This window comes from Rhinatrema bivittatum, chromosome 8 (genome assembly GCF_901001135.1).
Source record: "Rhinatrema bivittatum chromosome 8, aRhiBiv1.1, whole genome shotgun sequence".
In the NCBI taxonomy this organism is placed as follows: Eukaryota; Metazoa; Chordata; class Amphibia; order Gymnophiona; family Rhinatrematidae; genus Rhinatrema; species Rhinatrema bivittatum.
In genome coordinates, this window is record NC_042622.1 from 199434865 (window position 1) to 199568197 (window position 133333).

The 133333-nt window shown below is 45.1% G+C and overlaps 1 protein-coding gene across 1 annotated transcript; it reads left to right on the top strand.

The window, feature by feature from the left end:
- The first annotated feature begins 40326 nt into the window (after positions 1 to 40326).
- On the top strand, positions 40327 to 112505 carry CCDC92B (coiled-coil domain containing 92B). Its single transcript, XM_029613968.1, has 4 exons — positions 40327 to 40707; positions 75638 to 75791; positions 94308 to 94355; positions 111025 to 112505. The coding sequence occupies exons 2-4, from the start codon at positions 75662 to 75664 to the stop codon at positions 111771 to 111773; spliced, it is 927 nt and encodes a 308-aa protein (XP_029469828.1). The 5' UTR covers positions 40327 to 40707; positions 75638 to 75661; the 3' UTR covers positions 111774 to 112505.
- Positions 112506 to 133333: the final 20828 nt, after the last annotated feature.

A 133333-nucleotide genomic window follows, 5' to 3' on the forward strand; every position in this document is an offset into this window, starting at 1 on the left:
GCCCTTGGTTTCAAAGGGAGATTCCTTTTTTGGTAAAGTTTAATGCAGCGCAGTTCAAACTGGTCCTCAGCCCCCACTTTCCGCAAATTTTCCAAGATAAACCTAATGAATATGCATGAAATATATTTGCCTGCAGAGCCTCCAATGCATGCAGATATATCTCGTGCATATTTGTTAGGGATATCCTGAAACCTTAACTGGCTAGGGGCAGCCAGAGGATTGGTTTGAGCACCACAGGTCTAATGTGTGTGATTATATTAGGCAGCGCATAAAAAAAACACAACCCCAATTTCATGAAGCCCTCCCCCCTATGATAACTCTGACTCCTTGCTTCCCTGTCATATTTCAGAGTCTATCCTGCATTTGGTCAGCCAGAGGTGGCTGCATGCATCACGTTGTTACCTGGCTGGAGACTCCAAATCAGCCCTGCTGATGATACGATGCTGGTACGGAGAATACAGCCATTGAAAAGCCGTCAAGGTCCTTTCCTCCAGCCGCAGTTTGCCTTCCTTCACATACCTAGGAAGAACCATTGCAATAGTCATCTGCTGAAATATTTATTAGAGAAAGAAGAGCAGGAGAGACCAGATTAACGAAACACATAACCCATTTTCAAACATTTGCATTGGATTTTAATAATGGAAAAGATTTTTTATGTAGCGGCAAGGTCTTCAATGGCGCGGAGTGTTGACAGCTCAGAACTGCTAATTGCCCACAGAATCACCGTGGGTTGCTAGGGAAACCCACCAAAGCTCACTGGTGCCAGCCCTGGAGAAGCCTCATATCCCCCTTTCCCCCGCCCCGGCCACACTGCCAGCACCACTGAGCTCTCTCCATATGTAAACCCCCCTGAAGCATCAAGTACAGCTCTTATGAAAATTTCAGTGCACAACTGGGGCCATTTTTAAAATGCCTGCAGATAGTTGCAAAGTCTGCAGGGTACCTTTTACAGGTGCACTTTGCACCAATTTTCAAAGGCAGTTCACTTTCCCTTTGAAAATTATCCCAGGGGTTTTCCTCTCCTTTACCAGTGGGTTACTTTTTCTCTCTGAAATACATGTAGTTTTGAAAATGCAAAACTATACGCATTGTTGCCTCCCCACTGAGCCATTGTTCATCCCATATATACTTTTACCCGGGGAAAGCATGGGCAATTTTCAGATAGCCAAGTCACCCTGAAAACTGCCCTCAAGATTTTTTAATTCTGTAACATTCTGTACATTTTATTTGACAAAATAACACAATATAATCACAGCATAACCCATTCTCTCTCTCCCCATCCCCCACCCCACTATGGGAGGAAAAACCTGCATCTGTCTCCCTCCAAGCTGAAGTCTGAATACATGGAAGGATCAAGCCAGGAGCGAGAGAGAAAGAGTGTGTGTGTGTGTGTCCTCTAGGGTTGTCCCTGTATACTGTAATAGTGCCTCACAAGGCAATGGACTACTCTTCATCCTCTAGCCCAGGGGCTGCTGACTTCAGTCCTCAAGAGCCATAAAGACATCTGGTTTTCAGGAGATCCACAATGAACATGTATGGAATATATCTGAATACAATGGAGGTAGTGCATTCAGATCTATCTCATGCATATTCATTATGGATCTCCTGAAAACCGGGCCTGCTGATGGCTCTTGAAGACCAGAGATGGCTATTCTGCTCTAGCCCATCCCCTCCACTCTCTCTCCATGCCCCTGGCCCAACCCCGCTGGTCTCTCTCTCCCAGCCTCCCCCTTTATCAATAGGGTTGGCAACACTTGGTTTCATCCCATTGCATGCATGGAATTGTAGTTCTGATTATCTAAGGCAGTGATTCTGAACCCAGGCTTCAGGGACTTCCTGGCCAATCTGGTTTTCAAGATATCCCAAAAGAATATGCAGGACATATATTTGCATGCATTGGAGGCAGTGTATGAAAATAGATCTCATGCATATTCATGAGGGGTATCCTGAAAACCAGACTGGCCAGATGGTCCCTGAGTATTGCGTTGGAAACCATTCCCTTGGATAATCAGCACTACAAATCTGTGTATGCAGTGGGACAAAACCAGCCTGTTTGATTGACCTGTAGTGAGATGGCAACACTATCCTTAATCTCACCTTCTCCTCTCCAATCCCAAATTGGACCCCACCAGCCTCTCTCTCCTGCCTCCACAGGCCTGAACCACCAGGTTCTCTGTGACCTCCCTCACCTTCTTCCATGCAGGCCTGATTCCATGGCATCTTTATCCCCTCCCTCGCTCAGGTGCCTCTGTCTTCCCTCCACAGGCCTGAACCCACCTCCCAGGCCTAACCACACCCCCATCAGCCTCTCTCTCTCTCCCTCCAGGCCTGACTCCATTGACTGATGCTTCCAGCTTCTCCTTAAGGCCCCGGCTAGACAAAGCTTCTGGCCCCCATGGCATAATAATGACCAATGGGGCAAATTCTGTGGAGGGGGAGGGGAATTCTGCATCAAATTGGTCTTTACTGAGCAGGGTGTTACTTATGCCAGAAAAATTATTTGAGGAATCGAATCAAATCACAGTGAACTGGGATGATTCAATAGAGTAAATCGTGTCGATTTACTCTATTGTCGATTAAGAGTAACAAAAAACAGGACTAGATGGTATACACCCCAGAGCTCTGAAAGAACTCATAAATGAAATTGCAGATTATTAACTAGTAATCTCCTCTGTGGTACCTGCGGGTTATAGGGTGGCCAATGAAACACCTATTTTTAAAAACGGGATCAAGGGGTAATCCAGGAAATGACTAATCGGTGAGTCCAATTCATTGTTGGATAAAATGGAAGAAGCTATTCTGAAGAACAAAATTACTGGCCGCAGACTAATGGGGCAGAGTCCACATGGATTTAGCAAAAATAAATTTTTCTTCACAAATCTGTTAGAATTTTTTGAAGGGGTTAACAAACATGTTGACAAGGGTAAGTTGGTTGATATAATGTATCTGGATTTTCAGAAGGCGTTTGACAAAGTCCTATAAGAGTGATTAATCAGGAACTTAGGAAATCATGGGACAGGAGCAATCCCCTATTGTGGATTGATAACTGGCTAAAGGCCAGGAAACAGCGAGTAGGACTGAATGGTTATTTCTCTCAAAGCAGAAAGGTAAACAGTGGAGTGCTCCAGGGATCTGTAATGGGACTGGTGCTTTTTAATGTATTTATAGAGAGTGAAGGGTGAGGTGATCAAATTCGCAGACCACACAAAATTATTCAGAGTAGTTACATCACAAGCCAATTAGGAAAAACTGAAGAGCAGCTTGCAAGCATGGAGGATTGGGCATCTACATGGCAAATGATATTTAATGTGGACAGCTGCAAAATGATGCATATAGGGAAGAATATTCCATGCTATAGGTGCACGATGCTGGGCTCCCTATTAGGCATCATCACCGAGGTAAAACTTCTTTGAATTATTGTAGGCAATACTTTCAAAGCCTTGTGCGTGTGAATATTAGGTATTATTAGGAAAGGAATGAAAAATAAAATAGAGGATATAGTTGTGGGCTGAAAAGGCAAACCTACAATACCATAATGCTTCTGTCTAGATCCATGGTGCAACTGCATCTTGAGTTGTGTGTGCAATCTGGTCACCTCATCCCAAAAAAAGATATAGTGGAACTAGAAAAGGTACAGAGAATTGTGACCAAAATGATAAAGGGGATGGAACATTTCCCCTATGAGGAAAGACTGAATAGATTAGGGCTCTTCAGCCTGGAGAAGAGACAGTTGAGAGGAGATGTGACAGAGGTATATAAAATCATGAGTGGTATGGAAAGGGTAAATAGGGAATGGTTATCTACTTTTTCAAATAGTATGAGGACTAGGAGACACTACATGAAGCTAATAAATAGAATATTTAAAACAAATCAGAGGAAGTATTTTTTCACTCACAAGTGAATTTTCAACGGGCCATGCGCATAAATTACGGGAGTTACACTCGTGGCCGGGCTTTGCACACACTGCATTTTTGGAAGGGCCCGGCCACGCGCGTAACTCCTGTTATGCGCAGAAATGCTGGACCCAAAGAAAAGGGCGGGCCGGGGGTGTGGTGGGCCGGGACAGCGCCATGCGACACTGTCCCGGGGAATTGCGCACCAGCACCCGGCCGGCACGTGAAGATTACTTACTGCAACAGAGGAGCAAAAAAAAAAGTAAGTAGGTAGGAAGGGGTTAGGGGGTCGGGGAAAGGTTAGGAAGGTTAGGTAGGGGTATAGGGAAGTTCCCTCTCAGTCCGCTCCTTAATTGGCGTGGACTGGGAGGGAACTGAGGAAGCCCTACTCCCGTCGCCACGTGAAGGCTTTTAAAATCCCCCCCCCCCCCCCGCGCGCGGAGGCCATCCGCCCGCACATGCGCACACGGATGTTAAAATCCGCCACCGTGTGCGTGGATATTATATTTATAGCACACGCGTGCCGACACACGCATGTTATAAAATAGCCACATCCATGTGCGCGCGCCGGAAACCGTGCACACATGGAGACACATGCGGACTTTTTGAAAAATCGACCCCTCAGTGCACAATTAAACTGGGGAATTTGTTGTCAGAGAATGTGGTGAAAGCAGTTAGCCTAGATAGGTTTAAAAAGACTTTAGATAAGCTCCTGGACAAGTCCATAAACCATTATTAGCCCTGTAGACATGAACAAGCAATTGCTTATCCCTGGTTATGAGCAAGAAGGATTTGCTCTATTCTTTGGGATCCTTCCGAGTGCTTCTGGTCTGGACTGGCCACTGTCAGAGACAGGATGCTGGGCTTGATGGACCTTTGGTCTGACCCAGTGTGGCATTTCTTATGTAATCTGCATTGCGCAGTGGCACAAACTTCCCCCAGTAACAACTGAGTATGTGTGAGACTTGAATACAGTAAAATGATAATTAAATGCTGCCATTTCAACAGGCTGACGCTGAAGATGTATGCATCATCCCTTGTGGAAACAAAGAAACTTAAGGGGAGGGGCTTTCCCTAGCACCACTACCACTGCTCAGTTCTGTAGCATTGCTAGCCCTAAGCAGCACTATATATATATCTAGATATAAATCTAGAGCAGCACTATATAGCTCTAGATATAAATCTAGTCAAGACAAATATATAGGGCACCCAAGAGGCTACAGGAAATTTATATCATAGAAACATGGTTAAAATCAACAAGACTCAGAGCTTAAGATTTAAAAGCAGGCTTAGAAAGTCTAGCACAAACTCGTGAAAACTAACAGCTGCTTTTCTGTTTGATCGCATCACTGCGCCGTTCTCACCTTCTACAAGGTACAGAATTGCCATCTGGCAAGAAAACAGATCTCCTTTCACCATGGTTTTGGAGTTTTGCTGCTTGGAAAATACCAGAATTTACTATTTCACCCAAAATTCAGATAGCTTATTAGTCGAACTGGCTCAGCATGCCTGTCCAGGGAGAAGTCATAGTTTCACTTTCAGTTTGGCACTGTTATCTGAAGCTAAAAACGCCCAGGAGTGCAAGCTGGGGCCACTGAGGTGGCTAGTGCAAAGAGCTCTCTCTCACCTGGAGCTCATGCTCCCTCCCCCCTCTTGCCCTTCACTCACTCACTCCCACAGCCTGTGCTCTTTCCCATGGTGCCCCCTTTCATTCTCTATCCCACCCCGACTCTCTTTTCCTCTCCCATCTCATTCTTTATTCATCACCCCCCATCACCACCACCACGCTCCTTTTTATTCTCTTCCTCCTTGTGCTGTATCTTGTCTCTTCCCCCTAACCCCCAACTAGGCCCGGCACCATGCTCTCATTTTTCCAAATCTTGGCACATATGATGACTTCATGGCTCGTCCCCAACCCTTTACCACAAAAGGAGAAAGGGACTTGCAAGCCCCGGTTAACTTTTTACTGTCTTTTCCCTACCTCCACCCCATGATCTGCAGCAGCAGCTGCTGGGATCTCTCCCGCAGACTTGGAATTAGCGGGGGGGGGAACCCCTGGAAACTCAAGGTTAAAAACCAGAGAGCCCCCAGCTACCCAAAGTGAACAAATTAAGCATTTTAGATTTGGCTGGAAGAACGTACCTTATTTACCAAGAATTAGAAAAATCTGTCAAGAAGCATTCTGAAAAGAAAAACGCACGCACCCAGTTACACCATGCGAGTAAAAAAAAAAAAAAATCCATTTTCAATCTTTTCAGGGCCTGAGGCTTCTTCCTGCAGTGCAGGCACTGAATGGGAGAAGCTTGTGAGGTCAAAGCCCAAGGGCGCCCTCTAGTGCTTTCAGTAATATTCACCTGAGGATACACATTCCTCTAAATCCTAAAACTATTGTAAGAATTTCAGCATCGGGGTGGGCGTCCCCTCTTCCCTAGCTCCACAGACAGGGCTGGTTTTCAAGACATTAAATACGTAAAGTGACCGGGTTCTTAGACCAAATGTAGAGTTAGATATTAAGCGTGGATACCTTAAATAAAACTAAATACAAGGCTTTGTGTTTGTGGGCCAACCCCGTGGCTCAGCGACAGTGCTGCATGCTGCCATTGCCAGTGCCTGATTTTTCATCCCAAGCCTGGTTTCTTCTCCTCAGGCTGACTGCAGCTGGGGATCCCTGCAGAAGAAGCACTGAAGGCCCTTGGGTGGGCGGCATCCACTCAAAAGCAACCCCCCTACTGGCCAGACTGAGGGTAACTCTTGCACCTGAGTCTGGAGGAAACTGTGGATTGTAGCTTTTAGCCAAAGACATTGCAATGACTGAGCCAGATGAGAAGTGGGGGTTCAAAATGAGATAAATGTTCCCCCTACCCTTCCAGGAAGTAGCAAATGAAGGCTCATGACACTTTCTACTAAGTAGGGGCCATTCAGGTGGAAACCCAAACAAGAGGTATTGCTGGGCCAACAGAATACAAATTAAACAGTCTGATTTACAATTTTCAAGGACAAGGGTTATTTACCTCTCAGCAAGAGAAGGAGCAATGGGTTGAGAACTAGGGTTCAAATCCCATCCTATCGATCCTCCTTGTGACCTTGGACAAGTTACCTTATTTCCCACTGCCTCAACCACCCACTTATGGGCCACTGCAATATCCTGTGCTCAGGGTAGCGCACAGGTTAATCCACAGTTGGGCACGCGTTTTGGGGATCAGCACGTCCAAAACATGTGTCCAGACTTGCTCATAGCTAATAGTGCTCATCACGTGTAAATGCCATGTAGTTGAGGCTATTAGCTACTACACGCAATGCAAAAAAATCCCTGCTCACCCGACACGCCCTTATTTACGCCAAAAATGTAATGCCAGCCCGGAAGCCGCAGAAAGCAACACCATGCTAAATTTAAAATGCTTGCCAAGGACGCACTAGGGATGCACAATTTATTCCCAGCACATCCGTTTTAGTGTGGTGGCTCATTTACATATTGCATCAGGCACCCATGAGAGATGAATGTGCGCGCATTAAAAAACAGGCACCCAGTTTGGATGCATGCGTTTTGTTTTGTTTTTTTTTATATTGTTTTAGGCACACTTTATTGCATTGGCCTGTTAGATTGTAAGCTCTTTGGAGCAGAGATTTATTTTATCTGAATTACTAATAATGCTACAAGCTGCATTGAGCGTTATCTGAAAAGGTGGGCCAAACATTTTATAATTATAATTACTCCCTTGAAAGTGACAAGAGATGTTTGTCTTGACTGGCAGTGTAACCTAGTGGCTAGAGCACGGATTCATGTAGCCCAGAGATTCAGATTCAAATTCACCCCTTTCCCCTTACATCTCACTATATAACTTTGAACAAGTCGCTTAACCTCTCTGTACCAAAATATAATGTAGAAATGTTTTGGGACAGGTGCCTTTGTAGAGTGCAACATATCCTGTACAGTGCTGTGTACATCAACCTCACAATGTGCAAACAGCCAAGTCGGTTGCTTTCATTAAATGACCCTCACAAATGTTATACTCAATGATGCTGTAATAATGATTTAGAGAAGCTCAGTCAGTCCTGGAGAAAAACTGTTTTTCTGCGTCGGGTTCCAATACCTTTTATTTGGCCAACTTGAGAGACTGAGATCGGTTCTTCCTTCTTCAGTACTCTAGAGCAAGGTGGTCCTCAAATTCGGTCCTCAAGGCCCGCAACCCGGTCTGGTTTTAAAGATATTCACCATGAATATGCAGGATATCTATTTGCATATTACAATGGAGACAGTGTGCATATTATAATGGAGGCAGCATGCATGCAAACAGATCGCATGTATAGTCCATTGCATGCATAATCCTGAAAAAAAGAATCAGACATGGTTGGGGACCTCGAAGACTGAATTATTTGCCTTAGTAACAGATGTTCTCCCTCACCTAACTGTACAGTGCTAAAATGGCCCTAACCCACTGCCTGCTAAAGCCAGGACACTCAGCTAGAGGAAGTGATGAAATGACAGAATGAGACATCAGCTATTACCCATTACAGGGGGGGTTCCGTTCCTAATTTATATCTTGACAGAAGCTGTGAATCAAATCTCTTTTTCCAATTCTATTATCTGTCCCAGCACCAAAGCCCTAATGTCCCTGTAATGATATTAGTAATGACAAGCTAGCTGCTCTTTCGGATCTAATATTAAAGCGATGAATCAAGGACGATTATTGTAATTAAATAGATCTCTGTTCTGCACGGTGCCTGCATCTACATTCTCTCTCTTTGTGCCTGAGGATTAGCCCTGGTAGAAGTCGGAGATGTATGGCTTTCATTAGGTATGGGGTGGGAGGGTGGTTTAAGATATGCGAAGGAATGAAGTTTAACAAAAAGGATTGATTAAAGACGTATTAACTATATTTCTAAATGTGATTCTAAAAAATATATGTACAGAAATCATAATTATTTTTTTTATATATATATTTTATATCTATAGCCCAACAGCTTCCTCCTGCTCTTTTGATCTTCCCACTCAATAGGAATCTGCCCCAACGAGGGAGGTTTCAATCACAGCTACCCAGGGGGGGGGGGGGGGGGGGGGGGAGTTTCTTCACATTTTGGTTCATGCCTCTCCCGTTGACCCCAACCACAGCTGGGTAAATTGTGTGTGGGTAACTTCAGCCAGAGATGGGGTAAAATATTTAAATCTAGGATTTTGTCTAGGTAACTCTAAAAGTTACTGAGACAAATGCTTTGAATATTGACATTGTAGTATTTAGAATGAATACACATATTTTTAAAAAATACTTTATTTTAAATCCTGATTTTCATTCGTGTGACTTCCTTTTAGGTTTTCAAGTACATTAATCTTTTCAGTGTAGTTGTGCTACAGAAGAAAAATAATTTTTGCACCTTGTTAAGATGATCACTGTCTTTCTATCTGCACTAGCTCTGCCTCAATAGGTCTTTAAAAATGTAGAAAATTATTTCTGCAGAAGAAACCTTTGAATTTTGAAAAAGCTACGTATACAACACAAACAGTAGAAAACATTTTAAACAGCTCAAAAGGTTTAAACATAGTCCTAAGAGTTTATATTGCATTTACTTTGGTTAAAAGCCTTCCATCAGAGATTACAGCACTCCTTGGATTGATGCAGTCTGAGAGCAGACATTTACCTGCCAGACTGTGCAATCTCAAATGTACAATCAGTAATAGAGGAGATGATTATCTTGGTTTTCCACCAACTAATTTTCTAAACAGACTTGAGAACAGGACATTCTACCTCCAGTAGAAAGACAATGAAGATACATTCCTCATCTTCCACAGCTGAATATTTAACCTTGAAGTTAAAAGCTGTATTAAGGCACAGAAGCTTTGTTTGCTTTTTTTTTTTTCTGTCTCTCTTTTACCGTCATAGTAAATTAATTTTATTTAGCATACACTGCCTATAATGTTATAGCAGCATTTCCTAACACTCTCCTGGAGTCACACCTAATCAGTCTGGTTTTCAGAATATTCATAATGAATATGCATGAGATAAATTTGCATACATTGGAGACCCAGTGTATGCAAATCTATCTTATGCATATTTATTGTGCCAATCCTGAAAACCGGACTGGCTGGGTGTTCCTCCAGGAGATGGTTGGAAAACACTGTGTTATAGTTGCTTAAAATGATCTCAGAAACTAAATATTCAGATTTTAGTTATATGCCTTTTATAAATTAGAATGTCATCTAATGCATATAGAAGGGGTGGGATACCTCCAGTGCTTGAGGGCTACACCCCAGTCAGGTTTTCAGGATAACTTTAATGATTATTCCTGAGATAAATTTGAATACACACTGCCTCAATGGCATGCAAAGCTCTCTCATGCATATTCATTAGGGTTATCCTGAAAAGCCGACTGGGTGTGTAGACCTTTGGGGGTGGGAATTTCCCCACTCCTGCAATTTAGGCTAATGAGGGCATTTGAGTCAGTGTGCAAATCAGTTTTTAAAAGGGTGAACACTGCCAGCCACAATGGGAAAAACAGAATGAACCCTTGAAAAACATTTTTTGCATGGAAAAATGTAGTTAGTATTGAAAAATAAAGGAAAATTGTTCAGGTTTATTTGGTGTGGTGGGGGAAGGGGAAGTGTTATCTGATAAAGTGAATTAAAGAATTTTTTTCAGCCAGATTTTTTAATTTTTGCTCTGTTGTAAAAATTTTTAAAGTGTCAAAAGCACTTCCTTGGGAGAAACTGGGAGCAGTACGGCTGCAGTAGCACTCCGGTATAGAATTAAACCAGGCTATAGCAGAAGTGAATACATTTTGGTGTTGGCCCTCCATGAGGTGTATAAAAGATGCATATGTTTTCATATATTTGATGTTTTCTTTATGCATGATGTGTTTGCAATGTAATTGTAAAATTGTATAAAATTTAATGTGGACAAGTGCAAAGTGATGCATATAGGGAAAAATAACCCTTGCTGTAGTTACACGATGTTAGGTTCCATATTAGGAGCTACCACCCAGGAAAAAGATCTAGGTGTTATAGTAGATAATACATTGAAATTGTCGGCTCAGTGTGCTGCAGCATTCAAAAAAGCAAACAATGTTAGGAATTATTAGGAAGGGAATGGTGAATAAAACAGAAAATGTCATAATGTCTCTATATCGCTCCATGGTGAGACCGCATCTTGAATACTGTGTACAATTCTGGTCACTACATCTCAAAAAAGATATAATTGCGATGGAGAAGGTACAGAGAAGGGCAACCAAAATGATAAAGGGGATGAAACGGCTCCCCTATGAGATAAGGCTAAGGATGGGATGGGAGAAAACGAGAGATGTGGAACAACAGTGGGCCAAACTAAAAGGAGCAATTACTGAAGCGACTAATATATATGTTAGAAAAGTAAAGAAAAGCAAGAAAAGAATGAAACCTATCTGGTTCACAAAGGAGGTGGCTGATAAAATAAAAGTTAAAAGAACAGCGTTTAAGAAATATAAAAGATCCCAAAGGGAGGATCACAAGGAAGACTATCTGGTGAAACTGAGGGAGATGAAGAAAGTAATCAAGAAAGCGAAAAGTCAAGCGGAAGAAAGGATTTCCAAAGAGGTAAAGTGAGGTGACAAAACATTTTTCAGATACATCAGAGAAAGGAGAAAAGTCCAAAGTGGTATAGTGAAATTGAAAGGTGAAAAGGATCAATGGGTGGAGACAGATGAAGAAATGGCAGAAATATTAAACGAATACTTTTCGGTATTCACTAAAGAAGACCCCCGGAGAAGGACCGATGCTAGTTAACAAGAAACTGGAGGGGAGTGGAATGGATGAAACTCCGTTTATGGAATAGAATGTGTGGGAAGAGCTGGGAAAACTGAAAGTGGAGAAAGCCATGGGGCCTGATGAGGTTCATCCCTGGACACTGAGGGAGCTCAGAGATGTGCTGACAGCTCTGCTGAGTGACCTGTTCAATAGATCCCTGGAAACGGGAGTGGTGCTGAGTGATTGGAGAAGAGCGGCAGTGGTCCCTCTTTACAAGAGTGGGAGCAGAGAAGAGGCTGGAAACTACAGGCCAGTTAGCCTCACCTCGGTGGTGGGAAAAGTATTGGAGTCACTGCTGAAGGAAAGAATAGTGAACTATCTACAAGCAGCAGAATTGCTGGACCAGAGGCAGCATAGACTTTTTTGATTGGGTGACTAAGGAATTGGATCAAGGAAGAGCGCTCAATGTCATCTACTTGGATTTTAGCAAAGCTTTTGATATGGTTGCACACAGGAGGCTTGTGAATAAAATGAGAAGCTTGGGTGTGAGTGCCAAGGTGGTGGCCTGGATAGCAAACTGGTTGAAGGACAGAAGACAATGTGTGATGGTAAATGGAACTTACTCGGAAGAGAGAGCAGTGATGAGCGGAGTGCCGCAAGGGTCGGTGTTGGGACCGGTCCTGTTCAATATCTTCATGAGAGTCATCGCGGATGGGATAGAAGGTAAGGTTTGTCTATTTGCGGATGATACTAAGATCTGCAACAGAGTGGACACGCCGGAAGGAGTGGAGAGAATGAGACGGGATTTAAGGAAGCTGGAAGATTGATCGTAGATATGGCAGCTGAGATTCAATGCCAAGAAGTGCAGAGTCATGCATATTTATTATTTATTTATTTATTTATTTGAGTGTTTTTGTATACCGGGATACGTTGGGAACATCATCTCGGTTCACAGATAACTTAAAAATAGCAACAAGCTTTATAAAGAACAAGGAATAAAGTGGAGGTTAATAATAAAGGTAACAAAGAAATGCAAACAGGTAACACAACAGGGTTTGTAACGGGCTATTTACAAAGTGTACATTAAAATGAGGTCATCATGACTGATTGGAATAGGTATCAGAATGCATATGGGGTGTGGAAATCCGAAAGAAACGTATTCGATGGGGGGTGAAGGGCTGATGTGCATGGAGCAGGAGAGAGACCTTGGGGTGATAGTGTCTAACGATCTGAAGTCAGCGAAACAATGTGGCAAGGTGATAGCTAAAGCTAGAAGAATGCTGGGCTGCATAGAGAGCGGAATATCAAGTAAGAAAAGGGAAGTGATTATCCCCTTGTACGGGTCCTTGGTGAGGCCTCACCTGGAGTATTGTGCTCAGTTCTGGAGCCCGTATCTCTGAAGGGACAGAGACAGGATGGAGGCGGTCTAAAGAAGGGTGACTAAAAAGGTGTATGGTCTTCATCAAATGCCTTATGAGGAGAGATTGAAGAATCTAAATATATATACCCTGGAGGAAAGGAGGAGCCGGGGTGATATGATACAGACTGTTGTGAAAGTGGACCCTGTCTCGAGGTAGATGACTACCGTCGAAGGGCCAGGCCGCTTGGACTGAAGAGACTTGCTAGAAGACTTCACCCTGAAAGCACGCAACCCCCCCAGGAGGAGCCCGTAGGTGTCCGGCCGCTGGGACTTAGGCGACTCCTCTGAAGACTGTAGAAGGTCTGGATGCAGGCGCCTCCTGCAGGTCGTGGGTTCCAGATGGATGGCGCCTCCAGCAGGTCGAAACAGTCTGACGATGGAGTCGAAGAAGAGTCCAAAATCGGTCCGAGAATCAATATACCAGCGGGGTCTGAGTCCAGTCCAGGGTCAAAGCAGGAGAAGGGTCCAACGCCATACCGGGGTCAAGCCAGGAGAAGACACGTCCACCAGTCCAGAGGTCAGGAGCCAAGAATCAATCCACAGAGCAGGGGAGAAGAGCGGGACGAAGAACGAAGAACCAGGAGCCAGGAACACACTCAGGCAGGAACCTCAATACCAAGGCAAGGACTGAATGCTCAGCCCTTGCCTTAAGTGCAGGAAGCCAGGGGAGGAGCTTCAGGGGGAGCCATGACACTTCCTGTCATGGCTCCTTTAAGAATCTCTCTCTGCCGCGTGCGCGGCTCTAAGGAGCAGAGGGGGAGGAGCCAGACCGCCGCGGAGCCATGCTGCCGATCTCAGCCATGGCAGCGGCCGGGAGAGAGAGAGAGGAAAGGGCTGCCTGCCCCGCGGGTGCCCTCGACCATACCCGGACCCTGGTAAGCTATTTTGGTTGCGTCCGTCGGCCTGGCCTCAGTTGCGGTCAGCCACGGCCGGCGGCCATGACACCTGGTCCCGGTTGCGGCTTGCCGCAGCCGACGCTGCTAACACAGACCTTCAGATACTTGAAAGGTTTTAATGATCCAAAGTCAACAACAAACCTTTTCCATTGCAAAAAAATCAGCAGAACCAGAGGTCACGATTTAAAACTCCAGGGAGGAACACTCAGAACCAATGTCAGGAAGTATTTCTTTACGGAGAGAGTAGTGGATGCCTGGAATGCCCTTCCGGAGGAAGTGGTGAAGACTAAAACTGTGAAGGATAAACACTGTGGATCCATAAAGTCTTGAGGATGTGAATGAAGAGAAGAGGCATGGGGGTGGCTTGCAGGAATGACGGCTACTACCTGGTGATTAATTACCTTATTCAATAAACAAACACACGGTTAATGCGACTTCAACATTGCTCTATGCTTCAACGGCAAGAGGAAATGTGGGACAAAGGATTTGCATTCACAAATAAGCGTGGGAGTAGCTTGCTTGTTGTGGTTACTACTCCAAACCAATTAAGCCTGATACTTCACTTTGATTACATATAGGGGCGGATTTTCAGAGCCCTGCTCGCCTAAATCCGCCCAAATCCGGGCGGATTTAGGCGAGCAGGGCCCTGCGCGCCGGTGAGCCTATTTTACATAGGCCTACCGGCGCGCGCAGAGCCCCGTGACTCGCGTAAGTCCCGGGGTTTTCGGAGGGGGGCATGTCGGGGGCGTGTCGGGGGGCGGGACCGAGCGCAGCGGCGTTTTCGGGGCGTGTCGGCAGCGTTTTGGGGGTGGGTACGGGGCGTGGCTACGGCCCGGGGCGGTCCGGGGGCGTGGCCGCGCCCTCCGTACCCGCCCCCAGGTCGCGTCCCGGCGCGCAAGAGGCCTGCTGGCGCGCGGGGATTTACGCCTCCCAGAGGGAGGCGTAAATCCCCCGACAAAGGTAAGGGGGGGGCTTAGACAGGGCCGGGTGGGTGGGTTAGGTAGGGGAAGGGAGGGGAAGGTGAGGGGAGGGCAAAAGGAAGTTCCTTCCGAGGCCGCTCCGATTTCAGAGCGGCCTCGGAGGGAACGGGGGTAGGCTGCGCGGCTCGGCACGCACCAGCTATACAAAATCAATAGCCTTGCGTGCGCCGATCCAGGTTTTTAGCAGATACGCGCGGCTCCACGCGTATCTACTAAAATCCAGCTTACTTTTGCTTGCGCCTGATGCGCCAGCAAAAGTAGGCCAATTCGCGCTATTTGAAAATCTACCCCATATAGCGCAGCTCACTGCTTCAATGGCAGGGGGGATGAAGATAAGAGGATTTACATTCAGACAACTACCAACAAGGACTGAATTGCATAGTCTGGGTAAACAAATAAGCATGGGAGTAGCTTGCTTGTAGCGGCGGTTACTACCCCGAACCAATTAAGCCTGATACTTCACTTTGAATACATATACAGTGCAGCTCACCGCTTCAACCGCAGGGGGGAATGAAGAAAAGAGGATATATATATATATATATATATAAAGACAACCAATAAGGACTAAACTGCACAGGCTGGGTAAACAAATAGGCGTGGGAGTAGCTTATTGTGGCGGTTGCCACCCCTGGCCATTTAGGCTTAATACTTCACATTGATGCAGCTCTGGCACTGCTCTCTACATCAATGGCAGGGGTGGAAGGAAATTAGAACCAAAAAGTTACCAATAAGGGCCCTGACCTCAGTGGTCAGAGTAACAGATAACTATGAGAAAAATAACTGTAAAAGCTTGCTGGGCAGACTGGATGGGCCGTTTGGTCTTCTTCTGCCATCATTTCTATGTTTCTATGGAAGTTAGGACTGTTCAGTTTGGAGAAGAGACGACTGAGGGGGATATGATAGAAGTCTACAAAATCATAAAAGGACTTGATCAAGTTAATGAAAATCAGTTATTTACTCTCTAAGATAATAGAAGGACTAGAGGGCACTCCATGAAGTTAGCAAGTAGCTCATTTAAAACAAATCAAAGAAAATTCTTTTTCACTCAGCACATAGTTAAGTTCTGGAATTCATTGCCAGAGGATGTGGTTACTGCAGTTAGTGTAGCTGGGTTTAAAAAAAGGTTTGGATAAGTTCCTAGAGGAAAAAATCCATAAATTGGTATAAATTAAAAAGCAATAGTAGCTTGAGAATTTTTTTAATGTTTGGGTACTTGCCAAGTACTTATGACCTGGATTAGTCACTGTTGGAAACAGGATACTGGGCTTGATGGACCCTTGCTCTGACCCAGTATGGCAATATGTTCTTACGTTAAAATTGAAAAAAAAAGGTGGTGGGAAGCTGTGCAGCTCAGACAGGCTGATCCAAGTCCTGGTTTTGTTCTTTTCTATGTATGGAGATGTAGCGCTAAGAGGTGAAATCAGGACTGGTTTGGCCTGGGTGAAGTAGCAGCACTGGATGTGCCAGTGTTTGTGAGCACACCTGTGAGAGAAGTGGGGGACATTAATTCAGCAGCTATAATGGCTTTCCCAGCTGCACAGTCTTTTCTTGTAGGATGTGACAAATGTCTTTTTTCCCCCCCAGAATATCTCCTGAATCTTTAGATTTTAAGGGGCAAACCAAATGAGAAGCTTCAAAACACAGTTTTGCATTTTTTTATAGACCAGATACCTTATTTGTGGTCGGGAAGACCTTACAAGGGGCAGTTTTCAGTAATCCAGCTGTGTGCAAGGGCTCTGGGTACTTTTGCGAAGTTTAGTACATTTTCAAAGAGAAACTTCCTGTAAAGTTCATTTTTTTAAAATTTGCTTAACACATGGGTACGAAAATACCAACGTAGGTTGCAGCCGATATTTCTGTGGGTGAAGGGAGCAGAAATAAAACTACGCACGTACGTGTGAAAAGTACAATTTTACAATCATAGTTTACTCCTCCAGGAATCCTTTTATAAATTTGCCTAAAAGTAGGCCCATTGCAAAAGCACAGGTGAACTTTTAGTCACTGCCTGAGGAGATCCAAGTAGCTAACCAGATCCCTTGGAAATCCATTCTGATAGCTTGGAGTAAAAGGTGAATATTACCCCCCCAGAAGCGAAGGCTACAGACAAAGCCAGGTCTCAAAGGTTACAGTGTGAGAAAAGCTTGGAAGCTTCTGAAAAGTGCATTTGGTGAAAATCAATATGTAAACCTCACAACATGAACCTACAGCTCCCCAAATGTACAAATTCACGTTGGCTCTGGAGGTATAGAGATTTAATATTAGGAAGGCTTCCGTTTCGCACTATTCTTAAGCCATAACAAGGGTTCAAATATCTGGACATATTCACCCTACAGGATATTTTTTTGGCATACTACAAAAAATAAATGTTTGCAGGCATGGGAGGGGGTCATTTTCAGTTCTGGTCTGTGAAGATTTACCTCTGTGTACAATTTTTGTGGTGCCTGTCCAGATTTCAAAGGATCATGACCATGATCTTTAGAAACTGAAGAGTTTACAACTACTTTGAAAGGCTGCAGAGTTCCCTCTGTGAATATGCATGTGGTCTTTATGTGCCATGATTAACTAGAGATGACTTTTTAGTTTTTACATCCAAGAAACAGAACATTGTTAGAAGAAACAAGGCCTAAATTTGCAGTTACTGAAAATAAAGGGACCAATTCTATGGTGAGCTTGTTAGAGCCTCCATAAGAACATAATAAATTGCCATACTGGGTCAGCCCAAGGGTCCATCAAGCCCAGCATCCTGTTTCCAACAGTGGCCAATCCAGGCTATAAGTACCTGGCAAATACCAAGAAGATCCCATGCTACTGCCGCGCGCATGTTATAAAATCCAGTGTCGGTGCGCGCAAGGTTTTACAGACTTGTGCACCTTGGCGCACCGAGCCCTAAGGGAGCCCCGATGGCTTTCAAAGTTCCCTCCAAGGCTGCTCCAAAATCGGAGCGGCCTCGGAGGGAATTTTCCTTCCGCCACCCTCCACCTTCCCTTCCCTTCCCCTACCTAACCCGCCCACCAGCCCTACCTAAACCCCCATCCTGACCTTTGTTGCACAAGTTACGCCTGCCTCTGGGCAGGCGTAACTTGCATGCGCTGGCCGGCTGCTGGTGTGCCATTCCCCGGCACGGCCGCAACAAAGGAGGCCTCAGTCCCGTCCCAGACTGCCCCCGGACCCACCCCCTTCCTGCCCCTTTTTCGAAGCCCCGGGACATACGCGCGTCCCGGGGCTTGCGCGCGCCGCTGAGCCTATGCAAGATAGGCTCGGCATGCATAGGGGCAGCTTGGGGCAGCTTTTCGGGGTTATGCACCTAACCCTTTGAAAATCTGCCCACATTTTTTAAACCCAGCTAATAACTGCACTAACCACATCCTCTGGCAACAAATTCCAGAGCTTAATTGTGCGTTGAGAGAAAAAGAATTTTCTCCAATTAGTCTTAAATGTGGCTTTCAGAGCTATAATTAAGGAATTTCAGGCATTTGCTGGGACTTTCAGATGCTGAAAAGTTAGAAGACCCACGCAAACTCCTGCAATCAATGATCTTTTCATTTTCGAAACAGAATCTTCTCAGCCTGGCCTTAGATTCTCCTAAATGAATTCCCAGAACCGCCCACCCCTGACGAAATCATATCTCCAGGATGGAGGTGCCCCTGCACAATCCTGACCCTTCCAGGGGGACCCCCCAAGCAGTCCTGTTTCAGGATAGCACCTCAATCAACCCTCACACTTCCCTGAGCGAGGAGAGGTGGGGGCTCTGAGCACAATCCTGCGACCACTTCCCACTGCTTCCCTCTCCCTAAGCCCCCGCCATGCAATGTCAATACAGCGAGCAATCATTTACAAAGCTCAGAGGCCTGATGTGGTCTTGTGCATCTTAAGATGAGCACAGCCAGTCTGCAAAGTTTAAAAATATTTGTTTCCAGCCCAGCATTATATAAAAATTATTTATTGGCGCTGATCTCTGCACTGCTCAGGCCCTGCTCTCCACAATAAGCAGGAATATGTTTGGGGGTTGTTTTTTTCGTTAAAGCGAAGCTTGCCGTTGGCATCAACAATCCTGTGAAAAATCCCTGGGTTCGCTGGATCCATTCAGCAAACCTCTTCAAAAGCAAAAAAAGACCACATTTGTGGCAAGATCTTCAGTAGACTGAAGGAAATCTATTGCGGATTTTGTTTTGTTCTTGGATCTGAAAATCCACAGAGGAAAAATTCAGTTCAAGGGGGGAAGCCTAGGTTTTTTTTTGTAGAACTCGAATCCTTCTGAGGCGGATGAGTTCCGCCCTGAATAGTTCCCCCCTCCTTAGCAATGAGAGGGATCTTGGATGCCAAGCAGTATATAATTAATTTGGTGACGTGTTGGGAACCAGCAGGGGGTTCAGTGCATTCCTTATAGCAGAGGATGAAAAAATGGAAACCAGTACCACGAGAGTATTCAAAGGAATTATTACAGAAAGAGCAAATGTTTTTACGGGCGGCTTCCCTAACAAAAGTCCTCCATCTGTGCCTTGGAGTTAGGAGATAAGCAGGAATCACATAAACCCCAGCACTGTGTACCAGGCATGTTCAGTTAACAGAGCAAGACAGTGCTTTAAGGTTTGGTTCCTCCACTTTTCAAGAAGGCACGCCTGACCACAAGAAAAATCTTCACTTTTTCTTGAAACAAACTTCAGAATTTTTCCTCCTTTTCTAAAGGGTGCCTAAGGTAGCTTACAGCACTATTACATTTCAGGTACAATCATCCCCTGCCCCCAAAGATCTCACAGTCTAAGTGGGCACCTGAGACAGCAGGAGATAAAAGTGACTTGCCCAAGGTCGCAAGGGTCATCAGTGGGATTTGAACCCTGGTTTCTCTAGGGCACAGACCATTTTTTGTAACTGCTAGGCCACTCTTTTCTCCACACTGCAGGATACCGTCAAACGCAGCAATGCACCGTGACACAGTTCAGATTCATAAGTCAGGGACATGGTTGACTAACCCTCTGGAGTTGCTGCTCCCAGCTGTTTCTCTATGACAGGCAACTGGGCACATTCTCCCTAGGACTTGAGACGTAGCAATACCCAGCTGCTCTGCCTGGCTTCCCCTGTCCTTCATGCATTAGTATTTTGCTGGCGAGAAAGAATAAAGATAGCACGCTCACCATCTCACCAGCTCCCATCTGGTCTCTCCGGTGGGTTTTGAGGCAGCCATCCCCAGCGCTGTGCATTCACAGGGGGTATGGGCAGAGAGGAGCAAGGTGGCGTGCACCTTCCTTTTATCTTCAGGGACAAACAGAGGATGTTGCAGGAACCCAGACTGCAAAGTCTCTTTGCAAATCTCAGCAGCAGAGCAAAGCAGAGCACATTAGCACAGCCCTGTATGGCACCGGTAAAGTACTGCAGTGGAAAAGAAGCAAGAGTAAAAAAAAAAAAAAAGAAAACCGCTGAGGGAGCCGAATCTGAAATAGAGGGACTGGGTATGTCTCTGATGCAGTCCACAAGTGCATTATTCATGCCACGAGGTATAAGTGAAAGCCATCAAGGTCCATGCCCTTGGCTGCCGAGTTGTTATCAATGGTCTAGTCATACACTGTAATGCAGTTGTACAAATTAAAGCAATAATTGCAATAAAGGAGATGACATCATACATTCATAAAGGTCAGTGAATAAATCACAGGGGTTTTTCTTTTTGTTATAATCATAGTTCCAAAAGAGTCAGGAGCCAGGGCTGAAGCCTTGACAACTGGTACTATTGCTGACAAGTTTCAAACATGTGCTAATACCTCATTTTGCGTTTGTTACCATGTGTCCGATGTATGCAAGCATATCTTTCTGTATAATTGCAATTAGGCAGAATTTGCATGTGTATCAAGGATACTCTCTTTCCACATCCAAGGAAATGGAGCCCCTGTTTGGCTGAGATTGTCACTTGGCTGGGACTGTGCCAGGAGTATTTTAAATTAAATTGGACAGTCTAAAAGCCAAAAAAGAATTAACCAAGCTTTGAAATTTATATAGTAAGAAAGCTCAAAATACCCACGGGGGGAGACCAAAAGGCAAGTAACGAGCAGAACGAGGGAGCCACAAGCTCCATCAGAATAAACACTTCTTCAGTATATACAGTAAGTCTCAAGAACAGTTTAAATAGAAGCTCGAGAGAGATTCCCAGCTCCACCACACGTAAGGATGAGATTTACAGTAAACTCTTAAGAAGGAGACAGAAGAACCAAGAGTAACATCATGAGAGGTCTAGAACGGGTAGATGTGAATCGGTTATTTACTCTTTCGGATAGTAGAAAGACTAGGGGGCACTCCATGAAGTTAGCATGGGGCACATTTAAAACTAATCAGAGAAAGTTCTTTTTTACTCAACGCACAATTAAACTCTGGAATTTGTTGCCAGAGAATGTGGTTCGTGCAGTTAGTATAGCTGTGTTTAAAAAAGGATTGGATAAGTTCTTGGAGGAGAAGTCCATTACCTGCTATTAAGTTCACTTAGAGAATAGCCACTGCCATTAGCAATGGTTACATGGAATAGACTTAGTGTTTGGGTACTTGCCAGGTTCTTATGGCCTGGATTGGCCACTGTTGGAAACAGGATGCTGAGCTTGATGGACCCTTGGTCTGACCCAGTATGGCATTTTCTTATGTTCTTATGTTCTTATGAAGTTTGTGACTGCAGCTGCTGACGTCTTTTATGCCTGTTATCTAAGGTTTACCAATTCACTCCACTGCTTTCAGGAGAGACTGGCGCACTTCTGGTCTGACTCTTCCTCCTCTCCCCACCCTCCATCCCCCCAAACCCCCCATTGCTTGCGTGGACTTGTATTTCTGCTTTTCCTAGGGAAGCTTGAACTACAGGTTTGTTGCATACGATGGGACAAAACCGGAGTCGGATCAGCCTGTCCTGAGAAAGTGGACCCTAGCCACTCACCAAAGAACCTTGTATATTACGTCCAGGGCCTCTGTTATTATTTAAACTGGAAATCCCTGATAAACCCCACCCACTCGACTGCTGCCCCCACGTTGACTGTTGCACCTCAAGAAGGAGTTTGCCTTCAAGCGCCACAGGGAAGAAGCTGCTGCCACCACACTCACCTTCCCTGGGTCCCTTCTACCCTACATCGAAGGCATCAGCAGCCTGGAGTGCCACCAGAGAGGTGGGGCAGAGGGGCAGATGCTCAGCGAGTTGCAGCACTTGGGGCCTGCCCAATCGTAGGCACGACTCCTGCTTCCTCTGGGGCCCCCGACTCCATCCCTAACTTTGTAGACTGGTGAGAGCAGCTGAACAGCCACACAACACCACGGTGCATGGTGCACGGTGGGAAGTCAGGCCGTCATTGAGGACTGCAGCGGTGGCCAGTTCACCCACTTCAGCTACAGCTAATGACAAAAATAAAAGGGGGTATTTTGGGTAGGGGAGGAGAAAGTGATGGGGCTAGGCTGGGGGCAGGGGGTAGAGAGCGCGAGGGGGTGAATGTGCAAAAACACTGAAAATCACTGGTTTTATGCATCCGCAAAATTAATTCAAAATTTCGAGGATGCGGCGGCCGCAGCCCAACGCCAGGAAGCAGCCATGGTCATCGTTCAAGGATGACACCTAGTGGCAGGATTCACTACCCATGACTGTAGGGTAGCAAAAGGAGCCCTGGTACCTGGCCCCTACCAAAAAAGGCTTTTGCTGTAATGATTGGATCATATATGTTGGGATCGGAGGGCAGGGAGATATAAAAAAAAAAAAAAGGGGTGAAATCCCCAGGCCATTATAAACAAAGGGTAGTGGGGCTAGATCCCAGCTCTGTTTCCAATTGAGCCAGAGGCCCAAAGAATCCAGGTCAAAGAAAAAAACACCTTAAAATTAGGTGTAAACTCCACACCCCACCCCCACACTAAATTTACAATTTACAAATACCAGAAACAAGAAGTCCTAATTATGTATCCAAGCATTTTGAAGTTAATACCTGCAATTTTCCTAACACTTAATTCCACCGAGTGTATTCAGTGGACACAGACATTGAGTTTCTTGGTCTGCAGCACACAAAATGTCATTCTTCCCCATTGAACCTGACAGGGGTTTGTTTGTTGTTTTTTTTTTGTTCCATCAAAACCATTTGTCATTTACAATTTGGAATGTCCTGACCCTCTCAGACTCTGGCTTAGCGCTCTCCCTACCTGATCACCCCCATCGCTGCTCTTGCTGCCACGTTCTGTACCAAGCTGAAATTTATTTATGAAGCAGCTTAGAAGGCAAAGGCAACCAAAGGAGCATTGCAGGAGTCTAGCTGGAAAACCGTGAGGGAGATCAGAAACGTTTTAAAGGCCCATTGCTCCATCAATCGGCGAAGATCACATACCAGACACAGTTTTACTACATGCTTGCCTGGCTGCAGCAAAAAACTTGCGAATCTAAGTTAAAAGTAGCATCCAACACCACAGCCACGTCTTCTCCTGCAGTGGCTGAAGCACAGACAGCTCCATCCGCCATCGGAGGAGGAGACCATACCAATGGGCTTAAAAGATCCCAATTTCATGATCTCCATTTTATCGCTGCAGGAACTTCCAAACAATATAGATTCATGGAGTTTATGGCACTGCCTAACCAGGTAACCCAGTCATAGACCTTAGTTTCCAGTTTATATTTTAGCTTTTCTGGGAATTTATCAGGTTGTTTTTTTATACCACAAACAAAAACAGGAGAAATCAGTGGGAAAAAAAATGACTCATTATTTATCCAGGTAAATATTTTTGATCTTTTTGTAATAAATATCATTAAATTCCCAGGGAAAATTAAATAAAAATGGAAAACAAAGGAGCCCCCCCCCCCCTATATTCAAATTACTAAACATTTATTTATTTATTTATTTATTTATTTATTTATTTATTTATTTATGGGCCAACTTTCAAACATGAAGCAACATGTCAAGCCTCCGTCAAAACAACCCACTCTTATATAAGGTTGAGAATAAAACCTTCATTCCAGGCTTTGTTCTGTGCCAACATTATGCAGTCAGACCCTTAAAGGTTGTAATCATTGGTCCAATAATTTGTACTTATAATGGGGTTGCCAACTGGCTCCATATTTTCAGGACAGGTTGATCCAGTCCTGGTTTTACCCCATTGCATGCAGGGACTTGCTCTCATTTCCCTAGTGCATGCCCTAAGAAAAAGCAAGGCTACAAGACTCTGCAGGCAGGGGAGTAAAACCAGGACTGGATCAATGTATCCTGAAAATCTGGAGCCAGTTGGCAGCTCTAATTTATAACTGCGATGTGCTTAACATATTTCAATGTTTAATATACCGTACTGTATTTCTGTGCTCTGTGCTCATTCATTCTCGAAAAATCTGCTTCAAAATTTAACTGATTACAATATAAATAGTTCAGCCACTGATGAGAGAGAATGAAAAACTTAACTTGCAGGAAGGCCACTATTGTTGAAAGTCTATCAAACAGTGGTCCTGACACGGCTCCGTGTTTCATTAAGTCTGCGTCAGGGGATCAAACATGTGAGTCTTTCCATCAAGGTCCTGCAGCAAAGCTGGAAAATGCCATTTTCATAAAACCATTCGTTGCTATCTACTAGTCATTTATTTATTTTATTTATTTGTTTTTCTATATCGATGTTCATCGGATATATCATACCGGTTTACAGGGTAACAGAGGAGTCTATTGATGTAGACGTCTTGTTTTACATTGAAACATTGTAACATTTTAGGTTAAGCTTTGTAATATTTTACATTGAACATTTTACATTGAACATTTTTACATTGAGCTTTGTGGCATTATGTATTGGACTTTAAAAAGAAAAAAAACTTGCATTGAATTTCACATAATATTGCATAGTCATCATTAATTATATGGGCAATGTTCATTGATCAAAATCATTGTCTCTCACACAATCCATATTGCATACAGGAAACAGCTCATTAATGGGAATTTCTAGTTCTACTACCTTATTGAGAGAAAATATCCAAAATTATTCTCGCAGATTGTGGTGTGCTTCCTGATCTCCTCCTCAAAAAGCCATGTGTATTTGTTCCACAACTGTCATTTTAAATCAGCAAATACACATGAACTAGTCACACAATGTTGTACACTAGGGGTAGATTTTATAAATCTGCGCCCGCGTGTACTTTTGTTCGCACTCCAGGCGCAAACAAGAGTATGCGGGATTTTAATAAATACACGCGTAGCCGCAATTATCCATTCAAATCCGGGGTCAGCGCACGCAAGGATGCCCAAAATTGGCAGCCTGCGCGCGCCGAGCCACACAGCCTGCCTCCGTTCCCTCCGCCTCCCCCCCATCTTCCCCTTCCTTTCCCCTACCTAACCCACCCTCCCAACCCTATCTAAACCCCCTACCTCTTGTTGTACAAGTTACGCCTGCCCAAAGCAGGCGTAACTTGAGCGCGCCGGGCCGGCCACCGGCGCACGATTCCCAGGCCCAGGAGCCGTTTCGGAGGCCTCGGCCACGCCCCCGAAACACCCCCGGGCCGGAACCACGCCCATGGCCAGCCCCAAACGACGCGCCACCGCAACACCCCCCCCCCCCCCGACACGCCCCCCCCCAGGAGAGCCCCGGGACTTACGCACATCCTGGGGCTTGTGCACACTGCCGAGCCTACTCAACATAGGCTCGGCGCGCGCAGGGGGTACTTCGGCCAGGTTTTCGGGGCTGACATTTTCTGATTGTGCTACTCTATTAACCGCTTCTGCAATGGTCTTTTGGTTCTGCCAATATATATTAATGGACCTGGGCACTGTATGGTGTAAATGACAAAATCAGAGCAACAGTTGGTGATATCTTTGACAAAATTTGTCTGATTAGATTTAGGCCTGCTATTTATGCAACTACCCTGGGGGACCCCTGGACTTCTCTGAGCCAAAAACCCTTTGCCTCACAATTCAGAGAGCCTCTGCTCTGAGACATGGACAGTAGAGCACTCAGGGATCCCCAGATCATATTTTTTCATGAGTCCTTGATGTCCTCAACACTTGGAATCCCTTCTTCTTCTTTCTTATAGGGAAATAGGCCGATTCCATTTACTTCATTTGAAATCTCAAGGTCAGAGCACATAATGATTCATGCAGCATTCTGAAAGCTGTCCTGCCATTGGTTGACAATGAGCATATTGAAAGCTCCCCTGCCTTTGGTTACTGCTTGATGATCAAACAAAGCAAAGAGATATCACGAAATGTTTGCATGTCTCCTTGTTGCAGGTCACCTTTAATTTTTTGACTCCCTTCCAGCTTGTCTACTTTGTTACAGATTTATGTGCCATCTGCAAATAGGCAAGTCCTTCCACAGAATGATTAACAAATAGTTTGAAAAGGTCTTTAGAATCATGAGAGGTCTAGAATGGGTAAATGTGAATCCGTTATTTACTCTTTCGGATAATAGAAAGAGTAGGGGGCACTCCAGGAAGTTAGCAAGTTGCAATTTAAAACTAATTGGAGAAAATTATTTTTCACTCAATGCACAATTAAACTCTGGAATTTGTTGCCAGGGGATATGGTTAGTGCAGTTAGTGTAGCTGGGTTTAAAAAAGGTTTGGATAAGTTCTTGGAGGAGAAGTCCATTACCTGCTATTAATCAGGTTGACTTAGAAAATAGCCACTGCTATTACTGGCATCAGTAGCTTGGGATATACTTAGTTTTTTGGTACTTGCCAAGTACTTGTAGCCTGGATTGGCCACTGTTGGAAACAGGATGCTGGGCTTGATGGACTCTTGGTCTGACCCAGTATGGCAGTTTCTTATGTTCTTATGCTGGTCCCAGCATTGAGCTCTGCAGCACCCCACCCATCTCTTTACCTTCATTTAAAAGAGCTACGCTGAGTCACGTGGCCACATAAAAGGATAGACTTAACTTTAAGACTGCAGGATCTTTTTAATTGTTGTGTGTAATATTTTGGGGAGGGAGTAGGTTTTTGGAATGATGTGGTACCACCTGTTCTCACAGGTACAGTATGGTAGACAGTTGCCACTCAGAGCTCTAGGACAGAAACCAATTTTTAGAAAAATGAGGCTTTTGCTCTTGATATGGGTTAATGAGCAACAAAAGGAATAATGAAGATAACTGGTCTGAGAAAAGAAAATCCAGTCAAAGTACAGCACAGACCTGCAATAAATGACTGCTGATAATATTCCTCTGGATGGCAGTATGTGGCAAGGCATTTCTTCTTGTGTAACAAAAAAAAAAGTATGCAGACGTCTGTGTATGCACTCTCTCTTTCTCTCTCTCTCTCTCTCTCTCACACACACACACACACATTAGGGAGTAAAAGTTATAGGCTTGTCTAGGGTGATGTGCTGCAATCATAGTTCATACACTGCTTTTAATCAATAGGGAATAGCCACTGCTTGTTGCTGGCATTAGTAGCATGGGATCTGTTTAATATCTGGGATCCTGCCAGGTACTTGTGACTTGGATTGGCCATTGTTGGAAACAGGATGCTGCTAGGCTTGATGGACCCTCAGTCTGATCCAGTAAGGCAACTTCTTATGTTCTTAACTTCTTAACCCAGCATTATGTGCCTACAGTTTGGATTAATGGTCACTAGAGCATCACTTTGTGCTTGTCCACATTAAATTTCATCTGCCATTTAGATGCCCAATATCCCAGTCTCACAAGCTCCTCCTGAAATTTCACACAATCAGCTCATGCATTATTTTGTGTTATCTGCAAATTTATCACCTTAATCGTCAGTCCCTTTTCCAAATCATGTATAAATATATTAAAAAAGCATTGGTCCCAGAACAGATCCCTGAGACACTCCACTATTTACCTTCCTCCATTCAGAAAAATGACCATTTAGTCCATCAGTTTCCTATCCTATAGCCAGTTACCAATCCACAATAGGACATTGCCTCCTATCCCATGACTTTGTAGTTTCCCAATGAGTTTGTTAGAAGGAACTTTGTCAAATGTCTTCTGAAAATCCAGATACACTATATCAACTGATAACCCCTTCAAAAAAATATAACAGATTTGTAAAGCAAGATTTCCTTTTGTTAAATCCATTTTGGCCCTGCCCCATTAGTCTGTGTCTATCCAGATGGCCAGTAATTTTGTTCTTCAGAATACTTCTACCTGTTACGTCGGTCGGCCGTGGTGCACGTGGCCGACCTTACTCACCCCCCTGCTGAGCTGACTTCCAGCTTCGCTGTAGAAAGCTGGACTTGCCCTGCAGTGCGCCGCCCTTCCCTGCAGCCTGTCCTGCGGGCAGGAGGCCTCACTCACGGCAGGGCCGTCACCGCCGGCTTAGGCTCCACCCCACAGGTCTCCCTAGGTGGGCGCGCGCGCCTCCCAGACATATTTAAAGGGCCCAGGGCGGGAACCCTTGGTCGGCCACCTTGATGACATCACCACTGGGAGGGCTATTTAAACTTCCTTCCTGCTTCGTATCAACGAGTTAGCAATGGATCTCTTCTTGCTGAATCCTCCCACCTTCATTGAACTTCTATTTCTGCCTTCTTATTTCCTTGACGTGATTCCTACTTTGGGGTACCCGCTCCTCAGGGGCCCTTCCTTCGTCTCTGGTCATCCGCTCCTCAGAGGACCTTCTGCCTTGGACTACTTTCTGTCCCGCTCCCTGGGACTTCTCCTGGAGCTACCTGCTGTGAGTACCCATTCTACAGACTTCAACTTCCAGAGCTCGTTGTGGGATCCTCTACGGTGTACCCCATACCTCGGGCCACTACCGGATCTTCACTTCTAAGGTATTGCCTGTGGATATACCCCTCTGCTCAAGACTGCACTTTACTACATTCCCCGTTCCATGGGTTGTGCCTTTATCTTTCCTCAATAAAGACTATTTACAGCTGTGTCTGACTTTGCTGAGACTGCGCCTACCGACGGTGAGGCTCACAGGGCTCCTCCCTATGGGTGAAGACATCTCTCACCTCGGCCCAGGGGTTCACACTTTACAAAACATAACACTACCATTTTGCCCAGCACCAATATCAGGCCCATTGATTTGTATTTTCCTGGATTATCCATTGAACCCTTTGTAAAAAAAAAAAAAAAAGCATTATGTTGGCCACCCTCCAATCTTCAGGTATTGTCTGTAATTTAATATTTGAGGTCTTTCAGACTTCTGAGATATATACCATCTGGTCCCAGTGATTTATTACTCTTTAATTTGTCGATTTGCTTAAGTACTTCTTCTCTGTTCACTGTGATTCCATTCAGTTTCTCTGTATCATTACCCTCAAATAATATAAAAATATAAAATAAAATCATTCTAAAGTAGAAGTACATTTTATATTCACTCACCTCATGCTTGGCTCAGAAAATGTTGGGCATTCCAGCTGCAACTCTTAAGAAGTTTATTTAGGAAATGTTAATATCATTATTATCAATCATGCCCATCGTGTATACATTCATTTCATGCCTTCCCACACAAGGTGCTCAAGGGGAGTTACAGCAGGGACCAGAGTTATCAGAGCAGAACAAGACAAGAATACTTGTAACCTCTGAACTGATCTAGTGAAAATATAGTCACCTAGAAACCCTGAGATGTGTGGTTCTATTAACAGTTTATGATCTATGATCACTCCAGGGAAAATAGATTTTCTTAAGCTTCAGCCTTTCTTGGTCCTGAAATCTTTTAAAACTGTGATTCATCTTGTAGTAATATTGCAACTAGAATACAGTAATGTCCTATGTGTGGGTCTCTCCCAGTGGATCACATATAGACTCCAAGTGGTCTAGAACATGGCTGTCAGGGTGGTTCTAGGTTGCACTAAGCATACTGCTATTATTTACATTCTACATTCATTTCATTGGCTTGCAATTAGTTTCTGCACTCAATTTAAGATCTTGTCACTCAAATTTTGAGTAACCAGGGGAAATGGCCCTTTTTATTTAAGTGTAAACTATAATAAACCTGTGCCTCTATTGTAAATCCCCCTTATATCAAACATCAAACAACCAAATGTGAAAACAAAAAGATAACTCCCAAATTCTGGTGCCCGGTACTGTATTTATGAGTGATAACCGTTTCATAGGTTATGACTCAGGCTGTATGCCAGTACCATTTTTAGTTTAAATAGTGTTAAATTGTATTTTTTTTGTTTTTTTATATTCTTGTAATTAAAATTGTATATCTCTGAATTAGTCAGTATCAGTATTGCAAATACCATAACTCACCCAATGTGAGCTTGTTTGAATTTTCAAAGTGTCTGAATCTTATAAACTTATCTTATTCATCTCTGTAAGCGGTAATAGTTTTCAGCTAAACTTCTTAGTTCACATTATAACTCATGTAGCCCGACACTGCCAGTGTTTCAACGCTTACCGTCTGCTTCAGGGGCTGGAGAGTTAATTACTGCATTTTCTTCCTGTTGTACCCATCAGCCGCAGACGCCTGCGGCTTCTCTGTCTCACCTCTTTTCTGCCTTTCTCCATTCCAGTTGGCAAGATGGCTGCCTCTGCTTCCACACACTAACCACTCCGGCATCCCCAGACCAACAAGGGCGATTGCGTTCGCCATTTTCCTTCTGGGATCAACTAGGGCACACGCGTGCTGGCCCTTCTTTTACGTATGTCAAGGCAGGAACCTTGGGGGCATCTCCTCCGCATGATGCCAGAAGCTCCAGGTATTTAAACTCTAAACTCCATTCCAGCTACGAGTTAGCAAGGATACGCTCCTGCTGATTTCGCTCCAGTTACAGACGTCTTCGCTTTGTACTCTCTTTGGACGACCCAGGTACCCGCTCCTCGGGGGCCTTGCAACGTTCCTGTTTTACCCTTCGGGGTCAGCTTGTTCTAGCTAGGATGCTCTTGGTACCCGCTCCTCGGGGGCCTTGCCTCGTCCTGGGCCTCCTCTCCTCAGAGGTCCCTACTTTCCTCATCACTACAGAGTGAGTATCCCAGCTTCCAGTCTCCCTCTCTCTCAACTTGCTACAGTGTGGATTCACGATGTACCCTGCTCTGCGGACCACTACTGGATCTACCTCACAGGCTTACCATCTACAGCGTGAATTCACGGCGTATCCCGCACTGCAGACCACTACCAGATCTACTCTACAGGCCTGCCATCGACAGCGTGGATTCACGGCGTACCCCGCTCTGCGGACCACTACCGGATCCACAATCTTCTGGTGAGAGTTCATCTCCGCAGGTCACACTGCGGAATATCAGTGAGAGCACTCCTTTGGGACCACCCTCCTCTGTGCAGAGATACTCTGCCTGCTCCTCGGGTTATTTCCATCATCGGCTGTATAATAAAGACTCTCTTAACTTCTGTGTGTGTACCATCAGAACCAGCCTAACGCAGCAAGTCCCCACAGGGCTCCTCCCTGTGAGAGGTTCCATCTCTTGCTACGACCAAGGGCCCACAACACCAACAAAACATAACAGATTGCTAACTTCATGACCCGGCTCAGTTCTCAACCTTGCAGGCCATTCCTGGCCTGGCCCAGCAGCTCAACGAACAACAGAAGTCCCTGGAGGTGTTAACTACTGCCTTCAATCAGTTGAATGCCAGACTGAGCACGCATCTTATTCCAGAGAAGAATGCCTTTTCTCAAGAGACTAAGGACCAAACCACGGTGCCATTACCTGCCCCTACACGCTTCTCTGGAGATGCCCAGATGTGTAGGGGCTTCCTCAACCAGTGCTGCATGCACTTTTCATTACAACCTAAATACTTTCCTTCCGCTGTTTCCAAGACAATGTATATTCTGTCTTTACTAGAAGGAAAAGCCCTGGCCTGGGCTTCACCCCTTTGGGAACACAACGACCCAGTCTTGAGTGACCTGTCTGGGTTTCTGACCCTTTTCAAGTCAGTGTTTGACGACCCAGCACGCCAGACTATCACAGGGTCTACACTTTTACACCTTCAACAAGGGAATAGACGCCTACCGGACTATGTTATTGAATTTAAAACATTATCCTCAGAACTCCACTGGGACCTGGGATGTTTACGCGCCATATTTCTGGAGGGTCTGAACTCCTGAATAAAGGATGAACTCGCAGCTCACGATATACCAGACACCTGGAGGCTCTTATTGATCTACCCGGTAGAGTGGACCACTGACTCCGTGACCGGACTCAAGAATCAAAGAGTTCCAAGAAACATATCTCGGGAGGTATCTGCCCTCGAACTGTCCATATGGTGGGTTCCATATGTTGGGTTCCATATTAGGTGCTACAACCCAAGAAAGAGATCTAGGTGTCATAGTGGATAACACATTGAAATCGTCGGTGCAGTGTGCTGCGGCAGTCAAAAAAGCAAACAGAATGTTGGGAATTATTAGAAAAGGAATGATGAATAAAACGGAAAATGTCATAATGCCTCTGTATCGCTCCATGGTGAGACCGCACCTTGAATACTGTGTACAATTCTGGTCGCCGCATCTCAAAAAAGATATAATTGCAATGGAGAAGGTACAGAGAAGGGCTACCAAAATGATAAGGGGAATGGAACAACTCCCCTATGAGGAAAGACTAAAGAGGTTAGGACTTTTCAGCTTGGAGAAGAGACGACTGAGGGGGGATATGATAGAGGTGTTTAAAATCATGAGAGGTCTAGAACGGGTAGATGTTAATCGGTTATTTTCTCTTTCGGATAGTAGAAAGACTAGGGGGCACTCCATGAAGATAGCATGGGGCACATTTAAAACTAATCGGAGAAAGTTCTTTTTTACTCAACGCACAATTAAACTCTGGAATTTGTTGCCAGAGAATGTGGTTCGTGCAGTTAGTATAGCTGTGTTTAAAAAAGGATTGGATAAGTTCTTGGAGGAGAAGTCCATTACCTGCTATTAAGTTCACTTAGAGAATAGCCACTGCCATTAGCAATGGTAACATGGAATAGACTTAGTTTTTGGGTACTTGCCAAGTTCTTATGGCTTGGATTGGCCACTGTTGGAAACAGGATGCTGGGCTTGATGGACCCTTGGTCTGACCCAGTATGGCATTTTCTTATGTTCTTATGTTCTTCTTACCCAACCTTCTGTGCCCAGTGAAGAGGATGAACCAATGCAGCTAGGCTGCAGCCACTTAACCTCTAAAGAAAAGCGCTATCACAGATGTATGGGCCTCTGCATGTACTGTGGACAATCAGGCCATGCTGTACAGACTTGCCCTATCTGTCCGGGAAACATGCAGACCTAGGATCCACTGGAGGACTCTTTCTAGGTCTAACTACACCCTCTCCTCCATTATCTCTCCCTGTCTCTCTCGTCTCAGGAAGTCTCGAGTTCCAGACTCTAGCACTTGTGGATTCTGGTGCTGGCGGAAATTTTATTCTGAAAAGACTTGTGGAACATCTACGAATTCCTACTACGCCAAAAGCTACTCCTTTACTGCTATCGTCAATACATGGTGAGCCTCTACCTGGGGATGTCTCCCTTGTTACGCAGCCCTTATGCTTGCCCACTGCGGTGCTTCAATCTGAGAATATCTCCTTCTTGGTCCTCGACAAAGCCTTTCACCCCGTTGTACTTGGCCTACCCTGGTTACAAGAACACACTCCTCAGTTCAACTGGACTACAATGGAACTTTCCCAGTGGGGTTCTGGCTATCACGACCGATGCCTAAAGAAAGTTACACCCTTACCATGTATGTCTACTATACCATCTTTACCTGGTCTTCCGCCTCAATATGCATCATTTCAGGACGTCTACTCCAAACAAGCGGCAGATGATCTACCACTGCATAGAACCTTCGACTGTGCAATTAACTTGAAGCCTAACTCGGAACCTCCAAAGGGAAGGGTGTACCCCCTCTCATTATCTGAAACTGAGGCCATGTCGGCCTATATCCAAGAGAACCTATAAAAGAGGTTTATCAGACCCTTGAAGTCACCTGCTGGTGCAGGGTTTCTTTTTGTTGGCAAGAAGGATGGATCCCTTCACCCTTGTATTGATTACAGGGGTCTCAACGAAATTACCATCAAGGATCGTTACCCTCTACTGCTGATTTCATAGCTGTTTGACAGACTCCAGGGAGCCAAGGTCTTTACCAAACTAGATCTAAAAGGGGCCTTCAACCTGATCAGAATCTGTCACGGGGATGAGTGGAAAACCGCCTTTAATACCCGTAACGGACACTTCAAATACCTAGTCATGCTTTCGGCTTGTGCAATGCACCAACAGTATTTCAAAATATGATGAATGAAATTCTGCGAGATCTGCTGTGCCATTGCGTGGTGGTATATTTAGATGATATCTTAATCTTCTCTAAGGACAATCAGACGCATCAAGCAGATATGGTCAAGGTACTAAGAAGATTACATGACAATCACTTTTACACACAGCTTGAGAAGTGTGCCTTTCACCAAGAATTCATGCCTTTCCTTGGTTATATTGTTTCCAAAGAGGGGTTTCAAATGGACTCGCAAAAAACCAAAAGCATCCAAGACTGGCCTCAACCCACTGGATAAAAGGCATTACGCTGTTTTCTCAGCTTCACAAACTATTACTGTACATTTATCAAGCATTACTCCACCTTAACTGCTCCACTCACTGCCATGACTAGAAAAGGCGCTAACCCTTCTAAATGATCTCCTGAGGCCGTGGCAGCCTTCCAGACTCTCAAAGCGGCCTTCTTAAAAAAAACCTTGTCTTCACCATCCTGATCTGTATCACCCATTCATCGTCAAAGTCGACACCTCCGATGTTGGCGTGGGAGCCATGTTAAGCCAGTACAGTGATACCAACACCCTTCATCCATGCTCATTCTTCTCTCAATGTTTTTCTCCAGCCAAGAGAAATTATGGAATTGGAAATGAAGAGCTGTTAGCTATTAAACTGGCCTTTGAGGAGTGGCGTCCATGGTTAAAAGGGGCCCAACACCAAATAACAGTGTATATAGATCACAAAAGTCTGGAATATCTACGGCATGCGCAGCGACTTAACCATCGGCAAGCCAGGTGGTCAATGTTCTTTAACCGATTCGATTTTCTGCTCAAATACCGTCCTGCGGAGAAGAATGTCCAGTTGGATGCCCTCTCGCATTCCTTTCTACCAGAAGATGTGCCTGATGAACCTCGCCACATCATAAGTCCTGAGAAGGTGGTCTTGGCCGCTACCCATGAGATGCCAGCCGGTAAGACTGTGGTGGCTTGAGGTATGAGGAAAAAGCTATTAAAGTGGGCACATGATTCTCGATTGGCCGGGCACCCAGGCCAAGCCCACAAGCTAGCCATGCTTCAGTGCTTCTATTGGTGGCCCACGATGAAGGCAGATGTACAAGCTTACGTAGACTCATGTGCCACCTGTGCGAGGCAGAAACCTCCAGCCGGACATCCCTGGGGTCTCCTTCAACTCTTACCAGTGCCTGAAGAACATTGGACACATATTGCAACCAACTTCGTGGTAGACTTACCACCTTCCAACGGGAATAACACGATTTGGGTAACTGTCGATTGCTTCTCGAAGATGGCTCACTTCGTGGCCCTACCAGGGTTACCGTCAGCTGCGGAACTAGCCAAATTGTTTGTGAAACACATCTTCCATCTTCACGGCATGCCAAGGCATATTCTATCAGATAGGGGCATGCAGTTCACTGCTAAATTCTGGAAGGCACTGTGTCAGAAATTTAACATCCCGTTGGATCTAACCTTAGCCTATCACTCGCAACCACATGCCAGACTGAGAGAATGAATCGAACACTCAAGCAATTTCTACGTTCCTGCTTCTGCCACTGGATCAACTCCATTCCAGATTGTCTATGGTCATCAAATGTTACCTCCACTACCTTTGCCTCTGTCCATAACTTTGCCAGCTGCTAAAACCATGGCAGAAAAGCTGCAACAACTTTGGAAACAGACCAAGGATCTCCTACTCAAAGCGGGGTAGAGAGCCAAAAAGACCTATGATGCTCATCATGAGAGGCACCTCAATTCCAGCCAGGTGACAAAGTCTGGCTCAGCACTAAGTACCTTCGCCTTAAACTACCCTCTGCGTGCTTCGCTACATGTTATGTCAGACCCTCGCTATTCTCCGACGCATGGGAGCATTAACTTACAGTCTGAGATTATCTCCCTCCATGAAGATTCACAATGCCTTCCATGTGGCACTCTTGAAACCACTTATCCTTTCCGAATTCTCTCCCAAGACTCTTGAACCAGCACCTCTTGATGCTGAAGAAGATATTGCCTATCTAGTCCAAGATGTCCTTGACGTGAGCAAGAGAGGTAAACACTGGGAGTACTTAATCTCGTGGGAGGGATACGGACCAGAAGAGAATTCCTGGGAACCTGCTGTCAACATTCTTGACAAAGACTTGATTCGATGCTTTCATCAAGCACATCCTAGGAAGCCAAAACCCCCTGGGAGGGGCCTCTTAGAAGGGGGTACTGTTGTGCCCGCTGGCCAGAGACACCTGCAGCCTCTCTATCTCACCTCTTTTCTGCCTTTCTCCATTCCAGTTGGCAAGATGGCTGCCTCCGCTTCCATATGCCGACTGCTCCGGCGTCCCCGGACCAATAAGAGCAATTGCATTCGCCATTTTCTTTCTGGGATCACATAGGGCACACGTGCGCGTGTTGGCCCTCCTTTTACATACGTCATGGTGGGAACCTCGGGGGAGTCCCCCTCCGCATGATGACAGTACCTCTGGGTATTTAAACTCTAAACTCCATTCCAGCTACGTTCCTGCTGATTTCGCTCAGGTTACAGATGCCTTCGCTCTGTACTCTCTTTGGACGACCCAGGTACCCGCTCCTCGGGGGCCTTGCTACGTTCCTGTTTGACCCTTCGGGGTCAGCTTGTTCCAGCTAGGATGTTCTTGGTACCCGCTCCTCGGGGGCCTTGCCTCGTCCTGGGCCTCCGCTCCTCGGAGGTCCCTACCTTCCTCATCGCTACAGAGTAAGTATCCCAGCTTCCAGTCTCCCTCTCTCACCTTGCTACAGTGTGGATTCACGGCGTACCCCGCTCTGCGGACCACTACCAGATCTACCTCACAAGCTTACCATCTGCAGCGTGGATTCATGGCATACCCCGCTCTGTGGACCACTACTGGATCCACAGTCTTCTGGTGAGAGTTCATCTCTGCATGTCATGCTGCAGAATATCAGTGAGAGCACTCCTCTGGGACCACCCTCCTCTGTGCAGAGATACTCTGCCTGCTCCTCGGGTTATTTCCATCATCGGCTGTATAATAAAGACTCTCTTAACTTCTGTGTGTGTACCATTAGAGCCAGCCTATCGCAGCAAGTCCCCACAGGGCTCCTCCCTGTGGGAGGTTCCATCTCTTGCTACGACCAAGGGCCAACAACACCAACAAAACATAACACTTCCTTTCTTGACTGCCGCCATTGTCGGACAAAAATTGGACTCATATAGCTCTATATGCCCCATTAGTCTGTATCTATCCAGATGGCCAATAATTTTCTTCTTCAGAATAATTTCTACTAGTCAAAGGGCTCTTCTGTTACTCCCTTTCTTTAAAGAGGCACCAAGTGCCTGGTGAGGGCAAAAGCTTGTAGTGATTCCTTCACTATGGTACAGGCTTTTTTTTTTTTTAATCTAGCAAGAACTGAATTACTTCTCTTTTTGAAAGAAGGCGAGGACCTGGATTTTTCCTCTTAATTTGAGGAAATGAGGGAAGGTCGGCCACACTCTATGGATGCTCCCTGTAATTTTATTATAAGTTATGAACCAAGGAGTGAAAGAATGAAAAATATATCCCAAAAGTGTGATCTCACTCAGAAAAATTATTTATCTTGCATAATAGATTCACAAGTGAAAGATTATGTGACCCTCATATAGCTCTTGACAGGCACAAAAACTTTCGAGTTCCTGATCAATAGATGTGCTAACCATCGGTCACTGTGTGGATTATCACTATTGCTAAATGTGAGCCAACAGTACTAATTTTTATATGTATTTTTTGTTTTGCAAATAAAAGCTATAAATAATTAGACTTATCTTGAATGTGTTGGACTAAAAGATGAAGGCAGTAAACTGGGTGCCAGTGCACCTTGACCGTCATGGTCTTCCCTCTTTGCAACCCTTAACTCTGACTCAGGAGTAATTGTTATATTTGCATTTCCATATTATACTGCCTGATCTGCGGTAGCCTGTTCAGAGTCTTCACCAACAATCCAGTTAAGCAGAGACGCCTTAACCCATCTATTGATCAGGAACTCAACACTTTTTGTGCCTGTCAAGTGCTATCTTTCACTTGTGAATCTATTATCCAATATATATAATTTCCCTGTAATCTTATTGAAGTTTAGTGATTATATTGGCAAGATGAAGTTGGTGATCTGAAGTTACTAAGGTGTGACAGAAGTGGATGCATATATTCCATTGCAGAATTGGAAAATTCTGTTTATTTTGTTGTTTGTTATATTTGAAGGTGGTCTAAAAGAACTGTAAATAAAATAAATGTGATTGTCAAGTGAGTGAAGGGTGTGGGCTGACAGAGAAGCACATTTTAAATCAAAGAGGTAACTGGGATACTGACTTGAGGATTGAGGTTAAAATCACAAAACTATAGCAAGAATCATAAATTGCCACTGATCCTGCTGTGTTCTTCAATCTCTTCTTATGTAATGTTCAAGACTTGCTTAATTCTGTTTTGGTTTTTAGATTGTTCAGTTTAATTAAAAAAATGTATAGACTAATGGAATGGGAAATGAAGATGATCCATTGAGATCTTCACCAGTTTTAGAGTCTTAAGATGCATTACAAGTGATATCACCCAACACAAGGCCAGTAAAGGCCGACTGAAATATCAAGCACAGGGAAAGTGAGCCCTGGAGGCACCAGTTGTTTTGGTCCAGTGATATTGAAAAAGTTGAAGTCCTGGGCATGGCTGCTTCCTGATGAGAAAGGACATAGCCTATAAATACTGTAATGTACCCCTCTAGACAGACATCTGAAGAAGGGACCCAGGTGATCTCCAGAAATAATAAACAATAACAACCAGGGGGGGGGTGTTTGCTGATGATACTTGAGATAATTTAAGTACTGGCACCTCCTCCCCCCCCCCCCTCGCATCAGTCTCTGGGAAATGGCAGGAGGGGAAGGGTTGGATTAGGGAGCAGGTTGTTTTTCTCTGCTCTGTGCTGTCTGCAGACTGCTCTCTGGGAGGGAGGAACTGGCTACTCTCTGCAGGGCACTAGATTTGGGGCACCAGACTTGTATGCCATGACCTGACACAGCTCCAGAATCTGAAAATTGTCCATACTATTAATATTTCTGTATCCGGAAATTATAGCCACTGTTATGGGCACCATAATGTATATATTTTTCCCCTTTTAACCACTTTATGTATTATTTTGGAAACACGAATACAAATGTTGTCATGATATTCTCAATAGGGGAGGGAGAGGAGAATGAGAGAATAGCACCAGTGGGTGAGGGAGAGGAAGGAAGAGAGAGGAAACGGTAGTAGTGCCTGTGATAGGCAATCAGACGGACACAACCTTTATATAAAGCGTTCTTGCTCTATTTCATACAAGAATTCCTAAAAACAAACCTTTTTAAATTAATCGAAGTCAGGAGGGGAAAAATCAAAGAAGGAAGATACAAAGAGCAGTGAGCAGGACCAGACACAGCAGGGGTAAGTTCCAAAAGGATTTATTTAGGTGCTTACACCTGGTTTTATGTTCATAACTGACCTTTTGAAAATTGCTCAGGGGGTTATGTACATAAAAGTACACGCGAAAGCCATGTTGCATGTACCTTTATGCAGACTATATAGATGCTAAAATTATGATAGGATTTCAAACTCCCCTTAGCTTATATCTTAGCTTAGCTGTAGTAGATACAGATAGTAGATGCTAAAATTATGATAGGATTTCAAACTTCCCTTAGCACGAAAGCTCATAGGAAAAGGAAGATTTATTTTGCAATTGCCAAAATGATTTGTTTTAAATGTATGAACTCCTTACTTTAAAAAAAGACAAACAAACAACAACAACTTTGCTGGAGAGTCAAGGAGGTCGTGTGGCAGGGCTTTAGAAAGGCGGTGGGGGCGTGTGCGTGCGCTCTCCGCAGTGGGATTGCTCCTTTCAGCACCTCGGACAGATCCCCCGCCGGCCGCGGCTGCTCCCTGCACACACTGCCTCTCTCTCCCCCACCCTTCGCCTCCTGCTTGTTCTCCTCTCGTCGGCAACCTCCAGCGCCACCACAGTAATAGAATAAACGCAGCTAAAACGGCCTGCCTAAAAGGAAGACCGGGGGAGCCGAGCGAGTGAATCGCATTAGGACGATCAGATTTCAGGAAGGGGGTGGGGGAGAGCTGAGGATGGTGCCCGCACTCCCCCCAGCAGGCGGCTGATCTGGGAGAGCGCTGGTGCATCTCTGGGGAGGTGCCAATGCCTGGTGATTTCATCGGGCTGATAATATGACGGTCCTCTCTCCCTCCCCCCCCCCCCGTCCCCAGCAGCCCGTGCAGAGAGCCGTAGCCTGATCTCACCAGTTCCGGTCACGTTGCTCTGTGTTTACGCCTGAGCCCCCGCCGCTTCTGCGGGTGCTCGATCCCAGCCCTAAGTGAGCGAGCGGCCTTCTGGCTGGGAAAAAAAAAAAAAACAAAATGCAGCTGCGGCGCAGGGAGATTTTTATTTTCATGGCTTGTAGGTGTCCCGTGGTTAATCTTTTTTACCCAATGCCCTAGGAAGGAGGCGATCCGGAGGAGGAGGGCGAGTCAGAGCCCCCCCCCCCCCCCTGTCTCGCAAGATCTGGGACTGTGTTGCGGATGTTTATGTGGCGTGGCACAGGCGTTTCCAGCAGCACAACCTCCCCCCGTATCGCCCCGGAGGCTTTGCCCTTGCTGTGCAGCGCCGTCACGTCCACTCCCTCCCCAGTGCAGCGTTCCGGCGGCCAGGCTGAGCTGAGCGCCTCCTCTTGCCCTCCCGCGCCTTCCTCCGCAGGTAAGGGGTGATGTCCGTGGCGATGGCGGGAGGCTGCGCGGGGCATTTGCACGTTAAAAAAAAAAAACCCCGGCCCGTTCATGACTTCTGGCAGCACCGAAAGTGCGGCCGCAGACGTGGCCGGGGTGCCCGGGGAGGCGATCAGACTGCTCCCTGGAGTGAGAGCTGTTTAAATGCAGAGTGAGCCGCACCGGGGGGGGGGGGGGATCGGTTGGGGGAGGGGGCACGGATGGGCTGTAAATGAATTTGCCTTGTTAGATTCTGCATGCGGATCGTCTCGGGCGCCGTGGGAAGTTTATTATAGACGAGAGAAAAGGCCGATCTTCTTGTTCTTCTGTGTTCCGCTACAGTGAAAGTACTGACAACTTCCCCAAAGAAGAAGCTTTCAAGCTTCAGTTCCGGAGATGAATGGGAGGGCGGGGGGGGGGGGGGGGGGGGGGGGGTGTTCAACAGAGCCTTCACTGCCAGGATCCCAGTCGTTTAATGACTTCTAGAGGACATTCTCGTTGCCTGAAGGCAGTTTTATCTTCCAGCACCCTTGCAGGCATGTCTTTCAGAAAGAATATGCTTTTTTTAAGCTTTTTTTTTTTTTTTTTGTCTGTCATCTGTACTTCACCAATCAACATTATGGAGCTACTTATAGTACCTGAATGTAATCCGCTTTGAAGCGTCGTAAAAAGCGGAATATACAAACAAATTATTATTATTATTATTATTATTATTACAGTTATTAAATGGGTTATTCTTGGTTTCCGCTGGATTTAAAATAGCCACGATCACTTTGACTAAGAACTACGTGTTATGTTCTTTTAGCGGATAATTAAAATATGTATGACAGGATCTGCTTACATTTTCTTGCAGAGACTTAATCTATTTGCTTAATGTTTTCTTATCTGATTTGCTGACGAGAATATGTTTTGTTTCTTTCTGGTGGTGCAGGATTTGCACAGCTGAAGTTTGCAGAGATGAGAAAATCATTTCTATTTCTGGCCCTCTCTTGACTTCCAGCAGGAAGGCTCCACTTTTGAAAACTGATATTGCAGGCAGAGGCAGATTCATTTTTGGAATTGATTTTCCTTCTTTTCTTTCTTTCTTTTTTTTTCATGAAAGAAAAGTAAATGCTTCAAGAGACACTCCAGCCTAGCAGTGCTGCATTTCTATCCCAGGAGGATGGACCCGATTTCAAATGGCGTTTGAATAGGAAGAAATACATTTATGTGCTTTTTGCCACATGTTCTGATAAAAAAGAGTTGTTTTTAAATTCACTTATTTCAGTTTTTTTTTTTTTTAGTATAGTATAGTATAATGCAAAACTGAAGGTTACCATAAATGGTTAAGACAGATCACACATGCAGAGAACCTTTGGATGCACAGTTCACATTTAATTTTGTTGGCAATGCCTGTCAAACTCATTTTATATGCCTTCCATGTTACTTGAAAACAGTTCATCTCACAGTTTAAAATAGATCATAAATCTACTTAAACTTGCAATATCTGGAGCAAAACTATTTCCTGGGAAGTGCACAGCAGCAGTGTAAATAAAGCCTGTGAACCTCAGCAATATTCATGTTGGAGCAAGTTCTTTAATATATTGATTATCCAGAGAGGACTGGAAATGTTCAATGCAAAGAGTAGAGGGAGAGGAATATGAGATTGCTTTTTTTTTTAGATTTATGCCAAAAGTCCAGTTACCTTTCGACAAAAAAGTATGACGAGATTGCACTGGCACAGGATGACATGGGATAAGCCAGAGAGAGAGAGAGAGAGAGAGAGAGAAGGCATTCACAGGCTTCAGAAAAAATGCAGAAACTTAAGGCAGGGTAAAAACCATCCTTTGTTAATCTTTACAAGAAATGCAAAAAAAAGATAACTGAAGGAGTCTCCCACAGCAAAAAGGTGGGCTCTACTGGAACTGCTGCCCTATTTCTAGTACTTGCAGTGAGGGATGAAGTTCTGATTTCCTTTCCTCGCCTGTGAATGAAAGCCGTTTCCCCCCACCCCCCCCCCCCCACCCCCCACCACCATTTCCCCAAAATCCCTACAATTTGTCCCTTGATGTAAAAATGACTGCCTAGCAGTTTGTACTCTTTACTCCCTTGAATCCAGCGCCATCTTCCCACTGCTATCCACTTCTCCCCGGCCTCTTGCTGCCACAACCAGTTGACCTTCTGTGCCAGCTCGCTTCAAAAGTGTCAGCCTCCTGCCGTGGCCCAACTCTTTCCAGCCTCCTCTTGGTGCGGTAGCCATCCTCTTGTGCTGGCTTGTCTCATCTTGGTCTCCTGCTGCTGCCTGCAGCCAGCTTAACTTTCTCTTACTCCCCACTGCAAGTTCACTTCTCCGCCAGTCTCCTGTTGTTGCCCCACTTCATCCTGGGCTCCCTTCTACCACAAATATCCCACTTCCTCTCTTCCCACAGGCCTCTGCCACCTCTGATCTAATCTTCTTTCCCCTTTAAGCATCTGATTTGTGGAGGACAAGTGTGTCAGATCAGAGAGGAGAGCAAGTCCAGCAAGGAAAGAGCCAAATTAGAAGGGAGAGAAAATCAAAGAGAATGCCAGGGTGGAGGAGAGCTGGAGGAGGTTCTGGTTGATTGATGAATTAAAAGGCGATAAGGGAGGGAAGACTAAGAGGGGCAGGAGGGAGGGGAGAACATGGAGGAGCACTGGAAAAAAAGGGAGAGCTAGGATGATGGAGAAACACTATGAAGGCTGAAGAGATAGCCAAAAGGAGGAGAGACTAGAAATATAGAAACATAGAAACATGATGACAGAAAAACACTATATGGCCCATCCAGTCTTCCCATCCACTCAATTAATTTAGCCTTATATTTCTCATCACTTCCTTAAAGATCCCCTGTATTTATCCCATGCTTTCTTGAATTCAGATACTGTTTCTGTCTCCACCACTTCCACTGGGAAGCTGGTCCATGCATCCACCACCCTCTCTGCAAAGAAATATTTTGTAAGATTACTCCTGAGTCTACCTCCTTTTGCCCTCATTCCATGACCCCTCATTTAAAAGCCTCCTTTCTGTTAAAAGAGGCTCACCTCCTGTGCATGGAAACCTTTGAGATATTTTAATGTCTCTATCATATCTCCCCTCTCTCCTTTCCTCCAGGGTGTACATGTTTAGATCTTTAAGTCTATCCCCATAGGCTTTAGAATGAAGACCACTGACCATTTTAGTAGCCTCCCTCTGGACCGACTCCATCCTGTTTATGTCCTTCTGAAGGTGCGGTCTCCAGAATTGTACACAATATTCCAAGTGAGGTCTCACCAGGGACCTATACAGGGGCAATATCACCTCCCTTTTTCTGCTGACCATTCCTCTCCCCATGCAGCCAAGCATCTTTCTGGCTTTTACCATCGCTCTATCCACCTGTTTGGTCAGCTTAAGATCATCAGATACAATTACCCTCAGATCCCGCTCTTCCTTTGTGCTTAGAATAATTTCACCTCCAATACTTTACTTTTCCTTTGGGTTTTTGCATCCTAAATGCTTTACTCTGCATTTTTTAGCATTAAAGCTTAGCTGACAGACCTTAGACCATTCCTCGAGCTTTGCTAGATCTCTCCTCTTGTTTTCCACTCCTTCCTGGCTATCCACCCAGTTGCAGATTTCGGTATCATCGGCAAAAAGACAAACCTTTCCTGACAATTCTTCCATTATGTCACTCACAAAAATGTTGAAAGGAACCGGTCCAAGGTCCGATCCTTGAGGCACAACTAATAACAATCCTCTGCTCACAGAAAACTCCATTTATCACTACCCTTTGTCACCTCCCCACTCAGCCACTCAAGGGTGCACAATTTATGACTTCTGTGCAGAATCTTGTCAAAAGGCCTTGCTGAAATCCAAGTACACTATATCTAGTGCTCTTCCGTGATTCAGCTCTCTGGTCACCCAATCAAAGAAATTGATCAGATTTGTCTGATAAGATTTACCTCTGGTAAAACCATGCTGTTTTGGATCTTGCAATCCATTGGATTCCAAAAATTGCATATCCTCTGTTTTAGCAGCGATTCCAATAGTTTGTTCACCACAGAGATCAGACTAACTGGCCTGTAGTTCCCAGCCTCCTCCTTATGTCCACGTTTATGAATAGGAACCACATCTGCCCTTTTTCACTCCTCTGGAACTATTCCAGACTCTAAGGAATGATTGAAAAGGTCAGACAGCGGAGTTGCAAGGGCATCTCTAAGTTCTCTTGGTACCCTCGGATGTATCCCGTTCGGCCCCATCGCCTTATCTACTTTAAGTTTAGTTAGCTCCTCAAGAACAGTGTTCTGAAAATCAATTGAGGTTTACCTCACTTCCAATGTGTTTATTTTATGTGGTCCTGCTCCAGGCCCTTCCACGGTGAACACTGAACAGAAATATTTGTTAAGCAATTTCACTTTTTCCTCATCAGCCTCTACATATTCCTCCCCTTCACCTCTGAGTCTCACAATGCCACTTTTGCACTTCCTTCTATCACTAACATATCTAAAAAAAAAGGCTTGTCCCCCCCCCCCCCCCCCCATTTTACTGTATTTACTATTTTTTCTTCTATTTGAATTTTCACATTCCTGACTTCTTTCCCAGTTTCTCTTAATTTCTCCATATATTGTCGTCTGTCTTCCTCTTTCTGCAATCTCTTGTCATTTATGAATGCTAACCTTTTCTCCCTTACCTTTTCAGCTACTTCTTTAGAAAACCATAATGGTCTTTTCCTCTTCCCTTTAGTTACATTCCTTACAAAAAGATTAGTTGCCCTTGTATCATCTCCTTTTAGTTTTGCCCACTTGCCATTCTGCTTCCTCTGGATTTTCCCATCCAGCTAACGACTCCTTGAGGTACTCCCCCATCTTGAGAAAGTTAGTTTTCCTGAAGTCTAGAACCCTTGCCTTAGAAGGAACTTTCATCTCTTGCGTCCTAATATTGAACTGCACCATCTGGTGGTCACTGGTTCCCGAATGATCATCCACTACAACATCAGAAATACTGTCCGTGTTGGTAGGCACCAGGTCCAGTATCGCCCCTTCCCATGTGGGTTCCATTACCAGTTGACAGAACAGTTCTTCTTGCAGAGAATCCAGGATCGCCTTGCTTGGGATGTCCCAATCAACATCTGGAAGACAAAAAAGAAGGGGAGAAGGAGGAGAAGGGAGCAGAAGGAGAAGACTAGAAAGAAGGGGGAAGGAGGAAGAAATGTATGTATTTATTTACATATCTGAATTGTGTCTCTGAAACCACTCAAGGCGATGTACATGACAATATAAAATATAAACATTAAACATCACATAAAACAAACAGAATACAATTGCATCATTAACCCAGCAGTACTTCACCCACCTTGCTTAAAAACCTCAAATAAACAAAGCCTAACACCTAAACTTCTTCACTCCCTCCACAATCACCTAACCAAAGCACAGATCAGGTCACCTGAAATCCTGAATAAAATAACCGCCCTAAAATGAACATCATCCGCTATACCAAAACATTCTCTAGGAAGTTTATTACAAATATTAGGGACAGTTAGCGAAAAAGCCCTCACTCTGATCCTCAGAAGATGAGCTTCCTTCACTGAAGGAACATGAAGTAACTGCTCCTGTAAGGAGCACAACTTATGAAGGGGGCCTAGACATGAACACAGATAGTCAGGCCCTCGCCAGTTCAGTGCTTTAAATGTTAGCCCAATGACCTTAAATTGTGCCAATTACTTAACTGGTAGCCACTGTAACCCAAAAAATAGAAGGACTGGAGAGTAAAGAGAAGAAACAAAGAAGCTAGGGAGAAACTGAAGAGACTGCATGAAGGAGGGACTGGATTGGAGGGAGAAATGGTGAACTGTAGAGTGAAAGCAACTGAAAAAAAATCCCTTGGGAGCAGCAGAGACGGGCTGTAGCATGAGAAGATGAGGTAATAGGTACAAAAAGAAAAAAGGGAAAAGAAGTGAGAGAAAAGAAGAGAAAAACAGAAATAAGGAAGAAAGAAATGAAAAAAACAAAATAAGGTATTCAGGCCAACCACAAAGGCTGGAAAACATACTAAAGAAAAATATTTGAAACAAAAGAGTTTGAATAAAAAATGATTTTGCGTATCTTACTTAAGGCCGGATTTTAAAACCCTGGCGCACATAAATCCCGGGGTTTGCGCGCGTGGCCGGGCCTTACACATGCCGGGCCAATTTTCAAACCGGCCCGGCCGCGCGCGTAAACCCCGGGATGCGTGTAAGTGCCGGGGCCTTAAAACGGGGCAGGCCAGGGGGCGGAGCGGGGCGGCCTGGGACAGCTCCATTCCTCGCTGTCCCGGAGCCTCGTGCACCGGCCGGCTGCTGGCACACGCAAGTTACTTCAGGTCGGGCCCTGAAGTAACTTGCAAAATAAAAGGTAGAAAAATTTAAAAATGGGTTTTAGAGGGTGGGGAGGAGAGGGGAAGGGGAAGGGAGGTTAGGGTAGGGGGTAGGAAAGTTCCCTCTCAGTCCGCTCCTAAATTGGAGCGGACTGAGAGGGAAGTGGGGACGGCCCCGATGCATTGCCGCGCGAATGTTGACAAAATCAACCCCCCCTTGCGCGCACCACCACCGATTTTATAACATGCGCGCACTGGCACGCGCATGTTATAACATTGCGTGTCCATGTGTACGCACCAGGTAGCGTGCGCACATGGATGCACTCACATATTTTTAAAAAATCTACCCCTTAATGAACAACTGTATGCACATTTATGTAAATGTGCCACAGAAACTTGAAAACTGCCACCAAAGGTTTTGATCATTGTGACAGAATCTATCCCAATAAGTAAATTTAATGCTCTAGCACTAAACTTTCAAAAGGGAACCTTTAATAAGATGAGAAAAATAGAAAGGTGCAGCTATAAAGGTTAAGAGTGTACAACAGGCATGGACTTTGCTAAAAAAAAATACCATCGTAGAGGGCATAGTCCAGATGTATTTCATGCATTAAGAAAGGTGGAAGGAAGGCCAAACAATTGCCGCCATGGTTAAAAGGTAAGATGAAAGAGGCTATTTTCGCCAAAAGAGCTTCCTTCAAGAAAATTGGAAAAAGCATATAAGCATTGGCAAGTTAAATGTAAAACATTGATAAGACAGGCTAAAAAAGAATTTGAAAATAATTTGGCCATATAGAGAGAAAAACTCATAATAAAAACTTTTTAAAATATATCTGAAATAGGAAGCCTATCAGGAAGTCAGTTGGACTGTTAGATGATCGAGGGGTTAAAGGGGACTTAGAGAAGATAAGGCCATTGCGGAAAGTCTAAATTAATTCTTTGCTTCTGTGTTCTCTGATGAGTATGTTGGGGAGATACCTATTCAGCTCAGCGCAATGGCACATTATGAATCGACAGATAATTATTACAAGTGTTATGGTTCTGGCCCCGAGCGCCGCGACCAGACCCTTACCTCCGTGTTCCTGGACCTGTTCCCGCTTCTGTTGGCCTAGTTTGCGGCCTGTTCGGCGGTGTCCCCGCGAGGGCCACGCCGCCGGGAAGCCTCCCATGAACGTCCTGCTTCTAGGCGCGTGCACCACTTGGGCGCTTTTCTAGGCCGTTTCCCGCCAGTGGTGACTCCGCCCAGTTCCTGACGTCAGACGCCGTGGCCTTGATAAGCCAGCCGCGGACACTCAGTCTTTGCCTTGCAACGGGTTTACCTTCTGGTTCCCTGTTGCTTCGTGCCCCGGAGTGAGCTGCCTTGGTACTCGCTCCGTTCCTGCTTGCCTGCTACAGTACCTGCTTGGTTCCTGCTTGCCTGCTACAGTTCTCGCCTGGTTCCAGTACCTGAGTCTTGCTACAGTTCCTGCCTGGTTCCAGTACCCGAGTCTTGCTACAGTTCCTGCCTGGTTCCAGTACCCGAGTCTTGCTACAGTTCCTGCCTGGTTCCAGTATCCGAGTCTTGCTACAGTTCCTGTCTACTGTTCTAGTCTGGTTCCAGTTCTCGGTCCTGATTATCAACCCGCCTAAGTCCCAGCGGCCGGGCCCCTACAAGCTCCTCCCGGGGGAGCACCAGCTTCCAGGGTGAAGAGCACCTCTACGTCCTGCCTGAACATCTTGCCTCCCGGCCTGCAGCGTACTAGAGACATTGAACACCTTTTCCAGTCTCTAGCAGGTCGGCCCAAGGGTCCACTAAATTGAGACTCCATAACAGATTGCAAGGCCATGGACTCGGCGGATGCGCCTGCTCCCTCGGTCCTGCCTGGGATGACCCAGCAGATGCTACAGCACCAGAGCTGCATCGATACCCTGGCAGCCACGGTGGAACGGCTGTCCTCTCGCCTGGAGTCCTTGCCTCCTGCTGGCGCGGTCCCCGAGAGACACAGCTCTCCTGTGACTCAGCTACCGGCACCCTCTCGCTACACTGGAGATTTAAGTACCTGCCGCGGCTTTCTGAACCAATGTTTCATATGGTTCTCTCTGTTGCCTCGGCAGTTCCCCTCGGATGCGGTGAAAGTGGCTTATATCCTGTCCCTGCTTGACGGGAAAGCCTTAATATGGGCCTCTCCCCTTTGGGAACACAATGATCCCTCGCTAATGGACTTTCAACAGTTCATCTCGAACTTCCGACAGGCTTTTGATGAGCCGGCCCGAGTAGCTACGGCTACATCTGAACTGCTGCAGCTCCGTCAGGGGGCTCACTCCTTGGCAGATTATGCTATGGAATTCCGGACTTTAGCCCAAGAAATAGGTTGGCAGGATGGTAGTCTTAAGGCCATCTTCTTGGATGGCCTTTCCAGATGCTTAAAGGATGAGATTGCTGCCCGAGATCTGCCAGGGGACCTCAACGCCTTGATAAAGATGGCTGCCCGCATTGACCGCCGCCTACAACAACAGGCCAAGGAGCAGCACTCCTCCTGCCACAGTCCTGCTTCTGTGTCGGCGAGATCCGCGTCTTCTCCTAAGACTTCTTGTCCAGACGCTCCCACCTGCGAACCCATGCAGCTGGGATGGGCCCCGCTCTCTGCTGAAGAGAGGCAATGTCGCTGTTCGTTGAAACTGTGCTTGTATTGTGGCCAGTAGGGCCATTTCTTGGCACGCTGCCAGGAGCGTGCGGAAAACGTCAAAGCCTAGGAGGTCGGGAGGAGCTCCTCCTAGGCTGTGCTACAGCTCCTCAATGTACCGTGCCTGTTAACCTGGAATACCCCGGAGGATCCATAGAGATGATTGCGTTCCTGGATTCTGGAGCCGGGGGTAATTTCAACCTGCAGGACTTAGTCTCCCAGTTGCGAATTCCTACGCATAGACGGTAGGTCCCATTACGAATTACCTCCATCCAGGGGACGCTCCTTCCAGGACTTATCCTGATGTCCACGGCACCCATTACTGTCCTCACCGGGGCGATCCATTCGGAGGAGATAGCCTTCCTAGTGTTGGATAAGGCTGTCCACCCTGTGGTGCTAGGGTTGCCGTGGTTACAGAAGCACTCGCCCACGATTCATTGGGATACTCTACAGATTGTCAAGTGGAGCCCTTTCTGTCTAGCCAACTGTATGAAAGTGCCTAAGGCTCCCAGACTCCCGTTGATGCACTCTGCCCTAGGTCCTCCTGCACCTTATGAGGACTTCACAGATGTTTTTTCCAAGACCAAGGCGGAGATCCTTCTGCAGCACCGCCCGTATGACTGCACTATAGACCTGCTACCTGGAACTATGCCCCCCCCGAGGAAGGGTATATCCCTTATCATTACCTGAAACCCGGGCCATGTCCGAGTATATTTCAGAGAATCTGGCCAAGGGGTTTATTCGCCCGTCCAAGTCACCTGCAGGGGCAAGCTTTTTCTTTGTCAGCAAAAATACGGCTCGCCGAGACCGTGTATAGACTATCGAGGCCTAAATTCTATTACCAAGCGGGATCGTTACCCGCTCCCACTAATCCCGGAGCTCCTCGATAGGCTCCAGGGAGGGAAGATTTTCACAAAGTTGGACTTACGAGGTGCTTACAACTTAGTCCGAATTCGTCCCGGAGACGAGTGGAAAACCGCTTTTAATACCAGAGACGGGCATTACGAATATCTTGTGATGCCTTTCGGCTTATGTAATGCTCTGGCGGTGTTCCAGCACCTGATGAATGAGGGGTTATGGGACCTTCTGAACACCTGCGTAATCGTCTACCTCAACGATGTGCTAGTCTACTCCCAGGACCTGCCTTCACACCGTCAGCATGTCCGTCAAGTGCTCCAAATACTTAGGGAGCATAGTCTGTACGCGAAACTTGAAAAATGTAGTTTCGAGAAGACGTCCCTGCTGTTCCTGGGCTACATAATCTCTGCAACAAGCTTTCAAATGGATCCTGAGAAAATGGCGGCAATTAAGAATTGGCCCCGGCCGAGGGGTCTCAAAGCGTTGCAACGCTTCCTCGGCTTTTCCAATTTCTACCGTCACTTTATTTCTAACTATTCCCGTATTTTGGCCCCATTGACTGCCCTCACCTGAAAGGGGGCCAACGCGGTGGATTGGCCTGTTCCTGCCTGCCAAGCCTTCGAGGCCCTCAAGGAAGCGTTCTTGTTAGACACTTGCCTTCGTCATCTGGACCCCAGCCGGCCCTTTGTGGTGGAAGTCGATGCCTCCAATGTGGCCGTGGGGGCCGTGCTGAGCCAGTACTCTGATTCTGGACAATTGCTACCCTGTTCATATTTCTCGAAGAAATTCTCGCCGGCAGAGAGCAACTACTGTGTTGGTGATAAAGAGTTGCTAGCCGTGAAACTTGCCCTGGAGGAATGGAGACAGTGGTTGGAGGGGGGCCAACCATCCGGTTACGATTTACACCGACCACAAAAACTTAGCATTCTTGAAGCAAGCCCAACGCCTGAACCCAAGGCAAGCCCGGTGGTCGCTGTTTTTTGATCAGTTTAACTTTACTCAACGCTACCGACCTGGCTCTAAGAATGTTCGAGCCGACGCGCTCTCGCGCTCCTCCAAGGTTGAAGAGACTTCTGACATTCCCCAGTACATCTTGGATCCCGTGAAAGTGAGCCTCACAGCAACCTTGGTGTCCTCCCAAGGAAAGACCGTTGTTCCACGTCGCTCCCGGAGAGCAGTCCTCACTTGAGCCCATGACTCCCTCACGGGGGGCCATTCTGGCTGTAAACGGACCTTAGACTTGTTGAACCGATTCTACTGGTGGCCGACGGTGAGACCGGACGTCGAAGCCTTTGTGGGCTCTTGTCTTACCTGCGCCGTTCAGAAGCCGCTCATCGGGAGGCCCAGGGGCCTGTTACAACCATTACCCATCCCAGTGGAGCCTTGGACACACATCTCCACCGACTTTGTCGTGGACCTTCCCATCTCAGGAGGTAATTCGGTCATTTGGGTGACCGTAGATCGATTCTCCAAGATGGCGCACTTTGTCCCCTTGCCAAAGTTTCCTTCTGCATCTGACTTAGCCAATCTCTTCGCTCAGTATATCTTTAGATTTCACGGTCTTCCTCAGGATATAGTCTCAGATCGAGGACCACAGTTTACTGCTCGATATTGGAAAGCACTTTGCAAAAGCTTCAGTGTGCAACTTAGTCTTTCATCTGCGTTCCATCTCCAGAGTAATGGGCAAACGGAATGGACTAACCGAACCTTAAAGACCTTTCTCCATTCGTTCGTGAATGAGCGACAAGATATTTGGGCCAAGTTACTCCCGTGGGCTGAGATCTCGTATAATAATCATACACATGCCGCTACTGGAAGTTCACCTTTCCTCATTGTCTATGGGAAGCAACTTCGACCGCCCTTGAACTTCGCCTGAACCCAGTGCACTCCTGGCAGTACAACTTTCAGCCCGCCAGCTTCGTTCCCTATGGACCTCTATCCAGGGAAAGCTCCGTAAAGCCGCTCAGTCCGCCAAGAAATGGGCGGATAGGCATCGTCAGCCAGCGCCTATCTTCCTTCCAGGAGATCGCGTCTGGCTTAGTACTAAAAATCTACAGCTATGAATCCCGTCTCGAAGACTAGCCCCGAGATTCTGTGGGCCTTTCCGAGTCACCGAATGAGTGGGAGCAGTCTCGTACCGACTATGCCTACCCTCCTCCATGCGCATACATGGCGTGTTCCATGTGTCATTGCTGAAGCCTCTTGTTTTGTCTAGATACCACTCCCGGGCTCCTGAATCATCGGATCCTTCTGTACCGGACAATATTACATATCAAGTACGTGAGATCTTGGACGTTCGGTTCCATCAACAACGCTGGGAGTACTTGCTTGCCTGGGAGGGTTGCAGACCCGAGGATAATTCATGGGAACCTGCCCGTAACATCCTCGACAAGGACTTATTACGGCAGTTCCATCTGGACCACCCAAGTAAACCGGGACCGGCTAAGAGTGGGCGTAAGAGGGGAGGTACTGTTACGGTTCTGGCCACGAGCGCCGCGGCCAGACCCTTACCTCCGTGTTCCTGGACCTGTTCCCGCTTCTGTTGGCCTAGTTCGCAGCCTGTTCGGCGGCGTCCTTGCGAGGGCTGCGCCACCGGGAAGCCTCCCATGGACGCCCTGCTTCTAGGTGCTTTTCTAGGCCGTTTCCTGCCAGTGGTGACTCCGCCCAGTTCCTGACATCAGACGCCGCGGCCTTGATAAGCCGGCCGTGGACACTCAGTCTTTGCCTTGCAACGGGTTTACCTTCTGGTTCCCTATTGCTTCGTGCCCCGGAGTGAGCTGCCTTGCTACTCGCTCCGTTCCTGCTTGCCTGCTATAGTACTTGCTTGGTTCCTGCTTGCCTGCTACAGTTCCTGCCTGGTTCCAGTACCTGAGTCTTGCTACAGTTCCTGCCTGGTTCCAGTACCCGAGTCCTGCTACAGTTCTTGCCTGGTTCCAGTATCCGAGTCTTGCTACAGTTCCTGTCTACTGTTCTAGTCTGGTTCCAGTTCTCAGTCCTGATCATCAACCCGCCTAAGTCCCAGCAGTCGGGCCCCTACGGGCTCCTCCCGGGGGGGCTTCGGCTTCCAAGGGTGAAGCCACCTAAGTCCCAGCGGCTGGGCTCCTACGGGCTCCTCCCGGGGGAGCACCAGCTTCCAGGGTGAAGAGCACCTCTACGTCCTGCCTAAACATCTGCCTCCCAGCCTGCAGCGTACTAGAGACATTGAACACCTTTTCCAGTTACTAGCAGGTCGGCCCAAGGGTCCACTAAATTGAGACTCCATAACAACAAGAGACATTTTCAAACCCATTTTTGCAGGTCAAATAGCTCGTTGCCAGCAGAAATGGGGTCTTTGAAAATAGCCCGCCCTATGTTCGGGTAAAATTACAAGCACAGTGGCAATGTAGTTCGCAGGGGTCTGGTTGGGGAGGGGCTTGCAAGAAGGCACATACTTTTAAATTTTCATGAATTTGTGAATATAAATTTACCCGGAAAAACTATTCTCACAAAAAGAAGGTGCAAAGTTGTGCAGGTGCTTTTTCTTAGGCAATTTTCAAAGGGAAGGTTTTCCTTTTGAAAATTGCTGGGACTTCTGTGAGCAGTTTGAAAATTGCTCTCTACAGATTTATTTAAAACCGAAACAATTACAGAAGAGGCTAAGCATCATGCACTGTACAGGTCAACGAGCAACAAAAATGCTTCTTTTTTTTTTTTGACCCAGCAGTTTCCTCCTACTCCTTTGGGTTTTCAGATAAATTGGAATCAGGGCCAGGATCTGGCCCCATGGGCCTTCATTCACAACCATCTGGGGAGTTCCCCCCCACCCCCTATGTTCTATACCCTACCAACTTATTTTAATCCAGCCATTGCAGCGACGGACCTGGCCCGGGGGCTTCTTCCAGAACCCCTGCAATCATGGGTCCTAAATTCAGCTGTGCCAAGATTGTGACTTCCTCTCACCTCACCCGAGGGCTGTGAGTGCTGCCTCCTCAGCATCTCCATCCCTGTCCAACCTGGGAGACGGAAGAACTGAGTCGACATCAAACCCAGGTCCCTCTGCATGGCAGTGTGCTGGCCCAATGTCTCTAATTTTTAACCAGTCCTGCAGAATCGATGCAGCTGAAGAGTCAGCAAAGTGAAGACAGGGATGGAAACTGAATATATTGAGATCATCAAGACATGCTTTGTTTTAGACCATTTGTCTGCTGGTAAAGTGCTGAATAATAATTTATATACAATTATTGCCTAGCTGTCTGGCGTTTTGCTGACATGGGTTTTTGTGTTTGAGAAAGTGGTTTTTTGTTTTTTTTTTAGTGTTTCTATTTTTGGACATGTGCATAAGGTATTTTTGGAAGCAGTGCACCTGTTCTTGGAGCTGTGCAGTGCAGTAGACTTTCCTGCTCACAGCATGTTTTCTTATTTTATTTATTTGTTTGTTTGTTTCGACGTTTTATATGCCGATATTCCAAAAGAAGATCACAACGGTTTACAAAAGCAACATTCACATTATGGGTCTATACGGGATCAGAGCATGTTAATTAGATTATAGTAATTTATGATTCATAAGTTCCTTTTCAATTCTTTTACATATTCATCAGATGATTGTCTTAATATACTATACTTCTCTCAATAATTGTCTCTCATTTGGCTAACAATATCTATGTTGTTAATAATAGGATTTTCTGCATCTTGTTGTTTTGAGCGCACGTTTGAAGCTCTTCCTTTCTCGTTATCAGACGTAGCATCTGGTAGAGACTTCCACAACATGGGGCCCGCTGTTGAGAACCTTCCATCTCTTGTTTGTGTTAGATGTGTACTCTGCGGTGTAGGCACTGTTAATAGTCCTTTGTTTCGTGATCTTAAGAGTTCGTTGTGATGTGTATGGTTGGAGAGTTTCTCACAGTAAGCTGGAGTTTCTGTCATTGATGATGTTAAAAATTATTGTTGGTATTTTATAGTGGATTCTTGATTGTATTGGCAGCCAGTGTAGCTTTGTTGGTATAGGGGTGATGTCAACGAATTTCCTTGCTCCTAATAAGAGTCTTGCTGAGGCATCTTGTAGTAGTTACAATGGTTTTAATTAACCTGAAGGTAGGCTGAGTAAAGGGAGTTGCAATAGTCTATGTTTGAGAATATTAGTGTTTGTAAGACAGTTTGGAAGTCTTGAAATGTTAGTAGAGGTTTCAGTCAATGTAATATTTGCAGTTTGGCATATCCTGTTTTAATTAGTTTGTTTATGCGTTTTTCATTGTGATGTTCTCATCGATCTGTATTCCTAGGTCTCGTACTTGTTCTGAGGGTGTAATGTGGAAGTTACCCAAGTCTAGACTAGGCGATTTAACAATAGAAGGGTTTCTTCAGCTTTATTTGTGTTTAGTGTTAGTTTAAGCTGAGATAGTTGTTGCTGTATTTCCTTTGTGTATGTTGAGAATGTCGATGTTGTATTTTCATTGATTTGGTGATAGGAATGTAGAATTGTATATCATCTGTGTATAAAAAGAAGTTCCTAGTTCTGTTAGTAGGTTATATAGAGGGAGCATATATATGTTGAAGAGTGTGGCCGAGAGTGCTGAACCCTGGGAGGACACCTGTATTGATTGGGAATGTGTCAGATAGGTGGTTGCCCAGTTTGACTTAGAATGTCCTATCAGTTAGGAAGGAGGAGAACCACTTGAGAACAGTTCCATCTGTTCCAGTTTTTCTCATCTGACGGCATAGTAATGTGTGGTCCACAATATCAAAGGCTGCTAAGTCTATTAAACAGGAGTGCCACAAGGATCGGCTCTTTCGGCTACACTCTTCAATATATATCTACTCCCACTATGCCAACTTCTAACGAGCATTGGAGTAACGTATTATATGTATGCCAACGACATACAACTCCTTATTCCAATCTCCTCCAACGTAGAAGATGCACTATCATTAGCAGCCTCTCACTTAGAGGCAATCAGGAATATGCTAAACCACCTAAAATTATGTCTAAACATGGGCAAAACAGAATGCATTCTAATAGAAAGAACAAACTCAGGTCAAAAAAACACTCCAGCCCTTCCCATAGACAACATCTGCCTACAACTTAAAGATAACGTATAAGATCTGGGCATTTGGATTGACAGTGAACTAAGCTACAAAAAACACATCGCATTAAAAACAAAAGAAGGCTTCTATAAACTCCAAATTCTGAAACATCTAAAACCAATGCTACACCACCAAGATTTCAGAACAGTAGTACAATCCCTAATTTGCAACAGCCTTGACTACTGCAACTCACTCTTGCTGGGTGCACCTAAAGTGACCTTAAAACCCCTACAGTTGCTGCAGAATGCAGCAGCTAGAGTCCTGACGGGAAAAAAGAAAACAGAACACATCACCCCTGTACTCAAAAGTCTACACTGGCTTCCGGTGGAAAAACGAATTGAATTCAAAGTACTAACAGTACTACACAATGCAATATACAAAGTAGATAACACGGCCCTTGACAATATCATTCATTTACACAGAGCACAACGGTCAACCAGAACAGCAAGTAAAGTAAATCTAGTAATTCCCTCACTACCAGTAGCCAAATTATCCACAACAAGAAACAGAGCAATATCTATCGCCGGTCCAAAATTATGGAACTCTCTACCAAAATACCTGAGCTCTCAAAGTAACTTTAAATCCTTAAAAAAAGAGCTCAAGACATGGTTTTTCTTGCAAACACACAAGAATGGCATTGGATAAAATATCTTAACTAATATAATACATACCTTCATCGGGTATGCAATAGCGAACATAAAGCTAGGACTATGAATGAGTTAAAATAGGCCTATAGATTACATACTACACATGATTAGATCCCCCATGTTTACCTGATATGTTGAACGGTCTTACCTTACGCCTGGAACACTGCCTGGAACACTGCCCAAACACCTTTAAAAAAAAGTTAAAAACCTGGTTATTCAAACAAGCATACTCTTAATCCCTTCCTTGTCTCTTCCGACCTCCCAGTCTCCTTTACTCCAGTTCTCCATTACACCAATTTCCATAACCACATCTATTTGACCCTTTCACTACCTAACTTACTTATAGCCATCTCTGGTAAACCCCAACTATGTTGCATTGTCACTTCAATTTGCTTCAACAGCTAATGCCTTTAACTGTCGTACAGTTGTGTAAATATATTATGTAATATAGTTGCTATCGCAACAAAGTCTTAAGTTTTTTGGTTCCTGTATACTTCCTGCTAACACTTTGTCTTGGCCCCTCAGACCATTCCGCTCTCTCACCCAGTTCCTTTGATTCCCTGTTAATTGTAACTTTTTCACTCTTCCTTTCTCTCTTTTAGTTTTGACCCCCCAGTTGTATGTGAACCGATGTGATATTCATTTGAATGTCGGTATATAAAAGTTATAAATAAATAAATAAATGCATAATGTTGATTAGATATGTCAAGAATAAGAGATTTTTTGGTTAGTTTTTTTTGTAATCTTGTTACTCAGACCAGTTACTGTTAGAGGCAAGGTTGTGTTCTGTGTTAAATTGGTAAATGTAAATTGTAATAAGGAGTAACCGTGTTGCTCACGTTACTCTGAGTTCACTTACTGTTTTATGTAATGGTTGTTGATGATGCAAACCGGAGTGAAGGCAGTGGGCTATACCTCAGTATATAAAAAGCTTTAAATAAATAAATAAATATTAGTACCAAGATATAAGAGTCATCATTGTCAAACCCCTGTAGTACTGGGTCTGTTAAAGATATGAGTAAAGATTCTGTCATGCGGTATTTTCTGAATCCGAATTGGTTTGGGTATGGGATGTCATTGTCTTCTATGTGATTTTCCAGTTGAGATAATACTGCTTTTTCTAGAACCTTTGCAATGAAAGGCAAGTTAGATATTGGTTGATAATTGTCCCAGTTGTCAATTTTGCCATTTTTATTTTTTAGGATTGGTTTGATCACAGCTCGTTTCACTCCATATAGGACCAGTCTTTCTGAGAGTGAATGGATGGTTTATGGTTGCTATTGTTGGAGTGATTACACTATGTACTATTTTCAGGGAACTTGTTGGAATCGGGTCTAGTGGGTTGATAGCAGGCTTCATTTTGAAAAAATTTGATTTATTTCAAGTTTAATTACCATCGAATGTATTCCATTTAGATTTCTCAGGTTTTTCAACGGTATCTTTTGTTGGTGAGCAAGTGGAGAATTGTGTTTTTAACCTATTTATTTTATCTAACATGGAGGTGGAATATTCATTGCAAGCGTTTTTTGAAAAGTTGTTTGTATTTTAGATGGAGGAAGATGGGTCCTTCTCTGTTCATTTGATTCAATTTTTCGAGGCTTTGACACCAATATAGACTATATTATCATACTTCTTGATCTCACAGCATCTTTTGACAATTTAAATCACGAAATACTCTTAGCTAATTTGCAATATATAGGCATCAAAGATACGGTCCTTCAGTGGTTTAACACTTTTATTTCCAATCGTTCTCAGCAAATCAGCTTAGGCAGTTATCATTCAGACTGGTACACAATTTCATCTGCACTACCACAAGGTTCTTCATTATCAGCCATGTTATTTAACATTTACATACTTCTCCTCTGTTATATTTTACTTCTTGTACCTTACACCCACCTAAATCCATACCTCCAGGTATGGATATTGGAAATTGCCAAATAATTCCTGCAACTCAAGTTAGAGATCTAGGAGTTCAAATCAATGAAAATTTAGCAATGAAAGCCCATTAATAAACTGATGAAATCAGGCTTCTACAAGTTGCGGATCCTGATTCGGCTGAAACCTTTACTAAGCACAACAGATTTCAGAAAAGTATTACATACTCTAATATTCTCAAACCTCGATTACTGTAATTCTTTACTTTTGGGTCTTCCGGCAAGTCACTTAAAACCACTGCAACTACTGCAGAATGCCGCAGCCAGACAACTGACTGGAACAAGGAAACATGACCACTTCACTCCTACACTGATGGCATTACACTGGCTATTTATTCAATGAAGAATATATTATAAAGTTCTAGCGGTAATTTACAATAATATTAATCCTAACAACAATGATCTAATGGGAATATCATTTAAACTACACAATCCCCCATAAAATCTAAGATCACAAAACAAAGGCCTCCTAGAAACCCTACAATAATAAATTCTCATCTAAGACAAACTAGAGATAGAGTTATATCAATTCCTGCCCAAACTAGGAACTCCATGCCAGAGGAACTACAGACAATCAGGCTGATTCAGTACGCTGCGCTCAGGCTGAGCGCACCGTTAGCCCCTGTCTAGACGCAGTTTTCCACGCACTAATATTACCCCTTATACAGTAAGGGGTAATAGCGCGAGGAAAACGCATGTCCAACCCCCCAAAAACTAATAGCGCTAACAACATGTTGATGGCCCTATTAGATAGTCCTGTTATGGACTCTGTCTCTGTTTAGTGGACCCTTGGGCCGACCTGCTGGAGACTGGGAAAGGTGGTCAATGTCTCTAATGAATAACAGGCCGGGAGGCAGATGTTCAGGCAGGACGTAGATGCTCTTCACCCTGGAAGCTGGTGCTCCCCCAGGAGGAGCCCAACCGCTGGGACTTAGGTGGCTTCACCCTTGGAAGCCGAAGCCCCCCCGGGAGGAGCCCATAGGGGCCCAGCCGCTGGGACTTAGGCGGGTAGTGGATCAGGACAGGTAACTGGAACCAGACTAGGACCATAGCATTACTGTAACTGGGCTCGGGTTCTGGAACCAGGCAGGAACTGTAGCAGGATACGGGTACTGGAACCAGGCTGGAACTGTAGCAAGACTCGGGTACTGGAACCAGGCAAGAACTGTAGCAGGATTCGGGTACTGGAACCAGGCAGGAACTGTAGCAGGATTCGGGTACTGGAACCAGGCAGGTACTGTAGCAGGATTCGGGTACTGGAACCAGGCAGGTACTGTAGCAGGATTCGGGTACTGGAACCAGGCAAGAACTGTAGCAGGATTCGGGTACTGGAACCAGGCAGGTACTGTAGCAGACAGGCAGGAACCAAGCAGGTACTGTAGCAGGCAAGCAGGAACCAAGCAGGTACTGTAGCAAGCCTCGGGTACTGGAACCAGGCAGGAACTGTAGCAAGACTGGAGCGACGAAGCAAAGCGAGTCACTCCGGGGCACAGTGCAACAGGAAACCTGGAGGCAAACCCATTGCAAGGCAAAGACTGGATGACCGCGGCCGGCTTATCAAGGCCGCGGCGTCTGACGTTAGGAGTTGGGCGGAGTCACCACTGGCGGGAAACGGCCTAGAAAAGCACCCAAGTGGCGAGCTCGCGCCTAGGAGCTGAGCGTCCATGGGAGACCTCACAGCGACGCAGCCCCAGCGGGGACGCCGCCAACCAGGCCGCAAACCAGGCCTCTGGAAGCGGGAGCAGGTCCGGGAGCCCAGTGGTAAGGGCCTGGCAGCGGTGCTCGCGGCCAAAACCGCAACAAGTCCCGCTAGATACAGAAAGTAAAATGTGCACATTTTACTATCAGAGATTAACGCCTGCCAAAGGCAGGAGATAATTTCGGCTGGCAATGGGAAAGTGAACAGAAAAGCAGAAAAAACTGCTTTTCTGTACACCCTCCGACTTAATATCATAGCGATATTAAGTCGGAGGCCCCAAAAATAAAAAAAATTTAAAATTCTAAAAAAAAAAATGTAAAATCTGCCCACGGTCCGCGGGTTGGCAGATGGACACTCAGTTTTGCCGGTGTCCATTTTCCAAACCCATGGCTGTCAGCAGGTTCGACAACCGAAGCCGGTAACATTAAGTGTTGGCTGTCAAACACACTGACAGCCGCCGCTTTTGTCAATAAGGAGGTGCTAGGGACGCGCTAGTGTCCCAATGATAAAAATCGGCAGATTAGAAATGACAAGGAAGCGCGCATTCTCAGGGGCTGGTCCTTTCTTATGGAGCTCCTTTCCAGCAGCTCTTAGACTATTAACTAATTCTAAAGAATTTAAGAAAAAATTGAAAACTCATCTGTACTCTGTCGCCTTTGACACAAAAGTATAAGCTGATGTTTTATTTTATTTTATTTTCCTGTTTCACTTATTTTACTTATTTTTCTTTTAATGAATATATGTTGTTAATATCTGTCTTATACCTTGACATATGTTCCTTAGCTTTTTTATATACGTTATCATTGTAATATTATGTACATTATACATTGTAAACCGCTTAGATCTATTTGTAAAGGCGGTATACAAAAGTTTTTTAAATAAAATAAATAAAAATAAAGTGTTGGCTTCAAAGAGTAGTTTGGAATTGAATATTACCCTGTGAATTTGTTTTGAATAGTAGTCTTTTTTTGCTTTACTGATGTGTTCGCGGTATTTTGCTAGCAGGGATATGTATTTTCCTAGTGATTCTGCAGACGGGCGTCATTGTTTCTCAGATCTTCTCATAATCTGTTTAATTTGTCTTAGCTTTTCTTTGGTTCCATGGTTTCCTTTGTTCAGAGGTATTCAGTAATGGGCTTAGGTTATCAGCAATATCATTGAAGATTTTATCCCAGGTGTTGAAAGCAGAACAGCTTGATTTAATTCAATTAGCTTATTTTTCATTGTTTCTTCAAGGGTATGTGGTTTTATCTTTTTTCTGAAGGTGAAAGTTTGATGATTATTATTTAACTTTGTTGACTTTGTGTTAAGGAGGGCTATTTCAGATTTTATTAGTTGGCAATCAGACCAGAGCAATATATTGTGAGAAGTATTGATTAGGCAGGATGTGTCCTGCTTTATGGGTGGGGTTGGTTACAAATTGTGACTATCCCATTTCTTCCATAGCATCTAAGAAGGTTTCATATGCTGTTGTTCTTGGAGTTCTATCTACATGTAGGTTAAAGTCTCCTACTATTATTGTAGAGTCTGGTAATGGAAATGCTTTAGTGAATAATTCAATTACAGGTGAGGAGTCTTTTTGAAGTATTCCAGGGGGCAATAGACCATTCCTATGTTTAGTTGTGATGATTTTAGTATTGCCACCTCGCAGGGCGGGTTAATCTGTATTTTGTATGGTTTAAGATTAAGTTCTTTTTTTACTGATTATTAGAAGACCTCTACCTTTACGTTTAGGTATGGAGAAGTGAAAGATACCATAGTTGGGATGATCCATTTGATTTATAAGAACATTGTCTTTTGTCATTTAGCCAGGTTTCAGATATTACAGAAGATAGTAGGATTTAGATTTTCTATCAGATCATTTATTAGTGGGATGTTTTTTTGTAAGTGATTCAGCATTCAATAATAAGTGTGTAAACATTAGGCAGGATGGGGTTAAATGTGAATTATTACTCATCGAGGGGAGGGTCTGTCTTGTATTCCTTTTTTTGTTTTGTTTTTGTGTTTGCTTGCTTAATTCGCCATAAATGCCTTGTCCTAGTAAGGATTCGATGAAGCTTATTTGCTCCATGGTTGGATTGATTACTGTCAAAGTACTGCAGACTCGTTGCGGTAGATGAAGCTGCAGGCTAGCATTTCTGAAGAGAGGTGCAGGCTAGCACTGTATGCTCGTTGATGTAGAGGAAGGTTCAGGCAAGCATTTCAGGTGCGAATGAAGGGGCGCACAAAGGGGCAAGCTCCTTTGTCAAGCTCCTTCATTCGCGTGCCAAGGGTACACACCCTTCGGCGTTGCTGCCAGGATTTTGGGTCTTCGGCGGTGATGGTGGGCGGGCAGAGGGCAAACGTTGGGTGGGACTTGACCGCCCAGCATTGCTTCCACCTGGCCTCCAGTGTCTGACCTCTCCTCTGAAATATCAAATGAAGACCAAGGGGGTGATAAAATATCTGGAAATATAAGTAATATAGAAACACCTCACACAATTTTTTATTAAGCTGGCTGGATACTGAAAAGATGTGGCACTGTCAATGTTTATTATAACAAAAATGAGACACACACTGATATACCAAGAAAGTTCAATAGCTGAGTACTTTTTCAACAATTATGAAGACACTGAATTAGATAACTTAGGATCCTTTAAATGATCTCTCTTAATAAACTATTTCAAGAATGATTTCAGTAGTCAACATATTTCGCATAGCTGTATCAGGATAATTCACATTTACCTAGCTATTCATAGACAGCCAGATTTTAAAACCCTGGTGCGCGTAATTCCCGGGGTTTACGGGCATGGCTGGGCCTTACGCGCGCTGGGCCAATTTTCAAACTGGCTCAGCCACGTGCGTAAACCCCAGGACGTGTGTAAGTGCTGGGGCCTCAAAAGGGAGTGGTCCGGGGGGTGGGTGGCCTGGGACAGTGCCATTCCTCGCTCTGCCGGTGCACACAAGTTACTTCAGGTCGGGCCCTGAATTAACTTGCAAAATAAAAGGTAGAAAAATTAAAAAATGGGTTTTAGAGGGTGGGGAGCAGAGGAGAAGGGGAAGGGAGGTTAGGGTAGGGGGTAGGAAAGTTCCCTCCCAGTTCGCTCCTAAATTGGAATGGAGTGGGAGGGAACTGGGGAAGGCCCAATTGCATTGCCGCGCAAATGTTGCCAAAATTGACACACACACCCCTTTGCACGCACTGCCCCCGATTTTATAACATGTGCGCACCAGCACGCACATGTTATAAAATCGCGCGTATTTTTTAAAAATCTAGTCAATAACTTTCACATAACACATCTAAAATGCTGCTAATTAGACCTAACGGTTATCTGGACATATTTTTTTTGTAAATGAATTTACAACATCCTCCAGCTTTCTGGACATATTTTTTGTGAAGGATTTTACAATGTCCTCCTTTCCGAATACATTTTCACCGAGGCTTACGCAATGTCCTCCACATAACCACTATAAGGGGAATTTTACGATGAGACCATTGCTTTCCAAAGGGAAGACAGAGAGCAGTGTTCTTCACAATCAAAATTTCACTCGCTCTGTCATGTGGGGTACGTGCTCCACCCCAGTGGAAGCCGTTTCCCAGCTATCTCAGATCAATGATTCATGCAGATACAGGTGCAATATATCTCACTGCCAACTTCTCCCCAGTTATCGCCCCCTCCCCCTCCCCCCAAATCCCATCCTGAGATGAAAGTGCCCCTCTTACGTTGGGAGATACACAGAGTGTCACGTTCTCTCTCTCGCTCTCTCGTCACTTGTGCACGTAAAGGTTGCACACGTACGCGCGGAATGGATACTTTAAATAAAACCCTTGTACTTGCACGCACGATAGAAAATTAAGCGTGTCTTTGCTTGTGTGCCCAATGGGTGCAAATGCGCTCCTTTTAAAATTAACCTGTTAATGAGCATATTAAAGTGGTCCTAAGAAATGTTTGCGTGGGTTCACAAACATTTGCTTGCCCAGGCATGTAAATAAAAAATGTATCATATACAAATGAAGGGTTTACAAGCTCCCCCTAAATAGTATGGTATGTTTACTCTGTACGCTATTTTGTGAGAGCTCGCAAAATGAACACCTGGCGTTTAGGGCGATGATATTACCCTAAAAATGAAGGTCCTCACAATATGAACTACATTGGTGCACACGTTAGATTATTATTCTATTAAGAATTAACTTGTGGAATTGGATATTTATGGGGTTCTTACTAATCTGACCATCTCATGTAAAAGAAGCATGCTAATAGCGTGAGCAAGCTAAACTGAGCATGCTCGGTTCTCTTATTCTCTTGGCTCCTCCTGTTAGCTTCCAGGTGGTATACAACTAAACCTGGTACTTGACGATTGCTTGTCAGTGCAGAGGAAAGGAGTGAGAGACCTACTACCCACCAGGAGAGAGAGTCAAAGGAGAGCAGAGGGTTCCAGGAGGGCATAAAACTGACATGAATGTTTGTTTAGAAACTTCTATCTGAATTGTCAGTAAAAATCTCCAGAGGACATGACTGAGGACAGAAGGAAGCATGCAGAGAGAGATTCCAGGAGGAGTCTGGCCACCCTGACTCTGAAGGGCACTGGAATTTGACCACTCCCCCTTCTATGACCATTCTGTAGTGTTGACACAGGATTGGCTGATCTTTTTTGATCTCACTCCTTCCCTGTGCACTGACAAAAAAGCTGGCAAGTACCGAGCTTAGTTGTATACCCCTGGGAAGCCAAGAGGAAAAGAGAACTGAGTGTGCTCATTTTAGTCAGCTTGCGCTGTTTAGCTTGCCTTCAGTAAGTAACAAGCTCACACTATTTAGCCAATGCATTGTTGCGTTACTGCACATGATTATAGCATGGTCGTACCTTTTTAAATATTGATTTGTGTGCAAGCATGCAAATCTTTTTCCATCACTCGTTAAATGGGTTTTAAAACAGGCTGATTAGATTTTTAGCAAGCACATGCTAATTTTTAATAACATGATGTTAATTGCATAGGCACCGAACTATACAGTACTACCCTGTTATTAAAATACTAGCTGCACGGTGACACACAAGGTCCAAATTAGACTTTTGAACAATTGATTTTTGTGGGGAAACTAACATTAATGGGAGGCAAAACTTAATGGGTCTGATTTTCAAAGTGACTAATATGCATATAGAAGTAAAATTTAAGACCCGTGCACAGGCGCCCATGGACACTGCGATTTTATAACATATGCACATATATGCGCGTATACGTGCGCATTTTATATCGACGAGCACATCTGCATACATATGGTGACTCAAGCATGTAAGTGGGGGGAATTTTAGTAGCCATGTGCACCGACGCAGTTACCTGTTTCCCCAGTTTGTTCCCAGTTCAGCCCAGTAAAGGAGAGGACTTCCTAAACCCCCTAGCTAACTTGCCCCCCTTTTACTCTAATAGCTGTGAGCCTTAAAACCCCACTGACTAGCCTAGTTTTTTGGTTACACGACTTACACACCGTCCATAGCAGAAGTAGAGTTATGCAGTAGGGGACCCCAGCGCATGCTTGAGCGTGTAAATACTTATGTGCAAACTTCATGGTGCAGGTCCCACCCTGTGGGAAAAATGGTTTTATATGCGTACTGGCGCGGGTTTTAAAATCCATGCAGCAAGCGCCGTGCCAAGTGACGTGCATATCCCCCAGCTTGGGTGTGCATAGGGGCTTTAAAATCAACTCAGATAAGTAGCATTTTTAAAATCAGTCAGGGACCAGTGCCCATAAAAGTACACAGGTAACCCGGTTTCATGCTCACTTTTACACACACTGAGGAGAGGCGTTCCAGGGAGGCAGAATTGTGTCTTAAATGCTGTTGGGCAAAAAAGTGCCAGAAGTAGCTTTGAACCAGGGTCTTCTCAGTTCAGGGCTGGTGTGCTCTGTGTAGAGCATCACAATGGTTCTGAGGAAGCCAGGCTCAGAGTACTAATAACTTAGTGTGTGGCCCCACCCCTGAGGATCCAGATTGTTGCTCTGAAGATTCAAAAGGTATGCTGGGATTCCAGGAAGGTGTTCCCACATGTAGAAGGCTTGGACCTTGATCACCTGCTCTATCTTCCCTGCTTATAGAGCTGCCTCCAAACTACATACCTCTCCAGGGAAAGGAAAGGAGGAAAAAACAAAATAACCTGCTGACATGTCTAGTCCTTATTCACTGACTATACAGGTGGGACTAGCCCCTTTGGCTTGTTGTGCAATGCTATGTGAGTGGAACTGGGAGGCCCCAGGAAAAAGAAGAAACTCTGCAGATTTATTTTTTTTTTTGCTGCTGCTGTGACTGGAGGCTCTTGCCTATGCTTCCCACTTAGGCAAGATATCCCACTACTACCACCATATGTTGTAACTTGGCGATAGCGGCTTGGGAAACAGCCAGAAGGAATAAGGAGGTAGACTCTGGCTGTTTCCTTTATGTCCAATTTATTTTCAGTGAAAGAAAAGTCAAACAAAACAAATGCAGCTCCCCCTAAGTTCAGGTAGAACATAGACTTTACACATATCAGGTCTTTGCATAGAATGGGTTCTTGCTCCTCACGTCCTCTTTAACCCTTCTACTCCCTGAGATCTTGTATACTGGTAAGGGGCTCCTCCCTTCACCCAGCATTCCTTGCAGGTCTGTATCTTAAGGAAGACTGGGTGAGACAGCTGTGCTCAGTCCCTTAAGGTGGTCTGAGGGACTTTCCTATAGACTCCCGTAATTGCCTTCCCTGCCGCTAACTCCACCTCCCCAGAATGCCTACTGTAAGTGTGGGGAAACGTACAGCTGAATCTGTTTTACGCCTACTTTTCTCTGCACTAACCAGCCTCCCGCCACTCCCTCCCCTGGTTGAAAATGACCCCCTTAATGTTCTATTATAGTGCTACAGTCCTTGGAAGATGAGAAGTTTTCATCAAACCAGATTGATTTCATAAATTCCATTTTATTGATTAACTTAAGGATACTGTCACTCATATATATCAGAAATCTTGACTATGAAAATATTTTTCCCATCAGAAGAGAATGAAGAAGACATTTTAAATATGAGGCCTGAGTTATTAAATACTAATAGTTGGTTGTTAAACAGTTTGTTCCTGAGACTTTGTTACCTGAAATACTCTTAGTTACATAATAAACACCAGATTAAATCATCTATTGTACTTGAGGAAGGGGACAGGGCAGGGGAAGGGGAAAGGGAAAGGTGAAAATGAAGGTTAGATATTTTAATGTGACACAGCAGGTGTTATAATATGATAAACATTTATTTACTGTAACTTTGAAAGTCTAATAGCGTAAAATATATTTTGATGAGTATCAAGTCACTGTGGGGAGGTTCATTTTATGCATTTATTATATTTATAATTTGCCTTTCTGAACAAGACTTGCCAAAAATGGAGTACAATAAGAAAAACTCAAAATGGGATAGAATGCACTGGAATAAGAACATAACATAAAAAGTGCCGCACTGGGTCAGATGACTGGTCCATCGAATCTAGCATCCTGTCTCTGACAGGTGCAGATGCAATCTTTAACTGTGTTTTGTTAGAAGAGCAATAGTGTCACCAGATGACAAGAGATTGACCTGAAATCGAGCCAAAAGACATAGCATGAACAATGAGGAGAATGGGAAGCTTCTCGCTTCATTTAGATTTTTTTTTTTATGGACAAAAAAATAAGATCCAAGTCAATGAGAACACTAAATAGTGGTTAAATGGCAGAATGATGCAGTGGGACCTTTGTACTTACTTATTGGCAGAAGCTTTGAAACCTTCCTAATAGATTGAGTTAATATAGTTTTTATATTCCCATCATCTCTAGGCCCTGAGTGGAATACTGATAGCTGGGTAACATCTGTAGGAAATGCAGTGCTGTAATGATTTTCGATACAGGTTGGGATTAAGAAAATAAGAAGTGCCATGCTGGGTCAGACCATGTTGGGGACTGCGGGCCCTCACACACTAAGGAGAGGGGAGTCCTCGCAGTCTGTGGTGGACAGTGCACGGAACAGGTGTGCACTGGGCCACGGCGCAACCTGCACAACCTCAGGGCTGGCCACAGTCCACACCGCTAGTAGGTGAGTGCATCCAGGCACGGGCTGGCTGAACTGGAAGCTTGTAATCCTGGATGACAGGAACTTGTATTAAAGCCCCTCCTGGGGCTACAAAGAGCGTGTACTCTTGTAGAAGCCTTAGTGAGCCTGAACACACGGGAGTGAGACCCGGCAACGCAATGCTAGTCCCAGGGGTAGCCTTCCAGTCACCCCGAAATCCCTTTTGGACTCTCCGCTTGGGATCGGCTTGCATGTCAGGACCGACGGAGATGAGGACAAAGATGACTTTGAAGATGTGGACAGGACAGAGGCTCTGAAGTCTTGGAAGTAGACGATGGCACTAAAGGAAGCTTCAGGAAAACTCTGCACCATAGCACATCCTGCACAGCCTGTGGGCTGGCTGTGGACCACACCGACAGGCGCAGAACTGAAGACTGGTAGGGGCCGGCACCACTGCGTGCCCTACACAACCCATGGGCTGGTCATGGCCAGGGTTAGGCATGCTGACACAAGAACCAGGAGGATCACTGGCAGGACAGGTCCCCGAGTCCAGGGCTTGGAACCGGAAACCTGTAGCCATACCTTGGAACCCGGAATACCAGGTCGGCATTACCACAAGGAGGACAACAGAGGACAGTGAAGAGGAACTTAGAATGTAGCACGGAAGACGTGGAACGTGGAACTGGACTTCGGAACAAGGCTTAGATTCGGTGCAATGACTTAGAGTCTGGAGCAAGACCTGGAGGGGAGGAGAAGACCTGAAGTCCGAGGAGCAGATGTGACGTGAAGACAGGCTCAGACAGGAAGACTTTAGTGAAACGTTGGAGACCTGTAGTCCAGAGTGACGACTTGGAGTCCAGAATGCAGACTAGGGGTCTGGAGCATGGATGAGAATTCCAGAATGAGGACTAGACTCAAGCAAGAAGACTAGAGTGAAGCATTGGAGACTGAGAGTCCCAAGCAAAGACTTGGAGTCCAGAATGTAGATGTGGAGTTCAGAGTGATAACTTGGAGTCTGGAAAATGGGCATGGAGTCCAGAGAGTGGACGAGGAGTCTGAAGTGAAGAATGAAATCAGGAGTGAAGACATGGACTCAGAAGTGGAGACATGAAGACAAGAAGTCTCCACTTGACTTGAGGTACAAATGAAGCCATGGGGTCCGGAGAGTGGACTTGGACTCAGGCATATAGGCACAAAGGCTAGCATGAAGACTGGGAGCCTGAACTAAAGACTTGAAGACATGAATGAAGACTTGAGGTCCAGAGGGCAGACGTGGAGTCTGTTGAGAGGACTTGAAGTCAGGATTGAAAACATGGACACAGGAACTTACGAGAGACCAGGAACATGGAACATGATGATGAGATGGAGCTCCGACGAAGAACATGAAGACCTTGAGGAGGTGAGCTGGAACAGAGGAACTTCAGGAGTGAAGAGCTGAATCAGGAACTCCCGAAGTAAGCAACTCCTTGTGAAGGCCCTGTTTGACTGAAGAGAGAGCCCTTTTATAGGGCTGCTGGAGTGATGTCATCAACAAGGGCCGTGGGCTCTTTCCTGCTGCAGACCCTTCAAAAGAAGAGGAGAGGCACATGCACGTGCCTGGTATACACTCCCCCTACGCAATATAAAGTCCACCGCACTCCCCAATTTTCTTGATACTATGTACACAGTTTTCCATGCCCGACACAAACAGTATTAATCCCATAACCAGTTGTTTTCCCCCCACATCTCCCCACCTTAATTTATTACCATAATGCTATCACTTAATATGCTCTCTTTAAAACTCTGTTTATTGCTCTGTTTATTTCCTTGTTATTACCCGTTATAATGTAATCAGTTAATTTGATCTGTTATTCTCGTTATAATGTAATTAGTTAATTTGCTCAGTTCAATGTATCCTGTTGTTTTCTCAGTAAACCGTGGTGAAGGCTTGCTCCAAACTACAGTATATAAAAACCCATCAAATAAATAAATAAATAAATATTGCACAGTTTTTTACAACATACATTAATTTTTACAATGCATGCTATTTTTATCCTCAATAGGATGCAAAGAGAGGCTCACAGATTATACTGAAATTTTGTGTTGCAGTTTCTGTCTTTGTGTGTGTGGATATTCCACATTTATAACATGGCTGAACCTAGTTCAACCTAACTTGCTGCCTGATTCACTATGGCTTTTCTTCCATTATGTGTCTATGGGAAAATGCCTTGAATAATCAGGCCTTTGGTGTGGAGCTAGGTCATTGGAGGTCAATAGACTATTATGGTTTTCAAACTTGTGGAGTGCTGTCAAAGAGGGGTACAAAAGGGAGGCAGTGTCGCACATTTTGCCATACATTGGGATTAAAACTGAGGCTGGATAGAATGTTGCTTCTTCTACTTGTCTTAAAGGTACATGCTCAAACAACATGAACAGCAAAATTTTCCTGTCATTTTTTGTGCTGCTTGGAAGGGAAACAACGCAAAATGGCATAACAAACAATGTTAATGTTTTCATGTCTTTTTAAAATACTAGTGCATCTCTATTTGCAAGTGATTAAATTATAAGCCTCCATTGAGGCTCCAGAGATCATTTTGTCAAGTTTATCTTTCATCTGAGGGAACAGGTAGCTTTTACTGATACTATTCTGTGATATCATCGTGCTGCTGAGGTTTAAGCGAGAAAATCTCCTCCATCTAAAATGGATTGAGTTAAACTGGACCCACCATTACTGTGTAAACCCTTCGTAAGTCTGTGTGGAATCGCAGTAGGTTGCTTATGCCAAGTAGAAATTTAAGGCAATTTTGGCAGGACTTAAAAACACATGTATTCCCTGAGGTTGAAGTGTAACGGAGAGTAAATGGAGGGGCTGTAGGATGGCCAGTACTCTATGAAGGGAAATGCTTTTGTTTTATTATTAATGTGTGTTTTATCATTGTATGCACCTTATTTTGAATGTTATATTGTAACCTGTTCTGGGCATTTTTTTTGGTAGGAGAAGTAAAACATTGCCATAAATAAATCAATGTCTTTTATTCAGCTTTCAAGAACCCTTGTCCTTTCTTCAGATTCCATTAAGAGCCAGATGTTCCTTCTATAGGGTTTTCCTCATTTTGTATCTATGGAAAAACTTCCTGATACATCTAGCCCTAAGTCTGCATACTAATAATAAATTATTGCTATGGTTCTGGAGAAGAGAGAGTCTCAGATTACAAATAACCCTGATATAGGTTTGTACCCTTGTTCTAAATGTGTCTTACTTCATTGAGATCCAGGAGTGGCACATATGAGCTGATCTGGTAATACTATGACCAGCAGAGTGTTTGTTGACACATCACTTTAGCCAGCAGACACAACATTTTAAAGATGAAATTTGCTGGAAAATTCATCCCAAAATCAGAAGCAGGAGCAACATTCTAACTTTGACTCTAGTCCCAATGCATCTCTTATGGCAAAATTCCCAACTTTGTTCCCCTAACAGGCCCCCCAAAAGCATTCTCCAAGTATGAAGACTGAACTAGTCTAATGTCCCCTCAATGACCTAGCTCCATGCCAAGTTTGGTTGAGGTAGGCCCAGCTGTTCAAAAGTTATAAGGGAGACACACACATACACACGCATCAGGACATTCGGATAATTTTCTCCTTACATTCAACTGAGGCTAAAAACATCACATTACACAGAAGAACAAGGCAATACTTCTGCAGGGGTACATGTTTCGGGACCAGACCGCTGCATCAATGATCTTAGGAACAGGAAACTAAAAGGAACATTCAGAACAATCCAGGAACATAAGACAATAAAAGTTAAAATGATCAAACCTAAAGGGCTTTTTTAAAAAAAATTTATTTAATCTCTCTACCAGCCATAAGTTAATATCTTTCTGTCACGTTCTTACCATTCTAACACATGAACCCTAAACCCCTCTACCTTCCCATTCACACCACTATTGTAATGTAATCTAGGATTCACTCACGCAAGCACAGTGTGAACACTATAAGAGAGGGAAATAGTAACTAAACTATTCACCCAACCATATATTAAACTAGACTGGAGACAATATCATAGGCGAAGTGCTCACAATCAGTTCTCGATCTGCTGTCTCTCGCCCTCAATGGGCCGCAGGCAGTAATCAGCCTGTGAGCTCAAACGGATTTTAATCATTTATTGTCTCCTGTCTACCCAACCATCACTCCAAAAAAACATACTTTATTTAATCAAATAGTCTTTAAACCATGAAAGTGCAAAGTTATCCAAACTGCTCATATATTTCTCAAAAACTGTAAACTTACTACCGGTTAGTAACCCACTAATAATCAAAAAGTATTCAGCCACATAAGTGGTCATTCAAATCAAAAAGGTATACTTCCATTGTCCACCCCGACATGGTCCATGTTTCGACTCACAAGGAGTCTTTTTCAAGGGGAATGAAGATGACAGATCACTGTGTCACCGGTATATTATTTTCATTCAGTTCCGTTTATCGCCATGCTGTGAAGTTGAGTTCAATGATTCTGGCGTTCCGGAACTGAATGAAAATAATATTCCGGAACTGAATGAAAATAATATACCGGTGACACAGTGATCTGTCATCTTCATTCCCCTTGAAAAAGACTCCTTGTGAGTCGAAACATGGACCATGTCGGGGTGGACAATGGAAGTATACCTTTTTGATTTGAATGACCACTTATGTGGCTGAATACTTGTTGATTATTAGTGGGTTACTAACCGGTAGTAAGTTTACAGTTTTTGAGAAATATATGAGCAGTTTGGATAACTTTTCACTTTCATGGTTTAAAGACTATTTGATTAAATAAAGTATGTTTTTTTGGAGTGATGGTTGGGTAGACAGGAGACAATAAATGATTAAAATCCGTTTGAGCTCACAGGTTGATTACTGCCTGCGGCCCATTGAGGGCGAGAGACAGCAGATCGAGAACTGATTGTGAGCACTTCGCCTATGATATTGTCTCCAGTCTAGTTTAATATATGGTTGGGTGAATAGTTTAGTTACTATTTCCCTCTCTTATAGTGTTCACACTGTGCTTGCGTGAGTTAACTATCGAGAGGTGTTGCTTCTGTTTGAGTGATTCTATATCATTAATCTAGGATTCACTTGCATATTCAGGTCCTGACAGTCACAGGACTGGATACCCTGAGCAGTGAGGGAGGACCTGGCCTCCCTCTGAAAATGTGGCCCGCCCATCTCCCGCAGTGGCACTCGCCCTTAGCTAGAGGAGGGATCCTGCCTTGTCCACTCTTTACTCACTACCTACCTTGATTGCAGCTAGGTAGAGAGAGCATCAAGCTAGGTAGAGAGAACATGGTACAAATCTACTTTTCTTTTACCTTTCATCACTCCAAATCACATTAAATCTTTACTGGTGGTAAATGTTCTGTTTGTAAGTATGATAGATTGTGCATGTAAAATTGCCTCTAAGAACCCACCCCACCCCATAAACCTCACCCTGGGTTCATGGTGCCCCCTCTTACAGTGGTATAAAAAGTTCAAATACAAGTGAGTCTCCATAGAGGCTCTCTCTCTCTCTAACTTTTTTACTCCCTCTCTCTCTCCCCCCCAAACTGGGAGTTGTGAAGTACCGCACAGCTATTTCAGGCTTAATGCACAGAAAAAAAGGTGTAGTTATTTCTGGCGATAGTGTGTGTTACGTTAACGAGCCCTCATTTCCATTTACTCCTCCCACTCGACCTCTAATTTTAAATTTGCATACGCATTTCACAGTGCAGTATTTATCACATCCGTTTTGCCATTTTCACAGGCATTAGGGCCCTAACATGCACGATAACACCCTAACGCGTTTTGATAAATGACCCTCTTAGGTTCCTAAGGCTAAGCACTGCAAACGGCAGGCCCAAATATAGTCACCCAGATTTTTCACCAATTAGATTTATGCTCCTCTTCAGCCAAAAAAATCTCATTGGTCTGAGTTGTCCACAAAGAAAAGAAAAAGGGATGTAGAAGAACAAAATCATAGAAAGAATTACAAAATGAATTAGCCATTAAAATCCGGGGGCTGGAGGGAGGTGGAGCTCCCTGCCCCCCGGGCACCTATGCTCATTGCTAACTCCCTGGGTTTGGCTGAAAATGTGTTTAACTTAAGCCATCCAAAATTTGTCCCGCTAAGGCAGGCACTGAAAATGCACTCCTGCAATGTCAAGTTTTTAAAACTACAGTCACAGTGTGCATCAAAATACTCTATTTATATATTACTTGCTCTCCTACTGCGATGCTCAGAGCGAGCTACAGGACTATCGAGTGGGTCTATATGTGTATGATACTCAAATAATACGTTGAGGCTGATTCCTCAAAACCTTTTTCCACCTTAGACAGGGACTGGCAGCTAATCTTTAATGAATAGGAGCCATAATGCCGAAACCCGTTCCCCCATCTGAAACTGGTCCCCCATCTGGTTTCTTTGTAGCAGGGTCACGGGGCATGGCGAGTGATGTCACCTATTTTTATTTAAGAAGAACTACAGCTGCTCTCATTTTTCCAAATCTTGGCACATATGATGACTTCATGGCTCTACCTCTGTCAAATTATGGGAAATAATCTTAATTCTTTTTGAGCAGCTGATGCCCAGGGTATGTCAGGCAGCAGTGGCCTCAGTGAGTTGCAAATCTGTTTTATTTTATTTTTCAAAACCGGCAGGTAGAATTTGCCTTAGGATGTACAAGTACAGCTGACTCTGAACTTGAACCATTTTAATCCCCTCAGGGGCGGGCCGTTGAATGCGTTGCCATGGAAACTCTGTCCCTGGAGCGACAGATCCAGAGCGTGCAGAGGAACATTGCCTTCCTGAAGAAGACACAGCTGGAACTGCTCCATGACCTGCACCTGGAGATCCTCTACCTGCAAAAGCACTGCTCCGGTGAGCACTTTTTGTATCCTCCTATTGAAATCTCTGCAAACGTGTATTTCTTTTAACTGAGCAGACAGGATGGGCCAGTTGGACTTGTATCTGTTCTCAGATGCTGTGCTACTGTGCTTATTAAAATGGGCAGCCCATTTAGCGCCAAGTCCATAGGAACGCTCTGCTCCAGGCTGTCTGTGCCTTTTGGGTACTTCAAAGCATTCTGCCAATAAATGGCAAATGGAAATCTAAAAAAACCCAAAAAACCCCCTATGACCTTGACACCTTTCTTTTCCAGCAGGAGTTGATGGCATTTTAGCACATGCCTTATTCTGATAGAGCCGAATGTACTAAGGGATTTCTCTCATTTTGTGCCTGGGGGGGGGGGGGGGAAATGCTTGGTAGATATTTCTACTACTTTATTTATTTATTTACTTATTTATTTTAGATGTTTATATTCCGCTTTTCGGCACTTCAGAGTGTACATCAAAGCGGATTACATTCAGGCACTATAGGTATTTCCCTATCCCCACAGGGCTCCTGCTTCTATTATTCATTTATATCATATGCAGCACTGTACAGAAACACATAAAAAGACAGTCCCTGCTCCAGGGAGCTTACAGTCTAGTCAAGTCAGGACACACACAAGACAAATAAAAGGCTATGGGCTAAACTCAACAAAGACATGCTAGGGAAGAACCAAAGCCAGGTTCAGATTATCTGAGGAAGGCCTGGACTTCTAAAAACTCTAAGGCAAACAGGAACAGGGTGGCAGGGACAGTAAGTATAACAGATCAGCACCTCAGAGTCACACAAGCTACCTATTGAACACCAAAAACTTAGACAGAGTCCACAGAAAACCAAGCACATGTTAAAAAACCATCTTAACTAAAGCCGTGTCTTCTGAGCATGGCCCTCAGAATGGGGTTGGTATCTCTGATCCTCAAATGTGGCACTCTACTCATCATATATACAAAAGAGCCAGCTTATTTCAATAAAATAAATGGCTTAACACTGAAATTCTAACCTGTCTGCCCTGCTTCAGGAGTCCGCCTGTCTTGATGGATTTTAGAAATAGCAGACTTCCTGGTTCTTCCCAGAATGAAAGCATTTCCTCTGCTAGAAGACTAAAATGTTAAGTTAATATTTCAGCACGGCTGACGCAGTAGTTCTTCTCTTGAGATGACCATTTCAAGTTGCACCATTTTGTTTAGCACTGACAGTCAGCCCCAGGCATAATGGAAATCTTCATTTTAGGGGATCCAGTATGAAGGATGCATTTACATTGCAGTCACAGGGGACAGATGAACGTGATTGAGCTGGGCAATGTGAAAGGAGAGATACCACTTGGGATGGTCACTGTAACACAGGAGGATCATTGACTCCTTTTATACAGGGAGATGTTTTGTTGAATGCTTTCACATGTTGCACAGTATAATATTTCCCAAGATGGAATGGTCAGCTTGTTTTTTTTTTCACCTGGTTTGTGTCCAGCGGGCAAGAAAATCATCAATGCTTGCAAAACTAATGTGGCAGGGCACCAGCAGTAATGTCCCCCCCTCTGGATGTGCATTTTCTAGCAATAAACTCTCAGGGCTAAAGACCTGATGCGACCTCCACAAGTCTGGGCATGTACACACTGGGGTTTGTTCTTTAACCAGAGAGCAGTACTCTAGTAGTTGTATTGGTCCTGGAGAGAGATTCTTCGTACACTGTGAAGTCCAATATTCACAGAGCCGGCAAGCAGAAAACGTATTTGGATAAAGTTACTTGCGTAGCTGCTCACGAATATTCAAGTAGGACTTACACAGATGAGCCTGCTGCCACTGAATATATGCAGATAAAAAGTTAGGATGGCTTTTTTTTTTCCTAGCCAGACTTGTGCAAGTAACTTTAGCTGGAAAGCTCTCAGTACGTGCATTCATTCACTAAACTTAGCTCCGACCCCTTTATGTCTGGATAAATTCTGTATTCACAAATAGTTGTGCATACACAGGGTTTCGTGCGGATAACTCAGAACATTTACCCGCACAAAGCCTTTCAGTATCGTCCTCTGTGAGACCTTTTATTGGATGATGCAAGACTTAGCTACAGATATTATTGCACCTGAGCTCTGGAGACCACTTACATCCCTTCTTCAGATGTCATCCCCTGTAGCCCAGAGAACAGGTGCCAGTCATTCACTGGCCTGCCAAGCACGAAATGATTTTCTCACGAATGACAATGCGATGGGAAATGACCCATCACACAAAAAGAGATTGTAGAAGAAAAGACACTTTTTTCATTTATATATCTTTTCAAAAATTTTTAATTATTTTGTGACCCAATAGTATTTTACTGTTCACGTCTGAGCTTCCAGCTGTCATGGTCCCTGCCTGTCTTGCACTTAAGCCTTTATTATGCAAACTCAGGACAGGGAGGGTTGGAGGAGTCAACATTTCAACCTCCTATCCAGCTTGGCCATTGCAGTAAAGTCTGCTGGTAAGAGACATGGACAGCAGCTCCCTATGGGACCCAGTGCAAGTGCAATCTAAGGTCAGCCAGCAGGTGTCGCTCTGCCACGTCCTACCTCCCCGGGGCTAGGAACGCCGCCTCCTCTGGATGACTAATGCTCCATTTTCTTTCTCCAAAGTGCTGCTGCCTGTCTTCTTGATTTTCTGAATTTCCAAAGTCTTTTTTTTGTTATCCATGGTTTTGTTCTGTGTTTTGTTTTGTTTTTTTAATCTGATCTATTTCACAGCTACTGTTTGAACTTGAACACTAACGTACTTTTCCTAGGAGTATACAGGTTTCAGTTCTGGTCAAACCATGCCCACCAAGACACCCTAAGAAAGGGACAGTGTGGCTTAGGTATAGTCTTACTGTTAGAAGCCTAACCGGCCCTTCTGTGATTTCCCAGTGCCACCTCCGAGACCACTGTGCTTTTAAAGAGAGGACTAAAGTGTTCATAAACGTCCTGATTTTAGCCCTCCAGCCGCAGGTCAGCATCCGATCCTCCCGTGCGACTGCACAATACGGTGTGCACCTGGGTAGCTACTCGATGTTCATTTGTGTTGGATGCATTTATGTTCTGCCCCTTACATAGTCTTCAGGCCACGATTAAATCTCAGGCCTAAAAAATTTTTTACAAAACAATAGTTCGGGCCTCTGGTCCTGGTAAAAGGAAACCTTTTTTTTCAGAGTAAAGAAGCTTGAGAACTGGTGGTCATGACATGAGGCTCCGAAGGGGATAGATCTCAGGAGTGGCGTCAGGAAATATTTCTTCACAGAGAGGGTGGTGGACGCCTGGGACAGCTTCCCAGCGGAGGTGACACAGGCGAAAGCAAGAACAGTTCAAGGATGCACAGGGCAAGTACAGGGGGGATCATTAATTGCAAAGAAATGAGGGGAAGTCAAATATCAACCGGGGGTCCTGTGGCACAGTAGCAGGAAGTAAACTGGGCAGACTAGAGGGGGGGGGGGGTCCTCGTCTGCTGTTATATTCTATTTTCTATGCTTTTCTAATGGTGAAGAGAGGCAATAAAAGTCACCTGTGAGAACGCCCCATCAGTGAAGATATTAAACAGCCTCTCCAAGTATTCGGAAAGTTGATCGCTGAAAGTTGGCGACCCTAATCCTGGCCTGCCGCTGTGGTGCGGGACCCGCAGAAATCCAGCACAGCGTCTCCTGCAGCCGTCCCACCCCCTCAATTTGGGTTTCCATGGTAACAGGCAGCCTGTGCTGGAGATGTAGACAGGGTGCTGCAGGGCCTGTAAACACGCAAGGGCTTCAGGAGGCTGCTGTGCTACATTTCTCTAGTTAGTGCTGCTGCTGCTTTGGGGGCCTGCTCTGGGACTTAGAGTCAAGGAGGTGAGATGGGGGGGGGGGGGGGGGGGGGGGGGGACCTGCACTCTGGTGGAAGGATTTGAGCAGATGCGGTTGGTGGGGGGAGGACAGACTCCTCCCCCTATCGCCTATGAGTACGGCCCTGGGCCCGGGACAAAATAGAGCGAGGATGGCTTTCATGCCTAGGAATGCATTCACCACCTGCATTCAAGGATATGGCCTGTGCTCCCAGATGGTCAGTTAATAAGCTTTGTTCACTGTCAGTGGCTGCACAGGGGCCGGTGCAAGGGTATTAGGTGCCCTAGGCAAATCTACTGCCTTGCACCCACCTCCCTCCCCTCTCTGCCGCTCGCGGCTCGCCGAGTCTCTACTCCTCTCGGCCGTGAGCGGGATGGGCTCCACTCGCGGCCCCACATTGCTGCATTTTGCTGCCCCCTAATGGCTGTCGCCCTAGGCGACCGCCTAGTTTACTTACTGGGATGCACCGGCCCTGCTGCTACATATTCCGTCATCATGAATGGCTGCTTTCTCAATGAGGCGTTGTCCCACCAGTCTCTCAAAGGCCTTCTACAGGCGACCTAATCCCACCGTTTTCTCCAGTGATCCATGACTTGAAAGGTGCTCTGTCTCTCTCACGTATTGATCCACACAGGTTTAGAAATCATTTGCAGCTTCTCCGGCGCATCAGCCTACAGGAGATTGCCATTAGCAGCAGCCTACTCAGCGCAGTGCTGTGGTGAGGTAAAGCTTTTCAGCTATGTCCTCTTACACCTAAGGAGCTGTCCACTCTTGTTTGGAAGCTATACGGCCTGGAGGTTTGATGGGGGCATCCAGCACAGTGCAGATCTCATTCTGTCTGCACGAGAACTGGTGACGGATTTCTGAATGCAGCCAGCCCCGGGCCTTCGGGAATTTTAAAGCTACTGATTTAGTGGTGAACTGTCTAACTGTCACAGGGTATTATATAACCTCCTGCGCATCCTTCTGAATCACTGCGACACCGAGCGGGTGCAGCTCGCTCACTGTCTTGTGGTCACTTCATATCTAAATTCCCAAAACTGTCCTTTCTTGCACATTTATTTTAATACCGGACCGGTTGAATTTTCATCCCCTGTTTAAATGTCTACGCAGCCAGGCACCTTCTGTTAGTAAAGTTAGGTGCCTGACATTGTACAGTGCGTATCATACTAAGCTTTCGGCGGATAACAGAGTACCAGGGGAGAGTAAGGATGTGCCCCATGCACTGTGCATTCACTAAGATCAAGACAGCTCATTGGCGGTGATGGCATTTGTTATTTATACAACATTGATATATAAAGAGTTGTACAAGATGAATCACCTGCTTATCGTGTCCCTGCCTCAAACAGCTTGTGATCCAGTTTTCAGCACAGGGAGGGTTAGGTGACTTGCTCAGAGTGATGCAGTGGCTTTGTTATAGGGCTGTCTGACATTATCAGCTCTCTGCTCTAAAGAGTATGCTGTGCTGCCAGCCCATGTCTTTCTAGGTCATGGTGATCTAGAAAAAAGCCAGTGCTTTATGTTGCCATAGTGTTCAATATGATTTTGGGTGCGGGACATATGAATCCTGCTCCACCACCAGCTGCTTTTTGCCACCACATCATCGAAATAATCAATATAATAGCATCAACAAAAGTATATTGATATATGACATTTCAGCCAGGATACCCCCCTCTACCCCCCACACACAGATAGGAATAAAAGAGGCAGGTGGTAGATAATACTGCAGTAACAGAAGAGCGAGCTGAACTAAACTGAGAATGAATAAGTGTCGCAACCGTCACGGCCCGACGGCTTCACGCCGCCTACCTTTCTTTTTCTGCGACTCCTCCTGCTCTTCATGGACACCTGGCTGCCGTGGCATCTGCCCGCCGTCCTCTCCGGTGTCCCCGGACCAGCTTGGGCGCTGCCTCCCGCCATGCTCTTCAGGTACCTTAGGGTGCGCACGCCGTGCGGCCCTCATTCTTATTTCCTCATTGGCGCGTTCCTCAGGGGCGACCCCCTGTGATGACGTCACACTGCCCAGATATTAAGCCTGTTGTTTATTGCTAGCCGTTGAGTTAGCAAGAGGGATTCTTACGGATGGGATTTGCTCTCCGTACCCAGCTACCCTGCCTCCAACTTCTATTTGGACTCTTTGCTGTTTTCAAGGTACCTGCTCCTCGGGGGCCTCTCTGCTTCTTTCAGGTCGCTTTCAGGAACTGGTACTCGTTCCTCGAGGGCCCATGTTCCCTGACCCACTGCCTGCATCCATCTCCTCTTCTACTTGGAAGAATTCGCTACCGACACCATCTGTGAGTACTACTACCATCCACTCCTCAGAGCTGTCTCCCTGGAACCAGGTACTCGCTCCTCGAGGGCCTGCCTCCGTTCCAGCGCCAGTGCCATCTTCCACGGAGAACTGCTGCGTGAGTACTTGCCAACGAGTCTCTGTGCCCAGGGATCTGGTAGTCGCTCCTCTAGGGCCAGCTCTCCCTATCTTGAGGCTTCTCCATACTGGGGACTCTGTGAATGTCTCAGTGTACTCACTTTCTCAGTTCTTCTTCCTACAGCACTGCTACCGGAGAAGCCGCAGTTCCAGCGCCCTGAGGAATACTAGCCCAGCCGGGCTCCACCTTCTACTCACTACCGCCACCTCTGGTGGCTTCATAAACTATCTAATAAAAGATATAATCTGTGTTTGTGTGTCCGGAGCTGAGCCTGACCTGTGGCCCCTCACGGGACTTCCCCCCGTGGGCGTGGTCAGCTGCCACAGTATCCAAGGGTCCACCCAAACCCTACAAAACATAACAATAAGGCCATGGGGCCAGATTGATACATCGTGGGATATTAAGCAGGGCTGGTGCTAGCTTTTTTGCTGCCCTGTGTGAACAATTATTATGCTGCCTCCCTCCCCCCCCCAATACACACACTTCATTCAGTCTCTGTCTCGGGCCTGCCAAAAAAAAGCCCAGCTCCTTCCAGCAACCTAAACTTTAAAAACTGTCACCTTCTACCCTCCGGATCTTCACCCCCTCCCAGGGCCGGTGCAAGGGGATTTGGCGCCCTAGGCGAGCCTTCTCCCTTGCGCCCCCCCCCCCCCCGGTCTCGGCCCCGACCCTTACCTCATTCTCAATCACGCCCGCTGACTGGGGTTTTCTGGGTCGCAAGCAGGTTGGGCACTGCTTGCGGCCTGCCAAACTCCACTCCTCTTTGCCACCACTTGCGGCTCCATATGGCTCGCACCCAGTGGCGCACCAAGGGTCTCCGGTGCCCGGGGGCCAATGCATGTGTGCCTCTCCAGCATCCCCCCTTAATCCTTCTTGTACTAATGCTTAAGGTCACAGAAAATCAGTGGTGTCTCCAGACAGAAGAATTGGGGGGGGGGGGGGGCGCCAAAATGACATTTCTTCATCTCACCCACCATCTCTAGCATGGATCCTGCTTTAAAATTGGTTATTAAAAAAAAGTGTTAATAAAAAAGTCCAAAGGGTCCTCTGCGTTATTTTAAAAAGCTGGCCAGTTTCACACTATAAAATTATGTTGATAGCCTCAGTCAACTGATTCTATGTGGCTATGAGAGTGAAGTCAGGAATATATAGGAAGGAACAGAATGTCAATATAAATCCTGTACCTCCAGTTCTGTAACTCTGTGCATCCACTGAAATTCCCCCAAACAATGGAGCTTGGATGTTTCCCTTACAGCTCATCATACTGAAAGATATTTTCAAATTCTGGTGTCACTTCACAGTAACAGCAGCACAAACAGCTTCCACTGCCAGGCACATTGTGAACTAACACAAAACACCACAAAAAAGACACTCAAAATCTATACTGCAATCCCATCATAACATAACAGTAATAACACCAAGGACTCAAACAACAATAACCCTACCTGTGAATAAGCAAGGGTAAATATTACACTGGGTCCTAGAATACCAATACTCCACCTACTGAGGAAACAAAACAAACCCGATTGCTATAGATCCCTATGCTAGCAGAATCTCTCATCATGGTCACACACACAGAGCAGAGACAGACCCTCACCAAATACAGAATACAAAATAAAGGAGCACAAATTAGAAAAAACTGAAATGGAAACCCCAAGAAGCCAGACTCTGTGTATTAACAATGGAAAAACAGAACCACCATTCTTCATAAAACAAATAAAATCAAGAAGCATAAAGCATCAGTTATAATAGTAAAACCATACTAATAAAATAATATTTTAAAACTACTGATAAATAGAATTTCTATTAATTAAAATCATATACATTTTTTACAATTTCCTAAAACCAATAAAATATTTCAAAACAGCATATATATCAAATAACACACAATAATTAAAACTAATAAGGATTTTAAAAAGCCCCTGCTGTCCATACATGGGAGCTCTTGATTGAGGTTATCCTCTCTCTCTCACACATACTCACATGTCCATTCTCTCTCACACATACACTGTCACATACATACACATTCATGCTCTTATACCCAACCATAACCTCTCGCTCTCACAGACACTGACACACTCAGGCTCTAAGGCACTCTCTCCCCCTCCACACACCCCCCCCCCCACAAACTCTTACTCCCCTGGATTTTCTCATACACACTCATGCTCTCACTGGCTCCCTCACATACACACAAACACACACTCCCAGGCAAGCTTCCAATCGTTCTCACACAAACACACACACACACACACAGGCAAGCTCCCAGTCATTCTCACACTGACCCCCAGGCGGGCTCCCATTCATTTTCACACCACTCCCTCCCCATCCCCCAGGCATGCACACATTCATTCTCACACCCAGACCCCCAGGCAGGCACCAATTTATTCTCACACACACACACACATACAGCACAAACAGGCAGGCATCTATTCTCACACATACAAACCCCAGGAAGACACCCATTCATTCTCATACACAGACACACCCTCAGGCAGGCACCCATGCATTCACACACATACACCGCCAGGCAAACTCCCATTCATACACATGCACACACTAAAGGCAGAGACCCCCCTCTCTTTCTTTTGCCAGCAACCTCAGAGCCTCTCTCATTCCTCTGCTGCCACTGTCACTGTTGCTGTATGGCTATTGCGGAGGTGCTGATTGCTACTATTGGCACTGAAGCCCATTCTGCTGCCTCCTCTGTGCAGGCCTCATGGTACATTGTGAGATCCGCATAGAGAAAGTGCTACTCTTGCACATTCCCAAAGATTACATGTTCCAATCAGTAAAAAATAATTTATTTTTTTTTACATTTGCTGTCTGATCTTAGTTTTCTAATCAGTTGGTCACAGGCTTTTTTTTTTTCCACCTTCCCTTTCTTATTTTTTTGCCAATTCCTTTTATAACATATTTCTTTTCTCTCCATCTGTCTTCTTCCCTCAAACACACAGTCAGGTTCTCATTCTCACATGCTTTCTCTCTCTCACACACACACACATACACAGGCACTCACTCTCACTTGCTCTCTCTCATACAATCATGTATACACCATCTCTCTCTTGCACATGCTGTCTGACTCTGGCACACAGGCTCTCTCTCACTCCCACATGCTGTCTTGCTCAAGCACAGGCTCTCATTGTCACATGCTCTCTCTCATACAATCATTCATACACACAGTCTCTCACTGGCACATGCTGTCTGACTCTGGCACACAGGCTCTCTCTCACTCCCACATGCTGTCTTGCTCAAGCACAGGCTCTCACTGTCACATGCTGTCTCTCTCACACACACACAGAGGCTCTCACATGCTGTCTCTGCAAACATTCAGGTCCTCACTCCCACACACAGTCTCTCAACTCATCTCATACACGCACACATACACACTGTACAAACCCTCAGTCTCTCTCTCACCTCTGGGCCTCCTCTTCACGGCCGCTGCAGGATGGGCTCTGCAGCGGCCCCGGACTTCTCGAGCCGCGCTGCTCCTCTTCTGTACGCGGCTGATGCTCTTCCTCTTTCCTGCCCGCGCGGCTCCGGCAACATTTTTCTTCCGGGGCCGCGCGGGCAGGAAGGAGGAGAAGCTCCTGCATTGGCTGATGATCCTCCTCCTTCCTGCCCGCGCGGCTCCGGCAACATTTTTCTTCCGGGGCCGCGCGGGCAGGAGGGAGGAGAAGCTCCTGCATTGGCTGATGCACCTCCTCCTTCCTGCCCGCGCGGCTCCGGCAACATTTTTCTTCCGGGGCCGCGCGGGCAGAAAGGAGGAGAAGCTCCTGCATTGGCTGATGCACCTCCTCCTTCCTGCCCGCGCGGCTCCGGCAACATTTTTCTTCCGGGGCCGCGCGGGCAGGAAGGAGCTGGAGCACCAGCATGTTTAGAGCGATTGTGTTCTTCTGGCCGTGGTGACTTGAGCTCCACCACGGCCCCGCCGATCTTCTTGCTGTGTGTATTCGGCACACAGCATAGCAGTAGTTCACCGCTCAGCCGCTATTGGGATGACGTCCACCGGCGGCCATTGGCCATCAGCGGCTCCGCGCCCCCTAATGCTCAGCGCCCTAGGCGATCGCCTAGTTCGCCTAGTGCTTCCGCCGGCCCTGCCCCCTCCCCTGGTGCCCATTGCTGGTGCAAGAGTATTAGGTGCCCTAGCCAAATCTCATACCCTTGCACCCCTGCCTCCTGCTCTCTCCACGTACACAGTTAAAAATTATGCATTTATAACAGATTTTGCATGAAAAAGAATATTCAAAGGACAGTCTTCCGAGGGTAAAAAAATATTATAAGTATTTGCATGCATTTCTTTGGTGCCAACCAGAAAATCCTACAAAACCCCCCCCCCCACTTCGAACCATAAGGCTTTAGGGCTATTGTAATGCGTGTTAGGTGTGGGTTTGACCCTCAGAAAGCCATGAGTAAATTACAATTACAATATAAAAAACCTCCCACACCAAAACAGCACTAACTGCCAGCACTTAAAAAAGTAACAACCCTACATCAGGCCCTAAAACACCAATACACCTCCTATTAGGAAAATAGAAGAAACAAGAAATTATAGATTCCTACACACTAGCAGGATACCCCTCCACATCACACAGCCTACCCTCACCAAATCCAGGAAAAAGAAACCATAAAATATAAATAGAAACATGCAGGCAAAAACTGAATAGGAAAACCACAAGAAGTCAGACTCTATGCAATGCAACAATGGAAAAACAGAAATCACCAATCCTCAGCCATTAAACATGAAAATCAAGAAATAGAATAAATACATTAATCATAATAGTATAAACAAACTAATAAAAAGAAGATTTCCAAACAGCTGGTGAATGGAAGATCCAATAAATAAAAATTCAATTTGTTTTAAATTTCTCAAACACCAATAAAATAATTACAAACAGCAGACATATCAAACAGCATCCAAAAATTAAAACTATTAGGTTGAAAGAACACTGCACAAATCTCATCTTGGAGTGAGTTTCCTCACTCCGAAGGTCATCAAATCTTCACAAGAGACCACTGTTCTGCTCGTAGGTATCACGTAGAATGTCAAAGTGGCCCCTAACCCCTTACACTAATACCTAAACCTCACCTCGAGTTACTAGGTGGCCCTACCATAGGGATACAAATACCTGCCTATGGGCCATGATATTATGGCCAGGTGCTCTCTCTCTCTCTCTCTCTCTCTCTCTCTCTCTCTCTCTCTCTCTCTCTCTCTCTCTTCCTCCCCAAGGCTCTGGACCCATTGATATGGTGCAATCACATGCATTAACAGGGCTTTTCGCATGCAATAAGCCCTCTCCCTCATACACGCACATGTTCCTTTGCACATGCTTCCTCTCTCTCACTCACATACATGCTCACAGAACCGCCCTCTTACATATACATGTTCACACACACACATGTTCCCTCTTACATACACAAGATCCCTCTCTTTCTCCCATATACATGCTCAGACACACACAGTCACTCACAAATGCACACATGCTCAGACACAGAACATAAGAAAATGCCATACTGGGTCAGACCAAGGGTCCATCAAGCCCAGCATCCTGTTTCCAACAGTGGCCAATCCAGGCCATAAGAACCTGGCAAGTACCCAAAAACTAAGTCCATTCCATGTAACCATTGCTAATGGCAGTGGCTATTCTCTAAGTGAACTTAATAGCAGGTAATGGACTTCTCCTCCAAGAACTTATCCAATCCTTTTTTAAACACAGCTATACTAACTGCACTAACCACATTCGCTGGCAACAAATTCCAGAGTTTAATTGTGCGTTGAGTAAAAAAGAACTTTCTCCGATTAGTTTTAAATGTGCCCCATGCTAACTTCATGGAGTGCCCCCTAGTCTTTCTACTATCCGAAAGAGTAAATAACCGATTCACATCTCCCGTTCTAGACCTCTCATGATTTTAAACACCTCTATCATATCCCCCCTCAGTCGTCTCTTCTCCAAGCTGAAAAGTCCTAACCTTTTTAGTCTTTCTTCATAGGGGAGTTGTTCCATTCCCCTTATCATTTTGGTAGCCCTTCTCTGTACCTTCTCCATCGCAATTATATCTTTTTTGAGATGCGGCGACCAGAATTGTACACAGTATTCAAGGTGCGGTCTCACCATGGAGCGATACAGACAAAGAGAACACCCTATGCTTCAATACTTCAACATTTCCTGATATAAAGACTTTACTGCTCAAAATGTACTACTATTTAGACATCTTATTTCATCATCCCTAGAGCTTGCATCTGTCTCAGTGTTCTCTCTCACACACACACACACACAGTCACATTCTCCCTCTTTCACACACACATGCTTCCTCTTATATGCACATGCTCAGATACCTACACACACTCCGCTTCTGCAAAACTCCCAACACACTCCACTTATGCTCAGACATACACACACACTCCACTTATGCTCAGACTCCCACACACACACATGTATGCTCAGGCACCCACACACTCCACTTATATTCAGACACACACACACAAGCTCAGACACACAAACACGCACATGCATGCTCAGACACGCACACACTCCACTTATGCTCAGAGACACACACACACATACATACTCAGACACACAAACATGCACATACATGCTCGGGCACCCACACACTCCACTTATGCTCAGACACACACACACACACATGCTAAGACACACAAACACGCACATACATGCTCAGGAACCCACACACTCCACTTATGCTCAGACACACACACACACACATACATACTCAGACACACAAACACGCACATACATGCTCAGACACCCACACACACACACAGTCCACTTATGCTCAGACACACAAACACACACATACATGCTCAGACACCCACACACTCCACTTATGCTCAGACACCCATACACACACACACACACACATGCTCAGACACACAAACACGCACATACATGCTCAGACACACACACACATGCTCAGACAAACACGCACATACATGCTCAGGCACCCACACACACTCCACTTATGCTCAGTCACACACACACACACACACACATACACACACATGCTCATACACTGTAGAACCAAGGCCTCTCCCAGCAGCCCTGGCCCTCCACTTCTTCAGCACGGGGCAGGTTAGGAGCTGCCTGGTGGCTTGTTTTTTCCTTTTGGCTGCCCAGCACGTGGTCCTACAGCTCATTCTGACCTTGCACCTCTGCAACTTTTCGCCATGGGGCAGGTTGGAAACTGCTGCAGGGCCCTAAGACTCTTCCTCTTCTTCACCGCGCGGCAGGTTGGAAACTGCCACGCGGCCCTAGGGCTCCTCTTCTTCACTGAGGTGAGAGGCTGTTCCACGCATCCATCCTCCTTTCTGTGAAAAAAAAAAAAGTGTTTCTTAATGTTACTCCAGTGCCTTTCAGCCTCGTGTCAGCGTTGACAGGCCCTGTGCAGAGGGAGTCCCAAATGTCATGCAGTGGCAAAACCTAGTGGCCAGATTTAAGGCCCACGATTGCCGAGTTCCAGAAGGAGCCCTGATGCTTGGCCCCTGGCTGAGGACTGTCACTATGATCAGGGCTGGTGCAGAGTATTTGACACCCTAGGCGAACCTTCACTCATGCACCCCCTCCTCCAACTTACCTGCTGGCATCAGTTCAAGCTCAGTGATCCCTCCTAGCAGCGGACGTGGCTCCAGCGCTGTGTTCCCTTCTTCGGCAGTATTAGATCTGGCACGACACCCCTCTATGCCTCACACAGGAGGGAATTTTTCCACACATACACACCCCCCCTCCATAATTTTAGCACTCTAGGTGACCGCCTGGCCCTGGTTATAATGCAGGGATACCGGCAGTTGAGAATGAAGGCTCACGGTACTGGATCTCAGCCCTGGTTCCGACTGAGCTGGCAGCAGAAAGGAACAAAAGGAAATAGCTTGACCAAAAAAAAATTATAATTGGTAGCAGCAGCTTAGTTAAAGTGTGGTCATGGTGCCTTACTCTTATTCTGCCCCTCATGGACTCACAAACACATCACACATGTCCATCCGCCTACTCAAGATTTGGCTTCCATGTTTACTTTCCCTGTCCATGATGTAAATTCTGCTATAGGATCCTGGTTCTGTTCATAAACCAGATGTGCAGCTAGTCAGAGCCTGATAAACAATAGCTTAACAAGCCCTCATGACAGTTTATGTGTTCTGCTGGTGAACCCTTGGTCCAAGGGGGAGTTGACGCTACCTGTGGGGAGGAGCCCCACAGGTCCCCACCGTCAGTAGGTGAGGCAGGTAGAAGCAGAGGCCCAGCTGGAGTTTCACCACTACCAGCCCACGTTCCCCTTAGGTTGAGCTCTCGGGTGCTGGGGCTGGCTGGACTTAGGTGTGGCCTCTGCAGAGGTGGAAGTCCAGGTAACTGAAGCGTAGCAGGCAGCATGCCGAAGAGTCAGTGGATGAACAGCCAGGGGTACGGAGAAGAAGCAAAGCAGGAACTCAGGCCGAGGTCAGGGGCCAGCAGCGATACTCAAAGTCAGTCGGAGCCAGGCAGAGGTCAAGGCAGGCGGCGAGAAGCGAGGGTCGATGTCCAGTCCAGTGTCAAGCCAAGATCAGTCGAAGGGATGAAAGAAGGAAGGGCAGAAACTCAGCAACTTGCGCTCCGAAGCAGCAGACCTGTTGCCAAGGCAAGGGCTGAAGGCAGGAGCCCACCTTAAGTAGTTCCTGGGCAATGATGTCATCAGTGAGGGCTGCAGGGAATTTCCCGGCGTGGGTCCTTTAAATAAAGCAGAGAGACACGCACGCCTGGGAGGACGCCGGCAGGGACAGGAGGTCGGCAGCGTAGCTGGCGGCTCCGGACCGCGAAGATGAAGGGCGGTGTCAGCGGCGGCTGCCCGCTGCTGCGAAGGAGTCTGGGACTGATCTGGTCACGGTGACGTGGCGTCGGGTGAGTGAAGCCGGCCGCGGGGCTCCACAGCCAGCAAGTGTAACATTATGCTCTTATGGCTCAACTTGAGAAGTTCAGACTCCCCATAGCAAGAAATTTTATGTTAATGCCATTAGGTGCACAGTCTTGCATGGGTCTCTTACAGGTATGGTTGCCCCCTCCCCCCCCCCCCCCCCCCTTCTCCACACACACCGATCCACTCCTAGTTTCGCCCCATTTCATAATCTAGAACTGGATCAGTATCTTCAGATTGACCTGGATGAGGTGGCTTTTCTAGCCACAGGTGCCCGAAAGAGAGCAGGAGCAGGTGAAGAAGCCATCTGCCTCCCAACCTCTCCTCTCCACTTCTCCCCAGGATTCAGCAGTCATCATGGCGGTTGTTCCCAGAGTGCCGTAGTAGTGTTCAGGGCTGAACATATGAGAACCCTGCTCCAGACATTTTGTACAGCTCCCATATCGGGGCGAGTCTGTGTAGGCCGCAGCAGTGAAAGTAGTGCTCCAAGTGGGAGAGTGCGCCCTGGGCAGATGCGCTGGATGGACGTTCAGCTCTTGGCAACAGAATTTGATGGACTCCTGTTTCTTCCCCCGTAGAGCAGAGTCCCTTATATCAAGCTTCCTTACAGATTGTGTGTATGGAGGTCATGCAGTTGTTCCAAGGTTGTTGACTTTGATGAATGACATGGATACAAACAGCCTAAATGTCAGCAGAAAGTCTGCAGCTGAGCATGTGGGGTATTGATTACTGCCAATTGCTATGAGACAGCTCTTTGGGGTTTTTCTCTGAATGACTGATGGGGGAGATAACCAGTTTCTTTAAAGAAAAATCTGTTTTCTTAAGCTCCAAATAGGACTGAGTGATCTCCCGGGTTTATTGTCACAGCCTCAGTTTCTGGCCTCACGTGGCTCTATGAATATTCTCTGGCAAATGCATGGGTAGCAACACCAATAAAATGGATCACGAACATTGTGGGAAACCATTTTAAAATGCAGCTCAACAGTGTTGGAAAATCTTCTGGTGTCCTTGAGACCTTGGGCTTTTATAATTAGGAGAGTGACCTGATGATATTGTAACCATTTCATGACCAAAGAGGAGATTCCCTCCTAAAGAGAGAAAGTTGACAGCTATGCTGGAGGGCTTTTATGCATTTGTCTTCCATTCCTCTCCCTGTCTTCTTCTCAAATATGGCGGCTCCCAGGAATATTACTGGGCAAAGGTTAAAAGAGAACTCACCTCCAAGGCTGAAGCTGTCAGTACTTTTCATGTGCCAGCAGGGGTCGCCCCTACAACTGCACAAATCATCCTCCCACCCAGGGCCTGAGTGCATCACCCCCACAGCAGGCCCAAACTGGGGTAAATCCCTCTCCCCCTCCCTCATCCGGATCTCAGGAGAGACAGCCTCACATTTTATTTACATGTCCCCTTCATATTTTTATGCCCTGATTTACTAAGCCAATGCATTTGGTCTTGGAGAGAGCATTTGAAAAAGGGGCCAGTTTTTTTCATATTACTGTTTTTCCCTATTTATTTACATTTATCTTCACCTTTCCATAAAAAAGCCAAAAGTGGCTTACAGATTAAACCCCTTGGGTGCCTCCACTGGCAAATTTAGTTACATTCCTCTGGTAGGGGGCAATGCTTGAGGAAGACCCAGCTGCAAGGCATTATGGCAGCCCTTCTCAGCTTTTCTTATTTTGTGGCACGCATTCACGTTGGCTCACTCCTCGTGGCGCACAAGACCGCATTTTTGCACAATTCTCGCTCCCCCTCCCTCACACCCCCGCCGGCAAAAAAAGGAGCATAACAGCAAGCAAGAGATTTGGAGCCCTGTCCAGTAGAAACCAGCGTGAGCCCGGGAGGAGGACGATGCCCAGGCACTCTGGTTGAGAAGCACTGCATCATGAAATGATTTGCCATATGCTTCACGCTGTCACTAGAAGGCAGTAGAGTTAACATAATTTTGGGTCCACGGGCCAAGTGGTGGTGTGGCGTGAGCTCCTGCTGGGCGCGCATCCTTAGATCTGCTCATTATCCTTTCTGTGAGAATATTTCTTTCCTATCATTCTCTAACATGTATAATATTCAGCCCTGCCGCCGAACTCCTCTCTGATAGGATTCCTCTGAAAGTACAATCAACCTCCAGTCCATCAGAAAACAGCAGACGTTATGACGTGTGAGCTGAGGCTTTGGAGGTTCTTGTTGGGCAGAGGGGCGCCACCCTGGCCCTCGGGGAGGGCCACAGACAGGTCTGGTTTTCCAGGTATTTATTTATTTACTTTAGATTTTTATACTACGCTTTTCGGCACTTCAAAGCGGATTACGTTCAGGTGCTGTAGGTATTTCCCTATCCCCAGAGGGCTCACAATCCAAGGAAACCAATCCAAGGAAATCAAACGGAGGTAAATAAGCCTGATGAGTGTTCATTGTAGATAGCCTGAAAACCAGATCTGTCTGTGGCCCCTAAGCACCAGAGCTGTGCACCTCCTTTCCGGGACTTTAGGTAAGTATAAACGTCCCAAAGGCAGAACATTAAAGGGTTGCCGCATGTACCCAGGTGGGTTAGGAGACCATATTCTCCAGTGCACAGCCAGAAACGTGGTGTTGAGCATGCAAAGTGTCAGGGTCAAAAACAAATTTTGCTTTTCAGTTGTAATTAAGTCATCATTTAATCCATTGTCTTTACTGTATATTCAGTCCCAGCTAAAACTTCAGTAAGACTGGGGCACAATGTGATGCCAATAGTCACGTCTGGGGGGAAAAAAGAGAGTTTAGAAGTAGAAAACAGAAATTGTTAATGTTAACTTGCCATTGGTTAGTGTTTCTTGATGTATTAACCATAGATTAAAGGATTTCAGTGCATTTATTTCAATTTCTACATGGCTCGTTCATACTCTCTGACAAATCATTTTTCTCGCCCATTTTCTGAAAATCCCTTAATAGAAGTGTATTACAAAAGTAGGGTAGCTGCGAATGAAGTCTGATGGCACCATTCCCCAAGAGATCCCAGCTCTGATTGAGGTGGAAGGTGAAGGGAGCTGGAGAAATCTGCCCGAGCCAAAATACGATTTAAAAAAAAAAAACAAAAACAAACGGAGACGGAGACAGTCAAGCCGATGAGTAAGCACAAGAGAGGCCAGGAAATACAGTAAATGTACAAAAAGGAAAATCTAATCTACGGTGGATGAGCCAATGAATCGATTCGCACTTGCAGTTACTATGATCTGCTCCTGTTATTGTGCCTGCGAGCTGTGGCATTTTCTGCAGCTCTTTGCACAGTTACGTGCTTTATTCTGGTTAACTGAAAGGAGGGGTGCTTGCAGGGCAGATCCTAGCATGAGGCTTTTCAAATAATATTTTCTTTTTTTTTTTTTAACTCTCTTAGAACTGACCTGCCAGCTTGAAGCAAAGCAACTGGGACTGATCCAGCAAGGTAAGAGTGAAGCTTTAGGAGATAAGTTAATCTGGTCAGGGATGGGAGAGGGCAGCCAAGTTCCCTGGTTGTGAGATCCTGGTCTACCTCACCGAAAAGCACTTGGCATTAAAAAAACAAAAAAACAAAACAAAACATGACTTCTGTGGCAATTAGGTTTCTGCTGTTCAGTCCATGTTACAGCTAAGTAGGCTATGATGTCATCACTGTGTAATTAACTGGGGATCCATGTGCAAATATTGTAGCAATTCCAAATTTCATTTTATTTCTTTTAAAAAATACAGAATATATAAGATTATGAAGTAGTCATTGGTAGATATAGGGTTGTCAGGTAACTTCAGGTCATCTTGGACATAGGGGTTCCCAACTGGCTCCATTGTATTTAGGACAGGTTGATACATTACTGGGCTTAGTCCCACTGCCTGCATGGCTCTGTAGTGCAGGTATCCCTATTGATTTCACTAGGAAAGAAAGACCAGAATTTCATGGGGTAAACTGGGAGGACTGGATTAGCCAATCCTGAAAATCTGGTGCCAGTTGGCCAGGCCCACTTGGACAAAATGAGCCAGTCCTGGTTTTTGCCCCATTCCATCTATGACTGTACAGTCTTTCTTTTTCTGAAAGAAATTTGAACTGCAAGATTGCAGATACAATGAGGCACACAACCAGGACTGGCCCAGTGTAGCATGCTGACAGGTAATCGGGATGCTACCATTCATTCGAAATGAATGTGCTACACACAATGAAGGAGGCCATTTTTGGTTTGTTCCAAATAGCGTTTCATTTCTGATAATGCAGGTTGGTAGTTGTGCGTGCAGATTGACAATTTGTGCTCATAACTACCAGTCTGTGTGCGCAACTACGGACTATATGCACAGTTAGGTAGTTGTGCACAAATCCTGAACTTCATACACAAGTTGCCAAAACTAAAATAAGAGACGGAACCCGTCCCCCCCCCCCCCCCCCCCCCCAGAAAGAAACAAACCAGAACAAAATCCTCACCAAAACGAACCAAAATGAAAATGCTGAGCCTACTCATCCCTAACGAATAAGGACCATTTGGCCCACCTAGTCTGCGTGGTTTCTCCTACGTGTCTGCCCCTTACCTCTGTTCCATGGTGGTTACTTTTGCACCTCTTCTTGGAAGCTTGATTCAGCCTCTCCATGATACCTGGAGCACTCTGACAATTTTATCTACACCATGCTAACCAATCATTGACTCGTCCATAAGCTTTAAAAGACAGATAGACAGACAAACAGACATCATGTCTGTCCATTCATGCCTGTCAGCCTGCTGAGTCAGTACTGAAATCCTGACTTTCAAGAGGGACAGTTGGCTACTGGTTAGCTGACGAGTACAATTTAAACTGTTGTTACTTGTGTTCAAGGCAATTCAGGGTCTCGCACCAAAATGCGTCAGTTCTGTTCCTAAGCTGTATCAACTTGTAAGGTCACTGAGGTCTGCTTCAAGAAATCTGTTGGGTAAGCAAATTAAGTTATCAGAATACAGAGAGCGCCTTCCCTGTATTGATGGCCCGGTTTTGTGGAATAACCCACCTGGTGAGCTTTCACCTGAGATAGCTTTGGTAAGTTTAGGAACGTAGTAAAAGCTCATCTTTTTTAGTAGATCTGGTGTGTGTGTGTGTGTGTGTGTGTGTGTGTGTGTGTGTATGTGTGGGGGGTTATCAGAGATGTTAACCCATTATGTCCCAGTGTCCTGTTTAGAGGATGGCCTCTTAAAACATTTGGGACATAATGAGTTAAGATGTAACCAGATTTGCACTGGCTTTTTGACAGCCTATTTTTGTGTGTTTAGTTCACGTTTTGTGTTTTGGTTTTTTCTCTGTTTATAGTATACTGTTTTTAATTGTTTTATTATGGATTTTATGTTTTGGCTGTAAACCACCCAGCAGTGTTGATGGTGCGGCATATAAATTTTGTAAATAAATAAATATAGTGAAAGACAAGTTTGGAAAGGCGTATTCCCTTTGAGAGTACCCTGAAGATCCACATATCTTCTATGTGGAATTCCTGCTGTTTGACCAGGTCTCTGGATCATGGGTGAGTGGAATAGCTGCCTTCACACACGGGTTGGTCCAGACGGACAGATGTGCATGCGTAAATCCATTTGTGTGCACCATTCTGTTACTGTCCCAATTCCTAGCAATTGTGCCAGAGTCCTGAGTCAGGACCCTCCTAGATGGATGGATGGATGGATACGGTCTCTTTGTGCATAATACACAAAGAACTCACAATAAGTGGAAGGGAAGCAGCATTAAGGTCCATGGCAGTGAATAAAATGGTTTGGAAATAAGTAAAGAGCGATATCTTGGAAATGGCTGGTGGTCAAGGATGTGGTAATGAGAGCGATCGGCTTCTTATGAGGGCGTCACCCTCACAATCAGGATGTGTTTAGTGCTACAGAATAAGTAGGAACCTTCTCTTTAGCCTTTATTTTCCTGGGAATGAATCAGTGTTTATTATAACAAACAAAGGGCCAGATTCATTCAGGCTTTTCTCCAGTTTTGTGTCTATGGGAAAAACCTTTAAGGCCGGATTTTAAAAGGCTTGAGTGCATAAAACCTGGGGTTTATGCATATGGCCGGGCTGTGCGCGTGCTGCGCAAATTTTCAAAGGGGCCCAGCCAAGCGCGTAAACCCCAGTGCACGCACAAGTGCCGGGCCTCTTCAAAGGGGGGCGTCCCGATGACTCGTGTGCTGGCAGCCGGCCGCCGTGCACAAATTACTTCAGCTCCAGCCGTGAAGTAAGTTGCGAAACAAAAAAAAAAAGGCTAGACTGGTAAGGTTTAGGGGGTGGGGAGGACAGGGGAAGAGGGACGGAGTTTAGGTAGGGGGATAGGGAAGTTCCCTCCCGGTCCTCTCCTTAATTGGAGCAAACTGGGAGGGAACTGGGGAAGACCCAATTGCATCGCCAGGCGGAATTTGCAAAAGTTCACCCCCCCCCCCTTGTGCGTACATGAGCACGCGGCCACCCGATTTCATAACATGCGCGCACCGGCGCGTGCATGCTATAAAATCAGCGGGCATGTTTTAAAATCTCCACTTAGTGAATCAGGTACAAAAATAGAAGAAAATCAGTGAAAAAAATCAGAGACATTTTCTTTTGCTGATTTTTTTCCTATTTTTCTTTGCTAATAAATTCCTGGGAAAAAAAAAGGAAACCTGAAAAGGAAGGTCCCTAACTATAAGTCCTATCTGTATAGCATTCATTTCTCTTCTACCGTCCCATCTCCCTCCCAGTACTGTCAGACACCTTTATAACTAGACAGCATGGATGGGCCCGATTGCTCTTTATCTGCCGTGATCAGTTGTATCACCCGCCAACCAGATTATTGAGGATTTCTTTCTTCCCTCTAGCTACATCAGGAGAAGGCAACTCCCGGTCCTAGAGTACAACAAACAGATCTGGTTTTCAGACTATCCATAATGAATATTTGCATACAGCGAAGCAGTGCATGCAGATAGACCTCCTACATATTTATTGTGGATATCCTGAAAATCAGATTTGTTGGTGCCCCTCCCCGGTCTAGGGTTGCCTATCCTATATTCTGTTTCAAGTCATTAAACACAAATACATTCTCATTTACGTCTGGTCAGTCTTTCCCTGAGGATTCATTTCCTGAGTGTCCTTTGCTAGCTTATTACAAAAGGCTACAAAAAAAAAAGATTGCTGGTTCTCATCTTCTCGCCATTCAGCTGTGCAGCAGGAGCTGGTACAATCTGCCAAGGGTGGCAGGGCCAGATTTAAGCATAGGCAATGTAGGCACGAATCTTGGGCGTCAAATTCTAAAGGCATCCAAAAAGTGGGATTGCCTTCTGCTGCTGTCTGCTTTACAGGGGCAGCATCTCCCACCCAAGTCTCCTGCCTGTGGTCACCATAATCTTAGGTCCGGCCTGGGTGGCAGCTGCTGTGATCAGCAGCGTATGAACACAACCTTGGGCTCCCCAGTTAGATTATTCATTTTTGTGCAAAATCCTGATCTGAAATGCTTCCAAAGCTCTTGGGTGTCAGGAGAAATTGCACAGGCCTTAACTTGTTGGCTGTCAGTAGTTGCTCTGGATTATACTTTATGAGCTCACATTCTGCTTCCTGAATAGCTCTTTTCAGTTTGTGAAATATTCAAGATTTTTAATTAAAATAGCCAGTTTTGCAAGGTTTATGGGGGGGAAAGATGACATCCGCAAGCTGGAAAATGAACTCATCATTATGGCTATCTAGGACACATTTTTTCACTAGGCCTCATTCTGGCATTGGCCTAAAGCATTACATCACAAAGGGAAGGAGGATTTTTTATTTTGGGGGGGTTTTTTCAGACTTTTGTTTCTTATAAAGGGAAAATTGATTATTAAACAACCCTGAAAGTACCTCGTGTACTTTATAGTGCACAGGGCAGGCACCATGATGTACCGGTCAGAGTACAGAACTGCCAACCTGAAATCCTGGTTTAACTTGCCTGGCCACTGCTTACTGAGTGCAAGGCACCTAACCCCCTTATGCTGAGACTTAGATTGTATGCTCTTTGGGTCAGGGACATTGAGCACCCGTGAATCATCTTACACGAGCTGTTGGTGCAGTATCTAATATAAATATTTTTTCCAGTGACATTTTTCATAAGATTGAGCAACACCAGCCCTTCCTCAGATCCTCTCTTCCTCTCAGATTTCTCTCTCTTCCTCTCTCAAAATTCGCCTCTCTCAGAAAATACTTGAACATTTGGGGGTATTTTAATTTTTGTGTAGAAAAAAATAAATAAATAAAAATAAAATGGAGGCCTTCCAACATCCCGCAAAAACAAGCCAAGGGCTCAGGCCTACCCACCAGGACGGAGCCAAGCCCTGGGCTAGATTTGTATGGACAGGAGGAGGTCAGAGAGGCCCATGATGATCTTGGCTGGGCCCAGCTCAACCTAGCTGGGGTTGTATTGGCAGGGCAGGAGTGGTTGTGGAGAGTCTCAGGGAGGCCTATTTTGGTTTGGTGGTTTTTTTTTTTTTTTAGGGGGGTTGACTAGCTAATATTTTTGGTTTGGGAAATGAACGGAACTGAAAAAAAATGTAAATGAACAAAAACAAAAACAAGAAAGGAACTCCCTTCTCCCCCTGAAATAAAAAAAATGAATCAAAACAAAAATTTGGCACATGTACATCCCTTTAATCCAACAGAGACCAAACAGTGGATTGCATTACAATATTAAATTAGGCATCCAACAGAAAAGATTTCAGTGGACGGCCTAATCTTAGTTTGAACCATGCTTTATGGCAAAGTGAAGAAATACGTGAATCAAAAGTAAGGTGATGATCCCAAATCATTCCCAAATCATTTTGATTTGCGATTTCAAAGGCAGGACCACTCCATATAGACAGCTATAACTACTGGCTGTCTCCTCATTTGTATTACTCATCCACATCATCTCAGTTTTTTGCTGGATTCAGTTCAAACCTACTTGATTTCATCCAAGCTGAGATTTTGCACACATGCTCCCTTACCAAAATCGACCAAATGGGTTGTTTTTGTACAACAACGGCCACATTTGAAATCAGCCACGCGGGTAAAAAAACGGGGGTTAAGCGTGTGGCCGGGCCTTGCACGCACCGCGCGCATTTTCAAAGGGGTCCGGCCACGCGCGTAACCACCGTTACACGCAGAAGTGACCGTTACACGCAGAGAAAGGGGCAGTCCGGGGGGGGCGGGGCTGGAGGCGGCCGGTTCGGTGGCCATTTGCCGCTGGGCCAGGGAAGAGTGCACCGGCAGTTGTCCAGCGTGCACAAGTTACTTCTGCTCCAATGGAGTAGTAAGCAACAAACAAACAAAAAAAAAGGAAAGGTAGGAGGAAGGACTTAGGGGGTGGGGAGGAGCGGGGAAGAGGGAGGGAGTATGGGTAGGGGGGGGGGGTCTGGAAGTTCCCTCCCAGTCCGCTCCTTAATTGGAGCGGACTGGGAGGGAACTCGGGGAGGCCCCGATTGCGTCACCGCACGCAATCTTATAAAATTGCCTCTTACCCTGTGTGCAGCGCCCGCGCACGCAGATTATAAAATCCTGCGTGCGGGTATGCGCGGCCATGTGTGCACGCCAGGAAGTGCGCGCACATGGACGCGCGGGCACACCTTTTAAAATCTTCTCCAGAGGGTTTACCTTCATCAAGAGCCAAATATATGCCATATTGTCAGACCAGGCAATGCAGTCTCATTGCTGAGTTTGGTCCAGAAACCAGACTAGCAAGGGTTTAAACATTGCTGGCTTTATAATTTCCTCACACGTTAACTTAAGGCTGCTCTTCCCTCCAATTTTGAGGGAAAAGGAAGGTTGGCTTCAGATCTGTAGTTGGCCACCTTATTCACGTCTGGAGAAAGCTTTTTCTGGGAAGGGTTAATGAAAACATTCTTTAATCCAAGAGGACAGGAGACTTCAACTGAAGATATATTAATGATAGAGCGTAATAAATCTCCAAGCACTTCTCCTGAAACCTTAATTAATGAAGATGGACATGAGTTTAAAGAACAAACAAGAGTGTCAGGCTGGGTTAAGTAATAAAACACCTACAGATTTATCAAGGGGTTTAAATTAATCCCATAGAGCAAGTGGGGGGGAGTATGGAGCAACTGGGGAACTGTAGCTGTATCCAGACAGTCACTATTTCCTTAGCAGTGGAAAAGGTATCAAATTATCACAGTTCAAAGGACATTAAGAAGGTGGATGCCGGTGACAAGGTGGAGAAACTAAATCCTTGATCACATTCATTATTAAACACCCTCTGGATTTTAGTCTGCTAAAAAAAACAAAAACCATATTTGGTTTCCAGAAGAGCTTCTCTGCAAGCTGTAATTGTGGCCAAAAAGCTCCTCATATTTGACTCAAGACATGATTTCCTCCAGGTCATCTCCAGTCATCTGTTTTCACATTTTCATTTTCCTTAATCCTTAGTTTAACCAAAGGAAGGATTTGCCTGGCATAACACAATTTTTTTTTTCTGATGCCAATTATTTGTCATATACCGGCGGCAGGAGGAGCAAGATAAAAGCACCAGGCCCAACTCTCCTGATGACCAGGCTATGGACAGGCCTAAGGATGTCACCGGAGCGGGGCTGCCCCAGTGATACAGGACTCCCCCTCCCCCAAAATGTCAGGCTCCAGCTTACCCCTTCCCTCCCTCCTCATGCCCCTCTGCCACTCTCTCCTGCCTGGCAGAGCCGTGCAGCTTTCATCATATAAGATGGAACTTGCTTACAGGCCATTTAATGGAGAAGCTCCCCTTTTCTGACTGTGCCTTACAGTGCTTGCAGTGCTCTGATTTAACCAGTAGGTGGTGCTGTTTGAGCAGCCTAATTAACTCTCCCTTGGGATAAGTTTCTCCAAATAGGTTGGGTTTTGGGTTTTTTTCCACACACCTTGATGGAAATGAACCTCACTCTTAAATCAGGGTATATTGGATATAGGGTTACCACCTGGCTTTATGTCATAAGGAACAGGCCGATCCAGTCCTGGTTTTACCCTATTGCATGCAGGGACTAGTAGTTCTACGTTTCTTAAGGCAATCAGGACTGTAACTCCATGCATGCAAAGGAGAAAAACCAGGACTGGGGTGAGGTGGCAGTCCTATTGAACTCATGATTTTCTCAGCTCAGTTAATGTCCTAACACTGGTTGCCTGAGCAATAAATAGAGAAATCTAGTTTGACATTTTTTTCTCTATTTGCACACATCTTGTCATATGTGGCAAATCACCAAATAAAGCCTGCAGCCCTCACTATGAAGTCCCATAAGCTTTTCTCTATAGCACAATACCAATGGTAATAATTCTGTCATACCTTTGTGGTACAAAAGAGAAGGTACAACAAAACAATTCCTAAAACAAATCAATAGTAAAAATCTAACAAGAGGGAGCAACAATTTCAACAGCTTTACTAAAGTTAGCAAAAGGTTCTAACATAAATCTCAAAAAGCATTTTTTCTTAATATAACATGACACCCTGAGACATGCCCATGCAATGCACCACCATATATATATATAATTCAAAAATCCCAAGGGGGATTGGAGGACCTCACTCTTAACTTGGGCGAACTGAAGACGAACTGGTAAAACTGGGAATGGCATCAGGGTGCTCCTCTTTTACAGTTCCCTGGATTTACGTGGTAGAAGTGGGATTTGCGCACCCATGCACGCGCTTACTTAAAATTTTGCGCACATGTGCACACGACAAGACTATTTTATAACATGCGCACATATACGTACACAAGTTATAAAATAGCCGCTTCCTGAGCGTAGGCCGACACACACACACAGACACACACACAACACGTGCGCCGGTTTGAAAGTTACCTTCTTATTGTACAATTGCATATAACAATGGAATGCAGCTTCTTCAGGGAATTTTGTAAGCCGTGGAAATTGTGAAGACCGCTATGAATCCTTTATTTAAAAATTCTGCATTTATACACAGTTTCTACCAAGATGGCATGTCCCCTGAGAGTCAATAATTGATTTAAGGATGGCTGCTGGTTAATCAACAACTCTGCTGGGAGTTGTGTCCCACTGGAAGTCCCATAAATCTTTAGAGGGCTCAAGAATATTTCTTGAAGGTTTTCATATTCTCAATAATCATGCATGATTGAATGTGAAAAGGAGCCACCATGCTTCTGCAAATATAACACTTCAAGCAGCAACCTTCTCAACCCAACATGTTTCACGCTAGGCTTCTTCAGAGGAACTTTACCGCTGGGAAAACTTGCCGGTGTCGGGGATAGTATCGCCTTCAACAGCTCCCTCCCATGTTATCTCTAAAAACCAAAAAAAAAAACCCAAACCATATCAAACTATATCAATTCCCTATGTACAGAAACACAAACAACAATTAAACAGACCTCATTCAAGACAAAAAAAAGGGCACCGACAGCATCATTTTCATTGTCATTCACGGTGAAGCCTTTTATATCACCAAACTGACCCATCCCCAAAATGACATCATGCACATCACACAAAAAAAGCTTTATATGTACCAACTTACAAAGGGCAAGAGCACACATCTCATCTAAAAATACAAATGAAAATGTAAAAATTATTAATAAATAACTAGATGATCCATTCAAAATCACACCATCGTCCTCAAGATCTACAAAAATTACCTTTATAAAAAAAACCAGACCAGTCCAATTTCCTGTTCAAACCCTGAGGTGGAAAGACCCCATTTCAAATATCCAGCTTTGTTCTTTCTGCAAAAGGATGCGTGCAAAGTCCATTTATGTGAAAATGCAACCATATGGAGTGTATTTTCAAAGGAACTGCACACGTAAAAGGATTTACCCACATAAAACTGGGTTTTACGCACATAAATGGGCCTTATGCACATAAATAAAGACTGATTGGTTGTTCCTTATGCCTCCCAACGCAGCTTATCTGTGAAACACGGTCTGTGCTGGGGGACCTACTGTGAAATTTGAATTGGACTATTTGAGCTGCACCAAAATATTTACATGCTTGCTGCCTTTATCTTGCAAAGCCTGATGATTCTTCATTAAATTTCAGTTTCGTCTTCAGGGCATTGGTTATACGTTTTAAGTCTTTCGCAAATCATACACGTGCCACGCGACACACCTCTCCCCCGGTGTTAAGCTGAATGTGACAAGTGGAGCTGCTCAACTCTTGTGGGATAATTCTGCTCCACTTAGAGTAACCGTAAATGATGGCAGATAAAGACCAAAGCATATGTAATTATTTACAACTGGGGAGAATAATTTTAGAACAGCTCACGGAGAGCTAACGTCTGAGGGGTCCTTTAGCTTAAATTAAAAAAAAAAGACTTATGCCTTGAAATTTTTCCGGTTGTCCCAGGGGTCCGTGTGTACATCTCTTGAGCAGGTGTAACTTTCTGCGTGCACATTTATGTACATATCTTTAAAAAAATTGAAAGAATGCACATAATTATACATTCCCTGCCCCAGCTCTGCTTCCCCTCCCCCCCCCCCCTCCAACCAGGAATGCCTCTTGCTAGTGTGCGTAAATCACTTTGAAAATCGAGCCCTAAAAGTGCAGCAAATATTGTGTGACTTTCGGAGGTGGGAGAGAGGGCTTCATCTTTTTCTCCCTTGGTGAACAGGGCCAGCGCGTCCCAATGGGCGAACTAGGCGGTCACCTAGGGCGCCAGCCGTTAGGGGGGGGGGGGGGCAGCGAAGATCAGCCATACGGGGCCGTGAGCGGAGCCCATCCCACTCACGGCCGAGAGGAGTAGAGACTCGGCGGGCTGCAAGTGGCGCCCATCCTGCTCGTGGCCAAGAGAAGCAGAGTCTCAGTGGGCCATGAATAGCGCCTCTGTTTGTGTTTGTGTGTGTGTGTGTGTGTATGAGTGAGAGGGATTGCGTGTGAACGAGAGAGCGATGGTGTTAGTGAGAGAGAGGGAGGGAGCCTGTGTAAGGGTGCGTGTGCGAATGAGACAAGGAACCTAAATGTGTGTATGAGAGGGGGGCCTGCCTGAGTGAACGAGGTCAGGGCCTGGACCAGGGGCAGGAGGGGGCAGGCACAAAGCAGAAGGTTTTTGCCTAGGGCATCTAATACCCTTGCACTGGCCCTGTTGGTGACCACATACCCCCACCTCTCCTCAAGAGTCCCCGAAGTCATCGATAGAAGCTTGGGCTGTCAGGAGGAAGGTGGAAGGACGGAGGAAGGAGGAAAAAGTCAAAGACTGGAGGGCCTAAATGGATGGCAGTGAGTACGTCCACTCACCCCCCCCCCCCCCCCCCAACACACACACACACAGCTCCTGGCATAAAGCGTCACTTTAATGAAAGAGCTCCATCCAGTTGCTGCGTGGCTTCGGTGCCTCCCTTAATAAGATTCCCTGGGAAGCTCCTTTTAATGCATGCCAATCAGACTTTCAAAACACCTTACCTGCCTGTGTTTGCACTCTCAGGGATGGGTGGAGAACATCACCTGAATGAAGTTGCAGTTCGGTAAAGCTGCAGGCTACTTCTTGGCAGAAGGTGCTTTTCTCCAGCAGCCTCTCTCCATAGCAGCAGTTGGATTCCCCACTTTGCCAGTTGCTCTGGCACGCAGCCAGACTAAGGCAATCGGATTGGTCAGTTTGATTTTTTTACAGCATCCAAAGAGTCGAATCCAGTGCAAAGGAAAAACAAAGATTTAATGCAGCAGTACTAGCAAAAAACGAAATCCCCTTTTTTTTGTAGGAACCTTTCCTTTATTATGGAGGAGAAATTAGTACTTACAATTGTTCTTAATTTTTTTGTTCCTCTGGGCCTCCAGCTCATCTGGAAGTGGCCTCTGGCACCATTGGGATTTTATAGTGCCCCTCCCCTCTGATGTCAGTCCGCGGCCATGGGCTGACAACCGCAGCTTCCTCCAGAACCTGGTAAGCGTGCACCCAGAGTCTGGCTACTATGCATTTTCTGTTGAGCAGTGGCTGGGACGCTCCCACCCCAGGCCTAGGGAGCAGAGGCCAGGCCTGGGAATCAGTACCAGCCACCAGGACGGCCCAACACTTACAGGCTTTGCTTTTTACATTTTTCCTTTAGCCATCCAACCATTATGATCCTAAATGAATGTGGGCACCGCTATGCTTCCCTGCCTCAGAACCCCATGCAAGCATTGCACTGTTGTGTAAAGCATGCATACAGCACGAAGAGGTGGAAAGTGGAAAAGGAAGGGACATGGCCTTGAAAGAAGGTGCACTTCTCTCATTCCCCAAAGTCTACCAATGTAAAATAAATAGGTATGCACTGTGTCTACCTGATGGGGCCAACACAAAGAAAGGAGTGGAGAGGTTGGAATAAGACCGCCTGGTTCACCTATTGGGACGCGCCGGCCCTGTTCACCAAGGGAGAAAAAGAGTTGGGGGCTAACAAGGGAGCTTTTAAACTAGGGGGGGGGGGGGTTGGAAGTCCTATCCCTTACCTGGGCGAACTGGGAACAAACTTAGAAAACTGGTAATGGTGTTGTCGCGTGTGTCTATTAAATTCCCCCCACTTACGCAGTAGAAGCGGCATTTGCATGCATGGGCACGCGTCCACTTAAACTTGCGCGCACACGTGCGTGCATTCAGGCTAGTTTAGAACTGCACGCATATACGCATGCGTGTTATAAAATGGCCGCGTCCCTGTGAGCGGGCCGACGAATGCGCGCACATGTGCACCTACGCGCCTGTTTAAAAGTTACCCTCCAAGTCAGTTTTATTGCTGAGAAGCCTGGAGAAAAACCAGGAAGGCAGTTCCCCAGTCCTCTTAATTCATTGAGGAGGAGAGACACAATTTCTGTCAAAAGTTATTTTTGCCAGCTGTATTTATTTATTTATTTACATCTCTCATATCCTGCTTTTAAAAAAAAAATCATTCTAAGTAGGTTAAAATTATCACATAAACATCATAAAATCAAACTCAAGATGTATAATTGGATAAATATATATAAACCATTGCATCACCAAATAAAAACTGATGTGTTCCTTTCTAGAATGACATTATTTTATCTCGCTTATCCATGGCGCTGCGTGGTTTCTGTTTTATTCCTTGTATATTGCTATTGTGTTTCAGATGATTTTATTCTTGTTTGGTTCCCTGCTTTCAGCTGCTAGGAATGGCATGTGATAAATACATTTGATTTGATTGATATAGAAAACCCTAGTCAGTCAACAGACGGACTGAACAAAAAGCAAGCACTTTAGCAAGGAATCAGTCCTCCATGGCGGGCCAGCCAGATCACCCAGTCGGATTGCCCTGGAGGTGTAATAAAGACAGACATTGATTTGTGACAGGTATACATATTAAGGGATCGTTGTTTAGAAATTCTATATCTGGGAGTTGATTGGCTTGTTTGTTTGTTTGTGCAGAAAATGGATCTTTGTGATTCTCTGTTCTTTAGTGTCTGGCTGAATTGTACAAGATGTTACAGTTGATTAAAACAGATGTTATAGTCATGAATGCCCTAACCTTCAAAGGTCACTTGAATCTCTAGTAGATGGTGCAGTGTAAGCTGGTCTGATGTCACACAGCATAGCTGCTAAGTCAACAGAGAGATAAAGTGACTTGTCCAAGGTCACATACAGAGTTGGTAGCTGCAGGGATTCTTGCCTTCAAGTACCAGGGCTTCTCCCACGTCATAATTCAGTGGTCTAAAGCACTCCCCGCCCTGGATAGTACATTTGCCTACGTGTTTGTTGAACTTGCACTGCTTTTACAAATATTCATAACCAGGTAAACATGATAATATTCACTATATTGCTATACGCACGCCTTATCAGACTTTCGATCAGCTTCCAGCAAAAAAATGTTCAACCGGATGGGCAGATGGGGACATTCTCTGCCCTGGCCACTAGTGCATTATTTAAATAGCGTCCATGCTCATTGCTTTTCTGTTTCTGCCACTATGAGATCAGTAGCTGTAATTTTCCCAAATCTTGCTGTAGATAATGGGACACACCTTAAATGTATTATGTTCCTGCTTAACTCAACTGAAATTAAAACAAAAAAACAAAGCTGACAAAAGTTAGACAAGGTGCCGAAAGTTTGCTGGAATGCAGCCAGTGCGAGCAAATAGCATTCAGGGAGTCAACTTTGGACTAAAAACTCCAGGCAATGTCAGAGTCTGGACCCCATTCCAAACAGGAATCCTTATGGAGTGGGACAGGCTAGTACAGAAGGGATGGGCCCTGGAGCTCAGCAATGATTCTCCAGGTGGAAAACTACTAATAATTTGGATGTGTGGGATCTCTCATTTCCTGTCTGTAAAATGTCATTCTTCCAAGTGCATGGAGATTGCAATATATATATATATATATATATATATATATATATATATATATATATATATATATACAATATCTCACCCTCTCTGACCAATAAAGATCAATAATGAGGAGCACCTACCAATCCATAAAGATCCAATTTAGCATTTACCTTTGTCCAATAACAGCCATGAGCGTGTTGTTTTCTTTATTTAAAAAAAAAGTAGGCATGCAGACGAGGTTGCCACTGCCCCTTTAAGAGACCACAAACCCATCTGAGTGCTGTAAACCTTGAGACAGTGAGCTCATGTCCAGTGACAGGCTCATCGCCAAGGTGCTCCGTTCTTCTCCAGGAAAGAACATTTCATTAGCTTAATTATTAATGAGCAAGCCTTGCTGGGCACGGGGGGTCACGGTTTCATGGATCCATCCATGATCAATAAGCTTCTCTTCTTTCTGTCTGGAGCAGTGTAAGAAATTATAATGTGCTGCAGTGACCACCGAGGTCCCACGTTGTAACCAAACCCACTTGTAGGGTGTGAGTTTGGAAAATCTAAAATGATTAAGATTGGTGGCACAGCTGGGAACTTTATAATTCAGATTTTGTTCCCATACATCATGGCCTGGTTTGCACACTGCTGTCAAATAGTTTAAATGAATAATGGTATAAATCATTAGCAGTACTATATGCTCCATTAGAGTATAATTCATGTTTATCAAAGTGCAGAGATAATTCCAAGAAAAGTTCCCGAACAGTTGGAATAAATTCCACTATGTATGATGAAAGAGTGCAATAGATTGCATGCCTGGGGCAAAGCAAAAAAGCTTTCTGCATGCACTAATGTCATCCAGAGGTTGAGCTGTACACTGAAAGAAGAGCACTGAGTAGCATGGCAAAAAGAGAAATGCAAAAACACATTGTATTTATTTATTGAAAACGAGTAATTACAAGTCCGAAAAAAATCATTAAGTGCAATATACACAAATACACATTACAGCATACAGCGCCCATCCTCCACATAAGATGCATCCTACCCACTGCACTTCCCCCAGATAAGTTCATTTTCTATCAGTTATTCATAAAGCACATATTAATACAGTCACATTAAAATGGCAAATATAATGACATATAAAACAGCACCCCAGTCTGAAAATAAAACTCTAATGCAACCCTAGTGGCACATGCCTCATATCTGACAGACTCTGAACTTAAAATTCCTCTGCCTGACTTCCCTGCCCCCCCCCCCCCCCCCCCCCCATCTCTATACTACCAGACTTACTAACGTTACCTACTATCCACAGTAGTCAGCTTTTGGTTACCAAATACCCAGCAAAATAGCTATGATTTCACTGATGTAACACCAAGCATCTTATTGTTCTTGATAGGCTATTCCAGAATGAGTGAACTATTACCAAGCTACTTCTACAAATGCATATTTTTTACCAACTGGGAACATAATGGACCAATCTATCAATCAGATAGTAAGGAGCCCTACCATGTACAGTCTTAAAGACTAGCATCAAACCCACACATATGGATTTTCTGAAAATATTACACCAGGTCCTAAAACACCAATACATCTCCTATTAGGAAAGCAAAACAAACCAGGCTGTTACAGATCTCCTTCACAGAAACTACAAGCTAGCTGAATACCTCTCCTTGGTCACACGTGCAGAACACAGGCAGACCCTCACCAAATACAGACCATAAAATATAAATAGAAACATATAGACAAAAACTGAACTGGAAACTGCAACAAACCAGAATCTCTATGCAGTGCAGTAATGGAAAAACAGAATTATCACCATTCATCATAGAACATCAAACATTAAAATCAAGAAATAAAAAACATTAATCATAGTAGTAAAATCATGCTAATAAAAAGAATCAACATTTAATAATAGCTGACAAATAGAATAGCATACAATAATTAAAAACTAATATAAAAAATGTAAATTTTCAAACACCAATAAAATATTTCTAAACAGCAGACCCATCAAATAACACCTAATAATTAAAACTAATAAGGATTAAAAAAAATCCCCAGCTCTCCATTTCTATATGTTCATGGCTTATAGGGATTGGATGATTTTGGGGGTTTCAAGACAGAATGAACATGGACGATGGCCTTTGACATACTAAGCAGTTGACCACCCTAGATTTACAGGTGATGCTTGCAGCTTTGTCAGTGAAGCAACAGAATAAGAACATTTTAAGAGGGGTGCAGAGTAAAACTGTTGCATTGCCAGCCAAGTAAGAGATAGCTGTAAAAGGCAGCATCCTTTGCTATGGAACAATTCAATTGGCTGAAAATGTGCTACATACTGTCGTTAAGTTATAGGATTGCATGGTTTGGATGAAAGTTGAGATATCGAAGTCTGGGAGGGAAGAGGCGGTGGCAGCTGGAATGACAGATCGTGGACAGGGATATATTGGTAAACAACAAAAAGCAAAATGATTGATAAATTTGATAGAAAAAAACCCTCAATAAAATTGGATCCCTAGCGTTCTCCTTTTACTTCTTTTTTGTCCAATGAGACGAGCTCTACTCAACACAGCTAAAGCCCTCCAGCCCTTATATTAATGTCCCCAGCTAGTACTACTTTTTTTCCCAATTCTCTACTATCTTGTTTGAAGTATGGAACCCAATACTATAGTTTCTTGTTGTGTTGCTGACCATGCCACATCCTAGATGGTTTTTATGGTGATTTTATTATCCTTGTACTCACTGGCAACCCTGTGTTCATTGAACTATTGACAATATACAAATGAGCAGAATTCTGCCTGGAGGCATTTAGTCATTCATCACTAACACTTGAGTCTGCAATGAGAAATATATTTTGCTGCTGCATTCATGAATTCTACATTAGATACATGTATATGCTTTTCCATCCACAGTGAACATAAAGTTATCTCCTTCTTGTTCTTAGGCAGCATCGAGCAGGAGATGGAAGAAAAATGTCGGATCCTGGAAACCAAACTGAGTGAGAAAGAGAAGGTCAACTCCGAGCTGCGAAAAGAACTTTGGCACAGGGAGGCCCTGGTGGTTGCACTTCGATCCAACCTGAGGGACAAGGAGAGGAGGTTTTTGGAGGAACTGAAACGGCGAAGCCACCGGGTGACCATCATGAACACGGAGCTACAGAAGCAGACAGAGGCTGCCGCCTATCTCTCCTTCCAGCTGCATGCCACCAAGCAGAAGCTTCAAGGCTCCCAGCACAGTGGGAGACCCTCAGAGAGACCTCCAGATAGAATGACACCTGGACAAACTGTCCAGGAGGCAAGACCCAAGAAACGGATCCATAAATCTCATGCCACTCGGAGGCAGGCACTGGAGTCTTCCTTCAGCAGAGGGGCAGCCAGAGATTCCTTTCAGAGAGAGCAGATGAGCAGCTTTGAAGATGAGGACGCCATGCCTGACCCAGCCCTCTTCTTATATGCAAAAAAACACGTTCCACCCCGACGGCAGAAACTGGCCACCAAATCTCAGGTGCTTGGCAAGCAGGGGGTAGAGCAGAATGATGGCACTGCTAGCCACGCTCTCCAAAGACCAGTAAAACTCTCGATGGAGCACGGAGAGAGCACAAGCACAGGGCCATCAGTCAAAGCCAAACTGTCTAAGAAGGAGAGAGATCATCAATACACTCTCACCCAAGAGGACTCCAGGGGCTCAGAATAAGACTCTAGAATAACAATCAGTCCTCTTAAGGGGACACAGAAAGAAGAAGCCAGGCTAAACCAAAAATGAATGGACAGGTGTCTGCTGGCCTTGCCACCTAGTCCCTGTGTTTCCTAGGCCGGCCATTTTTCATAGTTGAGGTCCCTGGCTTAGGACCTATATTGGTCAAGAAGCTGCTGCACTCTTATTTATGAAGATGGATTTCTGTGGACTTCAGTTTTTATTGTCCAAATTCTTAGAAAGATTCCTTCCTCCAACACAGCTTTTCATATGTAGCAACCTCATTATCTACCATCGCTGCCCCCACCCTAACTGACCTGAACTCTTGAAAGCAAGGAAGATTCCAGAGCCAGAATCCCTTCTCTTGATGTAAGCCCATAAAGCTCTTCAGCTAAACATGGCCGACCATCAGTTCAGTAGCAGGGCTGGATTTAAGATTTGGGTGCCCATGGTGTTGCCTCTTTGAAGCTGTGCTGGCACATGGCTCTAAAGCAAGCAGACTTAGGCTCCTCTGGGCCCTAGATATTTGATGCCTTCAGAATTTGGCACCCTGGACAGTTGCTTATGTTGTCCATGCCTACATCCCAGGCCTGTTCAATACCTGGGAACTATCCATTTCTAGCTGCAGAGAAATTGTGTTTCTATTATCTCTTGCTGCCATACCTTGTAGAGGGTGTTGTGTGATGGGTGGTCACATGACAAAATACCAGCGAGCTAATTTTCATACCCGCATTATGGCAGTAGTTTGTGAGTTTTCATGCACAGTGTGTTACCTTGCTAGACAACACCTGCTGAACAGAAGAGAAATATTTGTTTCAGCTTCTGCCCATTTATGTGGGAACAGGAGTGAAACAAAACAAATAGTGACCACTGATCTTTGGGATTATGGCAGCTAATGTAACTGCCTTTGGGGACCCAAAAGTCTCCTTCAATCATGGGCACTTTAGCACAATCACAGTAACTTTCAAAGCCTCTTCAGGTAGCAGCTGGCTGCTGGGATCCTCAGATGTAGTCCCTATCTGTGTATGATGGACTGAATTTTCAGAGAAGTTAACTCAGCACACAGAGTAGGAAAAGCCATGGGGCTTAACTGTGTGACTAGGGAATTGACTTTTTATTTATTTATTTACTTATTTTTCTTTGCAGAATTTGGTCACTAAAAAGTGTCTCCAGTGAGTGCAGAAGGGACTCAAGTGGTTTCAAAAGGTCTTGTTGCCACAACATGACTGAATCAGTTTCATGCCACTATAAGAAGGTGTAGCAAATAATGCAAAATGAAATCAAGAGAGCAGATCATAGAGCTTTTGCCACTTCTCGGGTTAACTGCATGGATTTCCGCCCTTGCCAGTCTAAACCCGATCACCCAAGTGCTGGGGAATGAGTGGAGGAATTTGGGTGGAGGAAGCATCGCCGCTGATAAATACAGTCTGAGAATTGTTGTCACCCATGATAAACTGATCAAGAGAGTAATTTAGTACATTTCCCTGGGCTGCTGGGCTGTATAATGTCCTCCATTAAAACCCTTCCTTTCCTTTTCATGTACTGATGAGCATAGTATGGAGGGATGTGAGAATAAAAGCTGCATAACAGAATGGGGCCCCTCCAGGATCACGTCTCCTGGAGGGTTGTAGCACCTATTTCTTTTCTTTTTTTTCTTTAACTCTCTAAATCAAAAGCCGAGTCTCACTAGAATTTTGAGGGACGGATTGCTAGCTCTCATGTGGATAAAAGCAAAGTATATGTCATGAAACATACAAATAGAAGTCAGTGGGCCATGACCAATAAGAAATGACAGCTGGACTTGGAACCACAGTCCCTGGTGGTTTAAGTATGTGATTTCCACAGGGGCACGCCAACTTCTCGCCACAGCTAAAAACAGGAGGCAGAATTTATATAGATAGATATCATCTACAGCCCATTTTAGATTTAGCTGAAAGCATACATTTACACGAAACATATGGTGGAGAGCAGACCATATTAGCCAAACCATGACCTGTGTCTTGGAGTCTCCCCTAGATAGGTAAGGACACCGAACTCCTGTGACACCCTACTGGTTAAAGCAAAATCAGCACAATATCCTGTTTCATGGATGTTGACATGTTAGCTGGCTAGAGCTGACAATAGAGTGGTATACAAGTATTTTAAATAAATAAATATGCATGTAGTTTTTACAAATAAACACCCTTTGAAGGCCAAGAACCTATAACCTAATAATGGTTTTAACTGCCGGATGGTAACGTTACCTTTGCTCTACAGGATTTCTTTATTTTATAATTTTTTTTTTTGGGGGGGGTGGGAGGGAGCCAGCAGATTCCCCCAGCTCCTTTGGACTTCCAGTGCCATCGGAGCAGGCCTTTATTGGCCTACAGTGCCATGAGCTTTCATTCACAATTAGCTAGGGGGTTTTCCTCCCATTTTTGTATCTCTCTCCCAACTTACCCCAGCCATCGCAGTTGACAGTCAGTGACCAGAGGCCATAAACTATGGCTCCCTTGAGAACCCAGCTCATGTGGACCCTAAGTCTGGCCACCAATTTAAATTCCTTCTCCCAGGGGCTGTGAATGCTGTCTCCACGGCATCCCCTGCCCCAGCTAACTCGGCGGAACAGAAGCTGAGCCTGGGAATCAAACCCAGGTCCTCCGTGCAGCAATACACATCGCTTGCCACTAAGGTACTAGGTTAGGGATGGCCTGGTGACTCGGGTATCAAGTGCAGTGCCTTACCATACGGAAGATCCTCTGGTTCTATCCTAAATCGAGTCTTCCACCCCCCGAGTCGGCTGGAGTTGGAGGTGCTGCAAATGTGGCTTGCACAATCCCCAACAGAGGAGGGAGTCAGAGTCATTGCTTAAGAGCGACACCTAGTGGCTAAATTAAGGGCCCATGATTGCAGGTTTCTAGAAAGAGGCCCTGGTGTGTGGCCCCCCCCCCCCCCCCCAGGACTGTCACTGGAATGACCAGACTAGACAGGTTGGGGACAGTAGGAAAATAAAATAAGAGAAAAAATTCCCCTGGTACTTGCACAAGAAGGCTCATGGTGCCTGATCCCAGCCATGGTTCTGACTGAGCTGGATGTACAAAGGAGGAGGAAGAATCTGCCCGGTCACCTTTATACCTGGGTAAAATTTAGCCCAAGTGAAAAAGGGGGAGAGTAGGGGACATTGTGTGGGCGGGGCTTAGGTTTAGCTGGCTAGCACCATTACTGAGCACTATCCAGCCAGGCTTACCTGAGTCTAAGTCTGGTCAGAAAAAACACTGCCCTGTAGTTACCCAGCTGAGTTCCCCTGGGAACATTTAGGAGAACATATTCAGCAGGGGCATTCCAGGGCCATTTCTGGGAGGAATTAGTTTAGATGATAATCTATCTGGCTAACTCTGGTCATGCCTTAGCGCTATCCTAAAGTTGCCCAGATGAACTGATCTGGCTATCTTTAAGATAGCCATCTATATTCAGTAATGTGGCTGCACCACTAAATATTCCTCCAAAGTTAGCCAGATAAGTGATTCTGGCTAACTTTGCAATCTGGCTAGTGACTGAATATGGACCTCCATTTGTCTAAGAGGTGAAAGAGCCTGAGATAATGCCACTTAAAGTTCTTATTTCTTTTATTTTACGCCTTTCAGCCACTTCAAAGCAGATTACATTCAGGTACTGTAGATATTTCCCTGGCCCCAGAGGGCTCACAATCTAAGTTCTTACCTGAGGCAATGGAGAGCGAAGTGACATGCCCAAGGTCACAAGGAGCAGCAGTGGAATTTGCACACTGGCTTCTCTGGTTCATAGCTCATTGCTCTAACCACTAGGCTACTCTTCTACTGCAATTCTGTTGGAATTTTTCAATGAACAAAAACAGTCAAATGGATATAAGAGTCCATCGAGCCCAACATCCTGTCTTTAACAGTGGCCAGTCCAGATCTCTAGAATGTACTTGGCAGATCCCAGATCCATTTCATGTTGCCCACTCCCTCGAGGGCCAGCATTAAAGAAGCTAGGGTCGCATGTCACTGTGGTAGATCAGGGACCAGTAGGAAAGAAACTGAGATTGGATAGTTCTGGAGCCATCAGCAAAGAGGCTGGGGTTGGGTGTCTCAAGGGTCTTTACCACAGGTGGCCAAGTCAGGCACCTGCCTGAGGTGCCAAGCCAAGTGAGCTGTTCACCGCCAAACCCCCTTTCATATACTTCCATGGCTGCCTCCGAACATGTGTGCTCACTCCCCAGGCTGATCAATAAAGGTCTAGCAGCCAAAGACGCTATATAGTCAGCCAGAGAGGGTAGGAGCTAGGGTACCATGTTTCCCGGTGATGGTCCTGGGGACCAGGGGCAGAGAGGCTAGAGTTAAATGTCTCCGAGATAACTCAGGGCCCAGCAGCAAAAGGGCTTTGGTTTGGTTGTCTCTGAGATAGCTTGTCGACTAGCAGTAAAGGGACTGGAATTGGGTGTCTCTGAGATAGCTCAGAGACCAGCAATAAAGAGTTGAGTTTGGGGGTCTGAGGTTGCCTGAACAGGCAGCAAATAGGCTGGCTTTCTATTTGCTTTATTGGGTGTTTAAGGAAAAAGTGTGAGATGTAATTTGCAAATGTATACTGGAGATGCACTAAAGTCTTAGTCTTCATTCATTTGAGGTTTATTGAATTGCAGCCTTAGATCTAATTAAAAACACTCCAGAAATCTCAAAGAAAATACACGAGTCCCCAGTATCATCTTTCTTATATTTCCCAGATTGTTTCAGTCTAATCTCAGATTGTGATTAGTGAATGCTTTTGAACAGTAAATACCCTGATAATGGACAAAGTTTTGGATCATCACTAGCCCAAGGGGTTGTGCTTGTCCACTTTGAACTAATTTGGAAATGATATCCCTACGTCCAGCAGAAGTCTTGCGGGTTTTTACTTTATTGGATCAACATAAAAATTAGCCAAAGATCATGTCCATGAGAGCACACAGGGCCCTTCCTGAAACAGACCATCTCTTGAAGGGGCCGATATGATCTTGAAAGTTCAGGTATATCATTGGCTTTTAATAATTTTTTTTGTGTTACCTAACCTGCAAAGAGTCTCGATTTCTCCAGAACCAACAGTTACTAGAACTGAGCCCATTTGAAATGTCCAATAAGAACAGGCCACTGAGATCTGAAATAATACTTCTGTGGGTCTGTAATCCACAATTACAGTATGAGTCTGTCATAAGGTTGCAGAATAGATGCTCTTATGTTAATCAGTATTTTCCTGTAATGGCTAGGATCTAGGTACAAAAAAATAACGATTAGCATTTTCCATAGTAACCAAAACAACAATTAAACATAAATAATAGCTGGAAACCTATTTGCAGCTAAAGTGCTCTCCCTTGATGAAGTGAAACAGAAGTGCTCTGCGTGTGTGAAATAACAAAGTTGTATTAACTCCTTGAGTTAGTCGCATGGTCAGGTAGGCCTTTACCCTGGTAATTTCAGTCTGGCACTAGTGCCATGCAAAAGAGTTGCCAGTTCCCTTTCACTTTTGGTCACACACAGCCTTGTGCCTGCCCAGCAGTAAACCATGACCTGGGGAAGCCAAGGGGAAAGAAAAATTATGAAATGAACCTAGGTGGGCGGATCTTCCTGGCCCTAACCTGACAGCTGCTCTGCTGGATGGGTAGCCCATGTAAGGAAGGTCCACATTCATTGACTTATTTGCTCTGATAAAGTTTATATACTACTGCCCCGATCCACTGGAACGCTTGCTGCAGTGTACAGATGCACACAATGCCCATGGAGAAGGCAGTCTGTTTTGAAATGGAGCATAAGGTTCAGTCTTGTTGATGATCCCCGTTCTAGCACTCAGCCAGCATCAAAGGACCCCAGGTCTTACCCAGGCAGTCATCTTAGAGAGGTGGGGGAAATGAGTTAAAGACAAAACAAACATTGACTCTGAGTTTCTTTTTGCTTTGGTTGCTACTTCAGAAATATTAGAGACCGGCAACTGAAAAAGGGATAGATGGGTGAACCTAATTTATTATGTGGCTATTTCCCTATCGATACACTGTTTGTAGTTTTATATTGCACCACAAGAGTTCTTAGTTTACCCTTTGTTCAAAAGTTGCTATCCCTCTGCCTCTGCCTGGTTAACAGATGGAGGAGGAATTTCCTCTAAGAATGAACACGGACCAGTTTGAGTTCTTGCAAGCAACATGACGCCTCACTGCTGGAGTGCAAACCAGGCCTGGGGGTCTGTCTCTTGCCCTGCAGAAGCAATGACTCCAGGCAGTGGGACCGTGCTGGAATTTCAGTCTTTAAGGCATGTTTCTCCAGAAACTTCTCTTCTGTCTTGTACTGCCTCTATGCTGAAAGCAAACGAATATAGGAAAGCAGAAGGCCTTTATAAAAAAAAAAAAAAAGTACATAAAGTAAAAATAAGAAACAAAAAACAAATAGGTGTGTATGTGTGTGTACGCATCTAAAGATGGAGCTAACGGGACGCACTTGCATGCCTATAGATGTTTAGCCCCTTTCTGGCGTCATCTTCTCTGTTTCTGTAAGAAGACACCAGGCAGTGTTTGTGTTCCACTGGATGGCGCATGGAGACGGTCACGTGCATTCTTTCATGATAAAGATCATGGAGCACATTATTTAATGCCCTATCAAGCAGGAAAGCCAGAGATCATCTGGGGCCTAAGGCACTGCACCCGGAATGAACTTGGTCTCAAGGTTCTTATCTGCCGTCATATCCTACGCTTGTCTCTGTGAGGGACGTTCTTGGGACTGGCAGACTGAAGCAATAAACATGACCTGGGTACAGAGCTGGTGTATCCCATTTGCAGGATGAAAAATAGCACCGCAGAAGCCAAATGTGTGGCATGAAGACCCTGCTCCCGCTTTTCCATATTTTTTTGCCTCAGGTTCAGAGGTCCAGCTGATACGTATTTTATACCAGATCATATTAAATTCCTGCACTTTTTCATTCTTTTTGAGGTGTTAATGTTTCCATTATCACAGCGGCCTGACACTGCACCTTTTGTGGACAATCTTGCTAGGTAATCTTGTATTATGGTGAATTCTACTTAAAGGAAAACCCATCGGGCCAGAGAAAAAAAAATACTAATCTTGCAAGCAGAATGTTATTGTCAGAGGGATCGATTCCCTACTTTATCATCAGAATGTTCCTATCAATGGAATCCATTCTGTTATTTCATAAATGGTTTGAATAACAAAACCTAAAACAGACTTCATAGTAGAAAAGATCATTATGAGTTTTTCTGGCACATAATCTCTCCTAGGGATCGATTGGTTCTGAATAGACTGTGGCTTTCAGAAACTTAACTCTGAGCTGCAGGAAATGTCCCTACAAGGATTAATAGGCTTTAAAACCAGCACTTTCTCAGCTCAGCTGTATATCATATGCAGAACCCACCCGACAAGAGACTCCACCTCCCAAGAGAGAAATCCAAAACAGGGAGAGAGAGAGATGCCAGTAAATAACATTTTACAAGAAGCTGGTTAGAGGAAAGGGCTAGGCTGAAATCCAGTGCTTATGTAATTATTTTGGAGGAACAGGGCAGAAAAAAAGGCCAGCTGCCCTTTTTACAGGGTATCATTCTGCTAGGCTGACTGGTAGAGATGGGTTGTCGTTCGTTTTAAAACGACAGGGAAATGTTTTTATTTCCCTAACAAGATTTGTTGTTTCATTTTGTGTCATTTCCCATCCAAAATGAGATTTAAAAAAAATCCAAAATGTTGATTTGTTTCATTTCTGTCATCTTAGCACAGGCTGAACGGTTTTAGCACTGAAATAAAACAAAAACTAAACAAACAAACAAAAAAAATCCAAAATAAATACAAAATGAAACAAAAAATGGTACAAACTGAGAAGATTTTCCCTTCATTACTTCTTTAGAGCCATGCAAGAGATGGAAATGACCAAGACCAACTGAATACTTTCTACTCCTGTGCTTAGCAGAACCCTTGACACTAAGACTATCTGCTATTCACTGTGCTGCTAGCCTTTGAGAGGTCGATATTCAGCACCACTTAGCTGGCTAAGTAATCTGGCTAAGTGCTGACTTCTGAATATCTGGTCCCATTCATCGACTGTCACTTAGCCAGATAACTACATATCTGGCTAAGTAGTTAGCCGGCTAAGTGATGGGTGGGACAGGGGTGTAATGGAGAAGATCCTGCTTATCCAGCTAACCTAGCTAGAGAAGTGGTGGCATTCATACTCATCAGGCTAACGGGCCAATACAGTAAAAGATGCGGGAGAGCGGGCAAATGCCCGCTCTCCTGTGAGTGCGATTCTGTATTCAAATGAGGGCCCTCGGCAAAAAGAGGCACTAGGGACACTAGCACGTCCCTAGCGCCTCTTTTTGGACAGGAGCGGTGGCTGTCAGCGGGTTTGACAGCCGACGCTCAATTTTGCCGGCGTCGGTTCTTGAACCCGCTGACAGCCACGGACTCGGAAACCGGACGCCGGCAAAATTGAGCGTCCGGTTTTCAAGCCACGGGCCAATTTCAAATTTATTTTTTTTTACTTTTTTTTAACTTTCGGAACCTCCGACTTAATATCGCCATGATATTAAGTCGGAGGGTGCACAGAAAAGCAGTAAAAACTGCTTTTCTGTGCACTTTCCCGGTGCCCGGAGAAATTAACGCCCACCTTTGGGTAGGCACTAATTTCTGAAAGTAAAATGTGTGGCTTGGCTGCAATCGTGGGTTATCAGTGCGCTCTGACGGAGCGCACTGTACTGTATCAGCCTGTAAATAAGCAGGATAAGTCAGATCTGCTATTGAGCAGGTCTAAAGTTAGCTGGATAAACTTATTTTTCATTTTTGGGGAGTCAGGACCACCTCAACTGACAGCTCCGGGTTGAAACGGGGGTCATCACTGAGCCCCGCTCAACCTTCCCATTTAGCTGCAGGCTTTTTTGGGGGGGGGGGAGGGGCACCAGCAGCCCTTTAAGACAGTAGCGGTTCTGTGAGGTTAGGGGCCGCCATCACGTTAAAGTGTCGCTCGCAGTGTTCCTTTGTGTCTCGCAGTGTTCCTTTGTGGCTGCGATACAAAAGAATGCACCATACAGCCCCGATACGTTTTCAGGGGGAGCAGCCCCACTAGTGGGGTGACATCGGCCCCTACAATAGTGGGACCCCCCTCCTGCAAAAAAAATATTGCAGTTTGATGCATCTAGGCCTTAGCTAAGTAGCTAGCTTTCAATATCGACCCCCAAGTTCATTATATAGTGTGGTTATGTTTTAACTTTGTTGCTTGAAAGAGAAAACATTGTTGTCATGAAACTAGAGACTATGAAAACAAAAGTCTTAATTCTTTTGCAAAAGCTTTATGTAAGAATCCTTCTGTTTTTTCTGTTAGCCACTGTCAGTGCAAAGGTATAAAGCACCTGAGATTAAAATGTTTTATTTTTTACCTAGATTATTACGAATGATTCTAGAATTTCTGATATGTTTGAATGTACAATGCATAAATTATCCAGAGCCTAGAGAAGGCCTGAAGATTTTTTTTTAAATAGAGAACATCCTAGGGGTCTGGCTCAGTGGAAGTGCTAGCTCGATTCCTGATCAGTCCATCCACTCCCTGGGGGGAGGGAGTTCCAGTCATTGAGGGACAGTGACACCTAATGGCCAAGTTTAGGATCGCGACTGTAGGCTTTCAGGAGGAGCCCTGGTGCCTGCTGAGGAATGTCACTGAATTGACTGGGCTACACGAGCCGGGAAGGCGAAATCCCTGGATGGTTACAAATGAAATCTCACAGTGCTGAATCCCAGCTCTGGTTCCCCTTGAACTGGAAAGCCAAGGAAACTGCCAGGCTCAAAAGAAAAAGAAAACTTCCCAAGACTGTGACAGTGTTTATTTCAAAATATAAAACCTGACTGAAAAAGGACAAGGAAGGGATAAGCTGTGGGGCTAACAATTTTCATAATTGAGAACTTTGTTTTGCTAAATTTTGCTTTCTTAAGTTACACCAAGAAAGAGCTACTTCGAACTAGAGTAGACTCAGGCAGGTCAGGTAATGCTGCAGTCCCTAGAAACAGCACTCCCTGCAGGACTCTCGGCTGAGCAAACATGTAGTAATTAATTAAGAGACCAAGATTCAAAAAAAGCTGAGTTCCTACATTTAAGTGCCTATTTTCAGCCAACTTTAGGAGCTTAAGTTTTCAGCTGCAAATTCAAACAAATGTGGGATCCTAAAACTTCAGACTCCTAAATGTAGGCTGTGATTCACTTTCCTAGATTTGGGATCCTAAGTTATGTGCTGATGTGTTTGGCGGACTGTGGGCCCGTCCTGCGGGATTGCCTCACCATCAGGTGAGCCAGCTCTCCTCCCCTCTCGATGCCACACCAGCTTTCAGGGACGCAGTCAACTGCCATGCCTGCCTCCAGACTCCCCGTCTGCTCCCCAGTGTTGGCCCCTCCTCAGAGTGCAGCGGGAGGCCACACTGCAACTGCCCTCCTCAGCAGGACGCTGCCGGATCCCTAAGGTGCACCCCCCCCTTACTGCATATGTGTGATGACTGTCCCAAACTTAAAGGGCAGGAATCCCCCAGAGGCTCCCCCTGATATCTTCCAGCCAGCCCTATAAAGGGCTCAGACAGAGAACCCTCCAGTGCCTCGGCAATAGTTCAACTCCTCCTGGAGAAGTAACTTGCCTCCGCTTTCCTGCTTCCTGGTTTCCGCTGTGTGTCACTCCTATACTCTGGTTTCCTGTTCCTGGTTCGTTGGCAGTCTGGTTTGTCTCCTGAGTTCTTGTCTTCATGGTCAGTCTTCCCTTCATCTGTCTTTAGCTTCTTGTCTTGCTCTTGTGGTGCCCTCCCTCCTCCTCCTCTTCATTCCTCGTCTCTTTAGATTGGACTTCTGCTTTGACCTCAGACTGGACTTCTGGCTTGACCTCAGATTGGACTTAACATGTTTGTCCTCCACCTGTCCCTGACCACTGCCTGCTTCTGCTTCTGACTGAACTCCGCCTGCCCTGACCACTACCTGAACCTGACCCTGTTGACTGCTGCCTTTCCTGACCACTGCGAGTTCTGACTCCACTTTCTTCTCCATGCTGGCCTGCTATGACTTCATCATGATGGATCTTCACCTCCACAGAGGCCCACGCCTAAGACCAGCTGGCCCTGGCATCCGAGGGATCAACCTAAGGGGAATGAGGGCTGGTATTGGTGAAGCTCCAGTTGGGCCTCCTGCCAGCTCCGCCTCCCAATGGTGGGGACCTGCAGGGCTTCTCTCTGCAGGTAACGCCAACTCTCCCGCAGCCTAAGAGTCCACATCCGCAACATGTACCTAGTGCTGAAAATCAGCTAAGCTCTTAACTTTGTTTCCCTGTCCTAGCTCCAGCCCTGTAGCCACCCACCTTCTAGACTCCTAAATTTAGGGACCTAATGAAACTAGGAGCCTAACTCGTCCATAGTAAACTTTCAAAAGGGCCAACTTAGGAGGCTAACTCCCAAAGTTAGAACCCTAAAGCCTTTAACATTCAACCTGTAAATGATTCAGATATAGTTGCTCAATGCCAGATGATGCCCTGACAAGAAGACTGCGCCTCAGAGTGAGCTTCAGAAGTTGTTTTGATCGCATTTGAACGATCTGCTGAGTGCCACGTTTCCATGAGGTCCAAGTCCCTGGATAGCTCCCCTGAGCATCCTAAGAGCCTGTTTCTAGAAGAGACTAGGACCGCTCAGCTGGGTTGTCTCTCTTTTGCCCCTGCTCTTTTTCCCCTGTCTCAGTCTTGCTACCTCACTGCTTGGGCAGGCATTTGCTGAATATACCAATTACAGACACTGCCTGCCAGGGGCACATAAGATTATTAAACATACTTACCAAAGATTATTCATATTGAGATTTTGGTGATTTGCTTGCAGTATTTTTATTTTGTTTAAATTTTTTTTTTGTTGGGGTGGGGGGGGGGGGGGTGTCTGCAGTTTCTTCCTCCTACTCTTTTGGGCTTCTGGCTCACTTGGAACTGGAGCTGGAATCTGACATCATAAACCTTCATTCACAGGGATGATTTTCCTTCTGTTTCACATCCCCTCTTAACTCATTGTGATGACAGTCCTCAGCCCAGAATCTTGCAAATCTTGGGCCCCAAATCTGGCCACTAGGTGTTGCTGTTGCATAATGGCTGGAACTCCCTTCCCCTCTAGGCTGTGAACACTATCTCTGCAGCATCTCCAGCCTGGCCAAGCTAGAGTGCAGAAGACCCGAGCTGGGACAAGTGTTTATCCAGCTAAGCAATTGAATTTTCAATGTTCGTGTAGTAATCCACTTTGGTCACTTTTATCAGAATTCAATGGAACATAAGTCTTTATAAATAAATAAAAAATTCATTGTGGGGGAAAAAACCAAAAAAAAAAGAAGACCCGAGCTGGGAATCACACCCAGATCCCACCGAACCACTGGGCAGGCCTTCCTAAATGATACTGCTGACCAACAGCTTAGGGCAGAGTCTTTCAGTGCTTAGATTCTGGGGGAAAATGAATCACAATAATAAGAAGAACAAGAACAGAGCAATAATAAATATTGAAAAACCTGGGGAACTGTTGGGGTTTTGTTTTGTTTTTTTAAGCAAACCTCCATGAAAACTGAATGTGAAGGGCCCTGAAAGCTCCAAGGACATTTACTTAGTGCTAGTGTAGACTCATGTTAAGCTAAACATATATCAGAGAGTAGAGAGGGAATAAAGCCAATAAGAGTAGTGTTCAATAAACTATTTGTATCAGACAAAAGCTATTTCCTGCTGACTTCTTCCTGTACTGCTTCCATTGCTCTGGAATGAAAACACCGCAATAAGACTCTGCTGTTACATAATGTCTTGTATGTACCCTGCTGATCATGTTTGATATGCAATTTAATAATCATATGACTTTTTTTTTATGGCACTGTTCATTACAAAGTTGCACAATGCCTCTAGAGGATTTGTTGTGGTCTCCCAGAGGTGGGAAAGCCCTCAATAAAACCACTTTATCTGAAAAAGTGAGGACGTCTTGTACCTTCAAGAGCGGATGGACTCATTGACAGAAGGAATAAAGGTATCAGATATTCATATCCCTCAGGTTTGTTTGCTAATGTCTTTGGAGCCTGGGATGGGAGGAGAGTACCGCCTGGATGAAAGCTCAGCTGGGCTGAGCCCTCTAGGCTTAACCGAAACTTTGGTTTTCAAGGGCGGACTGATCAGCCCCCAACACACACAACAGTGCTAGACAGAAAATCCAAACTCGCCCAAGACCCGCGCCTGGGGTAATGGGTTTGGATGTGATTGGCAGGGTAGCTTGGCTATAGATGACACTGCATTACATTTTCTCTTCTAGTAAATGTATAGGTAATCCACATCTGTTTCCTGGACTGCAAACATATTTGACATAGCCTTGCACACACCAGTATTATTTTAGCGTTTATCCTTACTTATTTTAGTTTTTCTTTGGGGGCCCTTAAACCAGAGCCCTGTATCACAAACTACATCCAGGTACAATTAATCCCTTCCCTGCATGAGATCAAGTGCTTTGCCCAGAGTCACACTTAGAAAGCACAGTGGCAGAAGCAGGATGTGAACTCGGGTCTCGCGGTTCCCAGCTGATCACGCGAATCAGAAGACTGCTCTCTTTCCCATATTCTCCAAGTTAACAGAGTGTTGCCGTTAGACCCTATCTTGGACCAATGTATTTCAGAAACTTTCCTTTTTAGAAGGGCATTTGTGCAGCAAGCTCATCGCTTTAAAGGCATGCTTACGTTTCTGTAGGGCTTAGAACAGGATTGCTAGAAGTACCACAGTCACTATGCAGTATTGTGTAATCACCCATTATTTACGTGTGCTTATGCACAGTACTTAAGTTGTGCTTTTAAGAGCTTGCCCTTAAATGTGTGCCAGTATCCTTTACTGTATATAAATGTACCCTGCGACTAGTGACTCACAGTTACATGTATCTAAGGTTTACTTCTCTTGGTAGTTGCACAGTTCACATGGTGTGATTACAGTGTAATAAGTGATACTTGTGGAAAGTGTAACTTTATATCTCCATTTCAGGAGCTGCAGCATAATTGGAGCTGGGCTTGCACATGCTTCTAATGTGTTGCATAGGGATCAAATAATCCCAAGAGGGCTAGCCTTCATTCTCTTCCTATCTGCTCTCTCCATTCTTCCTCCTCTTTCTCCGGCACCTTCCCCTCCATTCTTCATCCCTTTCCTCCTTACCTTATCTTCCTGAATTCCTTCCTCCCCCTCATCCGGGGTCTTTTCCTTCTCCATCTCCTGACGCCCATGGTCTTCTTGGAATGTCCGAGGAAAGGCTGGGAATTAGGAACATCTATGCCCATCTAGCCAAGGTGATAGAGACCCAAAGAGGTAGACCACAAAAACTGGCTTGAATAAGAAGTGATATCCACAAGTGGTCCAGCTTCTATGGCTGGCAGCTGGGATATATCCTTAGCAGCGTGGACAGGGCAGACTAGATGGACCAATCGATCTTTATCTGCTATCATCTACTGCTACAATGGTTCTAAAGACAATTCTGTCCTCAGTGAACAACTGTACAACTCTCACTCAGCTTCATACATTTACTGAAGGAAACAAACAGGAAAACACAGATCTTAGATGAAATGGAGACAAATATAACTGGATTAAAGGAGAGAGAGGGGAGATGTGATACAGACTTTTGAGTACCTGAAAGGTATAAATGATGCACGAGAATCAAATCTTTTCCCATGGAAAGGATCCAAGAGTCATGATATGAAACTCCAAAGATGCAGACTCAGGAATAATGCATTGGGGTAACCTGCAGAGTGGCAGTTACTACCCTAATCATCTTTCTGGGCAGACTGGATGGACCATTTTGGTCTTTAGCTGATCTCATATACTATGTTAAAATCTCTGAACTGTGTCACAGAGGAATTGAGGCTATCCTGGTGGAAACAGGTGAGAAGGCAGTGCTTTCAGTGGGATCTCAGACAGACAGACAGACAAAGATAACATGGAGCTGCAGGTTTAGCTGAGAACAACTATTGGAAAAAGAGAGTTCTCACACACAGTGAAGTCCAAACTCCCAGAATAAACATTCCCTGCCCTGACCTTAACCAATCATAGCAAAGGTTGCAAATCTGTTTCGAAAGAGAAATGCAGTAATCCTGCAAATACAAAGTCTAATACAACCACTAGGTGGCAAATTAACACAGAAGAATTTATGGGTATACAGAAGAACGTGGTTCTAAAAATATAGCAATCAATAGCATTACAGCTTTTTAACAGGTAAATTGATTACTGATTAATAATTGACAGAAAATAAGAAATTGGTTCCTTTTCTAATGGAATCATCTGGAAAAGCGTTTCGTCTTCTGTGATTGGCCAGACGTTGCTTTTCTTCCTTCTGCAGCTGGGCTGAAGAGCACACAGAAGTCACTTGTCGTACCTACAGCTCCCCACTGAGTGCACTGGTGAAGGGACACTGGCAGTGCTGGCAGAGGGGGAGTTTGAAAAACTCAAAGAGACTCCAATTCTGAGAAATTCAGACATGCGCAAAAAAAACAAGCTTGCACTTATACTGGATACATGGTAGTAAACACCCAAAAGGGATGAATCAGCACAAGTTTGAAACTCGCACAAACAAATTGGCAGGCAGGAGAAAATCTCTGTGGAACATGGCCATGTTGCTTTGCAAAATCCTGCATAATTTTTGCAATGCAACAATGTGTGAGAACTCCCTGACTGCTGCTGTCCTGGTCTCTGCGGACGATCCGGCTGCACACCCCCACTCATGCTAAGGTTGCTTCCTTCTCACCGATTGCATCACTTGTGTGCATTCCCACCATATACATTATCACAAATCCCTTTCCCACAGAAGGCAAGGGCAGCCATTGTGCAATGATCATGACTCTTCCACTGCCCCTCCCCCTCTCCCAGGAATGTGAACTCTGCCCCTGCAGCATCCCCAGGAGTTGAAGGCCTTAACTTGGGCATTAAATTAGGCCACTGAGCCACCCCATCTGTGGCAGATATTTGAATGAATTGGATGAATGGATCGAAGGTTATGGGGGGGGGGGGGGATACACTTATAGGAGGGAACAGACAGACATGATGATCTTATAAACAATCTAGGAACTTCTGAGTTTTGATCACCCTGAGATTGAGATGTATTAGCAGGTTAGGGTGACCGGAGTGTGCAAACATTCTTTGCCACCCTCGACTCCGATTGGCAGGGAGGTGGTGTGCATATAAGAGCTTTCTTCATCCACAAATCAGATTGGTGGGAGAGGGGTGTGCATGTTTCCTCCCATTCTCCTCACATTGGCAGGGATGTGTGAAGTTTCCCCCCCCCCCCCCTACACACACACACAATCAGTTTAAGGTGAATTAGTGTGCGACTGTGTGTGTGTGGGGGGAGTGTGAACTTTCTTTCCCCACTAACTTTCACATGCACTCGTGTGGGAACTTTGGAGTTCTGCTTATCCTGAGATTAGCGGGGGAAGTGGGCCTCATGCACGTTCTCTCTTCCTTCCCCTTCCCCCTCTCGAGGATCACCTTTCTTCTTAATTAATATTCTCTGTCAGATAATAAAATGGGTGCTGCTGTTTGCACACATTACACTAACACCACCTCACTAAAAAAAAAAAAAAAAAGCAGTTACTACGGCCATGAACACTTCAATGTTCAAGTAGTATGCAATTTGTTCTCCTGTTCAAAAGCGCAGAAATTTACAGCCAAAAATTCCATCGTGAAGAACCCTGGAAAAAGTGAGGAGGTTGCTGTGTAAAGTGATGGAACTGGTACCTCTCTTCACCAGCAGAGCCTCAACTGAGAAGAGAGCGAGGGTTCCATTATCACACGTTGTATGCTAGGTTTTTAACCTGGATTTCAAGGTATTCAGGCCCGGCGTGGCCCTGGGTGTAGCTTTCAGATGAAATCTGGCACAGGATCCTTAATTGCCAGGACAGCCCGAGGGATCCATCCCATGTTTCTGCAAAGACCAGAAGGTCAGTGTAGCCTGGAGTATGGCTGATACCCTCCCGAGAATTCTCCGCAAAGAGTAACTGAGTTTCTGCACTGCTGCAAGAATATCCTGAGTTCAGTCGCAAACACAAAGGCTCAGGAGTAGTTTAAAAGGCCTGTAACCTTGAATGCAAAAAGAGATGAAAGCTGCTGGCAGATGCACTCTAACCAGCAGGCAATGTTTCTTAGATTATCTTAGAGGTAGTTGTAATACAGATAAAAAAAATAATGATGTCTTACGCTAACTTTAGGCAGAATCACTTACCAATGTATAAACACCACTGCAAGATATCTAACTTAGCCAGGTTTAGAAAAAAGCATGCTTACAATAAATTCTAATAAACTCTAGTTAGTATCCTCTATACCATCAGAAAGTATAGAAATAAGCAGGAAACAGACATTGATGTGTTTGGGAACATTTCATATTCCATCTTTCCCCACGTTGGTCTCAAGGCAGATTACAATAAATGTAAATGAACAGCACCATTAGAACATCTTACATTCAAATCATAATCTACAATTAATGTAGCATTGGGATCCAGCATGGGAAATACCATCTGGGCCGGATTTTAAAAGCCCTACACACGTAAATCCATAGTATTTACAAGCATGGGGGGAGGGGTTACACGTGCCGGGCCTATTTTATAAAGGACCGGCGATGCGCGTAAAGCCCCGGGACACGTCTAAGTCCCGGGGCTTCAAAAAAGGGGCGAGGAGGGGGCGGGAGCGGGGCGGTCTGGGGGGGGGCGGGGCAGGGCCAGAGGCCTCCGGCACAGTGGCCATTTGCCGCTGTGTCGGAGGATCACATGCCGGCAGCCTACCAGTGTGCTCAACTTGCGGAGGCAGGCGCAAGAGGTACGATAAAGTTCGGAGGGGGGTTAGAATAGGGCTAGGGGGTGGGAAGGTTAGGGGAAGGGGTGAGAAGGATAGAGTAGGGGGAAGGGAAGTTCCCTCCCAGGTCGCTCCTAAATTGGAGCAGCTTGGGAGGGAACAGGTGAAGGCCGCGAGCGTTGGCACGCGCAAGATGCACTAGTGTGCACCCCCTTGCGCGCGCCGACCCCTGATTTTACAACACGCGCACACCTGCGTGCGCATGTTATAAAATCGGGCATGTGTGTGTGCGCGCCGGGTAGCGTGCATACATGGACGCCCGCGCGTATCTTTTAAAATTTACCCATCTGTGAATAGTTTCAAGATGCAGTTGTATCCCTGTTGTGTATAAACAGTCGATGGAGGACTCAGGAAATCGGGTGAAGGATGTGGATCTTAGAGAAAGGCCCGGCAGAAAAGCCCTGCCTTAGCTTTTTCCCTGAACTTAAGGTAGCATGGCTCCAGGTGCAGGGCTAGTGGTACTTTGTTCCAAATTTTTGGTGCGTAACAGCTGAAAGCACGGAGTCTCATACAGCATAGGGCAATCTGGCAGCGGTCAGGGAAGGAGGGGGAAAAAGCCATTTCAACAGACCTTGAGGGTTATGTTATGTAAGGGGAAAGAAGAGGTATTCAGGGACCTGTTTATTCAAGTATTTTAAGACAAAGCAGAGAGTTTTAAAATGTATCCTGCTTTCTACTAGGAGCCAGTGAGGATGATGTAGAATAGAATAGGTTTGGTATGGTCCGTTGCCTTTGCACTTACCAAAATTCTTGTGACAGTGTTTTGTAAAAGCTGGAGACGCTTCAGATTGTAATTATGAGATGCCATTGTATAAGGAATTGCATTAATCATAATAGATTGTGAATGTGATAGGAACAAAAAGAAATGCCATGTTGAGTCAAGCCCAGCAGCTTGTCTCTGGTTACCTTGCAGATCCCAAAAAGTAGATCTAGTTCTTGTTACTCATTCCCAGAGATAGTATGGCTTTGTTTAGGTTACCTGGCTAGAAATGTTTTATAGACTTTTCCTCCAGGAATTTGTCCAAACCTCTTTTAAACCCTGCTGTGCTAGGTGCTTTTGAAATCCAGCAACAGATTCCACAACTTCAATGTGTGCTGAGTGATAAAAAAAAACAACAACTTTCTATGATTTGTTTTAAATCTGTTGGTTGTTCGTTTGATAGAGCGTCCCCTTGTTTTAATATCATTTGAAAGGATAAATAATTGTCCTTTATTTACCTGTCCCACCCTACTCATGAATTTATAAACTATCTTGACCCCCCTCAGCTGTCTCTTTCAAGCTAAAAGCCCTATATCCAGATTAGCCTCTTCTCATAGGGGAGCCGTTCCATCTCCTGTAGCTTTTTTATTGCCCTCCTCTGCACTTCTTTTATTTCGGCTATGTCTTTTTTTGAGATGGAGCAACCAGAACTGAATATGCAAGGTGCAGTCACCCCATGGCTCGATACAGAGGCGATATGATATTTTCATTTTTATTCTCCATTCCTTTCTGGATCATTTTCTATTTGCTTTTTTTTTTTTTTTTACCCCATTGCACAATGAGTTGAGGATATCAATGTGTTGACCACAAGGACTCCAAGGTCCTTTTCCTGGGATGTGACGCCCAATATAGAACACAGCATCGCGTACCTGTAGTTGGGATTATTTTTTCCCTATTTGCAATACTTTGCACTTTTGTACATGAAATTTCATCTGCCATTCAGCTGCCCAGTCTAGCCTTGCAATGTCTTTCTGGAATTCCTCACAATCCACTCTTAACAACTTTGAATAATTTTGCCATCTGCAAATTTGATCACCACACTCATTTCCTTTTCTAAATCATTTATGAATATGTTAAACAGCACAGGTCCCAGTACAAATCCCTATGGTAATGACTTTTCTTCATTTGGAAAACTGACCATTTAGTCTTAGCCTTTGTTTCCTCTCTTTTAACCATTTACCGATCCACAATAGGACACTGCCTGTTGTGAACCCCGACTGTGGACAGCCGCAACCAGGTCCTCCCAACTCACCCGGCAGATGCTGGCCTCCGACGCTCCCCGTGGTCAGGTCGCACCGAGCCTCCACCGCGGCGTTCTCCCCACGAGGGAGACGCTGCTGACTGCTGCTTGGGCTTCTCCTCCATAGGTGCGCGTGCGCGGCCTAGCTCCACTTTTAAAGGGGCCGCGGCGGGAAACCTCGGCCCGGCCCCCAGCGATGACATCACAGGCCAGGGCTATTTAAACCCACTTCCTGTTTCCTTGCCTTGCCTTGGCAACAGGTCGACTCCTGTAACTAGTTGCTGTTCCTGCTTGTTCCTGATTCCACTCCTGAGTTCCTGCTCTGTTCCTGTGGTCCCGCTCCTGCTTCCACTCCAGCTTCTGCTTGATTCCTTGGTTTCGACTTTGGCCTGGTTCCTTGATTCTTCTGTCTGCTGCTCGTCCTGACCTTTGGCATGTTCCTTGGCTCCTCTAATGTGCCTGCCCCGACTTCTGGCCTACCTCCTCGTCTTGCACCTCAGCTGCCCGCCTCGACCCCTGGATTGACTCCGTCTCTTCTGGCATTCAGCCTGCCACGACCCAGACTGCTCTTCAGACTTCCTCCGCCAGGAGACCTTCGCCTAAGTCCTGCCAGCCCCGGCACCCAAGGGCTCAACCTGCGGGGAATGAGGGTTGGTATAGGTGAAGGTCCTGTCGGGTCTGTTCCTGTTTCACCTCCCGGCCTCAGGTACCACTGTGGGGCCTTCTTCCAGTGGTTCTTCCATCCTCTAGCCGGCTCAAGGGTCCACATTTCCAACACTGCCTCCATTGTATGACATTAATTTCCTGAGGAGTCTCTCATGGGGGACTTAGTCAAATGCCTTCTGAAAATGCAAATACAGTACATCATCTGGCTCACCTTTTATCTATATTTTTATTTATGTGTGCCATGCAGGATCAGGCCAGCATTCTGTCTCTGACAGTATCTAGTCTGGATTATTAAGAAGTACCCAGGAGATCTGAAAGAGTAGATGTAATTTCTTGTTCCTCACTTCCAGAGATAAACAATAGCTTTCCCCGAGACTACTGGCTAATAATTGTTTATGGACTTTTCCATCAGGAACTTGTCCAAACCCCTTTTAAACTCAGCCATGCTAGGTGCCTTGACCACATTTTCCAGAAACAAATTCAACACCTTAAAAGTGCATTAAGTAAAAATATACTTTCTCTAATTTAATTTAAACCTGCTAGTTTCATGGAATATCCCCTAGTCCTAATATTGTCAAAATGGAAAAAAAAACATGGCTCTCGAGGAAAGCTAAAAGGAGACGAGAAGAACATCAGTTGCCAACATGGGTTCTGGCACTGGCAGCAAAGGTAAGAAAAGGAACAATTATTTTCTCAAAACTATTTTCGTTCTAGTAATCATGCGCATAGAGAATAAAGTTACACATAGACTTATTATTGTCCTTTCTGGTTTATTGTGTGGAAGCACGCTATTGGATAAATTTCCCAGGAACCGAGATTCGGTACGGTAACAGTAGAGTGCAGAAAGAAATAGCCGACTGGTTTTCTGTAATTGAGTACACCCTGGAAAATTATGCACTCGCAGAATTTTGTTGTATAATGTGCTAAGTACTTGATTTTATTTCTAAAATGTTCAAACACTGTTCTATTTAATTATGCAAAAATACAAAGCAATGAATATTGCATAATTTTGATTTCTTTATGAGCATAATTCTCTGGGG

What these genes read in the sequence shown, in the direction of transcription:
- CCDC92B (XM_029613968.1), top strand. Translation starts at nt 75,662, where the DNA reads ATGGAAACTCTGTCCCTGGAGCGACAGATCCAGAGCGTGCAGAGGAAC. An exon ending in CCTGCAAAAGCACTGCTCCG is followed by an intron (nt 75,792 to 94,307) that starts GTGAGCACTTTT and finishes TAACTCTCTTAG; the next exon opens with AACTGACCTGCCAGCTTGAA. An exon ending in ACTGGGACTGATCCAGCAAG is followed by an intron (nt 94,356 to 111,024) that starts GTAAGAGTGAAG and finishes TCTTGTTCTTAG; the next exon opens with GCAGCATCGAGCAGGAGATG.